We start from the raw sequence: 144,179 nt of genomic DNA, 5'->3' as shown, positions 1-144,179 counted from the left end.
GTCCTCAGTCATGTTAAATTATATAAATTTCCATCTGTATTTTATTCAAGTTTTCACATTTTTACACATTCACTTCTGTTTGAACACATCATGCTGTAGCACTTGCTGTAGATTAAGGGTTGACAGTGTTATTAGTGATCTGGGAAACACTGCACTTTCCTTTAGGAATATACTTTCCCTAAACTTTGGAATATGAAAAGGTTTGGAATCTAGTCTGAAGGAACATTTTCAAGAAGTAAGAGACATAAGTGATCTAAATAGTTATTTTTAAATGAAAGGAGAGGGATGATCATTTCTGCAGAGAGAAGTAAATTATTTTGAAGTCTAAAGTTACTTCTGGTGATCCAATAGATAGGGATTTATGCCCAAAAATGATAAGAGAGAAAGTTGATGGAGACGCTAATCTGAGTAAAATGCAGGTGACAGCAATACGACAGTAGAGCAGGCTGTGTCTCAGGTGAACGGATTGACCATAGGGGTTCCATTTGCTGGAGAATGGTGGTGGCAGGTAATAATGCAATTTAAAGTTTACTTTTCGATGTTGTAAATCCCTTCTAATGCCCTGAATTCTTCTGACAAGCCTATTATACAATGTCATTAATGACAGCCTTTTATTAATTCTACCTTGGATAAGAAAAGAATATACACATGTAAGATAATGAAGCTGAAGGGGCTGTGATGATTACCTGGGAGAGTGCAGAAGCCTTAAGCCACAGACTGGACAAAGGTCAGATATGATAATACAGGCACTTAAGTGTTCTTTGGAAATCTCCTGAGACACACTGAAAGGAGCTGAGTTACTCAGCAGTCCAGCAGGATGTCGCTCAAACAGCTAAAAAATATGGGAAACACAGGTGAGGGTAAACTTTGACATTATTTCTATCAAGAGACTACAAAAAAAAAACAGCATTTCACTCTCTTCATGATGTTTATCTTACAGTGTCTATGTTACAAGGTGAATTCTTAAATGATTTAAGCACACTAAGAATACAGTAGAGTTTTGGTTGAAAATGTAGTCTCTCTAAAGATTAATTGAGAGAGAATTTATTCATTCTCAATATTAATTCTTTCCATAAAAGAATAAGACAACCTCTCATTTTATTCCCTATTTATTTATGTCTCCCAATGGCATTTAGTAACATTTTCACATAGGTCTTGCACAGTAAACAGTTGTTCCTAATTTTTTGAAATATTTTAATATGATTATGAATTATATTCTTAATTTTTAATGTGCTTTTCCACATAAGCTACGAAGGGTATAATTTTTAATCTTCATTTTGTCATTTTCCAACTTAATTTTCTTTTTTTTTCTAGCTCCAATGTGTTTCAGAAGATTTATTTAAATCTTTAGTTACAAAATCATTCCTGTAGCCAATAATGATAATGGTGCTTACTCAGTTTTGATGAGTACATTTAATTACATTTTTCATACTCTATTGCAGTGGCTGAAATCCAAGAAAAAATGTCCTGTAGTAGTGATAACAATGAATAACCTTGTCTTTTTAAAGAGTTTAATGGTGAAGCCTGTAGTGCTTCAGCGTGTTTTATGTTTGCTATTGACAATATACCATACTAAGGAAGTAAAACTCTATTATTTCTTACATTGATTTTTTTTATGATGAGAAGTTAAATTTTCCATGACTTTTTATTCATAGTAAACTAAGAGTTTTAGTAATTATCCCAGTTTTAAATGTATTAATTGATTAATATTGTATGATTATTCTCACAGTCTTTTTTTGTGTGTGTGTGGTATGCGGGCCTCTCACTGTTGTCGCCTCTCCCATTGTGGAACACAGGCTCTGGATGCACAGGCTCAGCGGCCATAGCTCACGGGCCCAGCTGCTCTGCAGCATGTGGGAACTTCCAGGACCAGGGCATGAACCCGTGTCCCCTGCATCGGCAGGTGGGCTCTCAACCACTGCATCACCAGGGAAGCCCTCACAGTCTTTTAATAAATGTTATCATCATTTATTATTGACTTAGATATAGGGAATCCTTCATTATACTGTATTTCATGATTAAGGACCATCATGTTATTTTTGTGATTTTTTCTTTCATCTGTGAACATCAGGACTATGGTAGTCTCATAAAATGAATTGAGAAAAAAAATATTTTGTGTGTCCACAAAATCCAAAAAATCAACTAAAATTTATTGTAGTGGAAATTACCTGGTCATGAAAAGCTTTAGCTCACATCACCCTCTGACCAATACTTTTATGAGACAGTTTTATAACCTTTTATTTTTTATTTTTATTTTATTTTTTGTTCTGTTCAATTGTTTCAACATCTTGAGATAAACGTAGGAGTCATCAGAAGCCATTAGTTTTTATGGAAACTTACTACAGAAAGTAAAAACCTAAAAATATAGCAATATACAAGCTAAAATTTTGTAAGTCTCAACTACTGATTATTCCCATATATTCTTTTATTTTTCCTTTTGGCTACACTGTGCAGCTTGTGTGATCTTAGTTCCCTGACCAAGGATTGTACCCAGGCCCTTGGCAGTAAGAGCATAGAGTCCTAACCACTGGACCACAAGGGAAGTCCCTCCCAGATATTCTATGTTTTCCTTCATTCAATTGTTCTCTCACAGTTTATTGTATTTTAGATTTTCAAACCTTCTTAACTAACCCTGTAGACTTATTTGTTTTATTTTTTAACTGTGAAAGCCACTTGTGTTATAAGTTTCCCTTTTATATATCTTAGGCTGGATATCATTTCTCACAATTCACTCTAATTTGTCCACTGAATATGAAGAGTTACATTTGTTTATGATTGTATTAAAAAAAACTGCATTACTGTTATGCTAACAATTGTGTCTTGAAGACTCCAGTGTTTCTGTGTTTTTAAAGTTCCCCTATATACCACAGTTTATATATAGAACATTCTGTTCTTTTCCTCCTTGAAACTACTGTGTTACCAGAAGCTACAGTCTTCTGAGTGGATGTAGAAAATGAGGTAGACTTTCTTTGAAAGCTACTCTGTGGGAGATCAATGTAATGCTTTCTGCTCCATTACGAGGTCTAATTCTCTGATTGAAGGTTGGAAGATGAGCATGGGTAGAAGGTACAAACTGTTTCTGCATCCAGTAAAGTTTCTTTATTTCAGATGTTTAGAGCTTTTTCCAAGCTCCTCTATCTGTAGCCAAATTGGGGTTGAAATTGACATGAGTGTAGTTCTGACATAAATGTTGGTTGATGCCTTTTTGTACGCTAATGAGAAAGAAGGGGGGGAAGAGAATAAGGATACATATGTTGAGACATTCATCTTTGATAAAAGTGGGTTCTTTACTAAGCAGGATGTAAGTTTTCTAATACTAAAAACATTCCTCAATGTTTTTACACTATGATGTAATGGCTATGGACATATCACACTTTTAAGCTTAATCTTCCTAATTACATTTTCCTCTCACTTTTTTTGAGACTAGATAGTCAACAAAACCAACTCACTTCAAAACGTTTGAATTAAAGAAACTTTCCTGGATGCGGAAACAGCTTGTACTGTCTACCCATGACCATCTTCCAACCTTATATCAGAGAATTAGACTAGTCAATGAAACAACATATCCAACCCCGATTTGGAGAGTTTTTTTTTGATTTCCATGGTGCATCTATTCCTACTGTGACTAATTTCAAGCTGCCAACATGATATGCAGTAACACACTATAGTACATTATTTCCACCATACAGGTTCAATAGACATACATAACCCCAACAGCCTAGATAATAGTAAAACATAACAGAACTAGGAAGAAAATAGCTTGAATATGCATTACTTTTTTAAAAAATAATTTATTTATGTTTTTAAATTTAATTTTCCATAAGACTATATTTAAAACCGGCACATAACCTTCCTGAAAATATAACTGTTGCTCATGTGAGTGTATATGAGTTAGCCATAACTCATCATTGATTCTACACTTGTCCTGACATTGCACTTCAAATAATCACAGTCCACCCCATCCAGTGGTATATTCACTAAGTGCTCTGCAACGTGGTCAGTGTGATTACTTTGGTAAAGTAATTCACAACAAAAATAAAGTAAATCCAATTCTTTCATTTTATTTATAAAAGAAAGTTACTCACCCAAGTGTTGGATAGCAGGCAATTGGGGGATAATTTTGAGTAGTGATGTCCTTTTGTCTAGGATAAATGTATGCTGATAAATTCTCCTTTAATTAAAAAAAAGCTCACAGCCAGTTTGCATATATATAGAGAAAATAAAGTATAAGCATTAGTGAGAAACAAATAACCAACACTATCATCACATAGGCAAGTCTCCTCCCAGCAAACACAAAATAACATGCATGAAAAGCATTGGCACACAATGCTGAATAAACAAGTGAAGGTTGACAAAGGGAAGGTATATAGGTATCATCCCTGTTGGCCAGGAGTATGTATGGGGATTATGAAGACTTTCAAATAACATTCCAGCATTACTTGTCTTCCTTTTCACCTCTTTGTTGTTTTTGGTTAGGTGTGATGTTATGATTATGCAAAACTGAACAATGATTTGTCAATTAAATGCAAATCAAATCTCAATAGACTACCATGATTGCAATTTTACTTCAGAGGAATAATACAGATAAGATTCCTCCCATGGTTCATTAACTGAGTGACCTAAATTTCAATGTGAGCAAGTTTATCGATGTGGGGATTGATTTGTCACCATACTGATACACGAGTTAAGTACTTCTTATAATGTATGTGTGCTGTCAACATATTCCTTGACATATATTTGAATATAACCAATGCAACAGCATCGTATTTCCTAGGCAACCAGTTTCATTTTGAGAAAACTAAATTCAGGACGGTAAGAAATCTTTGGAGGTTTGGTGCTGCTCATCCTAGATGGTGAGTAAACCTGAACAATTAGTTTTAAATAACTGACCCAGAAAGGTCTCTACCAAATTAAAATTGTACCGAGGCATGTACATTTAAAATTTTTCCTATCTAAAGAGACATTGCTAGTGGTTTTTTTCCTATTAATTAGACTTGTTTCCTAATTGTCTCTTTAAAACAGAATCATTCTCCTTCTCCATCACTAAATTTATCAATTAACCTTAATTGTCAGTGAGAGTATTACTTCTGCCTTAGGGTTGTTTCCTTGATTAAAGATGTGTATTTTAGGGCTTCCCTGGTGGCGCAGTGGTTGAGAGTCTGCCTGCCAATGCAGGGGACACAGGTTCGTGCCCCAGTCCAGGAGGATCCCACATGCCGCGGAGCGGCTGGGCCAGTGGGCCATGGCCATTGAGCCTGCGCGTCCAGAGCTTGCGCTCTGCAACAGGAGAGATCAGAGCAGTGAGAGGCCCATGTACCGCAAAAAAATTTTAAAAAAACTAAAAATTTAAAAAGGTGTGCATTTTAGATCTATGATACAAATTGCATGGACTCCATAAACCTTATTTTCATGATAACAAATTAAATGTTATTAGGAAGAATGTCTTTCCTACTGTATTCCTATTTTAATATACCTTTTAATACCATATTTCTTATAAGAAATATCTGTCAAATATTTAAATAAGATTATTAATTTATTCTTATAGCTCTGGGGCAGAGTTTAAATTTATAAGCAAATGTCACAACTTCTAAAGGTCTGAATTCATCTAGTTTGTTTAAGTGTGACTTTGTATTGAAGATAGTATGCATATAATCCCCTGGAATAGGAATGACATTCACTAGTTATCTTTAATATAATAACTGAACAGGAACATTTGAATACTCATAAATGTATAATACCTATTTTATAACTCCATAAATGTTTTATACAAGAGACATTTACTATGTATTATTATTCACTTTCAAGTTGATATCATTAAATATCAAGATTAATCCAAATAAATATTCCTTTGAACTTGTTGTCAAGCACTAATAAAATTAAAATTATAAAATATGCATGAAATAACATGCAAAGGAAAAAACTACTTCCACACCATCCCTGTTCAGGAAAAAATTAAATACAAGTTGATCCATCTTATTTTGAAATCACACCAGAAATAATAATTGTGCACCATGAACTAATCCTATTTTTTATAACAACTATTTATAGAAACATATACTTCAAAGAGTACTTAATATTCTTTTTAGGTCTTCTAAAGGATACAGAATCATTTAATGCAGATCTTTTCCTAAACTTAATATGATCACACTCTGTTATTAAATCATCTTAATGGCTCTGTTTTCTAGGCTAAGATCCTTTAATTTTTCCTGTAGGTAAAACTGCCTCAACCACTGGGCTTTGGAACCACTCAGGGAAGGTCCTTGGTCTTATTTACCATCACTCTGTCTCTCATAACTCACAGCATGCTCTCCACTAATACTAAACAATAAATGTTTGTATGAACGAATTCCAAATCAAAATTAGTACATTGTTTAGCCCCTATCATTTACTGAGTAAGGTATTAAAGATAAACGTGATTCCTTGCAACTCAGGGCATTTCAGATATGAAGAGGGCATGTTTATAAACAATGAAATAATAGGAAAATACACAAGACCCTGTGGAGCTCCAGGAGGGAGAACATCAATCTGAGTGAGCTGAAAATGACTTTAAGATGAAGTAAGGTAGAGTTTGCAATAAAATCATAGGAGGGAATTCTAGGAAGAGGATTTATAATATTCAGTGACCTGGAGGTACGACATAGGAAGTAATTTCCTGAGAACCACAAGTGGTGTAGTATTCTTGCAGACCTAAATTAAGGGAGTTTACTTATGTGTAGATATGAGTGTGTCATGGGAACACTTAGCTGGTCAGTTATTCTCATAGCAAGCACTTAATAATCCATCTATGTCCCCACTGCTAGGAAATGCCACCTTTATTTTGCATCTTAATTTGTATCTATTTGTTTCTATATTTTGGGCTTTGTGTTAAACTCAATTAAGTTATCTGTCTATTCTTACACTATTGTATGCATCTAAATTCCTGTGGGTTTATAATTAATTTGTTGAGTGAAAAGGTGTGAAAGTGGTTTGAATTTGAAGAGAATGGGAAGATGAGGAATAACTTTTGCAGAGTATGAAAGGATTTTTTTAGATAAGCTTATATAATATGATTGCCAGTGAGGATTGAGACTCCAACGAGGACCAAATGCCATAAATCTAAAAATACACTTGTCTTAAGTCATTCAGTGTTCTCTCTTAGCCCTAAGAATTGTAAATGTATAAGCTTAAAAGGAAGATAGTCGGGCCTCCCTGGTGGCGCAGTGGTTGAGAGTCCGCCTGCCGATGCAGGGGATACGGGTTCGTGCCCCGGTCTGGGAGGATCCCATATGCCGCGGAGCGGCTGGGCCCGTGAGCCATGGCCGCTGGGCCTGCGCGTCCGAAGCCTGTGCTCCGCAACGGGAGAGGCCACAACAGTGAGAGGCCCGCATACCGCAAAAAGAAAAAAAAAAAAAAAAAAAGGAAGATAGTCATATGTACCCGATGTGAAAGTTTGGAATGTTAGCAAGAAAGCAGCTGGATCATTGGCTCAAGACTTCATTGGAGTGAAAATAAAGTCACAATTAGGATATTATACTAGGTGAACAAAAGAAACATCTGAATTTACAATATAGAATATCTAGGTGTGTGAGAGTAGAAAAGACAAATGATGATTTTTTAAGAGAACTAGATATTCCAGAATTAGTTTTCAGGGTCAAGGCAATTCCTAATGAGGAAAGGGTCAAACTTTCAGTCATGAAAGTCAGAGGTAAAGTAGATGGTATTTTTCGGTCATTTGAATTAAATAGGCCTAAGACATGAGGTTAGAATGTTACAATTCCTTTCTTAAAAGATGTTAAAGAATTCTACCATGGTTAGAAATTTTGCTCTGAAACATAAGAAATTTTTTCCAGGAATTGTGGTGATAGGTCGTACATCCAGGGTCAGAGAAATAGGGGAGGCAGGAATGGAGAGTCATGGGGATGAGAGGAAGTTTAATGGTTGCAGTTATTTCTGGAATGACCTAAGTTATTTAGAAAAAATAACCACTCTACTCCAGCCAACACCACAGAAAACCTGGGGCCAGAACCCCTCAAATGCCAACAAAAGCCACATGGGGAACTCAGAATTCCACCCTTATTGGCTCTAACAAGGAACCCCTAGCTCGTGCTGGGTGGTGTCAGAGAAAGCTGAATGGGGACCAAGGAGCTTCATCTCCACTGGGCAGTGATTAGGCTTCTTCCACTTCCTGCCTGAGGGGGCCAGTGGAGAATCATGGCTTTCACTGTCACTAGGCAGCAAAGAGCAACCAATCTCCCCAGTGGTACCAGAAAAAGGCATGCAGGAAGCAGGAAGAAAGCACTCCCATCTCTCAGTGGATGACAAGTCCCTCCCCATTAGGTGTCAAAGGAGGCCAACTAGGAAACCCAGACTTCTACCCACACCTTCCAGTATCGAGGTGGTTCTCTGTCTCCACCTTGCCATCCCCTGCTAGAGCAGGGTCGGAGCAAGCCAGCTAAAACAAAAGGCTCCAATAATCTTTACAGGTTTACAATGTAGCACTAAAATATGCAGGTCTCAACAGAAAATTACTTATCATACCAAGAACAGGATGACCTTAAATAGAATGAAAGTGACAGTCAATAGACATCAATAACAAAAATGACAGAGCTATTATAATTATCTCATGAAGATTTCAAAGCAACTATCATAAACTCTAAAATAAAAATTATAAATATACTTTAAACCAATGGAAAAAAATAGAAAGCCACACTAACTATACAGAAAGTTTCAGCAAAGAAATAAAAGAAAAAAAAAGAATAAAATACAAATATTAGTGAAAATACAATAACTGTAATTGAACTTCAATGGATGGACTAAAGAGCAGAGTGAAAAGAACAGAAGAAAGAATCAGTGTCACAACAATTTAAATTAACCAATCTAAATAACAGAGAAGAAATAGAAGGGTAGGATTATTACAAAAATTAACATTCATGTCATTGGAATCCTAGATATATACAAAGATATGACATATGCTGGGTCATAAAACAAGCCTCAACAAATGTAAAGGAACTGAAGTAATAGAGACTATATTCTCTAATCACAGTTAATGAAAATTAGAAATCAATAACAGAAAGATAAAAGGAAAACCTCCAAATACTTGGAAACTGAACAAAAAACTTCCAAATAATCCATGGGTCAAGTCTCAAGGTATATTAAAATATACACCATACTGAATGAAAATGAAAATACAACATAAGAAAATTTATGACATAGTTCAAGCAGGTTGAGAGGAAAATTTCTAGCACTAAATGCATTAGAATAGAAGGAAAGTCTCATCGATAATTTAAGATCCTGCCTAAAAGTCCAAAAAAAAGAGGAACAAAATAAACCCAAAACAAGGAGAAAAATGGAAAGAATAAAGTTAAAATCAGTGAATATGAATACAGAAAAATGATGAAGAAAATTCAGCGAACAGAACTGTTTCTTTGAAGAGATCGATGAAATTGACAGCTCTCTAGATAGACTGACAAAGAAGAAATCAAGAAGACACAAACTACAGAATTACAATATCTGAAACAAAAGAGTATTACTATTAGCCCTGCAAATATAAAGAGGATAATAAGGGAATACTATAGACAACTTTACACACATAAATTTTATAACTTCAATTAATTCCTCAAAAGCTACAAACTATCACAACCCACCCAATAAGAAAAAGATAATTCGGATAAACTTACAAATATTAAGAAAGTTGAATTTATAATTAAAAAAAGAAATCTCTAAGATCAGTTCATGTAACTGGAGTATTTTCATAGACACTTAATTCTACACAATTCTACACGTCTTCTACAAAGTAAAAGAGGAGAGAACACATGCAGACTAATTTTATGAAGCTAGTATTACCCAATACCAAAATAAAACCAAGACAGTTCAAAACAAGGAAACAAACAAAAAATTACAGACCAATATATTTCATGAAAATAGATGGAAAAATCCTTAACAAAATATTAGTGAATAGATATCAGGAACATATAAAAATCTTTCTGTATTCAAAATGATACAGTGGAGTTTACTCCAAAGATGCAAAATTGTTTCACATTTGAAAATCAAGTAAAGCGAATGCACATTAATAAACTATAGGAGAAAAATCAAATAATCATATTGACTGAGGTAAATATATTTTACAAAATTCAACATCCATTCATTAAACAATAACAACAACAAAACAAAAATGAAAACAAAACCCCCTCGAAGAATAGGAATAGAATGAAACCTATTCAACTTGATAAAGAGTATCTACAAAAAGATACATTAACTTTACACTTCATCATGAAAAGTTAAATTCATTTCCCTTAAGATTGGGAAGGAAGCAAGAATGACTCCTTTGCCACTCATATTCTGTACAGTGTTAAACATGTCAGCCAGTGCAATAAAGAAAGAAAAGGAAATAAAAGTCACACAGAAAAAAAGGAAGAAATAAAAGTCCATATTTACATATGGCATGATTTTCTACAAAGGAAACCCAAAGAATCTACTAAAAAAGTCTCCTAGTACTAAAAAATGTGTATAAGTCCATAAGATACATAGTGAACATATAAAAATCAATCCCTTTTTGATAAACTGTCAATGAACACAATGACACAAAAATGTAAAATGTGATACCATCTAAAATTAATAAATAAAATACCTCAGTGTAAATCTAAGAAAACATGTACAGATGTTAGAATTGAAAACTACAGTATTTATTTATTGAAACTCAACATAATAAGGATGTCTATTCACCTTAAGTGGATATTTAGATTTAAAGAAATTCCTATCAAAATCTCAGAAAGATGTTATGTACATACAGATAAGATTTTTCTAAAACTTATATAAAAAGACAAAGGAACAGTAGCTAAAATAATTTTTGAAAAATAATAAATGTAGAAGATTAAATCTACTGAATTTCAAGACTTACTATGTAACTACACAATCAAGCTTCTGTAGTAGTCACAAAGGGATAGATACTAGATTGATGGAAGAGATTAGAGAACTCAAAAATAGAAACACACAAATACTCCCACATGATTTTTGACTAAAGTACAAAAGCATTTCAGTGGAGGGAGGATAGCCCTTCAACAATGGTGCTGGACCAATGAGACATCCATGGACAAATAATGAACCCTGTCCTGAACATCACACCTTATATGAAAACTAACTCCAAATGCATCACATGCTTAAATCAAAAACTTAATTCCTAAAACATTTGCAACAAAAAACTTTGGAGAAAATCTTTAGGTTGTAGGGCTGGGTAAAGAATTCATAGACCTGACATCAGTGTGTATAGTAAAAAGGGAAAAGTTGACAATTTGGACGTCTTCAACTTTTAAAACTTTTGTTCTGCTAATACCCTGTTGAGAAGATGAATAGCTCTACACTGGGAGGAAATGCAAACCACCTATTTGACAAGAGGCTAGTGTTTAGAATATATGAAGAACTCCCAAAATTCAAGAGTGAAAAAAAATAAAATAAAATTACCAAAAGGGAAAAAATTCATGATGGGATATTTTGTTGAAGATCATCAAAGATGACAAACACATGAAAATATATTCAAAAGAATTCATCATTAGGGAATACAAATTAAAACCCCAAAGAGATATTGTTATAAACTTATCAGGATGGCTAAAATAAAAAGTAGTGGCAACACCAATGCTGGCTCTGATGCAGAGAAGCTGGCTGACTCACACATTGCTGGTCGGAATGTCAAATGGTACAGTTACCCTAGAAAACACTTTGGCAGTTTCTCACAAAACTAAATGTGTAGCAAACATGTCCCAGCAATTGCACTCCTGGGTAATTATCCCAGAGAAATGAAAGTTATGTTCAAATAAAATCTGTACACAAATGTGCATAGCAGCTTTTCTCATAACAGTAAAAACTGGAAACAATCCAAGTGTCTATCAAATGGTGAATGGTTAAACAGACTATGTTACATTCGTGTTATGAAATACATGAAATGAAATTTAATGAAAGTAATAAATTATTGATATAGACAACAACCTCAATGAATCTCCAAGAAATCATGCTGCATGAGAAAAAGACAATCAAAATGTCGCAAACTGAATGATTCTATTTGTATAGCATTCCTGAAATGTCAAAACTATAGAGAATATTAATGGTTACCAAGAGTCAGATGTAGGATGGGAAAGTGAAGTGGGTATGAATCTAAAGGGACAACATCATAAGGAATCCTTGTGGTGACGGAAATGTTCTGTATCTTCACTGTATCAATGTCAGTATCCTGTTTGTGATGTTATTGTATAATTTTGCAAGTTGTCACCTTTATAGGAAACTGGGTGAACGATGCATGGCATATCTGTATTATTTCTTACAAATGCATGCAAATCTACAATTTTCTCAAACTAAAAAGATAAAACAATTGTATATATTCAACTAGATAACTGTTACTTTTTAAATGGCATTATGACCTTCCTTATTTCCTTACACCGACACACTCTCAGAATCCTACCCTGCCTTACTGACATCAGCCAACGCTGAGCCATGGGTAAATTTCCCAGGTGATGAAATATATTTGTCTTCTAGAATCCATTTCGTGCCTCATTAGCTATACTACTAGGAAATAATTTTGAAACATTTCCTTTTAGAAATACAACTTGTATAAAATTAAATAAATTTGTGTGGAATTTATCTCTGTATAGCATGGAGCTAAATAAACTATTTTGTAACATGAGCTAAACAACATGAGGTTGTTTTTCCCCACAGTCATTTAGAGTATAACTTCCAGCTCTTCAATTCTCTATGACTCCAGTAATTCATCTTATCACAAGCTAAGCTGAGCCATTTGCCATACATTAATTAAAAATAACAATAGTGATTAAGGATGTACAACTATGTAATTAACTTTGAATTGTTAGCACCAAAGAGAGATAAAGAGTTATATTCATTGGGGAAGTAAAAAAAATGGCTGTCTCTTAATTAACTTAGAGGTTGTATAAATGCTTGTAGTGTCTTTTCAAATTAATAGAGTAATATATAAAATATTTTCAAGTTTTCATTGTAGTAAAATTAAAAATAATCTAGATTTAAAGGATTCCCCTATGTTGTTGTTTGCTGGTTTGAACTACCTAGTTAAGATGATATCTAAGTCCTTGGCTTATCATTTACCAAATTCTTACTAAAATATGCTTTAAAATTGGGCGGGGGTGGGAGGAGATGAAAGACCCTAACATCAAAACAAAGTATCAGCCAATTAATAATCTGAGCAAATTTCCCTTAAACACATGGCATATTTAACTGAAAATAAAATCACAGCAACAACAATAAGTAATTACACAGACACACACACAATACAGTAATATACTGCTATTTGAAAAGATGGAGTAATCTTTTTGAATAGTTTATTTTTTTAAGTTCCTGTTATATAATTATTTAATTTATTCTCACTGATTACTTTTCGTGCCTTACTGTATTTTTATTTACCAATTCCTTTAACTTCATAAGTTTTAAATATATCTAGAACAAAAACACATAGCATGAAGAATTACTATAAATTACCCATATAATCATTCTTCGGGTCAAGAACTAGAACTTACCAGCACATCAGAAGCCCATGATGTATATATACTCTGGCAATCATAACTCTCCTCTCATTTCCTTAAGGTAACCATTATCTTTACAATTTTCGAAGTTGGTTTTTCTTTGAAACAATTTTTTTTTATTTGAAACTTAATCATTTTTGTATTCATACCTATACACTGCAGTTTAAAGTTCTGTTTATAAACAATAGAACTGGGAATATTCAGGATATTCTGGTGTATCTGGCATCTTTCCCTCAACATAATGTCTTAAGTTTCAGAGTGTTTTTCAGACAGTCATATTTTATTCACTTCCATTGTCTAATATAATTTTTGTATGAATATACCATAATTTCTTCATGCATTACACATTAATGGATATTTTGGTCATTTCCTGGTTTTGTACTTTAAAGATAATTCTCAAATAAAATTTAAATCCATATATTTTGGGGCACACATGTACACATTTCTGTTAAATATATATGCCAAAGAGAAGAAACATGTGAAAAAAGGACAAACTGAGCCAAAGTTAGCAGAAGAAAACAAATAATAAAGATTAGAGCAGAAATAAATAAAATAGAAAACATAAAAAATAGAAAAAAACTAACCAAAGTAAGAAATGGTTCTTTGAAAAGATATAAAAAAAAAATTGACAACCCTTAGTTAGACTAACCAAGGAAGAAAGGAAGAGGAGCCAAATCAACAAAATTATAAATGAAAAAGCAGACATTACAACGGATATCACAGAAATTCAAAGGATAATCAGAGTCCATTATGAACTGTATGCCAAAAAGCTGGACAACCTAAAAGAAACAGAAATATTCTTAGAAACACTATTAACCAAAACTGAATAAAAAAGAAATAGAAAACCTTAACAGACCAATTACTTATAAGGAGATTGAATCAGTAATCAAAAATCTCCCAAGGAAAAAAATCACAGGACCAAATGACTTCACTGATAAATTTTACCCAACTTTTAAAGGAATTAATGCTGATCCTTCTCAATCTCTTCCAAGAAATTAAAGGGGAAGGAAGACTCCCAAACTTGTTTAATGAGGCCAGCATTAAAATCAGAAATGGACACTCCAAATAAGAAAATGACAGGTCAATATCTCTGTTGAATATAGATGCAAAATTTTTCAATATAATAACTGGAAACCAAATTCAGCAGCACAGTAAAGGATCATTCACCATCATTAAATGGAATTTATCCCTGGATTCAAGATAGTGCAACATAGGTAAATCAATCAGTGTGATACATCACATTAATAGAATAAAAGAAACAAATTATACATTCATCTCAATAGATGAAGGAAAATCATTCAAGAAAAATTAGCATCCATTTTTGATAAAAATTCTTAACAAATAAGGCATAGAAGATACCTAAGTCAACATTTTAGTGGCCACATATGACAAACCCATAGCTAACATCCGATTCAATGGTGAAAGTTTGAATGCTTTTCTTCTAAGGTCATGAATGTGACATCAATGTCCATTCTCACCACTCCTAATCAGCATAGAACTGAAAGTCCTAGTTAGAACAAGTAGCTAAGAAAAGAAATTAAATGTATCAAACTTGGAAATGAAATATTAAAATTGTGCCCATTTGAAAACAAAATGACTTTATATAGAGAAAATCCAAAAACTCTTAGATATAATAAATGATCACAGTAATGTTGCAGGATACAAAATTAACACAAAAAAATAAGTAGTCTTTCTATACACTAGCAACAATATTTCTGAAAAAGATAAAGAAATTAATCCCTTTTACAATAGCATCAAAACAATAAAATATTTACAAATATATTTAACTAAGGAGGTGAAAGATTCTTATACTGAAAACTACAAGATACTGATGAAAGAAATAGACACAAATAAATGAGAAGATATCATGTGTTTATGATTGGAAGAATTAATAGTATAAAAATTTCAATACTACCAAAAGCACTCTAGAGAGTCAATACAATCCCTATCAAGATTCCAAGGGAAGTTTTTAAAGAAGTACAAAAACCCTCCTAAAATTTATAAGAAAATACAAATCACCCTTAAAAGCCAAAGAAATCTTGAGAAAGGAGAGAAAAGCAGGAGATATCTCACTTTCTGATTTCAAGCGATACTAAAAAGCTATAGTCAACAAAATAGTATGGGACTGGCATGAAAACAGACAAATAGACCAATGGAATAGAAATAAACCTAAGTATATTTGGTCACCTAATATTTGCTATGGGAGCCAAGAATACTTAATGGAGAAAAGAGTGTCTTTTCAATAAATGGTGCTAGGATAATTTGATACTCACACATCAAAGAATGAAACTGCACCCATTTCTCATACCACTCACAGAAATTAGCTCAAAATGGAGTGAAGACTTAAGTAAGACCAGAAACCATGAAACTCTTAGGAAAAAAACAGGAATAAAACTTCTTGATGTGGGTCTTGATAAGGTTTTTTTTTTAAGATATGACACCTAAAGCACAAGCAACAGATTAAAAAATAAAAAAGTGGGACTACATCAAGCTATAAAAAGCTTCTGCACAGCAAAAGAGACCATCAACAAAACGAAAAGATAATCTATGGAATGGGAAAAATATTTGCAAACTATATATCTAATAAGGGGTTAATATCCAAAACAACAACAAAAACTCATACAGCTCAGCAAAACTCAAATAACCCAATTCAAAATGGGTAAAGAACCTGAATAGACATTTCTCCAAAGAAGATATGTGAAGGGCTGACAGGCACATGAAAAGATGCTCAAAATCACTTGTCATTAAGGAAATGCAAATCAAAACCACAGTAAGATAACACCTCACGCTTGTTAGAATGTTCATCATCAAAAAGACAAGAGGAAAAAAATGCTGTTATGGATGTGGAAAAGAGGAAACCCTTGTGCACTTTTGTTTGGATTGTAAATTGGTACAGCCACTGTAGAAAATAGTATGGAGGATCCTCAAAAATTTAAAAATAGAGCTACTATATGATCCAACAATTCCACTTCCAGGAATATACCCAAAGGAAGCAAAAACACTAACTCGAGAAGGTATCTCTACCCCCCTGTTTATAGTAACATTATTTACAATAGCCAAGACATGGAAACAACTGAAGAGGCCATTGATGAATAAATGGATTAAAAAGTTATGATATATAATTTAGTCACAAAAAATAAGGAAATCCTATTATTTGTGACAACTCTGATGGACATTGAAGGCATTCTGCTAAGTGAAATAAGTAGTCAGACAGAGAAAGACAAAACTATATAATCTCACTTATACGTGAAATTTCAAAAAGGAAAAATCTCAAAGAAAAAAGATTAGACCTGTGGTCACCAGAGGTGGAGTGTGGGGAGAGGGAGAATTGGACGAAGGTGGTCAAAAGGTCAAACTTCCAGTTATAAGATATTTAAAAAGTACCAATGTTGTAGGTACAATGTGATGACTATAGCTAAAGCTGCTGTACAGAAAGATAATTGAGAGAATAAACCTTAAGAGTTTTCATCAGAAGAAATTTTCTTCCTTTATTATTTTCTTTCTTTTCTTTTTATTGTACCCATTCAAGATGATGGTGATAGCTGAACCTACTGTGGTGATCATTTCACAATAGTTGTAAATTAAACCACCATGTTGTACATCTTAATCTCATACAATGATGTATATCAATTATTTATCAGTAAAATTGGAAAACAAACACAAACAAAAGAAAGATATGCCTAAGAACAGAAAAAATAATTAAATTTTCCTCCCTAATAATACAATTTTTTAAAGAGAAAACGCAAGAGAAACTATGGAAATAAAATAATTTAAAATAACCAGAGTTAAGTAACATTGCTGGATGTACAGCAGTCAACAAAAAATCAATTTTGTAGTAACCAAGAAAAACAAATGAGGTAACTTTAACATTTTGGAAGCCTTAATTACAATTGCAAACAAACTGTAAGATTTTAAGAAATAAATCAATAAATGAGGTTAAAGAACACTAAAGAAAAGTGTATGAAATATTATTTAAGGATATAAAAAATTAAGTAAAAGGAGAGGTAGATTATACCCACTGCGGGAAAAACTGTATAATAGCAGAGTTAAATTCTTTCTAAAATATATTTAAAATTCAATCAAAATTTTGAGAGACTTTTTTGCCACTTAACTATACAAACCAACTTGTATATTTTCAGGCACCATGAAAGCATAGTTGAAACTATTAAAGAAGAATAAAGAGAATTTAACCCATCAGGTAGTGAAACTTCAAAATAAAAGAGCATATTTTTATACAGAAATACAAAGTAGGCCAATTAAAACTATTGAGCCCAGAAAGAAATCACTTCAATATGGAAACTTGAAATATGATAGAAAATAATTTTATAATGAGCAAGAAAATGATAAACTGTATTAAAACATCTTGAATCCTTGACATATATTAAAAATATAAAAATAAATATTATAGAACAGTTTTCCTCAGTTTTTTTGTTAATATTAAAGGATTTTCATATTCTATGTACTACCTTGGATTTTTTTTAGCTGACAAGTAAAATTATCTCATCCAAAGCTTAGAGAGTCACCGTGGATGAAATTTCCAACCTGATTAACATTTATTAATAGAACTGTTAGACTGCTCTTTGAAATATTTCCAAAAAAATCTAAACAGTAGAGTGATTGGCTACCCTGCATAATGTGCAAGTATTTCTTTAAAATATACATTCTTTACAATTTTACATTGTATCTTTTCTCCTCTAATGTGATTCAATTTCATTTCTCTCACAGAATTTTATCCCAGTATAATATACTTTATACTTGAAATTATTTTATTAATCTCTCCATCATATCTGTACTATAAAGTTATATATGAAAATTGATTTTTAAAGTCTCTGTAATTGTATATTTCCAAGTTAATAAATAATCTTGATTAATTACCATGCTACTATTAAAAGTTGATCAAACTAGAGAAATGTATTATAAATTTTAATAAATCTTAAACATAAAAATAGAAATATAATTTAACTCTACATGCTTATCTCAATGGGCAGCAATATGATTTATTTCACATTGTGTTCCTGTGCCTCTGAGTGAGTATTACTTGTGCTTGACTAAGACTTCATCATCATTCTTAGAGATAGGCACGGTATCTATGTTCATGCAAATTAATAAGTGAGCAGGTGAGGAGTTTTGTCATTCAATTCCTTTAATTCCTTCTGAGTTGTATGCCAAAAGTGACACTGTGGTCTATTATCATTCATTACTTTTAGCAAGTGAATACATGGCAGCTTATAGTTCCTTTGTCGATGTTGTTGACAGCAAAAAATGAAATTAATGATTCAAATAAATACTTTTTTTCTACATAACCATTTGTAATTGTTTTATAAAATAGGAGCGAAATAATTGACAAAAGAACACCTTGACCTTAACCGAAGACTTACTTGCAAGAGGATTACTTCTAGGAAGCACATACAATGATGCTGAAGATCTGGAAACACAGTTCTTTTATACTACCTAAGAACCACTGTTTGAACACTGCTTATGGACAGCCCCTAAAATGATAGAACTGGGTTAAGAGACTCAAGATGGATACCTTTTTTTTAAGTTTTTTTTTTTTTTTTACTTTCAAGATACTAATCCAATGTACTGTGTCACACCATTTATATAAATTTTCAAGACATAATACAGTATTACACATAGCCACAGATGACAAGTTGTATGGAGTAATCATAGTTCAGGCATACAAAAATGGAGTTAGGTAGCCACTGAGGATCTGATCTAAAACATGTCCCTGTACCACTGAGAACCTGGACTTTCTGTGAACTATCTCTAACCCAAGGACACCAGTCATCTTTAAAACAACTTCTGCTAACTGCAACCTTGTTTTCCAAGGTTGTTCTCCCTTGTAACTATGCAACTCTTTCAGACCCAAACAATCTTTACTTAACAAGCGCCCCTTACTTCTTGTCAACTCCAATTATAATTCTTGATAAACACCTCATATAACAATAACTTTGTGGCTTCTGCCTTGATAAGTCCCCCCTGTTTTGTTGTCTGGCAGAACACAAATACAATTTTATATCATATGTGTGTATATGTACGTATGTGTGTATGTATTGTGTGTAGTTAACAAAAATTTCAGAAATGAAGACCAGATTGAAATAAAAAGTTATTTATTTGGGATTTGTTAGGACTGTAGCCTCAGAGACACAGATGCAAGAAGCTAGGTGGCAGCTAGCAGATGTTGTTTTAAAAATGGCTGGTGTCCTTGTGATTCTGGGGGTGAAATAGCTGGAAGAAGGACCTCAGTCCTTGTCTTATTTGAACAAAGAATTCAGCAAAGAGACCAAGATTGTGGAATAAAGACAGTGTTTATTAGAAACAAGCTACCTGTGGAAGAGCACATGAGCAAACTCAGAATGAGATGCATGCAATAGAGGTGGCTTAAGTTGCTCACATGGGGGTAGTTTTCCAGGTTGTCTCTGGCCAGTCACCTCACTTGTGCCCATATTTGGTCTGACTCAGGGTCCTTCCTGGGTATGTGCATGCATCTCTCAGCCAAGATGGATTCCAGTGCAAAGGTTTCTAGGAAGTTGGCAGGATGTATTATGGGCCGGCATCTCCTTCCTCCTTTGGCCCCTCCCCTAGACTGAAGACCTGTTCTGTACATGTGTCAGGCTGGGAAATTCCCTTGACCACAAGAATGAGTAAGTTGTGGTCACTCTGTCTTTCACCTAATCAGGGCCCAATGCTCCTGCTTGTACCTTATCTCGAAGTGTCAGCAGAAGACCAGTTGCAGCTGCTCAGCCTGAAGCATACCTATCTCCTACCTCACTTGGATTCAGCACATTTCACAGAAAAATCAAGTTCTCAGTGGTGCAGAGACATGTCTGAAACCAGATCCTCAGTAGCCACCTGACCCCCATCTGTATGCCTGAACTATGATTACTCCTTTATGATTTCAATCTGCTGTCCTATTATAAATGAGGTAACATTATACAGAAGTGAAAGAGAAGGATACTTACAAGTTTCAAATTTTTGATTACTTATATGGTGGTTTGGGTGGTTTCTACTCTTTCCTTGAATTTATGTTTCTTCTAAAAGGAAATAAAGTCTGAAGAATGGAGGAAGTGAGGCAGGAAAGACAGGGCTGGACCCAAGGACAGTCTCCTCATGCATAGACATTAGGCAGAAGACAAAGCCACCTCCTTGTTTTGCATTTAGTAAGCCCATGACCCATGGAGGAATGGTATCTAAAACAGAAACTTTGCAGCATCTGAGCAAGAAACTCTGACCATGAAAACCATGGAGCATGAACAACAAAAATGCCCAGGTTGCTGATGACCCTGTATGACCTTCCATGTGTGGTGCTCCACTAGTAAGGGAATATTTAAGGGAAAACAGCTCTACGAGAATATGTACAGTGGCTTTAGGAGACAAAAGTGCAGGACCTGGAGCTGATGAAACCTGGTGCAATCCAGGCCACATCTCAACTTTCTCCTCAATGAATAGTCCACCCCTAATGAAAAAGACCCCATCCATTCAAAAGGTTAAAAATAAGATAAAAGGGGGATCAAAAAACGCTGCACATGACCCAGCCTCACAAGGACACCCACACTCTTCTTCTTGAGTGTGTAACTTTCACTTCTGCCCTAAATAAGCTGCTTCCTGCTCTCTTTGCTCCTCAGCCCCAGTGTGTGCATTTGTGTGTTTTCCTTTGTGTTCCTCACCCAAATTATTTTGGATGGGTTGAACAAGAACCTGGACTTTTGATAAAGCTTTTCTGGTATCAAAAGTACAGAGGGAAGGAAGGATGAAAGGAAGGGAATAAGAGCTAAGACACAGAGGAGGGGTTGATTTTTAAGTGTCCTCAACAGATAAATTAAAGAATTATATATGGCTTCCTGGGGAAAAAAATAAAGGACACATAAGGAACACATAAGTGTACATATAAGGTACACTCGACATGTGCAAAAAGATAGAAGGCAAAGAAATACTAAATGCTATACTGACCATGAAGAGTAAACCTAATATTGAGATGCATCACACTACATTTTCACAGAAACGTAAAAAAGTCAAAGATGATCATAATGGAAAAGAGTATGTCTTGTGTGTTTATTTGCTTAAAGCTTCAATGTCACAGATGACCAAAGAGCTGAAACCTTTTCCATGTAAACAAGAATTTAGAATTATCCTACAAAATACTTACATTGTCTTGTACAATTGCAGTACTTTTTACTAATTTTACAATTAAGTGTGATAACAGCATTTTTATCTGCATTTCAAAGCAGTAGATTGAATTGTATATGTACAAAACAATCAATTTTACTATGGTCAAAAGTGGATAAGAATTGTACAAAAATATTTTAGTAAGAAAAATGTAGCAGAAGAGTTGGCACACATAAAACTTTGACCTTTGAAATATCCAGAGAGATACTTGAAAACTCATTCCCTTAAGAGCCTCTGAGCAGATGAGTTTGCCTGACTAATTCTTGTTCCCTACTGTGTCTGTGTACTGTTAACTATTTTTTCCAGAATAAAAACAGTCATGAAGGTTATTGGTTATGCTAGATAGGAGAAAATAAGACCATTATAGATAACTAACTGTTTCTTTGTAGTTCTGTGAATAGGAGTGGGTGGATGTCCAGCTTCAGCTTTTGGGTAGATTAGATTTTTAAGCCTCATTTCATAAACAGGACAGATTAACCATTCTCATAAATGCTGAAATAAGATTCATAAACATAAATGAAGAGCTGGTTTACAAAATTTCACAGTCTGATCGCTCTCCAATTTTACTTAATGGAGAAGAAAGTATAGTCTGAGACTTTGAACTAACTGTAGACAGTGAAATCAAGTTCAGGTGGCTATGAGGGCGGCTTACATGATCTATTGAACTGCACATCCTCTCTGGAACTGCATACTGTGTATTTTATTGAAGAAGTCTCTTGTGTGCTTTTCACATGCAGCTAGTTCATTATATCACAAAACAGAAAAGATAAAACGTCTACAAACTTTGGTTAATAGCTAAGTGAATCTTAGAGAACAGAAAACAGCTCTGATGTTAAATCACTTTTCAGGTGCTATCAGCATTCAGAAGAGATACTTTCTATTCCTGAAATGCTTTATTATACAATACACTAGAAAGATTGTAACGGGTATGGCACCTCCTACTCCTTGGGTTTCAAGCCCATATGATATTGAGGTAGCTTCAGAGAAAAAAATAACTTCAAATGCATCATGCCTTGACAACTTTCTGTGCATGTTTTCAGGGGCAATAGTCCTGTTAATGTCCCAGGATTAAAATCGGGCCACCATTCTATATCTATAATAAAAGTGAAGTGTAACCATGAATTTCATTACTTTGGCCATAACCATGGATTGCTTTATACACATTCTACCTCTAGTAAATTATATCTCAAGGGAAGTGTCTGAAATTAATCTCTGAAATTAATTTCTCCATTATGTAACATCATGTATTGAATGTCAGAAGTAATTAGAAAATAAATTAACAATATAACATTTTAATATATTTATTACTTATTTGAGGTTACTCCTTCATCCATTAACTATGCCAGTTGGCTATAAGGGTGAGTATGAGAAAGTCTGCACAGTTGAAGAGGCTGTTGTGTAGTATAAAGCAGTTTTTAGATCATAGGACAGGTTAGATTCAGGTGGGATGAAGAAACATTGTCATATCCTTATGTATACTGCTTAGAGTTCTGAGTGGTTATTCCATTTGTAAATCTGGCTTGGAAATTACAGAGAACATATTGTTCAGTTGGCTGTCTAGCTTCAGGAAAAAAAATAGGTCAATTAATAAACAATGACACAGAAATATGAGATGTGGTCCAAGGTACAATTGAACTACAAAGTCTATAACTGTCTATGGGATTTAGTCTATAGAGGTGATCACATAAGCAACGTAGCAGAAAATAATACAGAACAGCCCAGCTGAAAATTGAAGCTGGATTTGTAAATTTTGGCAGCAGGGTGTTCTACTTTTACTGTTGTCAGTAGAGGCTACATTGGATTTGCCCTGTCTCTAATAAACAGCAGTTGTACATTCTTGAAAAATAGCTACATGAAAATGCTAGAAAGCTAAAAACACAGGAACCAAAGGGTTTAGACACTTAAAGGAATGGCACTAGGAATAGTGTTTGTATGGGTTTCACTAGATGATGCATCCCAGTTCTCTCAGTTGGATTGGCAAGGAGTCACATATATAAAAAAAAAAAAAACACACAAACAAACAAACAAAAAAAACCCCTCAGTCTTTTTTATGGCTGAGTAGTATTCCATTTTGTGTATCACATATTCTTTATCCATTAATCTGTTGATGGACATTTAGGTTGCTTCCATATATTGGCAATTGTAACTAATGCTGCTATGAACATTAGGGTGCATGTATCTTTTCAAATTAGTGTATTTGTTTCTTTTGGACGTATACTGAAGAGTGGAATTCCTGGGTCATATGGTAGTTCTATTTTTAGTTTTTTGAGAAACCTCCATACTGTTTTCCACAGTAGCTGCACCAATCTGCATTCCCACCAACAGTGCACAAGAGTTCCCTTTTCTCCACATCCTCCTCTATTCTTGTTATTTGTGTTCTTTTTGATGAGATCAATTCTGATAGATGTGAGTTGATATTTCACTGTGGTTTTTATTTGGATTTCCCTGATGATTAGTGATGTTGAGGATCTTTTCATGTGTTTGTTGCCCATCTACATTTCCTCTTTGGAAACAATGTCTATTCAGTTCTTCTGCCAATTTTCTAATCAGGTGGTTTGCTTTTTTGATGTTGAATCATATGAGCTGTTGATATATGTTGGCTATTAATCCCTTATCAATCATATCATTTGCACATTATCATGCTCCCTGACTTCAGACTATAATACAAAGCTACAGTAATCGAAACAATATGGTATCAGCACAAAAAGAGGCACATAGATGAATGGAGTAGGACAGAGAGGCCAGAAATAAACCCATGCACTTATGGTCGATTAACCTATGACGAAGGAGGAAAGAATGTAAAATGAAGAAAAGACAGTCTCTTCAATTAGTGGTGCTGGGAAAACTGGACAGATACATGTAAAAGAATGAAATTAGAATATTCCCCCCACCATATATAAAATGGCTCATACACAGCTCATACAGCTCAACATCAAAAAATCAAATAACCCAATTAAAAAATTAAAATATAGAATAGATCAGAAGTTATAAGAAGGGTAGGTACAAAGATGTAACATAAAAATTTGGGGGAGAATGATGAAACCGTATTTTGATAGTGGTGGTTGGTGTATAGCATTATGCATTTTTTGAAACTCATACAAGAAATAAAGTAGATTTACCTGTATGTAAATTACAAAATAAATTTTGAACAGAAAAATATACCTAGAGAAATTAAAGTTGGAATGCTAGAAAACTACATAATTAACCCAGAAGAAGGCGGGAAATGCAGGAACAGAGGAACAAAAAAATAGGGAGATTTATAGAAACAATTAGCAAAATGATAAACATAAATCCAACATATCAATAAATTAAATATCAATAGACTAGACAGTTCAATTATATTTAGAGATAGCACCACTTGTTGAAGAGACTATCCTTCCCTGTTGTGCATTCTTAACATCCTTGTCAAAGATCAGTTGATCATATAGGTGTGGATTTATTTTTCAGCTCTCTATTTTGCTTTGTTCATCAATATGTCTCTCTTTATGCCAGTACCATAATGATTTATTTTTGTAGCTTTGTGAAATCTAGAAGTATGATGCCTCAAGCATTGTTCTTCTTGTCAAGATTTTTTTGGTGGTTCAATATTTTTTGTGGTTCTGTATAAATTTTGGAATCATTTTTCTATTTCTGCAAAAAATGCTATTGGGATTGTGATAGGAAGTGTACTGAATCTACACATTGCTTTGGGTTTTAACCATACAATGTTCCAATCCATGAACATGGGATGTGTTCCACTTATTTAAGTCCTTAATTTCTTTCATCAGTGTTTTCTGTACATGTCTTTCACTTCTTTAGCTAAGTTTATGCCTAATATTTTATTCTTTTGATTCTATTGTAAATGAGGTTGTAATACTAATTGCCTTTTCAGGCAGAAAACTAGATAGTCAAATACAAAACAATGAAATTGGACCCTTGTCTCACACCATAGACAAAAACCAACACAAAATGGATTAAACATTTAAATGTAACACATGAAATTTTAAAACTCCTAGAAGAAAACTTACGGGAAAAGCTTCTTGACATTGGTCTTGGAAATGATTTCATGGATAGATCTCAAAAGCACAAACAATAAAAGCAAAATTAGACAAATGGTACTACATCAAACTTAAAAGCTTCTCCCCAGAAAAGGATACAATCAACAGAGTTAAAAGGCAATCAAACCAACAAAATAGGAGAAAATATCACAGTTATTATAGTTGATAAGAGGTTAATTTTCAAAATATATAATACATTGCCATAACCCAAAGACAAAATAAACCAAAAAAAAAAAAAAAAAAAGAAAAGGACTAAAGACTTAAATAGACATTTTCCCAAAGAAAATATGCAAATGAGCGAACTGGTATTTGAAAAGATGCTTAACATCACTAATCATCATCAAAATGCAAACCATAATCATAATGAGATATCACCTTACACCTGTTAGCATAGTTATCAAAAACAACAAGCAAAAGATAAGAAGTGTTGGGCCTCCCTGGTGGCGCAGTGGTTGAGAGTCCGCCTGCCGATGCAGGGGATACGGGTTCGTGCCCCGGTCTGGGAGGATCCCATATGCCGCGGAGCGGCTGGGCCCGTGAGCCATGGCCGCTGAGCCTGCGCATCCGGAGCCTGTGCCCCGCAACGGGAGAGGCCACAACAGTGAGAGGCCCGCGTACCGCAAAAAAAAAAAAAAAAAAAAAAAAAAAAAAAAAAGATAAGAAGTGTTGATGAGGATGTGGCAAAATTGGAGACCTTGTACTCTTTCAGTGGAATTCTAAACCAATACAGCCAACCTGTAAAACAGTATGAAGTGTCCTCAAAATAATTAAAAATAGAATTATTATATGATCTAGCAATCCCACTCCTGGGTACCTATCCAAAATAATTGAAATCAGGATCTCAACCAAGCCCATGTTTATTGCAGCATTATTCATAATGACCAAGATATGGAAACAACTTAAATTCCCATAAACACATGAATGGATAAAGAAAATGTGGTGTATACCTACAATGGAATATTATTCATCATTATAAAAGAAGGAAATCCTTCAATATGAGACAACATGGATGAACCGGGAGAACATTATGCTAATTGAAATATGCTAGTCAAAGAAGGACAAATATTGCATGATTCCACTTATGTCAATTGTCTAAAATAGTCAAATTCATAGAAGTGAAGAACAGAATGGTGGTTGTCAGAGACTGATGAGGAGTCACAAACCAATGTATATAAAATTTCAGTTTTGCAAGACGAATTTATTCTAGAGATTTGATACAGAATATCGTGCCTAGAGATAACAATACGGAATTGGACACGTAAATATCTGTTAAGAGGGTAGATCTCATGTTGTGTTCTTATCAAAATAAATTTTAGATAGATGATAGATGGTAGATAGATAGATAGATAGACAGATAGATAGAAGATAGCTAGATAGATGGAAAAGAATTAGAGACTGTCAAATTGGATATATAAGTAAGATCCAAAATATTCTGTCTTCAAGTGGCATCCTTCAAATACAAAGGTTTAAGTTAAAAGTGAAACAATGCAGGAACATTATATGCCAATAAATATAAAAGTGGAGTAACTGCATTAACATCTGAAAAAAAATAGACTTCAAGACAAAAAGCATAAGCACAGGTATTGATACAAAAGGACATTTCATAATGACAAAATAATAGATTGATTAGGAAGATAATTTAGGACAACAGTCAAATTTTTATGTGTGCAATAGCAGAGCTTCAAAGTAGATGCTGCAAAAGTGACAGAAGTTAAAGGGAGAAATACAGAAACCGACAATCTTAGCTGGAGATGTTAACACCATTTGTTCAGAGAAGTGGTTCATCCTGGTAGGATGAGAAGATTCACTGCAAAGTTGCAATTCCTGGGTTGAAGAAAATGTTCTTTATCTTGAGACGGTTATCATATCACTTAAGTTTAAAAATTTGACAAGACTTCAAATTATACATCTACGGGGCTTCCCTGGTGGCGCAGTGGTTGAGAGTCCGCCTGCCGATGCAGCGGACACGGGTTTGTGCCCCGGTCCGGGAAGATCCCACATGCCGTGGAGCGGCTGGGCCCATGAGCCATGGCCGCTGAGCCTGCGCATCCGGAGCCTGTGCTCCGCAAAGGAAGAGGCCACAAGAGTGAGAGGCCCACGTACAGCAAAAAAAAAAAAAAAAAAAAAAAAAAATTATACATCTACGATGTGTGAAAATTTTAAACTTATTAAGTGTATCTCTAAAAAAATAGTACTACAAATATATTGACCTTTGGATTGTAGACTTGCTTTTTACAGTGGTTTGAATCAGCAATTCTGAAACTGTTTTCTCTGTAACTAACCTTGAGAAAATGAGTAAATAGATTGAAGATAAATAAAGGAAACCAGATTTCACACTGTGGAAAATGGAATTACATTTAAGTTTGGATATCAGGGTTCAGAGAGATCAATAGACAGAGCACGACTCACAGATATGAAGATCATTGTCTATGCCCTAAAGGAAGCTTTAGGTTTTGACTCTGGTCTGAAATTTATTGTTTTTCTCTTTGAGTCATTCTCTACCTAAGAAACAAATTGCCAGATACTGCCCACTATGGATAAAAAGAAAGAAAAAAAATCCCTTTAAGAAAGCAATTCAACAGGAAAATAAAGGGGGCATGAGGACGTTAATCTCTTTGCTCTGATGCTTGCACTGTGGCCCTGTAGTTTGATAACATTAGGGGATGGTGGGTGAAGGGTACACACCGACTCTCTGAACTTGTACCTGAAACATTTTTTAGTATCTAAATTATTTCTAAGTAAAAATTTAAAAACATTCCCTAGCTCCAGAAGCTGAGCATGGGTTATTCTCAAGAAATATCTGAGTACTCCTGTGGGTTGTTAAAATCTTCATTATCTTGCAGTTGTTATCTTTTGTATGGTTCAAACACTCTCCTTAAAAATAGAATAAGGGTCTTTATTGATCTATTTGGGTTCATAACTTTGAAATTTCTCTTTAAAAGGAAAAATACTGGTTAGTTTGCAAGCTCCATATGGTAGCTGCTGGTAGGCGTCTGCTACATTTCAGGCATGTTTGTGGCTGTTACGATTCTGATTATTTGTTTTTACCATGAATCTAATGTCTGCAAAGACTTAAAACAGAATGTTCTCTGAGAGTGTGCACCTTCTAGAGGGCAGAAGTGAGCCTCATTCCTTTCTGTACTTCCCCTGTGCTTTGGAGAGATGATCACATACTTCTTATATTAACATTAACTGAATTATCCAAATATATTTCAAATCATGTCTGCAGTGATAATCCAATCTTATGTGTTTCTTTAATACAAAAGTAATTTAGGCCCCTGATACTGCCATCAACATTTTTACTTGTAAATTTTCCTTTCTGTCTATAAAAGTATCACATGTTAACTTTAGAAAATTTAGAAAAAGTATGATAAAAATAAAAACAATAAGTCTACCATGTAAAGTTTACCACAATTAGTTTCTTATACTTTTACTATGACTGTGTATTTCACAAAATGTGGGGACTTCTAAGGACTATACAAGAATATTTACTTTCAAACACTATTAATGTATAGTATACTACTTCACATATTTGACAGCAATAATCAAAATATTTTACTTGTATAACTTCTTTTAAAAATATTTCACGTACAATTCATTTACTCTTAACCTCTAAGCCATCAAGCTTGTGGTCTCATCCTGAGTTAGCCCACTTTAGAGGCAAGGAAATTAAAACTTAGAAGGAGGAAACTGACTTTATCCTGCACAGTCACAGAAAATGACATCAGGACCCATAAATCCTGGGCAATAGTTGCAGGATTATTTGTAGAAAGTGCATTTTTACTATACCTTTTAATGCATTTATTTATAATTATAAAGTACTATTAGATATTGCAGTTTGGTTAGACATGAAGAGTTTTATTTACTCAGCTGACACAAAGCCCTTCTGAGACTACATCTCTTCTGCCAGACATGAGAAATCTACATACACATTTTACTAAAAAATGTAGCATGAACATAGGGAAGCATGTTAGGCAAACTCTCCACTTGCTTAATCCACTATAATTGAGGATAATCATTCGCTTAAGTAGTAGCAATGCAAAAACAAATCAATTAGTCTAATAACTAAATCCACAAGATTAAGACACACAATTTCAAAAGGATAAATAGGCATATTGTGCTAAATAAATTATGTGTGTGAATAAACAATGAATTTGAGCAGAAGAGGATATTCAGAAAATTCAGGATTTAAAATTTAATTATAAAGCATATATTACTTTAAATAAAGAGCCAATTTAAAAAATAAATATAGGAAAGCATTCACAGTAAAAAAATCATTCACACAAATACTTCACTATAAAGTATAAAAACGCTGTAAGAGGTGATTTACATATTCACTCATTGGCCTCATTCCTGCCTATATATCTATTACTGCTAGAACAAATAAATAAATGAATAATGTGATGACGGTAGCGCTTATGATTAAAACCTCAGGTCTGCACTCAGTGTTGGCTGGCAAATCTATAAAATTTTTCTAATGAATATGTTCTCCCACTATCTTCCATGACTATTTTATAATTTAACATAACTACTCTGCAACCTTTCTTTGGAAGACAGTCTTGCCTATGTTTAGTATTTAAAAAATCAAAAAAAAGAAAAAAGCATTCAGGATCTCCCTCATCTTCTGGCAACTGTGTCTGCAAAACTGGTCCTCATCTCTCCTTCTGTCACGAACCAGCATGCTCCCACAACCCTACCCAGTATACAGCATCCTTCCTTTATCCACTTTCTCACAGCCTTGCTCCAGAGGATGCCCCATCCTACCTCACACTTTCAACATCTTTCTCTCTCCTGGCTGGTTCTCGTCAGCATCCAAATATGTTATATAATTCACTATATTTTAATAAAAGGAAATACAAAAATGACAAATTGACCCCTTATTCCACATTCCCCTTAATCATAAAAATATAATTCTTCACCCAAATCCTCAAATATTTTCTAAGTCAACAGTCTGCAGGTTCTTACTCTTTTTCTTCGTTTTGAAGCATTTCACTCACAGAGAAAAATCCAGATGAACACGTAAATGCCAACTGTTTTGTCCTACTGAGATTTCACAATTGTTATTCTGAAAATAGTTAAGACTTTCATTTTTTTAATGAATTAAATTTTTATCATGTGAAATGCCAGTGCATCCTTCCCTGATTCACAACTTTCTCTTTTTTTCTCTAAAATTAACTACTGTTTTGTTACTTTAGTCTAGTCCTATATTTTTATTTTTTTACTACATGTGTTTAGTTCCATGTGCAGTATATAGTATGTGTACTGCAAACTGTAGTTTATAAGCTTTTTAGATTTATCCTCACCATTCTGTATAGAATTATAACATTTATTTAAGATGATCTTCCATTGAATGAAGCTATCATGTTGTGGTTATTGTTTTAGATGGAAAGTAAAACTGTTTCTATTTGTCCTTATTCCAAACCATGCTGTAATGAAAATCCACCTTCTTGTCTGTTTAAGTTCATGTGTAACCAGTTCTAGTAAATATCCAGGATATGAATTACTTGCTCATCGGTTACGCTTATCCCCATCTTAAGTAGATGTTGTCATATTGCTCTCTAAATTGGTTTTATCAATTTACATTACCACCAGTAGCAGGGTTTACTTTCCTCCCTCAGACAAACAACATATGTTACAGTCAGACTTTTGAAATGTTTGCCAGCCCAAGATGTGTGAAGTGCATTTGCATTTACCTGATTATTATTATGATTGACATGTTTTCACATACTGGAGATTTGTTTTCTTTTCTGTGAATTACATTTTTGCCTACTTTTCCACTTGTTAGGTTGTATGTTTTTGTCTAAATCTAGGATTGATTTACATATTCTGGGATCTGATTTTTTGATGAGTTTATGACTTGAAATATTAATCTATGTGTCTGTTTTATATAAATATTTTATATTTTTATATAATCATTCTCATTAATATTTTCTTTATAATTCTCTAAAAGATTTTGTGTTAGTTTTGTTTTTCAGATTTAAATGACTAATTTATCTTTATTTTATAGGAAATAAGTTAAGGATAGAAATAGATTTTTGGGGTCATGCTGATACTCAACTGACAACCATTGTTAAATGTCCTTGGACTAATTCCCAGTTGATCTGTGACTGTATCATACTGACGTACCAAGCGTCCTCTAGGTGTGGCATGTTTCTGGACTCTGTAGAAGGTTCCACTGATTTATTATACCATTCTGCCCCAATGCAAACTGTTTTCATTGTAATAATTTTTGATATTGAATCTGAATAATTTTCAAATCTGAAAAGGCAGATTCCTCCAACTTATTCAGTTTTTACTCATATTAGCTATTCTTGTCCCCTTATTATCTTCCTTTTATATTTGCAGATTACTTTTGCTGATGTATGTCCATCTTGAATTCAGCATGTTTATGTCCAACAAAATTTCTGACTTCTAGTTTTATGTTTAGTCTTCCCTTGGAAATTTCTGATCAATTATGTATAAAGAGATAAATATATTTCTAAGTAGTACTTTAGTACTCTTCCAGAAGTTTTGATATGCTTTATTTAATGTGTGATTATAAACATTTCACACTTTCATCCTTGTACCCAATTCATCATTTAAGGTTGCCTTTTAGCTTTCAAACAGAAGAGTTTCTTTCATCAGTTTTATTCATGCACAATGTACATAGAGTAAAATTCATCCTTTTTAGTTTACAAATTCACTGAGTGTTGCCAAACATACAGTCATGAAGCCTTCACTAAAAATAAGACATAGAACAGTTTCATCATCCAAAACAATCCCTTCATATTCCTTTGTAGCCAATTCCTACACCCATTTCCATTTTGGGGTCACCCTTAGTTTATGTTTTCCTTAATAACATTTTGTTGATAATTTTAGTATAACTGATTTTAGATCTCAAAGTATATAGTCCTGTATTTTAAATGGTTCCTGAAAGTGATGCACAATTACTTTGTGATCTAATATCGATCACAGGAGTGATGAGCCATGGGCAGCTATAGTGATTTGTGTAGTGAGACCAATACCAAAGAGTTGTTGTCTTAACTCTTTGTCTTTAAGGGTGTATCTTTTATCTTTTATTGAGAGATATTGCCATCATATTTTCCTGTTGTATTTCTTTGTGAGTACTGCATAAAAGAGGATAAATTAAAAAGATCCCAAGTCTTAATAACTAACATAATTTGAAAGAGAAATTGGGAAACACAAATTGCCAATGCCAGAGGCGTGGCCATGTCTCCTATGTCATAAACTTAATACGACTACTCCAGTTGTTTCCCAGTTAGAAACTGCAGTATATTCCCTGACCATTTGCTTCTAGATCTCTGGATTTGAAAAATATAAATATCTTTGCCTGGTTCCCCTTGAAATCAGGGCCAGCCACATTAAAAGGACCTTTAACATCGTCTAGCAACTCTATTGTAATCCCTAGTAGTCCATTTTATCCTGATCCTCTAGACTGTGTCAGGTTTCTCTCTTTCATTTAAAAATATGATACATCTTCCCCCATTCCTCCCTCTGAGGTGATACCTAGCTCTGTAATTCACTGAGATAATAGAGTTAATAAGAAGAGAATGAGTTTGGTTTCAGGTAGCAGTGAGTCCAATTTACTCTGACTAAAAGAGTCAGGAATTTTTTTTTCTCTGGAAAAAAAAATATCCAGAAGTAAATAGGCCACCAGCAGTGTATTTTCTCAAAGATATTATTAAGGACTCACTTTGCGTACAGACTTTTGTCTTCCAATCTCAAAATAATTGATGAGCATCCTGATTTGCATCAGTATTCCAGGCAGGAGGCATGTGCAACAAACAGGAGTCCAAACGGACCAAGGGAAGGCACCTTTATCTTGGGAAACATTTCCTTTTTGTCTGGAAAAGGAACATTACCTTCTCGAGAACTTTAGCTATTCCCCCTTCTCGTAAGGCTGGTATGTGACCATCCCCCAGGTCCTCCCACTGTGGAGTCTGAGGAGTCTGTACCCATTTTCCCACCTGTATCCCCCACCTGCTGCTCACCTGCTGACTCAGCCTGATGGTCTGAAGCAGTAGCTGGGCCTCAGGTGCTCTACCTGGACCTGGGTGCCCCTTTAACAGCTTTCTCCTTCCAGCATGTGTGTGTTTAGCACCAGGTGTGCAAGTCCAGTTCCTGCGGGATGCCCACACCGCCTAGGTCAGAGGAAACGGGAAATGCCGTGACCTCCTGAGTCTATCTTTATGAAGTTCCAGCTCGTACTCCCAGGTTCCACCCACTCTTGATCTCCCCGACATTACATCCAACTTCCTATCCCACTTGCCTGCCCTGAGGTCTTCAGGCTCCAGCATCAGACGTGAAGACAACAGCTTTAGACACACTGCTTAGCCTGAGCCCAGAATTGAACAAGTGGTGAACCCTGAATGATCCACAATTTGGAGTTGTAAATTGGTTTTGGTTAAGTCGTCTTTAGTGACTGTCTGGTACTTTTACTTCTAAATAATATTTTCCAATAATTTACTATGGATATATGTGTTTTATTTTATTTTTATGTTTTATTTTAGTTAGTGTATTAGTTAGTCAAGCTTCTCCACAGAGAGACAGAGAGAGAATTGAGAAAGGGATTTATTTTAATGAATTGGCTCATGTAATTGTGGAGGTTCAAGTTCAAAATTTGATGGGGGGAGGCAGGCTAGAGTTTGAGTCCAAAGGCTGTTTGCTGGCAGAATTCCTTCTTGCTCAAGAGAGATCCATCTTTGCTCTGTTTAGGGCTTCAACTACTTGGATGCAACCCACCCACAATACGGAGGACATTCTGCTTCACTCAAAGTCTACAGATTTAAATGTGAACCTCATCTAAAAATACTTTCACAGAAACATCCAGAAAAATGTTTGACTAAATATCTGGGCAACAGAGCCCAACAAAGGTGATGCCTAAAATAAACCATCACAATTACTATTGATATGATATATATTTTTCAATCTTTAACTTTCTAATGTTCAATCTGTTTATTAGTTATGTCTCTTGTAAGCATTTTAACTACATTTTAATTTTTAATGCAATCTGGCTCTTTTAATTGGTGAGATATCATATTTACATTTACCCATATATTTGTGATTATTTTTTACATAATAGTCTGTAGTTCTTATTTGCCTTCATATTTCTTAGCTTCCTTTATGTTTCTCTTGCTTAAGGTTGGATTGATCAAGTTTTTATATTTTATTTTTATTTTCTCTGCTCACTTCAAAAGTATAGAGAAAATTTCAATTATTTATCTCTTACCTTTAAAATTTTAATGTTTAATTAAATTTTAAATGTTTTCTAACAAAGACTAAAATTCAACAACTCTTTCCTCTTCTTGAATAAACCAAGGCCCTTAGCAAAATTTAACTCCTTATAGACATGGTCTTTGAAATAATTTTCTGTGTTATTGTTGTCTAGATATGTAGTTCTGCCTTTTAAACACAAAACACTAGCCTGGATTTATAGTCAACAGTTAATTTAATTGTATGTTGCACTTAATATTTGCTTTCGCTAGTCTTTAATAATTGAGGTCTCATCCTTGGGAAACTTTTTCCAGCTTGAAATAGAGCCTGCTAGTGTTTTTTTAAATTTTCTTAATAACTGAATCCCTTTGTCGTTTTGTGATGCCAAGTGATTACTTCTGTATCATCTTGCAATTGATTAACATGCCAGACTATTTCCAATACTGCACGGAGTTTATTGTGACAATTAACTTTTTAACAATATTCAGTGGTTACAATTTACTTAGATTCTATAAAGTATTTTATTATCCACTCATCTCGTCATTTTCTGCCTTTTTCATAACTTCATATTACCATTTTGGGATGATTTTCTCTTCCTTTTTCTCTTTGAGAATCCTGAACATACTTATTTTAAGGTTGTGTTAGTTTTTTTAAAAATATTTCATTTGATCTGGGGTGAATTTACCTTTTCATTGTGGATGCTAGTGGCTTTCTTTTTTAGTGTTAATATTCTTTAAATGTTTTCAAAATTTTGTTTGAAAATATAGCTAGTAGGCATTATTATTTGCTTTATTTTGTTGTTTCTTTTAATTTTTAAGTTCTTTTTTATGTTTCCTTTCTAGTTTGGTTTCATTATAGGTATCTCCACTCAATCCTGAGAACAGTATAATTGTTTAGAACTTTTGCTAGATGGTTATATTGAGGGTAGTACAGAGCTGATAGCAAGCCAGGGATCCATATCCTGCTTGTGAGAGTATATCTGTGTCATTCAGTCCCCCTAGAGGGTAATTGCATAAAATCTGTATCTTTTACTTCAACTTGTACAAATGAGGAAGCCCTAAAGCAGCCTCTGATTTTGAAGCAAGAATCTGGCCCTTGGTTTCTTCCTCATGACAGGAACATCATACCTCAGACCAGGAGAGCTCTCACCTTTCCTCCTTCCTAGGAGTAGAGAGGTCACTGATTCTTACACAGTCATTTTGGCTTCCTGGATAGCACACTTTCCTGATTTCTGTCCCACATTTTGGATGCTCATTTTAAAATCATTGTGTAGGCACTTCCTTTCTAATTGTAGGAACTTCTGTTCAAATAACACCTCTATGCCAACAATTCATCAATTTATATCCCCATCCAAGACCTCCTCTCTAAGCTCCAGACAGCTAAGTGCAGGTTATTCCTTGGTACCATGTAATTAGCTGACCAGAAAAAAAAGGCCTAGAGACCATTTTAATATTCTTGTCTTCACATGCTTTGCTCTTGCCCCAAGCATTAATTCCATTATTTCCATACTGAAGAGACTTAACTCCTGGCATGTTTTCAGTGTGGTACCTGTGCTGTGATGGTGTATGTTGTCATTTCCTCACTGCCTTCTAAAATGTACCACACTGACAAGCATAGAAGTAGGATCCTGGCTCAAAGAGAGAAAGATGCAATTAAATTCTTAGCAAGATAGGTGTCATATGAGAAACTCAATAAATTGTGTGTCATAGTTTACTAGGTTGCCCAACCTGTGTAAAAGTCCTGTAGTAAGTCAAGTATCTCATGGATCACATGATCCCATGGTATACATTTACTTCCATCAAATGCATGACAACTTAGCCTAATTGTCCCTTACTCCTCATCACACCTAAATCCTGGAACTGATTTAGAAAGACCTAAATGATCCAGCAACAAACCACTCTGCCCTCCTCTTCTAGCTAACCTATTTGGTTAACCTACCTTCAAGATACAAAACACCTCTGTCCTGAGAGGGGAGAGACACCTATACTAGGGATGGAGTGATATGAGGCAGGACAGCAAGCTCAGCCCCACCTGCCCCCGACCTCATCCCTTGGCAGAAAGATACCATGTCTTTCTCATCTAACCATGATCCTTATTAGGATAATGGCAGAGAATGTATGCGCTAAAGATTTCCAGTCTAGTTTCTCGTAGCTTGGCTATTTTTCTGGAAAACAGAAACAACACTGGGACTTAAGGCATGATGTGGAAAATCAGGATTCAGAAGGTCAGTTGCTGGAGTCCCAACCTGTCTCTACTTATATCCCCAATTTTAGACAAAATAACTGGGAGATTAGTCATTCCAGCTCTATTCTGCACTGGTAAATACTTCACAATGGGTGTCCCTCATGATGGGATTATTTATAATTGAGGTTACTAGATTAGAGACGGAACTGCCACCCTTGTTAGTTTAACTTCATCTTAATTAATGAAGATTTGCTCTCTAGAATAGGATCTTCATCCTTTAGTCAATACAATTTATTTCAGTTGTAAACACTCTCATTAATTTACTATTAGCATAACACATGTGTGCTATTATCAGTATAGAAAGTATTGATCTTCTTGGAAGAGGTCATGGAGAGGACATGAGTGACCGCTGCTTGACCTGCGAACTGGACCCAAGAAATTTGAGGACCCTCAGCCCCTTCTCCGTCCTTGGAATGTACATCTGCCCACTGTTTCCACAGTGGGAGCTGCGAGACCACCTGGACAATACATGACATAACCCAGTTAAGCCCTCTATATAGACTCTTAAGACTCTGACTAGTGGCACAGAGATCTAACAAGAAAAGCCTCGTAAGTAAGTCCCCTTGCTTATTAAACCTGCCACCTTCCAATCTGGAGAGTCTGGCTCTTTCTTGGGTGTCTCCTTGTCCTCTGCGTATGGAGGCCATTCCAAATTTCATCTGGGAAACTCCTGAGAGTGTAAGCCTACAGATCTAAGAGTATATGATAGGTATTTTGCTTTCAATTTGCAAACTCTCTCCAACTTGAAATCTAGAAACTTGAAGTGTAATAACTGTCATCTACATTTTAGAATGTAGTGTGGGAGTTTTTAAAATTTAATCAGAAATTTTTCACCTCAAAATATAAAGATACCCTCTTTTCTTTTCATTATAATACCTCAAATCCCCCCAAAAAATGTTTCCAAAAGAGAGTTCACCCACAATAACCTTTCCTATCATATATATTAAATATTTGGCAAAGTATTAATGTTTTGGTATATATGGTGCATGTATATTCATTCCGTGCATAATATACCTACTAAGAATCTAGGTTATTTCTAGTTTACTCATATTTTTGTCTTCATCTCTAGTCACTTTTTCTATATAAAAACCATATTATATCTCATATGACTCTATGCATCTATGCTTTGTCACCACTTCCTCAAGTCTATTCAATGTCAAGCTATTTAAATCACATTCCTACCTCTACCAAGGTGAACACTAGTTGCTCAGAGACACTAAAAATTTCAGTTTCCAGTTTCAATGACCATTGTCACTTATCTTACTTGATTTTCTGACACCTTTTGACAGAGTTCATTGTTCTCTTTTTCTGAAATTCTTTCTGTACTTGACATCCAAGGCTCTTCCTTGCAATCCTTGTACAAAACCTACCAATCCTTCTCTGTCCTCACTGTTCAATCTTCGTGTCTTACCTCTAAATGCTTGGTTACCTGGGACTTGTTCACTGTTCTCCTTTCCTGCCTTAGTGTTCATTCTCTAGGTGGGCTCATGCCACCCTATGGCTTCTATCCCATTGGTTTGTAAAGGATCCTCAGTATTGGTCTTTAAGTTGAACTCTAGACTTGAAAACTTTAACTGTTTACTTATCCCTACTTGAGTGTTGAATAGGCTAGCTAAATTTAGTATTTCCAAGACAGTACTGTCAAGTATCCTCCCCTTCAAAATAAACAAACACAAAACCTGCTTCCTTTCTTCCCCCAGTTTCACATTTCTCAGAATATGGCATTCAGTTTATTCAATTGCTCCAGAGAAAAATCTTAGAAGATGTTACTTTTCCTCTTTATTCTCTCACATCTGACATCTAACTTACCAAGTTTTTTTCAGGTCTGCTTTGATCAATGATTTAGAGTTTACCACCCTTTTCAAAGTCATAGTTGAATCCCACCTTGAATCTCCAGCAGGTCTCTTTGTTCCCACTCTTGCCCCTCTACACAATATTTTTACTGAAGAACTAAAGTTATCATTTGAAAATATAAATCAGATCATAGAAATGTATTGTTCAAAATATCTAAGTGATTTTCCATCTTACTCAGGAAAAAAATATATACATTCTTTACAAGGAGGTACCAGCCCAATGTGATAAGCTGATGCTCAGAACACAGGGTAATTCAGATCTAGCCACAATGACCATAAGCTGCTGCAAGTTTTGGGGGCTTTGCTCTTTCTGCTCCCTCTACCCAAAATAATTTCTCTCCAGATCTTTGCATCACTTACTCTTACTTCATCAAAACCTCAAATTGAGTGTCATTTCTTCAGAAAGGATGTTCTTGTAAAATATACCCGTCTTCACTGTCCCCAACAAGCATTTTCTGGCTCTTACTTGGAGCTTAACACTATTTACTAGATGAATGAATTACAGTACAAGTCACACGTACTATTATATGAATCAGAAATCAGTATAGGTACTTGTCCAGAGTACAGGGGTACTCTAGACAAGTACCTATGTCCAAGGTGTGTAGGAATATGACCAAATATTTCTGTGTGTGTGGGTCCATGTCTAAATAAACACTTTTATTAAAAGATAAAAGATTTTATGAAATGTGTGGCCTCATGAAAATTATAGTGATTTTTTAATGAAGATTTAAAAAGATGTGTAAAGAAAGCGTGCTTTCTTACATATTTGCTTAACGCCCAATCAGTGCAGGTGAGGAATTCATAGTGTCCGAGCACATCTCCTCCTTGTCAGGTGCAGGGACCATCTCTTCATGTTTTTTTCTTGCCAAATGCACCATTCCTTCATAATTTCATGTGTTCCCCCTAAGAAAAAATGGTAGCGCTCTTATTACTCATTCCCTGGCTTATTGGGCCCTGTTTCTATTGAAGCAGTGTAGCTCTTTTTGCCCTTTATTTTCACAAGGACTTTTATTTAAGTGCTAGTCGCACTGTTACACTGACACCTCATCTATCCTGTCAATTGTGCAGCAATGACTCTCTCAAAGGTTGTCAGTGTTCTTGGTTAATGATGACCCTAAGTGCAAGTCCTGTCCAAAATATGCATTAAAATGTGAATAGTAATTTGTTTCCTTGTCATGTTATTTTTTTCTATCCAGCTTTCAGAGTGTAAACATAGAAAAACACACTTTCCAACCATGTCTTCTCTTGAATTCTGTAGGCTGCCGCAGGCCTTCTTTCAACCTTGAGGCCACCAGCATCCATACACCTCAGAGTGGGGAAGGCTGGCAGGACCACGGACAGAACAATTAGAACCAAGTCTTTCCTTCATCTCCAGGTGGCTTCAGACCACCCTAGGGGAGCCCCATGTCAGCACCACTGTGGATCCTGCTGGCATTGCAGATCAAAAGACTCAGGTTGGCCTGACAGTGGGCAGAGCTCATGGAGAGAGTGGCTGACCTTGGTGCTGTGGGTGAGTATCCATGTGCCCACCTGCACACAAGACTTTGTCCCAGTGCCCAGAGGTGGACCTGCCCCCGAGGTAAACAGTGTCACCCCAAACCACAGTGTCAGCACCACGTTGGTGGGGTGCCAGACCACAGGTGCCAACTCGCCATCTCCTGAGCATCTGGATATCAGGTGGGAGTGGAGAGACAGAGAGCACTCCTCTGAGAAAACCAGGGCCTGGCACATGTGCCTGGGTAGGTGCTCAGAGCTCCCTGTCCAGACCGCACTGGGACCACTAGCCCCAGGCACACGAGGGGGGACTTGGAAAATTCCAGGCAGCCTTTCCAAAGCCCAGAGCTCCCCTGAGGCCCCGGGACCAGGGTTCCCTGCCTGAGTCTAAGGACTTTTCCTGCAAGAGAAATCTGTTTCTATTTAACTACTACCAGAAGAAATACTAGATCATTTTAACATAAAATCTTGGTTTAAATTATCCTCAAATGTGGTAAATAAAATCTTCCAAAATACAGATTAAAATTTTATAAATGGATAAAAATTGATGGTTGATAAACTTAGATATTGTTCTTGTCTGAAGTGAAATGAATCCGGACTTGCAAATAGTGAGATGCTCATTTTATTGTTAAACCTGAAAACTAACTCTATAGGCAATTGCTGTAAAGGAAATATGAAATTGTTTGGAGCAGTGCAAATATCAGAAAAAGTATTTCAACTGCTGTAACTATCTCAAAGGATAACAACTATCTGGTAGTGTATGTGCTATTAGGATTAATTAAAAACCAAGTCTTATTACTGATCAAACAAAGCAAACCAACTAAAGACATCTCCAATGATATTGGCAAGCTATATGCCTCATCTGTATGCTGCAGGCAAAAACTAATGCAGGCTAAATTCACTGGTTAATTTCCCAATTTTAAATGGGCAAAAAATAAATTGGAGAGAGGAGTAGAACAAGCAATAAAAATAATTGAAAGACCAGGAGATACGAGTAGGATTTGATTTAGTTGACTGAAAAAAAAATGTCCAAGGGGTGAAAAGATGTCTCTATTACTCTTCTCAAATAAATGAGAGGAAATGCTCATTAAAGAGCATGTGTACATAGAACAGACTCCTTTGGCAAGAGCGTCTTTGCACTACACATAAATTTCATTTTCTACATGAACTAGAGTCCTATGTTGACCAAGCAGTGTAAGTCAGAGAAGCAGAACACACACACACACACACACACACACACACACACACACACACACACCACTAACCTCAGGATTCAAAGACTGAGGCATGATTTAAGACCAACCTGGTAGAACACTGAGGTGAATTTACTTATGATAGATTCATAATATTATGAAATCCTTTTCCTAGAAGAATACTGTCTCTATGCATGTTCCTTCAAAAGAAAAAATTGGGGGTAGAAGGGAGGGGTCAGCTCAGCACCTTCATTTTAGTTTCAATAGCATTATAGAATTTCATTTCAAAACAAGTTTTAAGCTTTATCAGTTTCCTGTGGCTGCTATAACACACTGCCCTAACCTTGCTGGCTTCAGGTACAGAGATTTCCCATATACACCTGTCTCTACACACACAGCCTCCCCATTGCAAACATCCCACACCAGAGTGGTACATGCCACAATTGATGAACCTACCCTGACAAGTCAATTTTTTTCTGCATCCCATTGTTTACAATAGAGTTCATTCTTGGTTTTATACATTCTATGGGTTTTGACAAATGTATAATGACATGCATCCACCATTATGGTATCATGCAAAGTATTTTCACTGCCCTAAAAATCCTCTGTGATCTGCCTTTTCATTCCTCCCCTCTCCCAACCCTTTGCAACCACTGATCTTTTGATCATCTTCCTAGTTTTGCCTTTTTCAGAATGTTGCATAGTTGGAATCACATGATATGTAGTTTTTCCAAACGGCTACTTTCACTAAGTGCATTTCAGTTTCCTCCATGCCTTTCCATTGCTTGATATAGTTCATTTCTTTATAGTGTTGCATAATATTCCATTATGTATCACAATTTTGTTTATCCATTCCTCTATTGAAGGACATATTGGTTGCTTCCAAGTTTTAGCAATTATGAATAAAGCTGCTATAAAAATTCATGTGCAAGTTTTGCAAGATTGAGATTTGATACACATCATTGCCCTATAAAGGCAAATGATACCCTTTAATGCTGCTATGAAATATGCATCCATTTAGTATCACTGATTATTCATATTGTAGGACCCAAGACTGGAGGCATGCATGATTGTGAGACTTGCTGCTCAATCCTGATGCTGGGGAACATGTTAACATTTTATCCATCTTCCAAATAATCAAATTTCTGCTTCCTCTTCAGAGATTGACTAATTTCTTTATTGGATTTTCCCAGTAACTAGATTCTGACCTTGTTTCCATCAGACCAAACCTCTAACAATAATAAATTGTTACTATACAGCTGCTTCCCACTAGCTATCTATTTTACGTTTGGTAGTGTATATATGTCCATGCCACTCTCTCACTTTGTCACAGCTTACCCTTCCCCCTCCTCATATCCTCAAGTCCATTCTCTAGTAAGTCTGTGTCTTTATTCCCGTCTTACCCCTAGGTTCTTCATGACATTTTTTTTCTTAGATTCCATATATATGTGTTAGCATAAGGTATTTGTCTTTCTCTTTCTGACTTAATTCACTCTGTATGACAGACTCTAAGTCCATCCACCTCACTACAAATAACTCAATTTTGTTTCTTTTTATGGCTGAGTAATATTCCATTGTATATATGTGCCACATCTTCTTTATCCATTCATCCAATGATGGACACTTAGGTTGTTTCCATCTCCTGGCTATTGTGAATAGAGCTGCAATGAAAACTTTGGTACATGACTCTTTTTGAATTATGGTTTTCTCAGGGTATATGCCTAGTACTGGGATTGCTGGGTCATATGGTAGTTCTATTTGTAGTTTTTAGAGGAACCTCCATACTGTTCTCTATAGTGGCTGTATCAATTCACATTCCCACCAGCAGTGCAAGAGTGTTCCCTTTTCTCCACACCCTCTCCAGCATTTATTGTTTCTTGATTTTTTGAAGATGGTCATTCTGACCAGTGTGAGATGATATCTCATTGTAGTTTGGATTTGCATTTCTCTAATGATTAATGACATTGAGCATTATTTCATGTGTTTGTTGGCAATCTGTATATCTTCTTTGGAGAAATGTCTATTTAGGTCTTCTCACCATTTTTGTATTGGGTTGTTTGGTTTTTTTGTTTTGTTTTGTTTTGTTTTGTTTGTGGTATGCGGGCCTCTCACTGTTGGGGCCTCTCCTGTTGCAGAGCACAGGCTCCGGACGTGCAGGCTCAGTGGGCATGGCTCATGGTCCCAGCCGCTCCACAGCTTGTGGGATCTTCCCAGACCGGGGCACGAACCCGTGTCCTTTGCATCGGCAGGCGGACTTTCAACCACTGTGCCACCAGGGAAGCCGGGGTTGTTTGTTTTTTTGTTATTGAGTTGCATGGGCTGCTTGTACATTTTCGAGATTAATCCTTTGTCCATTGCTTCATTTGGAAATATTTTCTCCCATTCTGAGGGTTGTCTTTTGGTCTTGTTTATCATTTCCTTTGCTGTGCAAAAGCTTTGAAGTTTTATTAGGTCCCATGTGTTTATTTTTGTTTTTATTTCCATTTCTCTAGGAGGTGGGTCAAAAAGGATCTTGCTGTGATTTATGTCATAGAGTGTTCTGCCTATGTTTTCCGCTAAGGGTTTGATAGTGTCTGGCCTTTCATCTAGGTCTTTAATCAATTTTGAACTTATTTTTGTGTATGATGCTAGGGAGTGTTCTAATCTCATACTTTGACATGTCTGTGTCCAGTTTTCTCAGCACCACTTATTGAAGAGGCTGTCCTTTCTCCTATGTACATTCCTGCCTCCTTTATCAAAGATAAGTTGACCATAAGTGCGTGGGTTTATCTCTGGCATTTCTATACTGTTCCATTGATCTATATTTCTGTTTTTGTGCCAGTACCATACTGTCTTGATTACTGTAGCTTTGTAGTATAGTCCGAAGTCATGGAGCCTGATTCCTCCAGCTCCGTTTTTCGTTCTCAACATTGCTTTTGCTATTCTGGGTCCTTTGTGTTTCCATACAAATTGTGATTTTTTTTTGTTCTAGTTCTGTGAAAAATGCCAGTGGTAGTTTGATAGGGATTGCATTGAATCTGTAGATTGCTTTGGGTAGTAGAGTCATTTTCACAATGTTGATTCTTCCAATCCAAGAACATGGTATTTCTCTCCATCTATTTGTATCATCTTTAATTTCTTTCATCAGTGTCTTATAATTTTCTGCATACAGGTCTTTTGTCTCCTTAGGTAGGCACAGGGAGATCATCTCGGTGCTTTGTGATCACCTAGAGGGGTGGGATGGGGGGAGGGAGGGAGATGCAAGAGGGAAGAGATATGGGAACATATGTATAACTGATTGACTTTGTTATAAAGCAGAAACTAACACACCATTGTAAAGCAATTGTACTCCAATAAAGATGTAAAATAATAATAATAATAATAAATGGTTACTGATTACATATCAGACACTCTGTAAGTGCTTTATACTGTACAAATTGTTTTGGCTGTGAGCTATTATCAAAACCACTTTACACATGAGGAAACTGAGGATTTTGAAACTAAGCATTTTGTCTAAGATCACATAAGCAGTAAGAATGGAGTTGGGATTTGAGTCTTTCTGAACAAAATCACCTGTTATTTGAACCATATCCTTTGTAACGGGACTCCAGTTTACTCTCAAGGATCAGAATTGTTGCCCTTGAGTACTCGTTGCCCTTTAATTAAATTCTCAGGGCTTGCTAACTTGAACCTCTCAGGCCTGGAAAAAACTTGAGAATGTGAGGATCATGTCCGCCATTGCTCTTGAATCCTGTCTATTCATTCCTCCTACATCGTGCCATCCCTAGGTTTATCTTACAGTTTAAGAACTGAAGTTTTGCTCTCACCCTAGGGGTATACCCTTAGAATAATGAATCTTTAGGTTTATCTCAAAATCAGATGCCACATATGCATTTATCCCTACAATTTTAGTTTAAATCTCAATTTAGATTTTTATCAAAGTGGCCCAATTCGATAATTTTGTGTTGGAATGTTACCAGTCTGACATGATTTACCCCATGGCTCCACAAATAGTAAGGGGCCAATCATTGAAACTATTGCATGTAAGAACCCAACACATAGAAGACCAGGAAATGAAGTGCCCTTATGAGTCTCTGTCCTCAAAGAAATCATAGCCAACTTTACAATAAAAATAATTCACGGGGAAACATTTTGTTGTAATGCAAGATAGCATGTAAAATATTTGTGTAGAGAAAGAAACGTTACTGTAGTAATGTTTATTTTAACAAGTTTATTGAAGTATAATTCATATACTGTGAAATACACAAGTTTTAAGTGTACAGTTCAATGGCTATTGTTTTAGATTTAGATTTCTATCACCCGAAAACTTTCCTTGTGCCTACTTGCAGTCAATCCTGTTCTCACCCTCAGCACAAATGAACACAAATCTACTTTCTGAGTCCATAGGTTTTCCTTTTCTGATATTTTGTATAAATGAAATCATATAGTATGTGATTCTTTGCATCTAGTTCCTTTCACTTAGCATAATGTTTTTGAGGTTTTTCATGCTGTAGCATGAAGCAGTATTTTATTAAATGGTATTCCATTGTATAGACATAGCATATTTTATTTCTACATTTATCAGTTGATCAACATTTGAAATCTTTCCATATTTTGGGTATTATAAATAATGTTGCTGTGAACATTTGGAAGAAAATTTCCAATGTATTCATTACTTTGGGATATATACCTAAGAGTAGAATTGCTGGGTCAAATGGTAAATTTAGAAATGGTGTCTGACCAGGAAAACCTGAAAATTTCTATTAGTGCCCCTAAAGTTTGGATGGAAATTTAAAGAATCATACAAAAATTCAAAATCCAGGGCAATTTATCAACTTGTTGCCCACATCTGGGAAATTTTTCACCAACTACCTATGACAGGATTGGAATGTATAATGCAATTTTCATCTACAGGAAACACATGTCTAGAAGAAAAGAAAATTATATTGCTTGCAATTAAACAGTGCAAACCTTCGTGCCTCCCCTATTATTTTCTCCTTGATTTAAATATGCAAGACCTTTGTAACCAAAGCAACTGAGATTGAATCCAGTCACACAATGCCTGTAAACATGTAGTTTTTTTAAGTGGTTGGAGATCTAGCTGCTGCACCACAGCTCTCATGATACACCTATCCTGAGGCTGTAAAGTAATAGAAAACTCTCATGAAAAGGAGGAGATGGTGTCTGGCCTTGTTGGTCTGTGTCCTGGAAGGGAGAAAACATCCATTCAAGTCGACCTGTGAAAGCAGAGCTGGCGGCAGGAAGACCCGTAGCCTTGATTTTTCCTTGAGCTGAATCCATTTAGTGTCAAAATGTAAATGTGTGGCGCTGATAGAATATTCCATCTCCACCGCAAATGGAACTTAAACAAAACTCTCCAACAGTGTTTTAGTCATGCATCACAAATTGTGGGATGAAGCACATGGCACACTGGTATAGGTCAACCAAAAATAATTGTTGTTCTTTGTTTGTCTATTCGTTCAGTTGATTTGCAGAACCGAAGGACTGACATGACAGAAAGCCTAGGGAAGCAGCCTCATAGAAGTTCCCAATTGTCACCGTCCTGTTCCTCTTTACCCCACCTTGATCACAATAGGCTTCCCAGGTGGGGCTGTGCCTCCAGCCTCCTGATTGAACTTAAGGCAGAGAGAAAGACCAGATGAGGACAGAGACACATCATCTAGACAGGAAAACAAAAAAAAATGGAATTTTATGACACTATTGAAGAATTTCGGGGGGCCTAGTATAAAATCCATTCTTGCAAGTATCCAATGTAAATTGTAAAGAGTATTCTCTAAAAGGTAAAATATATAAATTATCTTTCCTCTTTAAAGTTTATTTCATTGCTCACATATCCATTTTACATGTGTAAATTTATTTTTCACATTTAAGAATAATTAGTTCTTACAACACCTGGTGCACAAATACTATTGCTGACATTTTCCTCTGGAGTAAATGTATTCCTTCATTCTATCTTTTTTTTTCTTTGCTCTACAATCTAATATCATTATTTAATTTAATTTGTCATTTAATTTTTTATCTAGCTATATTTAATTGATATATACTTATACTTTTACAATTGATGTGCCTCTGTTTTTCATATATTATATTCTTAGAAATAACTTTGATTTCAAAGCATAAATAACCACAGTGTATTTTTATTCCCTAGGAAGAAAACTTAACTGAACTTAACTGAAGACGCTGGTCTCACTTCTGTCATCTTTCTGATGCTTTCTGTGTTGTACATTCATTTTGTTGTAATATGTATATGGATTATTTAATTTGCTATTTTTGAATCATTTTGTAATTTGAAAATTATACATCTTTTACTATTACTTAGTTTAAAGGTTTTGGTGTCATTTACACACACTTGATTCCATCTTACTCTAAATAACAATGATCAGCATGAATGAACCAGTTGCATCTATCCAGAACAGAGTTTGGCAAACTGCAGCCTCTCAGGCCACATTCGCTCCCATCCCTCCACACCTGTTTTTGTAAATGAAGTGTTATTAGAAAACTGTTACACCCATTCGTGTGTAAGTTATCTGTGACTGTGTTCTCACTATAGTGGAAAATAAGAATAATTGTGACAGAGACTTTTTGGCTGGCAGAGTTGACAGCATTTTCTATCACATAAAATATTTGTCAACCCCTGATCTAACACACACACAGACACACACACATAATCACATAAGTACATATACACACATTCTTCTTTGACATGTAAAGCAAATTTTAACCAAGAAGATAAAGTTCCAATTAACTACACTATTGTATACTATGGGTCTAGCACTTAAAGGTTATTCTTTAAAAGTGTAAGAAAAAGTATAAGATAGTCTAGGAAATCTAGAAATGTATACATTTTTGAGAGAAATATATGCTTTCACAATAGAAGAACAACAGAGTTACAGAAAATTGAATTTCTTAATACAGAAAATGCCTATAAGAGGATATACATCTTTTCTAAAAGGTAACCTTTCTTAAAGACACGTTTGACACAAAAACAGTCATTATAGTTCTTCTTTAAATATACTCCAAATTATAGAAACAATAGCCTTAGCAATTATAGAACAGCAACAACATATGCATATTAGAAAACACTTCCACTATTTTCTGTATGTATAAGCCCACTTTAATAGTTTCTTATTCCTTATAAAGCAGAACTAACTCTATTTGAATAAGTGCACTTCATTTCACATCAATAAACTCCTAAGGGTGACATAAAATTTGACAGTGATGTAAGTGGCAAACCACTATCTATTTCTGGTATGTCTGTTCTACAGTATTAATCATGCTGCTGGTATTTAAAGGGTTGCAATGAACACTCCCATTGGTACTCTGTAGCAATTTAATCACAATAGTACTCATCATTAAGTGTTACCCTGTGGATAATATCATTCACTGTAGGGTTGACATGATGATACACTGAGGGCATGAGACAGCTTTGTCTTCATTAGCTGACTTATGTGGTGACTTGAAGATTAAATGTCATCAGTGACCTCCTAATTGCCAAACCCATTGGCCTCCTTGGAGTCCTCATGCTAATTGTCCTTCTTGCAGTGTTTGACCCCACTATACACCACATTCTTTTCATGCCCTTTTCTCTCTGTTTCCTTGATAGTACACTGTCCTACTCCAGTCCTTTACACAAAAGGTTCATGTTCAGTCTCTTTTCGTGACTGTATTTCCTCTACCTTGTCCCCGAATGAGGAATTCCCCAGATTCATTGCATGAACAGTTTTCCTTTGTACCCTTCTCTTGGGGGTCATTTCCACCTGTATGAAGTTATTATTACTTCTAAGAGCAGACTCTGGTCTCCAGAGTCGTAGTTTCAAGTACTTGGTGAAGCGAGTTGGGTTCACCTGGGCAAGGCAGGGAAGAGAAAAGGGGTTAACAAGAGAGAAGAATATTTTATTTTAGATAATCAGTTCCTCCATGTTCCAGATTTTGATCTAAAAAAACAAGAACTGATAGTGGTCATGCATTTTCATATAGATATCAATTAATATCACCCAAATTATCTTTGTACTAACCAATATTAAATTAAAATGAATTTCTTCATGCTGAGGACTGGTCTTTTGATAAGAAATATCAAAGATTCATCAGGTTAAAATTTAATGAATTACTTTATGATTTATTGACAATATCCACTATCAAAAACTGTGAAGGTCTGAGAGTTTACCTTATCTGCAAACTAATAATTTAACTTGTCACAGCTTTATGGATTCTGGTAGAAGATACAAAACTTCTGAGTCAGAGACAAAGGACAGATTAATACAGAGAGAGCAGTAGTTGAATATCAGCATTTGCACTGTTTCCTCAAACCCCAAGTCCTTCTGGTTGGCATAAAGAAGGTCAGGAAAAATCTGTAGATGCGTTGAGTCACACAGGAAAGGAAACCCAAGCTTATGACTAGAATCCTTCATAATGGAGACGGGTGTCTTCCTGGCCTTTGTCCTGGAGGGGACATTATGTTTATACTTATCATATTGGAGAGCAAACAAATATGCCCTTTGCTCCTCTCTCTCCATCCCAAGACTGCTCACTATGCAAACATCATTGAAAGGATAAACTGCAGCCAGTGCCTCTGCTCACAAGATGGGAAGAGACCCTTAGAGACCCGTAGAGAATAATTTCCCTATATCCGCTTATTGAAACATTAATTAAGGAAAATGTATCAGAAATAGCGTTTATGTATCCTTTCCAAAAAATAGATATGAAATGAGTACATTGTTCTTTATAAGCCATGTCTCTAATGTCAGTAACCTTGAACAATTGAGGGAACAAATCAGAGTACTTGATTCTAAATTCCTTTAAAATTATTTCCTTTCATTGCTAGAATTTTCCTCTATGGTGATTGAGGAAGACAACACTTCCTAGTCAAGGGGAACAAGACTTTCAGTGAACCATTCACATTTCACATTTATGAATCATCTCATTGCCCAATATGGGCATTTTAGACATCCTTGAAAAGCCTAAGTGGTCTCCTTTGCCCATCAGTAAAAGCAATGGTGAAAATTAAATGATAGATGTTCATATGGAGTGAAGTCCATAAAATTCTTTAGGAATTTTGAGAAACCTGCAAAGGTAAACCTCCTCCACACAAGTCACCCTGCTTGGTAAATACCACAAGTCATGGATTAGTCAATACCAGGTGCTTCACTCTTCCTGACACATCTCCTCATGCCTGGCAGCCCACTGTCCATAAAATACTGAATAAAACAGTAAAGGAAATAAAGAAAAGATAGTGAAACCAACATGAATATATATATATACTTATAGCAAATTTTGGAACTGTTTAAACTAGTAAACAGTGGGTTTCCTTACAAATCAGTATTGTCATAATTTTTAATCTTTCCCAAACTGACACATAAAATATTCAATGTTGTTGATATTTTAATCCTTATATTTGTTTTTGTGTTGTGCATTATTTTAAACATACCTATTAGCTAATTATATTTCTTTTTTAATCTGTGTACTACTTATATTTTTGTCCATTATTCTACAGAGTAGTTTTCATTATAGAATTTTTAAACTTTAAGGAAATTGATTCTGTGTATGTTATATGTGTTTAAAATAATTTCTCAATATTTTTATCAACACAATTCATAAAAAAATGTATGTCTAGAATTATTTTAAATTTGACTTTATCATATCTTAAATTATTTTGCCCCTATGAATTTATTTTTAATTATTTTATTTGATGTTGTTTCTTTGAAAAGGCTATACTTTTTTGATTACCAGAGCTTTAGTGTATGTTTTAATAAATTGTGTTAGTTTCCCATATTTTAATCTCTTCTTCAAATGTATTTTCAGGCTATCATTATTTGTATATACCTCAATGTTTAAAAAAAACACATGTTTTGTCTAATTACACACAAATAAGCCGATATTTAATTGGGATTTTATTGGGGGGAGATTAGAATTTAAAACAGCAAGTCTTCTTAACAGTGAGCACTACAAAACAGAACCAGTGTGAGATGTTTGAATTTTCTTTAGTATAAGCATAGTCTCTGAGTTGAGTCTAATAATAACCCAGGATATTTTGTCTCTCCTGGTACTGCAGGGGTAATCTCATTTTATATGCATATACTTCCTTTCATTATGCACACAATTCAAAACATTTTTATTTAGTTGTCGTATTAAATATATGATTCTGGTCTTTAAGTCTAGGGAGTAGGATACTAGCTAGCCCATCCCAGTATTTCTCAGGTGACACATTTCTTTAAACAGTTACCCTAGGTAGATGACTTCTGCCTGGACCCATAAAAGTAATGTTCCTCCAGTGATCTCTCTGCTTTTCCAACAGCTTCTTTCATTGGCCATTTTCCTGGAGCATTTTGCCATGATATTCTAGAACCCTTTCTTCTTGTTGAGCAGGCATGTTCAATTCCATTAGCACATTTAGAATTACATGATAAACTCTGAGTAATATATTTCAGTTATTTTAAAGCAAGGTTTATTGCTTCTATCTGATTTAGGTATTTGGAGGTTGGAGATCGATACCGTGTCGGCTACCACTTTGTCTCTAGCCAAAGACCTTTAGCAGACCTGCAGAATTATTGCTAAGTTACTAATCTATTTACAATTTTCTAAAAAATATAATTGGCTTTTTGATGAGTCATCACTTTTATAGCCACAAAGAGGTCAGATATGTACTCTTAGAGAGGGCACTAAATGTTTAGAATTTTCACCTTACACCAAGTCAATGCCAGGAAATCTCAAAATGGGATAGGTTTGAATAACAATTCATCTACAAAACAGCTTATGTTTCTTTTAATTGACTTTGGCCCAATTGCAATACTTTGTAAAGAAGGTTGTACATGTAAAAAACAAGAATGTTTATTCTCTGTAAATTTATAATTATCATGGTTTAGGCTGTAGCTTCAAAATGTCACGTAAAGGCTACAGTTTTCAATATTTATAAGTGGATGGTGTAGATCATAAAACAAGAAATCTCAGCTGAACAGAAAAGGATCAATGTCCTCTAAGGAAAAAATGGAAATTGCAGAAGTCACAAAATAGCTTCTCTGGTAAGGAAAACTCCCCATTCCTCACACACTCCCTAATCATACAGACTTGGATGCTTACAACATTGAATTGGGAAGAAGGTATAAAGGATTATGGGGTAATAATTATTCTGAAACTTATAGTTCCTTTGAGAAAGCCACTAGGAGAGCCAGGTTCAGTTTGGACATGCTTTCTGGAGATGGGCAACCCAAGGTCAAGAACAACTCTTAAGATTCTACCAAGCCAACACTGTTTCCCTAGTGACCTTGATTATGGATAATATGTTATAATATCCTTGATTTATATCATTCAATTTTAAACCTTAGGTCATCTAAATTTATAGTGATAATGGGACAACACTAATGTTCTCCTACTGAAACATCAAATTAACATGTGTTTACTAGGTACCTTGAGTTAGATACCATTCTTCTGAGACAATAAAGCAACATATATATGTCTATATATCTATATCTATCCATCTATTTACTTTAAGCAGTATAATAGGAGGCAGAAACAGATTTTGTATTTAGAACATAAACCTTCAAACAGGTATGAATAATTTCAACTTTTGACACCCTCAGCTTCATGGCCTACTGTCCCCATTGCTCCACTCTCAGCTTCTTATATTGGCCTTGCTTTGTGAGCATGATTGGTGTCTAGAAACCACTAGGATTTGGCTGCTACATTACCAGACACCTAAAAGAGGAACTTCATAATACATTCTCATATGTGGTCATGGGTGCCTTTGTGTTTTTGACTATATTCTCCATCTAGGTAAATTCAAATGTATTTGCTAATAGTTCCCAACTTCATACCTCTAACATTTGTATCTCATTTAAGAAACCTGTGCTTGTATATGCACTTGATTTCTGGTTTGCTCTACATTTACACAGATAAATTATTGTGCCCCTAAATATATGTCCCTTTAAATGACACCATTCACTAAATACTTTAGGTCTCAAACCTATGGTGGGTCTCTGAATCACTCAGCCAACAAACTCAATCTTTAAGCAGGTCTTATTGTTATACAGTAAATATTTGCTTCTGTTCCATCTGTTACTGCTACTGCCTTAGAAGCTACATATTTTAGCCTAGCTTATCTCCTTAACAGATGCCTACCTTCACACTTGACCACAATAATCTATTAACCTCTTAAAAATATGAAACAAACATTTGTATTCAGCTTATGTTCTTCCATTGGCTTCCCAAATTACACTTAAAGTCCAAATGCTAACATACGGTGTACAAAACCTAAAACTGTGAGCACTCTGCCTACTTCTCAGACCATCACTGCTAGCCTGCTTCAGCTTATGATGCTCTGATACTCACTTGCCTTTTTTCTGTTTCTTGAATCCACAAAACTTGAGGATTTGAGGGTTTTACTTCCTCTTTCTGGGATGCTCTTCTCAAGGATCTCTATGTAGATGGCTTTTCCTCATCAGTCAAGTCCCTTTCTCAGAGAGCTTTCTTGATCATCAATGATATCTAAAATAGCATCCCACCCCAGTCACTTGCTCCATCACTTCCTTGCTTTATTGTCCTCATAATGTTTTATGGTCTTCTGTATTCACTTAGTCAGTCTTTAATTTCTTTCTTCCCCTACTAGAGTTTCTATGACAACAGAAACCTTAGCTATTTTCCTCCCTACTCTTTACCCAGTGCCTAGAATAATACTTGGCACATAGGAGGCTCAATAGTTATTTGTTTACATGAATGACTGAATGGATGAATGAGTGATTTGGCATAAGATCTGGACTGGATTCACACAAGTTCCTTATCATTTCCACTATTCTAAATGGGAATTCTCTTTGAAGACATCCTATGTCACATTTACCATTTTGAATTGGGGATGTTAGGAATAACTGAATCTTTCTGTTGGTTCATAGATTTCAGTCATGTATGAGAAGCCACATGAGGTTTAAATGGAGAGAAATAAAAAAGATCCAGAAGTTTCAAACTTAAAGTTTAGCCAGGTGACTGGTTGTGGTTTTTGAATAGGTGTGTCCTTGATTGTATGTAACATTTTTGTATAATAACAAGGAATGAATTTAGATATTATATATAGAAAGGTGTTGATAAACCTGTGTGTATGTGTGCAGATATCAGACAGCCAAGAATTGACTGCATTTAGTGCTTGTTTCTTCTCATGTCCAGACAGAACATCCTTTTTCTTAGAAAACCACTCTTTATTCACTCAAAACTATGACAGCACATTCTCTGGTCCCATGGCGGAAAAATGGCACTGACACACAGGGGGAGACAACCATTCTGACAGGCATCAGTGGTTAACCTTGAGATGGTCATGTGGTCTAGCTGGGTTATGTGAGGTGCTGGTCCTCACACATCCAACTTCTGGTGTCCTGGATACAGAGGCTGGAGAGTATGAACCACACAGGCTGAGAAAATCAGTGAAAAGGGACAGTCATGAGAAAGGGAGTCTTGGCAGTCTAATTTTTATCTCTAACATATATCTCCAGGTTTTACTTATTTAATCCAATAAGTTACTCTATTGTATGTAAGCATATTTAATTTGAATGTGAAGCCTTTGCAACCGAAGAATGGTAAATACCTTCAAAATTATAATAAAGGCTCTGGATGTGCTCTAAAAATCTGGATTAGAGTCTTGTCCAAGTTGCTTTGCCTCTCAGAGTATTTGTTTCCTCATTTCTTAAATGGGAGTCTAATACACACTTTTATTAAAGATTAAATAATGAGTATGTATAAAGAGTTTTGAAAGTATTTACCATAGAAACACTCAGTTTATACCCATACAACTACCACCACCAGCACCACACTGTGTGCCTGTGGACTATTATTAAAATGATATGTCCAAGGGCACTGCAAATTTCTGGATCTCTCATTACTAACCCTAGATCCTTGTTTACTATACTGTTTCTCAAAATTTATGTGTACAAGGTATTGTAATATTTAACAGATTCAACTTTATTAACACAGCTAAAAAACATGTTTATTTTGTTGAAACATTAAATGTTTGAGAACAGAATTGTCCATCTCCCAACATGTTATTATTGCTTTATAAATAGAATGAACTGGAAAGCCACTTTTCAGGTGAAAATACCACAAATTTATTCTTAGTAATTGTTTATTTCATGTATATTTTCCACATACTGAATATATATAATAAATACTCATGAATTAAGGCCAAATTGTTCTATAGAATTATTTTGCTATCAAAATTCCTCTTAAAATTGTTAGCTAATTTCCAAGTGTATTGGATAATTGGTGAACTGCAACTGCAGATAAATTCAAAGTTTGCCCTGTGGAAAAACATCAGAAAGTAATAAATTTACTAAAAAATTCCATGAACAGATGAAGCCCATACTTCTCCACTTCTCGATATACTTGTTATACATTTATTTCATCCTTATTTACTTACATTTTCTAGGAGATATAATAGTTACTTAAAAATAGGAATCAATAAACTACTACCTGATCTTCTGCAATAAATTGTTTTAAGGGAAATTGTCATACCCAGTTTTCTGCTGTACAGTTGAATAGTGTGGATCCTAAATTCATATAATAATTACCAAATTTACTAAAAGATGCTTTACTTTACATTATTCAGCTACTAATATGATATGTGATGTTTCTACTAAGCCTAGAAAAGTATGCCACACTTATTTTCTGCTTATTTAGTTAGTACCAAGTGCATTTATATATTCTACATTTCTCTCTTCAAGGATAGATTTTGACAGTGTGTTAGAATGTGCCAAAATTTTGAGAGACAAGACACACAAATGACAAAGTTTTCATGAAATAAATGTTTCAGAATAGCTGACTCATAGCTTATGAGAGTAAACAAATATATTCATCTAAACCTTCTGAAATTATCATTTCTCTTTGGTTGTTAGAAGAGTCTCTGCATGGTAATGACAGGCATTGACACATTTTATTTTATTTGTCAAGTGTCTTGGCAGTAGTAAAATGTTTTGCTGAATAGCAGATAATTGATCATAGCTGGATGGGTCCTGCTTAAATTTGATAGCATCTTTATCAAAAAACAGAATGCACTGCAAACACTAATATCAGTTCCCAATTTTTATTTGTTTTTTACCATTGAAGGGTTAAAATGGCATTGAGTAAACTACAGTAACACTTTAGCTATATCTTGAAACCTCAACAGCAATTTTTAGAACAATGTGGTGTTGTTGTGAATGTACTAATGATATACCAAGTCTTTGATCAGCAGTATGATCAATAATAGATGTGTTATTTTAACCCAACACATAACATTTATATTGAAACCCTTTAGATATGTCATTGTTTTGTCTAGTAAAAGTATCTCCTCTCAAGGAGATAGTTATGCATTCATCAATGCAGACTCAAAAAAAATTATGCCAAATGAATAATAAACAACAACTGAGGAAAAATGTTCTAGCAGAATTATCATCATATTTAGTATTTTTTATTCAATTCATGTCTTTGAGCACTAAGTTTCACGCATTGTTTTAGGTGTCAGGATGGAATAATGAAGGGGTAGGAGCGAAGGCAAAAACTCTGCCTTGGATAGCTCATGTTCACTGTCCCAACAGGTATTTGGCTATTTGAGATGTACATGGTACTTTACTAGATCCTGAAGGGTGAATGAATAAGAGGTAAATCTGTAATAATATCAATCATTTGAACTACTATAATTGTTTTTAAAATAACAAAATTAAAGAAATATAAATTCAAATATTAGCAAATCAATACATTTGTTATTATCATCAAAAAAGATAAAAATCTCTCCTTGCACTTTTGGTTACATCACTGTTTACTCAATATAATTTATATTCTATCCACTTTTAAGGTAAAAGAGGAACTAACACATGCAAGCCTGATTAATTATAAATTAAAGATAAAAACAAGAATAATGGGATTACTGATATTATTTTATAAATGTTTAACTTATGCTCATTTTCATCCTATTTTCATTTGTTATCAGACCAAGTTAAAACAATTATTTTCCTTAGGACATACACACCAAGTATATTAAAAATTAAAAGTCTAAAACCATACCAAGAGTAAAATAAGTATGTGAAATAACAGTGACGGTAGAGATTTTGAAATGAAGGTATGTAGATGTGTTGTTTTTTTCCCCTGACTTTTATGCAATTATTACCTATGATATGACCATATAAATGAGTTCTTTTTCTTAGAATATCATTTTATAATCAATGCGAAAGTATATAATGTCTATTTGCGATAGGCTGACCCCCAAAATTCTCCTGTGGATCTATGGAATCTGTGAATATGCTACCTTGCATGGAAAAAGTGTCTTTGTAAATGTGGTTAATCAAAAGATCTTGAAATGGGAAGATTTCCCTGGATTATTAGAGAGAGTTCAATGTAATTACAAGGGTCCTTGTAAGAGTGAGGCAATGAGTCACAGTTGGAAAAGGAGAGGTGATGATGGAAACAGAGGTTAGAGTGATGAGAGGAAAGGGCCCTTTGTGAGGAATGTGGGGGGTTGGGGTCGAATCTGGAAAAGGCAAGAGGCTCCCCTGGAGTCTTCAGGAGGAACACAGCTCTGTCACCACCATGATTTTATCCCACCAGGCCCATTTCAGACTTCTGACTTTCAGAACTGTAAGAGAATAAATAAGTTAGTATTGTTAAGTCTGTGGTAATTTGTTACAGCAGTAATAGGAAACTAATATATTACTAACTAAAATTTATATTCCACTCTTCATTTATATAATCACTCTGCATTGCAATTGTCATTACTACGATTTGTTATTTATTAAAGCTCTGGTATTCAGCTTTCAAAGAATTGTAAGTTGCCATTATGTTCTCCTCTACCTTTGCTTATTTAAATTTATGTTTTGCTGTTAAAGAAGCATTCACTCCACTTATTTTTTAACATTATTTGCTGTGGATAATTTAATCATGTTAGCATAAAACATAAATAAGTTTTGGAAATAATATTTAATAGAATGGAAGAAAATAGGAAGTTGGAGAAACATCCGAACTTACCAACTCATAAAGCAAATCAAGACTCCTAAGACTGGTAAGAAACCTTTGTGTCAAATAACACAAGGCCCAAGAGGACATGACAAGGATAAAAAAATTATATTGAAATGGATTAAAACATTTGAGATGATATTTTTGTACTCCAAACTTAGCTTAAATAAATACGCTTGACCTCTTATTTCCACCCAATAAAATTGCATTTTTTTATTATGATGAAAAGATCCCTGAAACCCTAAAGTAACTCTCTAAATGTTGCTGTTTCCATTTCACTTTCCCTACATTGTAAGGGATCATTAACTATAATATCCAGTAGCAATTTTACTTTATTGAAAGGGCAAAGTTGATATTGAATGAAGTGTGTTCTACCTAGAGTTTCTTAATAGTCTTCAACTTTCACTTTGTTATTCAGAAGCTAAAGAATATGAGAGGGTCAATGGTTTATTTCAGTATACACAGTAAATAAAAATCCCTCTTGAACTATTTTAAACTATGCAAAACATTTGATATCAGCTAAATAGATTCAGATTCCAAGTGTCTGCCAGGTAAGTACCAGGTACACTCCACTGGTTGTAGAAATCAATCTTTCATCCTTGAGGCTTTTTGACTGTTTCATGGGCCCAACAGTGTAGACATACAACAATCTCAGGAAGAAGTCAGAATCTGAATCAGGCCTCAAATTAATTCCAGTTTAAAACATCTTGCTAGATAAATACTCTCTGAAGTTCACATTAAAAGACATGCAGGATGATAAATACAAAAAATAAAAATTGACAATACAACTGGAAAAGTAAAAGGATGAGGTAGGGCTAATGAGAGAGATTTTACCCACGGACACCTCAGTCTTTCAACCTAAACCCGAGCCATGCAATGAAGATACTGAAACAAATTAACAAACAGAATAAAACCCCAACCATTTAAAACAACCTGGCTTTAGATATTACACTTGAGATGCCTGAGGGATTTCTAGCTGGAGTAGTAAAGCAACCTGGTCTATCATTAATGTTGCTTATGAATCTAATAAAGATGAAATATCAAACTTTAAAAAAAACTCTGCATTCTCTAAAATTCAGATAAAAAATAATTTCTCCATTTTCCCAAATATGAATCAACAGCACTCTTATTATAAAGGAAAATGTTTATGGTTTGATCACAGCCATGAAGATTACTACTTTGATTTCATCATTAAAAAAGATATCTTTTCAGTTTTGTCATACAACTAATTCATATTTTGAATATTTTAATTGTGTAAAAACAATTATGGCTCCTTTGGCAACAGTTTTTACCTCAGTGCATGGTTTGTAGATGGACAAAATCACCATCTCTTTTTCAGGTATTGGAATAGGACATTTAAAAAAACATTCCAGGATATGCTGGACAGGATAGAGGCATACAGAGCAGAGAAGATATTGAAGGCATCCATCTTTCTGTCAGACGTGGACCAGACAGTTGAAGAGGTCTGGCATGCTGAGTCAGAAAATCAGTAGGTATAAGAAGATTGAATATATGACCAAACATTCAGAAGGGCCCAGATTCGTACTGCATTTAGTGACACTTCCCAGCTCCAGAAATACCATGAGGTACTACTATAAGTCATATGGGAACCACTTGCTCCTGAAATAAGGGTACTTATGCTAAGGGGTCATTATAGAATCTTTGCAAAAGCGATTAAAAAGCGAACATCTTCAATTTTCTCGTTAATTATTACAAATATATCAATAATAAAACTATAATGCTTAATTTAAAAAATAATGACATAGTAAGCATGATAAATTAACTCTATAGAAAATTGCACTGATAAACATGTGTTAAAATTTTTAAAAACCTACCAGTAAGTTAAATGGAAAAATTAAATTAATTAAAATAACTATCCACCAAAAAACTACATTTTAGTCATAGAAATGCAAGGTTGAAAATTTTAAATATTTAACGTAATTGGTATTGTATACGATGATCAATATAGAGATCACCATCTAAAAAGGGGTCTGAAGTAATTTGTATAAGTTTTTTAATAATGGTACATTCAAAATCTGATTCAAAAAATTCAAATTCAAAATATGAAATATATAGATATTTCCTTAAAAGACATTTGTTTCAAAATCATGACAACAAACCACATTTAACCATTCAAACAAAAGTCATTTAAAAATTTCTGATCAAGAACTAAGGAACACAAAAAAAAATAAAGCACATATTCACTGAAAAGGATAAACTGAATTATTGAAATTAATAATGCACAAATTATTTGTCAAATGCAATACCTTTTCTTTATATTAGCAATAATCAGCTGAGAGCTGTTGTAGGGAAAAGGGTCCATGTTGAATAACAAAGTAATAAATAATAATAATAAACAAGATAAATGGACTATTTAAGAAGGAATGAATATCACTTTATTGAGTGTATAAAAGGAGGTTAGTAAATGGAATGACAAACCATATTACTGGATTAAAGTATTGGATAATATAAATATGACATAATTTGTAGATTAGAATATATGGATTTAAAACAGTTTATACTAATTCTCAGCTATTTTATGTTTTAATGATTCAAAGTTGTCATCATACTAACACTTTACCTCATTTAGCCATTCTTCTAGGATTTGGTTTACTTCAAAATGGCCCATTAGTATAAGCCAGACTTTATTGAACACAATTTTAGGTTAACTGTCCTCTACCTTGACTGCAAATTAAAATCACATGAGAATTGTTGCAAGCCCCTAAGGAAGAGAACAACCCAAATCAATCAGAAACTCTGGGTGTGTCAACAATTTTTAAAGCTTCCCAGGAGATTCCAATGTGCAATTGCAGTTCAGAGCAAATATTAGAAAATTATTTTTGCACAACTGCTTTTATTTTATTTGGATAAATTCCTAGGACATAAATTGGTTTTCCAAAAAACACATTATTTTAATGCATTGTTATGCTTTCCTAAAAGGATATACTTATTTATAAATTCCGCAGGTAGAAGATGAAATAACCCATTTTCTTACATCTGCTCACTTTGTTTAATACTTCTCTTAATCATTATCAACTTGCTATAAGAGCAGTGACCATATATAATGCTAATACATATGTTCTGATTTATAATATTTGTATTTCCTTTTTAAACGTCCTAATCATAATTATGAGTGTTTAGGTTAATGTATTCCTTTCTTACATCTTGCTTTTCAGGCTTCTTATAATAAATCTTAATATTTTCATTTTCTCTCTCTCTTTTTTGTGCATTTTAATTTTACTAAACTTCTTATTACATCTATTTTTTAAGATTACTGATTATTTCCTTAAAAGAAATGATGAACTTGTGATTTTCTTTACAACGTATATATATGATTGTGCTGTTTTATTATTATATTAATCTCTCCAAATTTTTATCTTTATGATTTAATTTTTACAGTTTTCTGTTTAATACATCAGGAATTTAATCCCTTGAATTTCAAATGTGAGCTACATATCTGGAACTTTTTTACTCCAAATAGTAAAATCAATTTCATAAATAGATTATTACATAATCCATCCTTTTCCCTACTGATTTCAAATGTCATTTCTATAATATATCAAATTCTTATGTGTGCTTACATCTATGTATGAAATTTTCATTTTATTCCACCAACTAGCTGATTATTCCTATAACTGATATTGTATAATTTTAATAATTTTAGTTTATTCTATCCTTATTATCTGGTAAAGAAGTATCCCTCTTCATATATTTTCTCCAAAGGAGACCTTGCTAGGTTCACATATCTCTTTTTACAGATGTACTTTAACATAATTTTGACTCACTGAAAAATTAAAATCCCTAGAAATTTCATCAAAATATATGAAATATATGTACATCTGTACAAACTTTATAATTCTATTCAAAAATTTGGTATGTTCAGTGTGTGTTTAAATCCTTCAAAGCAAATCAAGTCTCTCAATAAAGTGTTTTTGGTTTTCATCATTTAAAATATTATATATGAATATGAATATACCATATAATTTGTGATCACACACATACACACACATTCAGTTTTAGTTGCTTTAAAAATTAAATATTTTTCTCCCTATTGTAGAATAATTGATGATTTCTGATTAGTAAAGTAGGTATTGGTGTTTGTCTATTTCATACAGCTGACAAAGTTGAGTCTCTGCAATAACTCTCATAAGATTTCAATTGTTTTTCTTGTGTTTTTTTTAAGGTAGAATATTATATTTGCAGATTGTATTTCCTAAAGAGGGCTGCACAATTTCTCACACCTTCAGGTTTTTTCTACAATGTGACCTTGTTATTTCTCCAGAAAAGGCTGTTGGTACACTAGAGACTTCCCTTTAATTGTTAAATATGGCAGAGTGATCTCTGAGGCTACTCATAGAAGATGATGCAGCTTCCATTTTTTTGCCAGAAACCTGAGTCAACATATGAGCAATCTGACTGCTCTGAGGCAACCATTCTGTGATCACATAGGTAAGATCTGAGATTATATTGACAGAGAAAGAGAGAGAGAGAGAAATGCCAGGTCAGCCTTAGTTTTCACAATCACCCCCAAGCGATTGTTGTGGGACAATTTTTTTGAAGAAATAGGAAGCAGAACACCCTATCCCAGGAAGTAATGATAACTTTGTTTCTCTACTAATATTCGTGTCTTTTCTCTTTTATTATTTTATTTCTTTATTCTATCTTATTGGCTAGACTCTTTGAAATAGTATTAAATCATATCAGTGATAGAGCCTTCTTTTCTTTGCCCTCCTTAAATTATAATACGAAAAAGTGTTATACTGGTAAGCATGATGTGAAGTGTAGGCTTAGAGATGTAAACAATGGGTAAAACTTCCTGATACTAAATGTTACCCAGGAAAACCAGGCATAATTCAAAGTAAATTGAAAGGTCTTACTACTCAGGTATAAAACAGGTCACTGAGATACTCAGCAATATTGATGCGGAATGAGTAATTAACTGCTGATGTGTCCTCAGTACTGTATAATGTATCACATACTGAACTGCATATATTATTCATAATAAGCAGGCCAACTAAAAGTAGAAATATAGAGAATGTCAATAAGTAAAAGAGTCTTCAAATCTAAACCCATGTCTGTCCAACATTAGAGCTCAATACCAGACTAATAAGTGTCTTTACAAACCTACAGTAATAAAAACAGCATGGCATTGGAACAAAACAGACATAAATCAATGTAATGTAATAGAGAGACCAGAAATAAATCAACACATATTCGATCAATTAATCTACTATAATGGAGACAAGAATGTATTGATACAATGAAGAAAAGACAGTCCCTTCAACAAGTGGTTGTGGAAAAGCTGGACAGCTACATGTAAATCAATGAAATTAGAACAGTCTCTAACACCATACAAAATAAATTAAAAATGGTTTAAACACCTAAATATGAGACATGACACCATAAAACTCTGAGAAGAGTACATAGGAAAAACATTCTCTGACATAAATCATAGCAACCTTTTTTTTTTATAGTAGTCTTTCAAGGAAAAAGAAATACAAGCAAAAATAAACAAAATGGGGCCAAATCAAACTTAATAGATTTGGACAGTAAAAGGACCCATCAATAAAACAAAAAGACAACCCTCAGAATGGGAGAAAATATTTGCAAAAGATGCGACTGACAAGGGCTTAATTTCCAAAAGATACAAATGGCTCATACAATTCAATATTGAAGAAACAACAACTGAATCAAAAGTGGGCAGAAGACCTAACTAGACATTTCTCCAAAGAAGAAATGCAGACGGCCAACAGGCACATGAAAAGATGCTCAACATCACTAATTATTAGAGAAATGCAAATGAAACCACAATGAAGTATAACCTTATACTGGTCAGAATGGCTATTATCAAAAGGTCTACAAATAATAAACACTGGAGAGGGTGTGGAGAAAAGGGAACTCTCTTACACTGTTGGTAAGAATGTAAATTGGTGCAGCCACTATGGAAAACAGTATGGAGGTTCCTTAAAAAACTAAAATTAGAGCTACCATATAATCCAGCAATCCTACTCCTGGGTATATACCCAGAAAAAAAAAAAAGAAATTTGAAAATGTGCATGCACGCCAGTGCTCATAGCAACATTCTTTACAATAGCCAAGACATGGAAGCAACCCAAGTACTCATCAACAGAAGATTGACTTAAGAAGATGTGGTGTACATATATACAATGAAATATTACTCATCCATAGAAAAAGAATGAAAAACTGCCATTTGCAGCAACATGGACAGACCTAGAGAATAAGTAAAAGACAAATACTATGTGATATCATTTATATGAGGATTCTAGAACAATAACACAAATTAATCTATATACAAAACAGAAACAGACTTGCAGACATGGAAAACAACCTTATGGTTACCAAAAGGGAGAGAGAGGGGGAGAGACAAATTAGGAGTATGGTATAACACCTACAAACTACTGTACATAAAATATATAAGCAACAAGGATATACTACATAGCACAGGGAATTATATCCCTTATCTTGTAATAAACTAAAATGGAATATAATCTGCAAAAAATACTAAATCACTGTGCTGTACACCTAAAACTAACACAATACTGTGTCAACTATACTTCAATTAAAATAAAGAAATATGTTTAACAAAACCACAAACAAAAACAAAAAGTTTTAGTTATAAGAATAATTTTGAGATTATATTTTTATTTTGTTACTTTTCTAGAAATTCTACTTGCATAGAACATTCCAAATTATCTTCAGTCTGTTCATTTAGAGTACAATTTTTTTACTTAGTTCTTACTACTCAATATGTAAGCAGAATGATAAAAAATAAAACTGCTTTTTGAAAACCTTGAGTGTCTGTACCCATAATGTTAAAGCCAAAGTCATTGGATCATTAAACGTAGCCACAGGGAACTAAATTAACTTCTCCTTGATGAGAAATTCGACTTGAGAGTTCCTCAGAAGAAAATCAATTAGCACAAACTTATCAGAATATATTGATTTAAATGAATTGAATAATGTCAATATCTATGTAACTATACCTTGTTATTCATTTATTATACATTATACAGTACTGATGTGTCCTCAGTACTGTAAAATGTATCACATACTGAACTGCATATATTACTCATAATAAACAGATCAAAACAGATTCATGATGTTCGCAAACATAAATGCAGGTAGAAGATTGTATCAAAACAGACTCATGATGATTTGCAAACTTAAATGCAGGTAGAAGAAATAAATCAAAAACAGATTGTATCAAAAAGAGATTCATGATGTATCAAAAAGAGATTCATGATGATTTGCAAACATAAATGCAGGTAGAAGAACTAAATATTAATAGGTGCAATAAAACTGGAATAGGAAACTGAAGCTAAAATCATAATATAAAACAAAGAATAATGAATCCACAGAGTAGTGATAGGGAAATATGGAAATTTCTTTCTAAAATTTATAAATGTAATATTTTATTTTTTTGTTTTTTGTTTTTTAAATTAATTTTTATTAGAGTATAGTTGTTTTACATTGTTGTGTCAGTTTCTACTATACAGCAAAGCAAATCAGCCCTACATATACATATATCCTCTCCCTTTTGGATTTCCCTCCTCTTCAGGTCACCACAGAGTACTGAATAGAGTTCCCTGTGCTATACAGTAGGTTCTCATTAGTTATCTATTTTATACATAGTATTAATAGTGTATATGTGTCAATCCCAATCTCCCAATTCCTCTCAGCCTCCCCCTTTCCCCCTTGGTATCCTTGCATTTGTTCTTTATGTCTGTGTCTCTATTTCTGCTTTGCAAACAAGATCATCTATATCATTTTTCTAGATTCCACATATATGCATTAATATACGGTGTTTGTTTTTCTCTTTCTGACTTACTTCACTCTGTATGACAGTCTCTAGGTCCATCCATGTCTCTACAAATATAAATGTAATATTTTATTTTAAGCAAAGTTTTATTAAACAATAATTCTAAATAGCATCAATATTTGAATTATTGTTTTTGACAAAATACTGATATTACTTTCATCTAGAAATTTGCAGATAAGCCAGAATGTAAAGAGAGTTTGACTGGATGGTTTGTACTAGGGACTTGAGAAACATTGCCCAGTGCTCAGTAGTAGTTTCCTATGTTTTCTTATGTCTAATTATGGAGAAATAATGAAAATAATTCATATTAACAGACTTTTTTTCAGAAATTAAAAAAAATACTGCATGTATCCAAAAGACAACATTATCAGTTGGTATGTACTGATCAAGAGCAAATAGTTTAAATTGTGTGTTACTCTTGCCAGTTATACAGTCCCTCAAGTCACAATTGACTCTTAACTGAATTGGTAACTTCACTGAAAAGTAGATGGAGTAAATCACATCAATGAGTTTGAATAAACCTGCAGATCAGATGGTTCTCATCCCTGCACTAAAATGTGCTGTATTAATTTTAACTCATTCATTTGTACATATTTCAAATTTTTATTTTATTTTTTCCAGCTTTATTGAGGTAAATTGAAAACTAAAACTGTATATACTTTAAGTGTAAATGTGAAATGTATGCACTGTAAAATGATTACCAAAATCAAGTTAATACCTTCACCACTTCACATAGTTACATTTTTTATTCTAATGAGAACACATAAAATTTACTCTCTCTCAAATATACAATACAGTAGTATTAACTATAGTCACCATGCTGTACATTACTACCTACAAACTGATTCATCTTATAACTGAAAATGTGTATCCTTTGACCGACATCTCCCCATTTCCCTCATCCCTGCAGTCCCTGAAAACAATTATCCTACTCTCTTGTTCTATGAGTTCAATTTTTTAATGAGATTCCACATATAACTTATACCATATATTATAATAATAATATTATTCTTATTATTATAAGATTACTTGGTTGTATATGCATACATTTGTTTCTATGTTTTCCATTCTGTTCTATTGGTTTATATGTCTGTTTTATACAGGACCATACTGTTTTAATTACTATAGATTTGTAACACACTTTAAAATCAGGAAGTATGGTGCCTTCCACTTTGTTCTTGCTCAAGATTGCTTTGGCTACCTGAGGTTTATGATTTAAAATACATTTTAGAATTTTTTTTCTCTATTTCTGTGAAAAATGCCATTGGAATGTTGATAGAGATTGAATTAAATCTGCAAGTCATGTTGGGTGATATGGACATTTTAACAATATTAATTCTTCTAATCCATGAACATGGGATATCTTTCCATTTATTTATGTCTTCACTTTCTTTTTTAAATTAATATATTATAGTTTTCAGTGTACAGGTTTTTGCCTCCTTGGTTAAATTTATTCCTACATACTTTATTCTTTTGTTGATATTGTAAATGGAATTGTTTTCATAATTTCTTTTTGAGGTAGCTAGCTTATTGTTAGTGTATAGAAACAAAACTAATTTTTTATGTTGATTTTATATCCTGAAATTTTACTGAATTCATTTATTGGTTGTATTAGTTTTCTTTTGCAGTTTTTAAGGTTTTCTCTATATAAAACCATGTCATCTGCAAATGCAGACAGTTTTACTTCTTCTTTTTCTATTTGGTTACCTTCCATTTATTATCCTTGCATAATTTCTCTGGCTAGGATTTCTAGAACTTTGTTGAATAGAAGTTATCAGAGTGGACACCCTTGTCTTATTCCTGATCTTAGAGAAAAAATGTTTTGCTTTTTACCACTGAGTATGATGTTAGCTCTGTGCCTGCAATATATGGTCTTTATTATGTAGTGGTATACTCCTATTCTTAATTTGTTAAGAGTTTTTATCATAAAGAATGTTGAATTTTATTAAACGTTTTTTCTTTATCTATTGTGATGGTTATATGATTTTTACCCTCATCCTGCTAATGCAGCATATCACATTTATTGATTTGCATGTATTGTACTGTATTTGCATCCCAGGACAAATCCCACTTGATCATGGTGTACAGTCCTCTTACTGTGCTGTGGAACTTGGTTTGCCAGTATTTTCTTCAAGATTTTTGTATCTCTGTGCATCATGTATATTGACCTATAATTTTCTTTTCTTATAATGTCGGACGTCTTAATAAATCATTTTCTAGATTTCCCATCCCAGCTTTTATGAAGTGTGCAACTGGGGAGATAGAAGAAGTGACTCAGTCCTCAATTAGAAATGTCATTTGACCAAGTGATACAAAGTAATTTAGAATTAGTTAATTAATTTCATTAGTTATATATCAAATATTTATATAGCAGCAATCCCTAGACAAAATCTTTAATAACTGCTCATTAATAATATTAATAATTATTTCCTATTAATGTTTTAAATATATCTTTTAATTAATTTATTTCAAAATGTTTGCTTTTTATTTGATTTGATTTTTTTTGAGAAATACTGTCACATTTTAAATTTCAAATCCTTACTGATAGAAGTAAGCTTTAAACTCTCCTGAAAATAATTCCAAAGATTAATAATTATCCACTCTTGTGTATTTTACAAGTAAATAGTGATTATTATTGTTAGGCAAGTGAAAATTCCCAAATAATTAGAATACTTTCTGTAACTGTCCTAATATCTTATTAATTGGATCCTTGCTTATTCAGAAACTGGGAATATCATTCAAATTTAGAAACCAAGTTTATCTCTGTACTTTCTCTGAAAAAAATTTACAAGCAAATATTTTTTACTAGATTGTTTTATTTACCAAAATGACAAAATGTTGAATGTATTAATTAGTGTTTATATCATATAACTCATAGCCATATATGTTTTTCTTCATCTCTCCATTTCTATTTGTCCTAATATGTAAAGAATTAATAATCTGAGAACCAAAGATGACAGAAGTAGCAGATTGTGAGCACAAGACAGATATTTGCAAACATATCAAGAGATTTCTCTTTGCTAGGAGAGAGTGGTATAAGATCAGACAACAGCACCAAGGTTTAGGGGATTGTTGGTAAAGAGATGGCTGCCTAGAACCAGCTAAATCAGCTTTGGTTGTGCAAACATGGGAGGGGGACAGAAAAGACAGGATATTCCTAAACCTTCCAGAACTCAAGGTCAGGTCCAGTTAATTCTTCTTGCATTAAGATTTAGCATCTTCCAGGGTGACTCCCATCTACTTTGTGAATGAAGCATAATCAGCAATTCCCAGTGTGTCTATTATTAGAGCACCAGATGGAATTTTACAGAGTAAGGACTGTATTTATTTCATTTATCTGGAGAAGTTCAAGGTGGCTCCCAAATTGAATCTTTCTTACTAATAGAGTTGGCGCTTCTAACATTCCATAGTGTGTGGCTTGGTGTCTACAACTTTCCCTGCTGTTTGTTTTACAGAGGCCTCGTGGTGGCAAAGGAATTGGAATGGAACTTGCACTTCCCCAGGTGCATCCAAGCCCTCTCCTCTGCCCTCACTGATGTGGTAGAGAGATTTTAATGTCACTACTTTGTAGTGGTGTTAAATATTATATGACTACTCAGGTATGAAAATAATCTCAGGCATTAAAAAAAACATATCATTTGTTTCTTTATAATTGTACAAAACCCAGAAATCCCATTCTTGCTTGATAACTGAAAATTGAATCTGGAAAATTATGGAAATGCTACTCCTTGGAAATTTTGAACTCCCACAATGCACAAAAGACTTGTCCAAACACTGCAGTGAGAATTGGCCAACTTTTGCCAGCCCCTGGGTTAAGTCTTTGCTCAAGAAAATGCAAATCTGCCGAAGCACAAGTTATACTTTGTCCCAACCCATGTAGTCAAACCATTTCAGTAACTTTCTGATCATCCTCCTCTAACGATCCATTTACCCAGAGTCTTTCTAATCTCTTTTTGTTCCTTCTCTCTTCTTTCTTTAAAAACCTCAGTCACATTTGCTGGCTGGAATTGAGGTCAGCTTACACCAGAATCTCTTCCCTGCAGCAGTTGTGTGAAGAAAATCTGCTTTGTCACTATTAATGAGTACCTGGTACTGTCTTTGATCATCTTTCCATTAAAATTAGTTAAAATTACTCATTAGTCAATTCAGTATTCTCTCTTCCTCTCTCTTGCTCTCTTTTTTTTTTTTTTTCCTGGTTGCTTCCTATTTTAGAAGAGGACTGCTTAACATCAGGGGTGGAGACTCTTGTCTTGTCTTTAGTCATCCTCTTTTCACATCCTCTGTTGGGTTATGGTCAAGGTATTGGAATAAACACAGGTGCTGGCTGCTTTAGCCTGGTGTCTCTGGCCTCATGGTCACCTCCATTTGTCAAGGCAACAGGTCCTGAATCCCTGTTCCACTCTCTCCTCCTCTTCCCACCCATGCAAGCCTGCTTGATTCCACTTTATCATCATTCTCAGGAATTTAGAGACAGTCCACTGCTCTTGTCATAGCATACTGGGATTTACAGGACCCTGGGAAGTTGTCCTCAGAACCACATGCTTTTTCATCCTCCTTCAGCCACTGCCTCTATACTGCCCAGACACAATGTAAACTCACTTTTTGTGTTTACAATTACAATTTTGTGCAAATCCTGGTCATTTTTTCTGTCTGCAGTTCTTCTCATAATAGGAACTGGCATCAATTTCCCTCGCAGGAAACTACCAGTATCTATACCTTAGTCACATCATCTCTGATTTCCTTCTTTCAACTTTATAGTTAAACTTACTGACATTTGGTTAACAAATTGATTTTGCTGTACCCAGTATGCTTGACTTCTTCATTATTAACCTCTTAATATGCAAAATCAAGCCTTTGTAATTGACAGAAAACAACGCTTTTTGTCTCAGGATCTCTCATTTGAAAGTCATGGCTTTCAAGAACATTCTCTTCATCAAAGAATAATGAAAACTACCTGAGACTCAAAAAAATATTACATTTTTCTTTTTCTCTTTGTCATTCTTCACCTAAGGGAACAGCATTGAACACGCTTTCTGTGTTAACTGAGAGGTGAAATGCGGGAATATGACAGCAGGAGAAAGAAAACAAGAGTTGGGTGCTACCAGAGTTAGCATATCTTTTTGGCATTATGACCTCATTCTTTATTTCTTTGTGGTTCTCCCTGGAGAAACTTGGTTACAGTTTTCCAAAAGCTTGGACAGCATTCATTTAATTGATTCCCCTAAGTTGCATTTTATAGTGTCTCATGAGGAGACTGGCGTTCTCCTTCCACAACTGGAGCAAGCCTTCATGTGTCTGAAGGAAACTGTGTTACTCAAGATTTCCTTGTTACTTAAGATTTTAATCTCCATCATCAGAGTTGAACACTTAATTCCAGATTTTTCTGTATTCTTTTTTTTTTAATCCAGAGATCTGCCTGGATCTTCACATTTAGAAAGATTCCTGGTTCCTGTTCTCATATTCCATAATGTCAAAGTGAGACTATTGAATAACATTATTTTCCTTAGTAAATTGCTACCAAAACCTAGAGCATGCAAAATAAAAAAAAGAGTAGCTTTACAATGAGGGAAGCTAGAAAAGGCCACTTTAATCAAAAAACCAAGGCTAGCATCACCAGTGAAAAGGCATGTTGCTGTTATTTACCCCGATAAGATGTATTGAGATGAACACTTAACTTCTGTGGTGTTCTTCCCCAACATTGATAGCCTCAGTCTAACGATGGTAAAATGTTAGACAAAGCAAAACTGAGGTACACACTACAAAATATCTGATCAGTATTCTTCGAAAATATCACAGTAATAAAAAGGAAGGACAAGGAACTCTAACAGACCAGAGAAGACTAAGGAAAAATGGCAAGTAAATATGATGCTTTATCCTGATTGCATCCTGCAACATAAAAGGGGCATTACTGGAAAGAATGTTATTGGGAAAACTGAAATGTGAATAAAAGTTCTAGTTCCGCAATAATATTGTGCCCGTGTTAAGTTTTTAGTTTTAATAAATATAATAACTTGATTGTGTAAGATGTTAACATTCAGGAAAGCTGGCTGAAGTATTTACAGGAACTCGATTATTTTTGCAACACTTGCATAAACCCAAAATTATTTCAAAATAAAAAATTCTTAAAAAGCCCATTTAAACCTGATATTCTAGAACTGAATTTTCATATTTCCATTTGACATATCTCACAGGTACCTAAAATTAAACATGGCCCTGTACAAAAGTCTTTTCTTTCCTCCAGAATTAGACTGTACAGGTAAACCTGTTTCTTGAACTCATTCATCTCACAGTTTTGTAAACTGCTTTTTCTTGGTTTTAATTCTATTGTGTTTCTGTCTAATTCATGGGGTCTTTTTCCTTGTTTTAACTATCAAATAGTAGTTATCTATGGGAATCTGTCTTAAGCTGTTCTGTTTAATCATACTCCATGTACAACTCTTGGGTGAACTTTCTTTCATCCATGAGATGAAGCCACATGTCACTATGATAAATCTCAGTCCTCTATACAGAAACCAGAATTATCTGTTAAGCACCTGTGATTGACTACTGTGCACCTACAAGGAACACTTTAATTTACGGCATCCAGGAGAACTCAGAATCTTTCCTTGGAAAGGCTACTGAGCCTGTGATTCCTGTTCCCATGACTGATATCCTAGCACCTCAACAGATAAATCAGAATATGATTGCACAGTATTCCCTCATTTAATCTCACTATAACTCACCACATTTTAATGATTCTAACACTACCTCTTAAAACTATTTCAATATAGTCTTGCCGGGTCATATGGTAGTTTTATTTTTAGTTTTTTAAGGAACCTCTATACTGTTCTCCATAGTGGCTGTATCAATTTAGACTCCCACCAACAGTGCAAGAGGGTTCCCTTTTCTTCACACCCTCTCCAGCATTTATTGTTTGTAGATTTTTTGATGATGGCCATTCTGACCAGTGTAAGATGATATCTCATTGTAGTTTTGATTTGCATTTCTCTAATGATTAATAATGTTGAGCATTCTTTCATGTGTTTGTTGGCAATCTGTATATCTTGTTTGGAGAAATGTCTATTTAGGTCTTCTGCCCATTTTTGGATTGAGTTGTTTGTTTATTTGATACTGAGCTTCATGAGCTGCTTGTAAATTTTGGAGATTAATCCTTTGTGAATTGCTTCATTTACAAATATTTTCTCCCTTTCTGAGGGTTGTCTTTTCATCTTGTTTATGGTTTCCTTTGTTGTGCAAAAGATTTTAAGCTTCATTAGGTCCCATTTGTTTATTTTTATTTTTGTTTCCATTTCTCTAAGAGGTGGGTCAAAAAAGATATTGCTGTGATTTATGTCATAGAGTGTTCTGTCTATGTTTTCCTCTAAGAGTTTGATAGTGTCTGGCCTTACCTTTAGGTCTTTAATCAATTTAGAGTTTATTTTTTTGTGTATGGTGTTAGGGAGTGTTCTAATTTCATTCTTTTACATGTAGTTGTCCAGTTTTCACAGCACCACTTATTGAAGAGGCTGTCTTTTCTCCATTGTATATTCTTGCCTCCTTTATCGAAGATAAGGTGACCATATGTGCGTGGGTTTATCTCTGGGCTTTCTATCCTGTTCCATTGATCTATATTTCTGTTTTTGTGCCAGTACCATGCTGTCTTGATTACTGTAGCTTTGTAATATAGTCTGAAGCAATCCCACTGCTGGGCATATACCCTGAGTAAACCATAATTCAAAAAGAATCATGTACCACAATGTTCATTGCAACTCTATTTACAATAGCCAGGACATGGAAGCAACCTAAGTGTCCATCAACAGATGAATGGATAAAGAAGATGTGGCACATATATACAATGGAATATTACTCAGCCATAAAAAGAAACAAAATTAAGTTATTTGTAGTGAGGTGGATGGGCATAGAGTTTGTCATACAGAGTGAAGTAAGTCAGAAAGAGAAAAACAAATACCATATGCTAACACATATATATGGAATCTAAAAAAAAAAAAATTAAAAGTGTCAGAAGAACCTAGGGGCAGGAAGGGAATAAAGACGCAGACCTACTAGAGAATGGACTTGAGGATATGGGGAGGGAGTGGGGTAAGCTGAGACAAAATAAGGGAGTGGCATGGAAATATATATACGACCAAATGTAAAACAGATAGCTCGTGGGAAGCAGCCACATAACACAGGGAGGTCAGCTCGGTGCTTTGTTCCCACCTGGAGGGGTGGGATGGGAAGGGTGAGAGGGAAGGAGATGCAGGAGGGAAGAGATGTGGGAATATATGTATATGTATACCTGATTCACTTTGTTGTGAGGCAGAGACTATCATACCATTGTGGAGCAATTACACTCCAATAAAGATGTTAAAATATATATAGATAGGTAGACAGATAGATAGATTGTCCTGCTTCTCCTAGCACTCCCTTTCTGGTAGTATTTAGCTATTCTCTGAATTATGATGAACTTCTCAGAATAAGGGACTCCTCCTTATTGTTACCAAGCTCCCTTCAACACTACTGCTGGCTCACTGATATCTTTGAAGTATAAATCAAACCATGGCATAATTCCTTTAAGCTGCTCTGCTGCTGAGAATGTTCTGATGACTCTCCATAAGTCTAGCTCAGCACCTCTTGTGATCCAGCTCTCATGTTAGCACAGTAGAATAAGCTATTATCCTTTTGATACAAGAAAGAACAATAATGATTGGACCAGCCATTTTTTAAATTGATGATTAGGAATAGGTACAGGTAAAATAATTCCTAACAAATGGTCTCTTTTTCCCAATCTAGGTCATTGTGAAAAAGGTGACACTTTGTAGGGAATTTGAGTCAAATATGTCTGGGATTATCGGCTGAGAAGAATGGATATTAGTGCAGAGAAATTATAAATAGACAAGTATGCCCAACTCAGATTGGGGGTCCAGAATTTGCAGTAGCCAATTCTCAATTGCTATTCCAGTTTCTCCACAAACATTTAGCTACTGGAAATTTTTAGGGTTTTAAGACATATGTTGTAAAAGCATCAAAAGTGGTAAGGATATCAGATTATGCAAGACCAATTTGTGGAGGAAGAAAGTGAAAAAAATCACAGATGGAATGGGTGTCTTGATGAATTCCTGGAACGTGTTGAAATATGATTACAGTTTGAAGGTTGAGGGTAGAATTAGAGGACTGAAATGCTTAGGAATTTAAGATCAAAGACGTGGAACATAATGGAATAACAAGATCCAGAGTGTGGCTATGGAAATGAGTTTCTAAAGTGCAACTTAAGGAATTCTGCAGGCTGGATATTTTAAATATTTAGGTCAAAACGGTTATTCAAGAATAGAAGTGGAGAAGAAAACTGTAGATGGAAGACAATCATCAAGAAACAAACAAACAGGGCTTCCCTGGTGGCGCAGTGGTTGAGAGTCTGCCTGCCAATGCAGGTGACAAGAGTTCGTGCCCCGGTGCAGGAAGATCCCACTGCCATGAAGCGGCTGGGCCCGTGATTCATGGCCGCTGAGCCTGCATGTCCAGAGCCTGTGCTCCATAACGGGAAAGGCCACAACAGTGAGACGCCTGCGTATCGCAAAAAAAAAAAAAAAAAAGAAAAGAAACAAACAAACAAGCAAACACTGTAGGAACAAGGGAAAACAATGGCCAGTTCAGGAAGGTGTTCTTTCTGCAGGAGCTTGTCTGAATAATTCCCAACTAGGTCAAGGACTACTTGGTCGATGCCAGTACCACTTCCTAACCAAGTGGTAAACAGACTGTGGGATAAGGCAGACCCCTTTCAAGTAAAGCATCTTAGTCAAAATAACATTTCAGGTAAGGTGAAGAGATATGTCCAGTGCTTATTAGAGGTGAAATGTGAGGGAAGTTGGTTTAGAGTGGAATGGATCTTCCAGAGGACACAATGGAAATATGGAGTTACCTCTAGAGATGCGAAATGAGAAAGAGGATTATGCATTCAGATTAATATGAAGCTAAAATGAGTAGTCCCTAGAAAGTATGTAATTCTTGCAATAGTGACCAAAAATTACAGATGTAAGAGGCATGACCTTAAATGTATCACTTGAGTAAATCTAATATTTTCTTCTAGGCTCCATGAATTGTCTTTCCTTCTTCCTGAATGTTAATCTTTTTAGCATCACACAAATACTTTTCATGGCCAGTAGCAGTAGCTGAGAGCTCTAGGACCTCAAGGGGTCCCATAGCAAGAATTAGGCAGAGAGACCTGTCAAGAGATGGCATGTGTGTTTAGGTGGGGGAGGAAAGGACGTCTCTAAGACCAAGATAACGTGGGGAAGGGAATTGCTTCTCTGGAATCATCTCGTCCTTTCTCCCCAGATCTGCTGGTAACACTATTTTTTTGATGCACCAAGAACAACACCTGGCTATTTGCTATGGCTGAACTTAATTTGGTTAAATGTTCACGCACTGATTTCTTCAACATTGCTGACTCCATTTTTTTTGGCAAAACTTCACTCTTTGATTTGTTCCCAGTCTGGAACCTCTAAGAGAGTTGATTTCTTCTTCTGTGCTGCTGCTACGCCTTGTACAAGAATTTTCAGGGCTTACCACACTTTCCAGTGCTTATTAGTTCACATGACTCTGAGAAGTAAGCTGGAGGGAAAATGTTACACAGGGTGTGGAGTTTGGTGCTTGAGGCACATGTGTCTAGGGACAAACACGCCAGTTTGAGTAAAGCTATACAAGTATTTCTAATTGGTGTTTTGTATTTTTTTTAAAAAGAAGTGTAGAGCAGCTCACAGAATTGTTACCTATATGTGAAAGAAACCTCCTGGAAAACTATAAAAATAATTTTTTTCTCTTTCTCCCATGTTATAGATCATTACCCATTTAATGATAATTGTTATTCCATTATAACATGAATCCATCTGTTCAATTTCTATAGAGATCACTAAAAGTATCACAATGATAATAAAAGTCAAACACATTCTGGTAATTCAGAGCTACTGCAAATTTCATGTGTGTGTGTGTTGGTGTGTGTATGTGTGTCTTATTTTGTAAGGCTATTAATGGTAAAGAAATTCTGTCCCTAGTGTACATGTAACACTGGGTTCCTTATTACTGAAAAAAGAACCCACTTTTGAAGAAAAAACCCAGAACAAGCATTTGACCAGTTGCCAGAGGATCTAAAACTGCTATCAAAAAGGTGTGAACATAAGCATTTGGTGGCAAAAATCCTTAAAGTCTGAATTGTGAAAAGAATCCTGAAATAGGAGACCACAGCAGGACAGATACATGCATGGACTGTCTCCCTAGAGACATGTACAATCTCTGCAAGTGACAAATCAATCAACCACTTATAGGAACTAGCTTATGGGCTGCTGTACAATCACCAGGATTGAATTCCAAGAAACAAAAATCCCTTGAATTCTAAATATGCAAGGGAACTAGGAGCAATTTGAATATAGTGATGGGAGTTTGCCTGTTCATAGTGGTTGCCAAATATGGTTCTTAGTGGGGTCACTGCAAAGAGAGAGACAAGCTCTTTATGTGCAGGGCTATGTTTAGGGAATCATGTATAAAACCTCTTTCTTCTAATTAATCTGACCCAAACAAAGGCCTTCTAGAATCTAATTTTACATAGACATCACTTACTCATAGTGAGAATTAAATGATCAAAGCAAATACTTCATAAGGTTTTAATCCTGTACATACATACATTTTGCTAACTGCTTTTTTATATATAAACAGGTGGATCCTCCACTTCTGAACCCACAGGAATAAGTAAAGGAAATAATAAAAGGAAGACCAGGTTAAGCATTATGATTCTGTGATTTTGTGGAGCTAAATATTTCCTCTATGGGAAACTTCCTCCTCACCTCCTCTTTGGTTCTCTGGGGCCAGGAGTAAGGACTCTCTCCTCCTGTCTTCATGACTATGCATAGTGAATTTATAAAATGGTAATATGGTCAATATATTAGAATTTTACATAAAATTTCAATTTCACTGAATGAAAAAATTGTAATTAAAAATGATATTAATTTAAAAACCACTTATAAATGCTAAATAGTAGTGGTTAGTTAAATGATGAATAATTCAAATTTAAAAATTAACAATCAAACCTCTTACAAATTAAATTTAAATATTTAAGTCTAATTTGAATGGAGAAGGATTATGGTGAGAATACCTTACAAAACCTATATTTTTACAAAAAAAGAACACAGTAAATTCCTTTATTCAACAAACCCAGTAAAATAATGATTTCTAAAACTTCTTACTGACGTCTTCTAAGCGTCATAGTTCTCTATACTAAATGAGCTTAACTTTGGGAGACATGCAATTTTTTTGAATAAGAGATTGTGTCCAAGGGCTGCATCACCAGGAGAATTCACAACATTTTAAGTAATAGTGCTTGGCACTCAAGTTCCATGAAACATATTCAAGGGACCCCTCTAATATAACAGACCACAGATGAAGTTTGCCTCCCCAATATTTCTGTTTCTCTGAAAGATCTACGATAAATGACAATGTTAGATTTTTTGATGCAGAAATGGTAAGAAAGAAGAAAAAAAAGAAAAAGAAAGAAAGAGAAAGAAGAAGACTCTAGAAGATGGTATAGAGAAAAAAATGAAAAATTGAATGTAAATCTCTAGTTTCCCACATTTCCTGGCTCCTGGCAGAGGTTTCCTTGACCATTATCCACACAGGACAAGGCAAAGACACAGTGACAGAAGACCGTGGCTCATAAGGAAAAGCTCAGCAGTGAGTGGGCCGCACCTTCACATGCCCAAGTCAGCTACTACTACAAAGCTAATCCTCGCCCAGATTTGGAGGAGCCACGGCAGGCAGGAAGGTCACTGCAGCGAAGGGAAGCAGAATATGGAATTTAACTATGACCAAAGATAGGAAGAGAACTGCAGAGACCACTTTCAGGGCTTCAGCAATGCAGTGCTCAGGCTACCAGTGAAGATGAAGCAGGTGCACCAGGATCACAGAAGCAGGGTGGGGCTCCACTCCCACTCTGGTTTGAGCACCACTTCCAGTGAAGAAGCACACACATTCTTACCTACTCTGGGGCTCTGTCTTTAGTGGTACAGGAAGAGAGGATCCCCTGTGGATGTGACTGCACCAAATCAAGGTGGCATGTCAAATGAGGGCATCCTCCAGATGCATAACCCAGGCTGGGAGAGAAGCTGGTAGGACAGGCCATGGAAGGACACGGTTAGCTGAAGGGTAGGAGCCAGGATCACTACAACTGCTAAGGACTTCGAATGGGCAGGGAGATGATGTGGGGTAATTGGGGTTACAGTGTTCAGGTTGGAGGATGCTTAAAGAAAAGCATGGAGAGTACTGGAACATAACTCTTTAAGTTATTTTGAAGCTATTTACTGATATATCTTTTCAGTGTTGTTGCATAAGTCCCACATTCATTATGGAGGGTTATCTCTTTTACCAAAAGTCAATTGATTACCAGTATTAACCACATCTACAAATACCTTCACAACAAAACCTAGATTAGTGTTTGATCAAATACAGGGTACTATAGCCTACCCAAGCTGACACAAATTAACATTCGTGGAGGGGTTCCCAAATCCCTTCTCAGGTTTGATAATTCACTAGAAGGATGCACAGAACTCAATAACAGTGTTAGGTCAGATGTTTTCTTTGGTGCTTTGTAATTTAGATGAAGGATTCTGTCTGAGATATGGTTTACAAGTGATATATATTATTAATAAATATTACTTTGAAATAATAACACTAATTCTCAAAGTAATTTGGATTTGTACTTCCAGTTCAATGGAATTGTCATATTGTCTTCCTGTGAAAGTATTCCTCTTTTTGGAACTATGACCTCTAGTCTAGCAGAGAATAAGGTCATGGGGAAAGGAAGTAAAAAATTTTGATAGTGGGTCACTAAGGGAAATAATAAGTATTGCCACTCTCATTTCCACTTCTTGATTCCTGGACCTCTGAATCCTCGAGATCTGGAAAAAGCACCATCTGTTCGACCCTGATTCAGAGCATAAACAGCCTTCTGGAGAGCCTGGACACAGCCTTGCAAGGTATGGCCACCTTGCTGCCAGTGTAACTGAAACTTCAAAAAACAATTCCACCATCCTATCAAAGCAGCTGCTCCAGGATGATGGGGAACATGGTAAGGCCATTAAATTCTATAAGCATGGGCCCTTGGTCACACTTCATTTGCTGTGATGTAAGCTCCTTGATCAAAAGCAATGCTGTGTGGAATACTATGATATAGAGAAAGCAACCTATAAGTCCACAGATCACAGTTTTTGTGGAAGCATTGCATGAAGGGAAGGTCAGTTTGTATCCATAGAAAGTGTCTATTTCAGTCATAAAAAAATGCTGCCACTTTTATGATGGAAGCTGTGTATGCCCAACTTCATAGCTTCATGGGTCAGACAATACCTAGTTCATTTTGGGCAGCTCAGGTCTCATGGTAACTTGGTGGCCCATGGCTGAGCATTTAGTCTCCATTAAGGCTCAGTAGCCAAGAGCTTCTTCTCAAAAGGAAGGTAGTTTTCTGAGAGGAAGGCAAGTATTTGCTTCAAAATCCTAAGACCCTACACTGTGATTGACTTGTAGGAGCTGCCAAAGCCCCCAAACAGAATCCCTACCAGGAACCATTCAAGCACCATTGGATCTGCTGGATCATTAGGCAGCCTGAACCTGTTACAGAGCCTTCTCTTGTTCTGAAGGGACTTCATTCAAAACTAGCAAGTTTTAGATCACTTAGTAAATGGGCTGGAGTAGCACTCAACACTAGAAATTGTGCCTCTTAACTGGTAGTAGGAGGCGGCCCAGATGCAACAACTTATCCTCCACCTTAGAAGGAATATGTCAACATGCTCCACACCACTAGACCCCTAGAAATGTCACTGTGGTGGAAAGCCTCTGAATTGTTGTCAGATCATCTTCCATCCTCTGATATGCAAATGTCTTGCCACTAAGTCTAGAGCAGTTACTACTTCTTGCCCATTAAGCCCAATCAGCATGTCATCAGTGTAATGCAGCAGTGTCCAACCTTTTTGGCACCAGGGACTGGTTTCATGGAAGGCAATTTTTCCACGGACGGCAGGTGGGGAGCAGTGGTGGGAGTGGTTCGGGTGGTAATGCCAGTGATGGGGAGCGGCAGATGAAGTTTTGCTCTCTTCCCCGCCTCTCACATCCTGCTGTGCAACCTGGCTCCTAACAGGCCTCCTTGGACAGGTAGTGGTCCACAGCCTAATGGTTGGGGACCCCTGATGTGATGCACCAGTGTGATGTCCTATGGAAGGAAAAGGGGATCAGGTCCCTGCAGACTAAATTAAGGTGTAACAGACATGGCATAAGTTTAAGTTGAGAATTTGAAACCCTGATAACTTTTTTTCTCCATTTGTTCTAGTGTAGTTAGAAGCAACTAGCCAATTTCATGATACTCATTATTTTGACAAACACATTCTAATGTGTGAAATATATGTTTACCCAGAACCTTGCCCTTTAATAAGTATTTGGCTAGGATAACATAATGGTGATAATTTGTTTATCTCTATTGCCACATTATGCCATAGAATTTTAGTGCTTTCTTTATGACTGAGATTTATGTTAAATAGTTGGCTCCCATGATTGCAGGGGCTGTCAAGTTTAAAATCTGTAGGAAGGTTAATTTGGGTAGAAACTCAAGCATACTTTGATCTGCATTTGATACAAAATTTCTTCTTCTGCAGGAAACATTTTAAGGCTTTCAACTTATTTAGGAAACCCACCCACATTGTCTGAAGTAACAGCCTTACTTAAAATCAATCTATCATGGATGCTAACCACAAGTACAAAATATTGATACCTTCACAGTAAAACCTGCATTAGTGTTTGCTTAAATAACTGGTACCCAGCCTAGCCAGGATGACACACACAATTAAAAATAAACCATCACAAGGGATTACAAAACCCTCCTCAATTTTGATCATTCACTAGAAAGACTCACAGACTCACTGAGAGTGATGATACTCATGGTTATGGTTTATTATGGGGAAAAGTTGCAGATTAAATCAGTCAGGGAGGAAGCACTGAATGTGTCCCCATGGAGTCAGGATGCACTGCATTCCTGGTCTCTGTGGGCTACTGCACATGGAGTGCTGCTCAGAGAGAGGTTTCACCTGAGACTTGTTGTTCAGCACTTTTACTGGGGCTCCATTTTGTAGGTATAATTGATTCTTTGCCCACATTGTTGATCTCAGTCTCCAGATTGTCTGATACAGTATTACCCAGATCCTCTACCCTATATCACATTATTGATCTTTTAGGTGTGGCTTTCCCCACCCTAAATAACATTTATGCTATCTGGACAGCCAAGTCTCTGACACAAAGATTACTGCCTTACTTAATGCAATCACTTACATAAAATGCACATTGTCTCATATCCTATTTTTTGTCTACTGCACTAACTCTTCCCAGACTCTTTATCTGATAATTTCTCCAAGAGAGACTGACTCTGCCCGGGGTTATCTACTCCTAAACCATTCACTTTATTTTACAAGTTGTTGCACACTACGTGATTAATGATATGAGGAGTAAGGCATGCATCATGGCAACCAGAAGTATTATCTTTATAGATTCATCTTACTGGGACATTTTACTCCATTTGGTTGAATATCACCTGTCCTCTTGGCTATACTCACACTTGCAATTGCAAGAATGCTAATATAATGCAGTATCCACTTCCCCTTACCTGGTTACTTGCGGATAACAATATATGTCCTTTGGAACCATTTGACTTATATTTCTACCTACAAAATATACAGACTATTCCCAATCTCACATAGATATTATTTATTTAATTTTTTTTCTGGATACTTCTGTCTTAAGTGAAACAAAATTTCTTTCCAATCAGCACCTCTATGAATAAAGGTACAAATATAGTTTACTTACACTAAGCTGTTTATTTGACATAGAAAGATAAATTGATAATGGGATTAATAACTGAGTTATGCCCAAAAGTTGTCTTTTTTGAATATTCATAATATTTCATTATTTTAGAACAGCTTAATAAGATGACCTATCAACATCAAGATATGTAGTATATTTTCATTTACTCCATCTTACTAAGGTGGTTCAATGAACATCTTTATATACCAACTTTTGATTGTCTTCTAGATCATTTTATTTAAGAAATAATTACAGAAGCAGGATTAATGGACTAGAGTATATAAGCATTTTTAATGATCCAGATAAATATTGTCAAATTGCTTTTCTCAGAACTTGTAGCAATTAAGCTCTCATGAGTATTACATACGTGAGCCTTTCCTGCTATTTCAGCACTAACAACAACAACAAAAAATGAAGAACAAATTAACTAGTTTTATTGATGAAAATGTATTTGATTTCAATATGATTTAATTTCTACAGAGAAAAAAACATGATTTTTTTGTGTATTTGAATTCTTTTCTTTCATATATTCTCCATTCTTGTCATTTATTTCCTTTGCTATAAGTGTATCCAAACTCCTTGAACTGTAAAAGCTCAATATATATTAGTAATATTTACAAATTTAGGTCAAATTAACTTGGTAAATTGGTTCTGTTGCTTATTTTTATGCTTTATATTCAGTATATTATTTTGAAATATTTTTAAATCTATAGAAAAGCTGCAAGTATATAGAAAACTATTTACTCAGTTTCACCAAATTTTAATATTTTGCAAAATTTGCTGTAACCTCCTCTCTAGATAGATAGGTATATAAATAGGTAAATACACAGGTAGATGTAGATATAGTAATTATTAAATAATAAAGTATACCTATTTTAATTAGGTTGCATTCATCATGCTTTTTTCTCCTTAATTTTTTTTTTTTTTTTGGTACGCGAGCCTCTCACTGTTGTGGCTTCTCCCGTTGCGGAGCACAGGCTCTGGATGCGCAGGCTCAGCGGCCATGGCTCACAGGCCCAGCTGCTCCGCAGCATGTTGGATCTTCCCGGACTGGGGCACGAACCCGTGTCCCCTGCATTGGCAGGCGGACTCTCAACCACTGTGCCACCAGGGAAGCCCTCTCCTTAATATTGATACTTCAGTGTGTTTTACCTAATAAATTATCTTGTGTAATCACAATACAGTTACCAAACTCAGACAAGTTAACACTGACATAACTTTTTTTTGTTTTGTTTTCCAAAGATGTTTTATTTTATTTTATTTAAAAATTTTTATTTTTTATTGGACTACAGTTGATTAACAATGCTGTGTTAATTTCAAGTGTACATCAGAGTGATTCAGTTATAAATATACATGTATCTATTGTTTTTCAAATTCCTTTCCCATTTAGGGTATTACAGAGTATTGAGCAGAGTTCCCTGTGCTATACAGTAGATTCTTGTTGGTTATCTATTTTAAGTAAAGCAGTGTATACATGTCAATCCCAAACTCCTTATCTCTCCCTCTCTCCAACCCTTCCCCCTGGTAAACATATTTGTTCTCTAAGTCTGTGAGTCATAGAACACTTTTTCATCTAATCTATACTCTATATTTCAGTTTCTGGAAATTGTCTCCATACTATCTTATATAATATTTTTCTTGTAATAGAGGAATTCAGAATTATGTATTGCATTTAATTGTGGTGCCTTTTCAAGCTCCTTTAACCTGAGAGTTTTTCAGCCTTTGTCTTTCATAATACTGACACTTTTAAAGAGCACAAGCCATTTATTTTGTAGAACATCTCTTGATTTGGGTTTCTCTGAGGTTTTCCTCATAACTGGATTCAGGTTATGTACCCCCATGGATATACTACAAAAATGGAATTATGTCTTCCCAGTATCCAGAGGCATCTGTATATTTTTGTCATTTAGAGGTGATATATTGTATTTGAGGATCTTGTCAAGGTTTTGTGGTACATGTTTTTTGACTTGTATTTACTATTTGAGCTATTACAAATACCATACAATTTGTATTGTAACACTTTGACACTTTCAGACTATCCAAATAGCTTTCATGTAGTCAAATCACATGCCCCAAACTTACCTCAATTTTAACATATATTGATGATTCTCAAATAAGTTAATCTTTATTACAATGCTTGCAAAATGGTCATTTTCCAACTCTAGCAGCCATTCACATTTATCAGTCAAGGTTTGAAATTCTCCAGTAAGAAAGATTCCTCTCTTCAACAGATTTATTTGTGTGATTATCTACTTATTATTTATTTATTTGTATGCTATTATCCATTAATTATAAATATAGACTCCTATTTTACTCAATGACTTATAACACATTACTTAATTTTTCTAGTTAACCAATTCTTTATTCATGTGTTTCTTTATAAAAATAAGCAGATTCATTTATGTGTTCTTATCCCCTTTCTTTCTTAGATAATATGTGATATAGCATTCTATAAACTCTCTTGCAGTTTACAAATTTCTGCAAATCCCCTTCTAGAGATGTTCCACAATCTCTTTAAGGCAGCACAGTACTCCACTGCATGAACATATCACAGCTTATTCAAATAATGTTCTATGTTTGGGGGCTTTTAGGTAGTTATTAATATTTTGCAATTACATAAATCTGTGTAATGTCTCTGGGAAATTAACTGAAGCCACTTCCTTAAGTATTTCTCTATTTCTTACATAAATGTTGCTTTGTTTAGGCTACCCCTATAGGGATCAACTTTGATGAGGCATATTTACCTAAGACATTACTCATATCAGGTATGTTTTCAAATTAATTTGTACAGAGGTGTGCAAAAAAGTTTCAAAAATATTATTTAAATGTTTTATTGATAGTTGTAGTCTCATCATTTAGTACTTTATTACTTGTGTTTTATCCTGTCTCTTCTTGATTAAGTTAAAGAATTTATTAATTTTGTTATTTTTAATGAGGATTTTATTTATTAATTTAATATACTGCTTTTAAAAAAATTTGTGAATTAATCTCTTATTATACTGTTATTATTTCCTTTCTTGAGGTTTATTTTGGTTTATTTATTTTTGTTTATTTTCTAGCTCTTTTTTTTTTTTTTTTTTTTTTTTTTGCGGTATGCGGGCCTCTCACTGTTGTGGCCTCTCCCGTTACGGAGCACAGGCTCCGGACGCGCAGGCCCAGCGGCCACGGCTCACGGGCCCAGCCGCTCCGCGGCATGTGGGATCCTCCCAGACCGGGGCACGAACCCGTATCCCCTGCATCGGCAGGCGGACTCTCAACCACTGCGCCACCAGGGAGGCCCTATTTTCTAGCTCTTTACATTGGAAATGTAATTCATTCATTTTTATTACTTTGTGTTTATCAACAAATACTTAAGGCTATGACTGACACTATCTATCAATAATTACTTTAATTAAAATTATATTAAAATTTCCTATCAAAAGACATAAGTGGCTGAATGGATAAAAGAAAACAGCTTTCAATAATATGATGCTTACAAGAGACTCATTTTAACTTTAAGAACACTCATAGGCTGAAGGTGAAGGAATGGGAAAAGATATTCCATGAAAATTATAATCAAAAGAGAGCAGGAGTATCTTTCCTTACATCAGATAAAATATACTTTCAGTCAAATCAGTCACAAAAGAAAAAGAAGGTCAACATATAATGGAAAAGAGGTCAATTCATCAAGAAGATATAACAATAGTAAATATATATGCACCCAACATTGGAACATCTACATATATAAAGCAATATTAACAGAACTGAAAGGAGAAATAGACACCAAAAATAAAAGTAAGGGACTTCAATACTCACTTTCATCAGTGGGCAGATTATCCTGGCAAAAAATCAATAAGAAAACAGCAGACTTGATTTAACACTATAAACCAAAAAGATCTAACAGACATATATAGAACATTACATTCCATAGCAGCAGAATAAATATTCTTTTTAAACATACAGGGACATCCTCCAGGATAGATCATATGTTGGGCCTCAAGACAAGTATTAACATATTTAAAACACTGAAATCATTGTGAATATTTTTTCTCACCACAACAGCATGAAACTGAAATCAGTAACAGGAGGAGAATTGGAAAAGTCATGTATGTGGAAATTAAACACACTTTTAAACAACCAATTGGTCAAAAAAAAAATCAAGAGGAAATTTTTTAAAAAAAAATCTTGAAACAAACAAAAATGGGAAACTAGCATACCAAAATTTATGGAATGTAGCAAAAATAGTTCTAAGAGGTAAGTTTATTGAGATAAATGCCTTCATTAATTTAAAAAAAAAGAGAGATCTCAAATAAACGACCAGACTTTATATCTCAAGGAATTACAAAAAGAAGAAATAATTAAGCCTGAAGTTAGCAGCAGGAAGGAAATAATGAAGATTAGAGCAGAAATAAATAAATAAATAAATGAAAACTAGAAAGACAATAAAAATGATCAACAAAACTAACAACTGGGTTTTGGAAAAGATAAACAAAACTAACAAACCTTTAGCTAGACCAACCATGGAGAAAAAAAGAGTATTCAAATAGATAAAATTATAAGTGAAAGAGGATACTTAACAATTGGTAGAACAGAAATACAAAGGAACATGAGACTACTATTAACAATTATACACTAACAAGTTTGACTGACAGAGCAATGAAGAATTTCTCAACAAAAGCTCAGTGCCAGATGGATTCACAGATGAATTCTACAAAACTTTTAAAGAAAAATATTTCTTAAACTCTTCCAAAAATTTGAAGAGGAAAAAACACTTCCAAAATTATTCATTGAGGCCAGCATCAACCTTATACCAAAGCCAGATAAGGCCCACACAAGAAAAAAAAAAGTTATAGACCAGTATCCCTACTTAACATAGATGCAAAAATCCTCAACAAAATACCAGCAAACTGAACTCAATCTCACATAAAGAGGAACAAACACCATGATAAAGTGGTATTTATCTTTGGGGTGCAAGCATGATTCAACATATGCATAAATAAGCAGGATACATCACATTAACATAATGAAGAGTAAAAATCGTATGATCATCTCAATAGATGCAAGAAAGCATTTGACAAAATTCAACATTCTTTCATGATAACAACCCTCGGCAAATGAGGAATAGAAGGAATGTACCTCAAAGTAATAAAGGCAATCTGTGAAAAGCTCACAACTAGCATTCTCAACACAAAAAGCAAAAAGCTTTTTCTCCAAGATCAGGAACAAGATAGGATGCCAACTCGCATCACTTCTATTCAACATAGTATTGGCAATTCTAATCATAGCAAGAAAGGTAAATAAAAGTCATCTAAATCAGATAGGAAAAATTTTAAATTTCTGTTTGCAGATGACATGAACTTATTATATATTGAAAACCTTTAAAACTCCACCAAAAACATGTTAAAACTAATACAAGAATTTAGTAAAATGGCAGGATACCAAATTGACATGAAAATTTGTTTTATTTCTATACAAACTATAAGATGAATCTATCTGGAAAATAAATTAAGAAACAATTCCATTTAAAGTAGCATCAAAAAGAATAAAAAGAAAAACCTTAGGAATAAATGTAACTACTGAGGTGAATGACATGTACACTGAAAATTATCAGACATTGATAAATTTGGAAGAAGACATCAATAGAAAGATAGTCAGTGTTTATGGATTAAAAGAAATAATATTGTTAAAATATCCATATGACCCAGCATTCTACAGATTCAGTGCAATCCTTACCAAAATTCCAAAGGCATTTTTCAAAGAAATAGGAAAAACAATCCTAAAATTAACGTGGAACCACAAAAGACTGAATAGCCAAAGCAATCTTGAGAAAGAAGAACAAAGCTGGAGGCATCACATGTCCTGATTTTGAAATATATTACAAAGTTATAGCAATCTAAGTACTATGGAATTGGCATAAAAACAGACACATAGATCAGTGAAACAGAAGAGAGAGCCCAAAATACACCTATGCATACACAGTCAACTAATATTTGACAAGAATGCCAAAACAAACAATAGGGAAGGGACAGTCTCTTCAATAAATGCTATTGAGAAAACTGGACAGCCACATGCAAAAGAATGAAACTAGACCCCTATCTTACACCACTCACAAATACAGTTCAAGATGTATTAAAAACTGATCTGTAAGATCTGAAATCAGAAAACTCCTAGAAGAAAACATAGGGAAAAGTTTCTTGACATTGGCTCTGTGATAATTTTTGGATATGACATGAAAAGCACAGGAAACAAAAGCAAAAACTAACAAGTGAGACTATATCAACTAAAAAGTTTCTGCAAGGCAAAGGAAATCGTCAACAAAATGAAAGACAACCATAGGAATGGTAAAAAAGAATATTTGCAAAATGTATATCTGATAAGGGGTTAATATCCACAACATATAAGAAGTTCCTATAACCCAATGGCAAGAAATCAAGTAACCTGGGACTTCCCTGGTGGCGCAGCGGTTGAGAATCCGCCTGCCAATGAAGGGGACACGGGTTCGATCCCTGGTCCAGGAGGATCCCACATGCCGCGGAGCAAATGAGCCCGTGTGCCACGACTGCTGAGCCTGCGCTGTAGAGCCCACATGCCACGGTTACTGAGGCCCGCGTGTCTGGAGCCCGTGCACCACAACAAGGAGTGGCCCCCCTGGCAGCAACTAGAGAGAGCCCAATTCAGCCAAAAATAAATAAATAAATAATTGAAAAAAAAAGAAATCAAGTAACCTGATTAAAATTGGGCAAATTACCTAAATACATATTTATCCAAAGAAGATATACAGATGGCCAACATGCACATATAAAGATGCTCAGCATAACTAATCAGGGGAACACAAATCAAAACCACAGTGAGATATCACCTCGCACATGCCAGAATGGCTATATCAAAAAGACAAAAAAATAACAAGTATTGGCAAGGCTGTGGAGAAAAGGGAACCATTTGCACTGCTGGTGGGAATGTAAATTGGTGCAGCCACTGTAAAAAAACAATCTGGAGGTTCCTCAAAAATTAAAAATAGGGCTTCCCTGGTGACTAAGTGATTGAGAGTCTGCCTGCCGATGCAGGGGACACGGGTTCATGCCCCGGTCCGGGAAGGTCCCACATGCCGCGGAGCGGCTGGGCCCGTGAGCCATGGCTGCTGAGCCTGCGCGTCCGGAGCCTGTGCTCCACAACAGTGAGAGGCCCGTGTACCAGAAAAAAAATAAAAAAATAAAAATAGAACTACCCTAAGGTACAACTATTCCACTTCTGGGTATATATGCAAAGGAAATGAAAACAAATCTCAGAGATATCTGAAATCCCATGTTCATCACAGCATTATTCACAATAGCCAAGATATGAAAACACACTGTGTTCTCTTGCACAGCGTGGCTAAACCTTAACCACATTGCGATCCTAGCTGCACAGGAGGCACAGGAAACCCTCTGGGGTTCTATTGCTGAAAGGGAGCAATGGAATTTGATCCTGGGAAGAAAACTCCTAGAAACTGACAAGGGCCAGTTGATTTAGATCTTACAAAGACCTTTGCAGAATTTTGTCTTAAACACTGAGTGAGATCAGAAACCATAAGATTTGAGCAAAGAAGTAATAGCATCTGACTTTTACTTAAGATATTATTATTTAAATAATCTGATTATTTTGTCCTTATGGTGCTCAAATAATGTTGATTTACTTATGAGACTCCCTCTTCATATACAAAGTGTTATTTTATATAAGCAGTTCTGTTTCAGAAGTACTTTTTCTGCCCATCAACCTGTTATTAATTGTGCAGTTTCCATTTTAATTACTATAATTTTATGCAGAAAGGTAATATAATACACTGAATAATATACTGAGTTCTGGTTCTGGTACAGTTTATGTGTTTATATCACCTCCAGATAATCCCATTTCTAGTGTGATACATCTCCATGCCTCAATTTCTTCTTCTGCGTCAAAAGTTTCTGTGAAGAACAAATGGATTCATATGTGTTAAGTATTTAAGTAACTCCTGGCACATAACATACTCTCAGAGAACTAGAAGTTAATTTTCTTGTTCTAGCATATTTTGACTTCATCAATTAATTATTTTTAATTGGGTTTTAGCATTTTTTTCACATTTCTTCTTCTGGTTAACACTTCTATCTTCTTATAAAATTTCATATGTTTTCTTAAATTTTTTCTAGTGATCAATTAGTTTGTAGAATTTTTCACTGTTACAGTATTCAAGGAAAGATATAAACATTCAGACACAGGTTATAGTTCTTCTTTTTAAAAAATCTTTTGTAAAACATTTACTAGTTTTTTATCATGTACTTTCCACATATACTTTGTTAGGCTTTTCCAAAAGATTTTTTATTTTTTCTTTTGTAATTATTTTTTGTATGTCCTCCTAAAAATTATGTGAAACATTGTATTTGTATGTGCTTATGTGAACTGTATATGTTTATATGCATTTTTCAGGAAGGGCTCCATGGTTTTCATGGACTTATCAAAGCAAATCTCAAGTCCATGAATATTTTATTTCAAATACTTTATGTTATACTTTCCCATAAACACCACAGTGGGCTGTGGTTTACTATAGAAACAGCCCTGTGTTCCCTTTGATACTATTGCCTTGAATTCCATTTAGCCTGAAAACAAATAAATCAACCAAGCAAAAAAGTAACAAAAACTCAGAGATGATTTTTGTGTGCCTGATACAGTGTGCTACATCAAAGTGCAGAAATGCCACATTCATATATAATTTATGGGCTGAATTTTTAAGACAAACTATTTTCCTTTCTTATCTTTTCCATAAAAATGAAGGACAAGCCATAAACTTAAAAATGACAGCATTGGTTAATGCATCTTTTTATAGATTTAATACTGAATATCTCTGAAATTATGCTTACATTGCCTTTTCTACTTAAATTTTAGTCCCATGGGTTCCCTCAGTTTAGCACTGCATATGCATTCTCTGGGATGTATATCTTTCTTTATTGCTGCATTTCAATCTCAGTTGATTGATGCTTACTGATTGTTTCCTAGGAAATGGAAGGCAGCCCCAAGAGAGAAAAACTCCTCATTGAGTCCATAAGTATGTTCTTCGGTTGATTGAATGACCAGCCAAGTGAAGCAAACAATTGACCCCAACAAACTGCACAGGTTTAATGATGTGTTACCCCCTCAAGAATAATTTTTCTTTAAAACAAAGTGCTTGCTAGGACACTTTCATGATTATAAAACATCTTTCTAATTATAAGACTATCTTTATTTTCACAAATGTTATCCCCATACCAGTGTGCATAAGGCAAAATAAATGAATTCAATAACTGCAGTGATTTCACACTTTTCATCCCCTTCCTCCACTTCTTGCACAATATATATTTGACAACATCAAAATGCATATCTGGTAATTATCTTTCAAGAAAGGCAATCTGTACAATTTTAATTGTTTCTTGTTTTCAGCAAATGTGTGTGAAAGTATTTTAACTGTTTTGGAGGAATATTTATATTTTAGTCTTTTTACACTGTAAGTAATCTTTTATTATTTCTAAGGAGCCCAAAATCAAGCACAGCAGAAGATGGGATTCCAAGACTCCTTGGCTAAGTTTGTTTGTTTGTCATTTGTTTTTTTACAGAAGTCCTGTCAGCTCTCAAAGAGGTGAGTGAGCTAGGTAGAAAATGTTCTTCCCTTTCTGCCTATTTGATGATGTAATTGTTCCCAGCAGCTCCAGGGTTGCGGAGTCCTCAGAGAGCCCTAGGAGGAGACTGCTCAGCCCTACAGGGCATACAGGCGGCATTTTCCCTCTTACCTTTTCCATGCCAGCTTGGAGCACACTTACTGAGTGTGCTACGTACAGTGCAAGGGTAAGAGATCCAAAATTGGAGAGAGGTTTTGTTCTGTGCTGGTTCTTTATGCAGTCAAGGAAATCAGTGTCCCAATGCAACCTTGATGCTGTCGTACACCCCCTGACGTTATGTCCCCAAATGAGCATCGTTTCTTGGAGAGGGGTTTTGCTTACCTGCTCTGTCAGGTATGAACACTTAAATCGTGGCAGGAAGTATAGTTGAGGTTACCTTTTTCAAGCATCTCAATAACTAGAGGGAATTTTTTCTTCCTCAGGAATTCCATAAATAAAATACAAAAGTGCATAGTTGAGGATAAATAAATTCACTCTAGATGGCAGAAGTGAGTTCAAACCAATGCATAGTTAACTGCCTTGGATGAGAAAAGTTTCCATTTTTGCCTGCTAATAATTAAAATTGTATATATGTTTAAGCTTAAAAATGAGACTAAATATTTGGACAAGTAATTATAATGTGTGATTCCTGAGGGGATCCCACCATGAACAGGCACTTTGCTATACTCTTCAGAAATAAAATCAATTTGCAAATTATCAGCAATATGCATTCAAATTCAACTAGATGTAATTACAATGTTATTGTGCGGTTAGTTTCCAAATTTACTTCAGCAAGTAACTGGAAGCAACTTTGGAATAGTACTTAAAGAAAATTTCCTCCAATTTTTACACTGATCACCTCTTGCTGTGTAATCCTATGGGCCATCACCCTCACTGCTCTGCACCAAGACCAAGGAAGATTATTTCATTTTATCTTTTCCTTAAATCAGACTAAATCTCTTTCTAATAAAATGAGTATTGAATCTTCTTTTCTAATGACACACAATTTTAAGATTGTCCCATTCATATTATAATCTTCTCATGTTATTGATAACACATATATAAAGACTTTCTTACAATTAGTAATGTCCATTAGACAGAAATGTTATTCTATCCTACAGTAGAAGCTGTCAAATGGTATGTACTTTCTATAATAACATAGCAAATGTGTGTCTTTCTGTTATTTAAAAAAAAAAACACTTTCCAGCCCACTTGAAATAATGTCGAATTAAGGGAATATTACTTGAAATATGTAGCACTACAAGCATTAGAATTATGTTAGTGCATATTCCAAGCTACAAATTTTCAATTAATGCAATTAAAGTGAGTTTCCTGTTTCATAGCATGTATTTCATAGTGAAATCAGATGCTATTGTACCTTCTTCTCATAGCATCAGTAATGAAACAAGATATGTCAATCATGTTTCTTTAAGGCAAGTGCTTTTAAAATAGGTATATATTTAAACTTCCTCACTTAAGAATGTCTTCCTTTAAAATTTCATTAAATTTGTTAGAACAATGCTCCACATCAGTTGTGAATATGTTAGTGACTGGAGAAAATTACATGAAACAAGGTATTCTGTAACAGTATCTTTCACATTAAATGTTAGATATCTTTTTCATATTATGTACCATTATTATGGAACTTTTGAGCCATTTAACGAAGAATGAAATAAGCAAGAGTAGCAAAATCATTGGAATGAAAGACACTTAAGTCATGTGAAGATCATATAACTGGATGACTTAAAGAAAAATAGTGGGAGAAACTCTTACATCTCTCAAGCTCTCATAATGAGATTTTTTTTTAAAAAGGAAAGTAGTTATAGAAATAGTGTTCTAGGAATAGTTATAGCAATAGTGTTAGTATGAGTATTTTTTAACTCAACCTGTACTACAATAATATAATATGCCTTTTCCACAAGTACCCTTGGAATATTTATAAATGTGCTTACATCCTGAGACACAAATCAAATATCAATAATTTTGAGAGAGCATATAATGTAGATGATAGTCTTTGGGAATAATAAAAGTAATAATAACATAGATAAGAACTACTAATGGTATCATCATTTACTGAGTACTAAACATGTATCAAGCATTGTGCAAAGTGAGAGATGTCAATAGATTTTGTTAGCCAGCCACCAGAACCCGAATGCAGATCAGTCATCAAAGTCCATATTTGTCATTGTAATAATAATGCATTAAAAAAATCTTCAAACCAAATGGTTTCAACAAATTGGAATTTAACAAAATGTTCATCTAAATAACTTTAAAGACACAGACTTAAAGAACAGACTTGAGGAGAGAGGAGGCTGGGATGAAGTGAGAGCGTAGCATTGACATATATACACCACGAAATATAAAATGGATGGCTAGTGGGAAGCTGCTGCATAGCTGTAACTTTCATTTACAAAATGTTTAAAATATAACAGCAATAAGAATATTACTCGTTAGTACTTATACAACATGAACAAAGGTGTGATCACATGCAAAAAAAAAAAAAAAAACTCTGAACAAAATAACTCCTTTATTGTAAAAAGTAAAAGAAAAATTAGAAGTAAATAATGTTTGTTAAATTTTAATAAAATAACCACAATTAATATTTGAGAAAAACAGAATTGACACCTTATTTTTAAATATAGACAACTTTATGGAGAAATATCTCTAAAATAAAGGTAAACAGAAATATTTATTTAGGAAAACCAAGGGTGCTGCTGTAGGAGAGGAAATTGTTTTGTTTGGATTTTTAATGAGCACTTATATAATACATGTACATGTTAATTATTTTGAAACTATCAACAAAGGTGAATTGTTCTAAAATATTTTTAATGATCAAAATTTCCTGAAAAGAATTTTTAAAATAATAATTGAACAATATGACAGTGCAATAAATTACAAGTGCCCCAAAATTCATAGATCTACTCCTAAATAGTTTTATTTATAAGTTCTTTCTAACACACCTGTAACTAAGTTCCTCAGAAACAATAAATGTTGTTGAATATAGAAAATGTCATTTTATAAATCCAGGAAAGCTCTGATATTAAAACAAATATAGAACAAATATGAGGAGAGTTTTATTTCATATGGGACCATAAGTGCAATTTTTCTCTAATAGTGACCTATCCTGCTCCAGTAATATATTACCAAGACAAATGTTCTCCATCAGTTTATCACACTATTAGACTAATGGGGAAAAGATTAAAATGACATGTTGATAGTTGTAAAAAGCTACTTGATAAAACTCAAAATCTACTTATGATTTTAAGCAAATATTCTTAGGAAGTGAAGAAAGAAGTGTTGATCTATAAATGCAATGATATGCCATTCAAACTATCAATCTTATTTGTGATGACACACAGTGACTTGAGATACTGATTCTAAAATTTATTTGTAAGAAAAAAATGCCTAAGAACATCCATACCCTCATTACGTGTTTATCTAAATTATCATCTAAGATCATGTATTTTTTTGTTTTTTTGTTTGTTTGTTTGATTTTTGTGGTACGCTGGCCTCTCACTGCTGTGGCCTCTCCCGTTGTGGAGTACAGGCTTCGGACGTGCAGGTTCAGCGACCATAGCTCATGGGCCCAGCCACTCTGCGGCATGTGGGATCTTCCCAGACCGGGGCACGAACCCGTGTCCCCTGCATCGGCAGGCGGACTCTCAACCACTGTGCCACCAGGGAAGCCAGATCATGTGTTTTAAATAAGAAACCATATATACAAAATTTTTGATCTAGCAGCCTTGGTCTAGTTATGTCTTGAATATAAAATTCCCATATAATTATTTTTGAAATTCTCTATGTGCATTAGTAATAATTTAACTTCAAATTTACCATATGTTTCTCTTCAAATTTCAAACCAGTAGCTGGGTGTTCTTATAAATTAATGGCCTTCAATCTCATTTGGACAATCAACATGCCTGACAAAATTTGTATATGTTGCTAGAGCAATTCCCATTCATCTCCCACCGTTATTGCCAATTTTATTTACATAGCATGTCTACTCCATATTTCATCATTTTAATATTTAAAGGGTTGTGGCAGCTGTGTGATAGATTACTGGCCACAGGCTTGGAACACTCAGACCTGCCTAATGTATATTTTTTTAATAGCAACACACCTGAAGTAGCTTCTTTAAACCACTCTGAATTTCACATACTTTACCTAAAAATTGGATTAGCTGACACATGCCTCACACATTAAGTAAGCTACCAGTCAAGACTGCTTGCTTGTTGTTCCAGGACCAGAAGTTGAGGTTATTTTTAAACATCTTTTTCATACATTGACCTTGTGGTTAATAATTTGGCTTAGAAATAAGCAGTTAAAATCATCCATCATAGGAAATCACTCGAGTCAAAAGTCTTAAAAAGCCACTGGACAGCTTCTAATCTCTGTAAAGAGACAAAAGAGCATTTTCATAATGTCTTACTAATTTCTACTTTCTTAACTTTCTAGTGCAGTAATTACTGTGTCAAGCAACCTAGATCTTTGGCTGATTTTCTCTTGTATTTTTTTCTCTTTGAGCCATGAACATGGAATCTTCATACTATAAAAGTAAGATTTTAGTCAAATACAAATGATGGCTATATTAGTTTTCTAGGGCTACTGTAATAAATCACCGGTTGATGGTTTAAAACAACAGAAATTTATTTTCTCACAGTTCTGTAGACCACAAGCCTGAAAACAAAATTTTGCAAGCCACACCCTTTTCTGAAGTCTCTGAGGATCATTCCTCACCTCTACACAAAGTTATAGCAGAGTAAGAAACATTATTAATAACACATTATTAATTTTGTATTAAATATCTCTCACATTCCGCCTAGGTAAGGATAGGCTATCCATTTCAGTCCAAGTCTTGCACCTGATGTTCTACAGGGTGAATACTCAGGCAATAATGATGATGACACACACAAAAAAAGTCTCTTACAGTTCTTGCCATACAGATTATCATGCAAAGACATTCACACACATACACAACAGGTAAGGTTATTAACTGTATGATATGATGATGATTTTCTATTCATTAAGTGGAAGTGAATCATCATAAAGGTCTTCATCCTCACTGTCTTCACATCGAGTAGGCTGAGGAGGGGGAAGAGGAGAAAGGTTAGTCCTGCTGTCTCAGGGGTGGCAGAGGTGGAAGGGCAGGCTGAGAGGCAGACACACTGCGTGTAGCTTCATTGGAAATACATCGTAATTTCTGTCTGACATTTTTGCTTTTTCATTTCTCTAAAAACGGTTCTATACAATACCAATCTTTCTTCCACTGTTTGCTTTAGTTTCAGTGCCCATATCATAGAGGGTCCAGGCTGTAAAGGAGTTGAAATCAGTCCTGAGTAATCAGAGCCCTTCTGCCAGGTTGTCCAGTATCAACTTGTTTCCAGGCGCTGCTTCTTCCTCGTCTTCTTCCTCATCGTCTGGCCCAGGTTGTGAAGTGCTCTTCTCCATCAAGTTGTCTTCTGTCAATTCCTCTCATGTGGTGTCTATTAGCTCTTGAATATCTCTAGGATCCGTATCTTGAAAACTGTTACCTCCCACCCTTTTTGCCATATCCACATCTCTTTCATGATTTCCTTGATTGGCTCTGTCATAAATCCTGTGAAGTCATGCACAACATCTGGATATGTTTTTTTTTTCCAGCAGCAATTTGTTATTTTAGGCTTGATGGCTTTTTCTATAACAACTATGGCATATTCCAGACTTTCATGATATTCTATTAGGGTTCTCTTCCATAGTGTTGACAATCCTTTCTGCAGAGTAGTGTGTGTAATTAGAATTAAAAACTTATGACCCCCTGATCTGGAGGCTGAATTAGAGGTGTTGTATTTGGGGGCAAGCAGACCACTTTGATGCCTTCAGGGTTGAATTCAAAGGGTTCTGCGTGTCCAAGGACATTGTCCCAGGACAAAAGAACTTTAAAAAAACAGCCCCTTACTGGCAAGGTACTTTGTGTCTTCAGAGACATAGCTTCGATGGAAACAATCCAGAAAACGTGTTCTTGTTTTCCAAGGCTTTTTTTTTGTACAATGAAAAAAAAAAACTGGAAACTGTTTTAATTTTTTCCCTTCAAGGCTCAGAAGTTAACAGATATAGGGGAAGGGCCATCCTGATCTTACACCCAACCACATTTACACAAAATGGTGGAGTAAGCCTTCCTGCCTTAAATCCCGGTGTTGGCTTCTCTTCCTTACTAATGAATGTTCTTTGTGGTATTTTTGTTTTTTTCAGAATAGGGTACTTTCATTTGCACTAAAAACCTGTTCAAGCAGATATCCTTTCTCCTTGATGATTTTCTTATTGGTATATGAGAACTCATCTGATGCATCTTAGTCATCAGAAGCTGCTTCTCCTGTTACCTTGACATTTTTTAAACCAAACCTCTTTCTAAAATTATCAAATCATCCTTTGCTGGCATTACGTTCTCCAACCTTAGATCCTTCACCCTCCTTTTTCTTTAAGTTGTCATATACTGACTTTGCTTTTTCTCAAATCATGGTACAGTCTATAGGTATGCCTTTCTTATAGCAATCTTGCATCCACGTAAAAGCTGTATTTTCAATACAAGATAAAAAGGTATTCACAAAAAGTGAAAGTTTTTCATGCCTGCTGGTGTAGTATCAGTGATGGCTTCACAAATTTCCTTTTCTTTTTTTTACAAATTGTCCTTAAACTGGATTCATTTATCTTAAAATGGTGGCCAACTGCAGCTGCAAACCTCAATCTATGACAATTCAACTCTTTCTTGTAATATCATGGCATTGCTTGGGAGCACTTCCAAAATCACTAGCGGCACTTCTCATGAGTCCCATGATGTTGTTAAGGTTTATGGTATTGCTAAACACAATGAAAAGTACATGAGAACTGTGAGAGATCACTTTTTTTTGTAATAATCTACTGGAGTGACTAACTGTTCACGTGGAGGTGATTCATGTAAATGGCATTTTAAGCGCGTACTCGCGACTCTTGAGCTCACCACAATAGCAACAGGAGATGGCTGCAAAATTATTACAGTAGTTCAGTATGTACTACAGTTAACTTTGTGCAGTTTTGATTTGACACTGAATCTTTGTTTACATTTCTCTCAACTGCGAGTGAGATCACACAGAGTCTGTGTGCATAAGTTCTGTTAAATTTTAATTTTTTATAACAGTTTTGTGTATATTTTATGGTAGTAAACAATAAAATAGACTAGTATCTACATATATTTTATTCATTCATGGCATACTTAATTTTTCTTAATTTTTAAATTTATTTTTTATTTCTAGGCTATGGGGTTTGAGTTTTTACAAATTGTTACAAACATCCTAAAATGTTTCCAGTATTTATTGGAAAAAGTTCACATATAAGTAGACCCATGCAGTGTAAACCCATATTGTTCAAGGGTCAATTGTGCATAGTAATAAAAAGGGCAGAACCACCTTCTCTTGTTTTAGTTTTCTCTGCTAACCCAGGAGGCTATTGTTCTTTCAAGAGATCATGTTCTTTTAAAGAGTGGAACAAATTGTGGATTGAAGGCCAAGTTAAAAAAATAATAATCTAAGAGATCACATATGAATGCAGTCAAAGACTCTTGTCCATATACATTTTGAAAAATCCTAATAATAGAATTTAAGTGCTATAAGTGATTTTTGGAGATTAATGTAGAATGGAAAAGAGAGCTGGAAGACACAAAAACAGCAGTGGTGTTTTTCTGTTATCAAAGTAGAATGATTATTAATTTCACTCTGTAAAAATTACATTTGAAATTGAGACTGGAAAAATAGTCTAATGCATGATTAAAGGAGTGTTATGTCTATCCTAAAACAGATTTTTGTTCACTAAGAATAAATTATATCACACTAATCTTATTTCTGGCAATGCTTCTTGTCTGCTAAACAATGGAAATGTGTAATAATATGTTTGAAATACAGTATGAAGGTAAATGATATTTTTGTGGAAATGGTGAAGAAATATGGCCTTGCTTCTGCTCAATTAAGGGAGTTGGTAATGGTTTGAAATGCTTACATTAAAAGTTGCTCATCAGGGCTTCCCTGGTGGCGCAGTGGTTGAGAGTCCGCCTGCCGATGCAGGGGACACGGGTTCGTGCCCCGGTCTGGGAGGATCCCACATGCCGCGGAGCGGTTGGGCCCGTGAGCCATGGCCTTTGGGCCTGCGCGTCCGGAGCCTGTGCTCCGCAACGGGAGAGGCCACAACAGTGAGAGGCCCGCATACAGCAAAAAAAAAAAAAAAAAAAAAAAGTTGCTCATCAATTTTGTCATAGAAGAGAACTTTGTTTTCAACCTGCCTTCTTAAGCATTTTTTTTCAATAAAACTGGCTGAAGACTTACAAGGTATGCTTATCAAATATGTTCATAATTTGAAGATATGTAGAAGGGTCCAAGTTTGGGATGACAAAATAATAAATTCATAATACCTCAAGGAATTACAACATTAGAATAAATCTAGGGAAAAATGTGAGTTGTATTACAGATGAGCATCAAATAAGTACACAAGAATAGGATGAGGAGGGCATGGAGGTTAGCAATAGAAATTATAGAAAGAAATCATGGAAGAGACAATTGGCATTAAGAAAATTATTACATAATAGAATCATATGACTACTAAAAATAGCTACTGCCATTGTCAAAAGTATAAAATTTAAATTCAGTTTTATATGGGTAATTACAATTCTCCATAACTGGAGTTTGGTTTTCTGTTTTGAATATTACTCTTTAAAGAGAATGTTAACCCTAGAATATATTTAAAAACAAATAGCCAGAAAAATGACCTGAGTGTATATGGCTTGGAAAAGAGAAGCATATGGGCAGAAAATTAGAAATGTAGATTATTAGAAAGGCTAGCATGTAGAAAAGGTTCTATTTGGCCCCAAAAGGTACCACCAGATTGATAAGCAGTCTCTTCAGAAAATAGGCCTCAAGAATTAATCAAGCAAGATCTAATCCAATATTGATGAAACTCCAGAAACAACGATTTGCTTGTAATTGGGATTGTACAAAAGAAATTAGGTTCAAGGCTAGAGAGGGGAGGTACTTAAATTTGATTATTGTAAAAGGAGATTACAAATATCTACAAATATCACCCATGACTGTAAAGGTCTTTTCAACCCTGACATAATCGGAAATACATGTTTAATTGTGTTATTTGGACGGATTGGTTTTTGGAGACATAAGAATTCCTTGTCTCTCCAAAATAGGACTTTTTCTTGATACATCTACATGAGACACAAATACATATTACTCAGAATGAAGGTCTTCTGGCCATCCTTATACTCATATTCATATATATATATATATATATATATATATATATATTCTTATATTCTCTGGCCAGGATTCTTATAATTAAGGTATTCCAATATTTCTTTAAATATTAATACTTTTGATTACAGGATTCATTATGAAATTTAAGTTATATTGTGAATTTGAGTGATATCTATATACAAAGATACACAAATAATATTTTTATATTCCATAGAAGTCATTGAAAAATCCAAGAATGATGTATAATGGTTTTCTCATCTTTTTGTTTTGTTTTTTACCTTTTCAAGAGTTTTAGCTATTAAACACCCGACATGATAAGATATGGTAGAAGGAGAAAAGTTGATTTCAATTTTCCAGAAATTAGAAATGCACTTTTTTTTTAATTTCCTTTCTTTTTTCACAAAGCTTGTATGCTTGAAAATTTTATATTCAAAATTTAATGCAGAGACTTCCCTGGTGGTGCAGTGGTTAAGAATCCACCTGTCAATGCGGGGGACACTGGTTCTATCCCTGGTCTGGGAGGATCCCACATGCTGTGGAGCAACTAAGCCCGTGAGCCACAACTACTGAAGCCTGCGTGCCTAGAGTCCATGCTCCACAGCAAGAGAGGCCACTGCAATGAGAAGCCCGTGCATCACAATGGAGAGTAGCCCCCACTTGCCACAACTAGAGAAAGCCCGCATGCAGCAATGAAGACCCAACACAGCCAAAAATTTAAAAAAAATAAATTAGTGCAATTTTGTCTGAAATAAATTCAGTTTCATATCACCAAAGATCACCAATCTTGGTTCATTTTGTTCCTTTTTATAAACCATGATTCAACTGTACAGTTCATAGTTCTCTATAAAAGCATCAAGAGTCAGAAGCTTCAACAGATAATGTTTAAAATTTTTGTCTGAAATATATTCAGTTTCATATCACAACAGTCTTGTTTTTTTTGTGAAATAAGAAAAATAACATTGACTACTGTTTCACTAGCATGCTCTGTTTTCTGTACCTCCCTCTGTAACTCTACCACAGCATTTAACTGTTATAAGTATTTAAAACTTTGCACAAATATATTTTTGAATGTAAGTTTTCCTTTTTTTAATAGCAATTGTAGTGGGTTGAATGATGGCCCCCAAAAGATATGTCTATGCACAGCCTGTGAATGTGAGCTTATTTGGAAAATGGGTCTTTGCAGATATAAGTAAATTAAGACTATCAAGATGAGATCATCCTGGATTAGTCAGGTGGACCCTAAATCCAATAATATGTGCCCCTTTAAGAAAATAACACATTTTAAGAAGTTGGTGGAGATTGAGATAATGCTGATCTCACCTTCCAAATGAACACATCAAAATTACAATTATATGTGGAGCAATTTTCACTGAAATCAATCTGGAGACTGGCAGAGAGGCTCTTCTACAACCAAGGCTGTAAAGAAAAATACACACGTGGTATGATAGGAAAGGAGGAGAAGCAATCTCGTAGGGACCCACACCCCAGCAGAGGACACAGGAGAGGAGGGGGATATAATGGGCTTGGGGACACTCCTTGGGGAGCAAGGGGTTCAAGCCACCTATTGGGCACCCCAGCTCTGGGGTCTGACACCAGAAAGATGACCCCCCTTAGCTGGCTTGAAATCTGGTGGGACTTATTGTAAGACTGTAAGAAACTGATACTCTGCTCTTGAAGAGCACACAGGCAAGCTTGCTTACTCTGGGTCACAACATGGAAGCAGCACATTGAAAACTTCCTGGGATTCTAGCTGGCTTGCTGGGACTGACTCAGTGCACACTCCAGTGCACACTGGGCACCTACTCCGGCCCCTCTTGCACCAGCACTGCTCTCCACTAGAGCTGAGGCTGCTGTGGCCAAGGGAGGTATGCACACGTAGAAGGAATGGACTTGACTCTGCCAGTGAACAGGGTGGAGGCAACCATTACCAGTGCATGAGTCCTTGGAGGCATGCACATACTTGCATGCACATACTTGCTTACTCACGGTCACAATGTGGGGGCAGCAGATTGGAAACTGCCTAGAGTTGTTGTCAACTAGCTGGGACCATCTCAGCACACATCCCAGCCTGCATTGGGTGCCTGCTCCAGCACCTCTTGCTCTGGCATTGTTCCCTTAAGGTCTGAGGCACTGTTGACAAATGTGCACACATACAGGCTCAGAATGGAACAAGCTGTGACCCAACCCTGCCTCTGGCAAGGGTGGAGACAGCCTTTGTCAGCACACAAGTCCCTGTCTGCATTTAGGAGAAGTAAAACTAACTTCAGGGCAGATACCCATATTACAAGCAAAAGCAAAACCGACTCAGTAGTGAGGCCCCAACTCCTCTGGCCCCAACACAGATGTTCCCACACAAGGACAACTGTTTAAGACTGGGATAGGTAACTGTTTTACCTAACTTCATAGAAACAGAAAAAGTTAAACAAAAGACAGAGAAATGTGTTTCAAATTAAAGAAAAAATAAAAATAAAATGAAAAATCTTAGTGAACCAGAAATAAGTAATTCACCAGATCAAGGGTTGAGAGCAATAATAATACAAATGCTAACTGAGCTTGGAAAAAGAATAGAGGACCACAATGAGAATTTCAACAAAGAACTAGAATATATATAAAAGAACAGCCAGTCTGAGATGAAGAATGAAATAACTGAAATGAACAATATACTAGTTAAAATTAAGAGCAGATTAGATGATACAGAAGAATGCATAAGTGACCTGGAAGACAGAATAGTGGAACTCACTCAATCAGAAGAGCAAAAAGAAAAATAAATTTTTAAAAAGTGATGATAGTTAAGGGACCTCTGGGACAACATTAAGCCTATTAACATTCACATTGTAGGGGTCCCAGAAGGAGAAGAAAGAGAGAAAGAGGACAAAAATATATTTCATAAAATTAAGACTGGAAACTTCCTGAAGCTGAAGATAGAAACATATCCAAATACAGGTTACACAGAGACTTCCAACAAAGATGAACCTAAAGAGACCCACATGAAGACAAATCATAATTTGAATGGTGATAGTTGAAGAGAGAATTTCAAAGTCAGCAAGAGAAAAACAGGGTCACATACAAAAGAACCCCTATAATGCTATCCACTGGTTTTTTAACAGAAATTTTGCAGGTCAGAAGGGAGTATCATGATATATTTAAAGTACTGAAAGGGAAAAGCCTACAACCTAGTATACTTTGCCCAGCAAGACTATCATTCAGAATTGAAGGAGTGATAAAGAGAGTCTCAGACAAGCAAAAACTAAAAGAATTCATCAAAACTAAACCAACTTTACAAGAAATGCTACAGGGTCTTTTTTTTAATGAAAAAGAAAAGACTACAATAAGAAGTAAATATTTATAGGAAATGAAAAATCCCAAGATAAATATATAATAAAGGCTGTGGATCAACAACCAAATAAGCAGTACAAATGTTAGAAGACAAAAAGTGTAAAATCAACTATAACTACAATAAACAATTAAGGGATAGATGTGAAGATGTAAAATATGACCTCAAAAACACAAAATGTTGAGAAGGGGAGTAAAAATTATAGGTCTTTTAATATGTGTTTGAATTTAAATGACCACCAGTTTAAAACAAGTAGGTATAGCTGTAGGTTAACATATATGAATTCCATGGCAACCACAAATCAAATATTATAACAGATAAACAAAAAAGAGAGAAAGGAAAACTAGCATAACACTAAATCAATCCATCAAACCACAAGAGAAGAAACAAAAAGAAGAAGAAAAGAACTACAAAAACAAGTGGAAAACAAGTAATAAAATGGTAGTAAGTACATACATACTCCAATTAAAAGACATAGGGTGACTGATTGGATAAAGAAAATAAGACCCATCTCTATGCTGCCTACAAGAGACTCACTTCAGAGTTAAAGACACACAGGCTGAAAGTGAGAAGATGGAAAAAATATATTTCATACAAATGGAAATGAAAATACAGTTCAAGTAGCAATACTCACATCAGAAAAGACTTTAAAACAAAGTGTATAGCAAAAAACAAAGAAGGGCATTATATAATAATAAACGATTACTGCAAAAAGAGGATATAACATTTGTAAAGATAAATGCACCTAATATAGCAGTGCCTACCTATATAAAGGAAACATTAACAGACACAAAGGGAGAAATTGACAATCATACAGTATTACTAGGGCACCTCCATCCCCCAATTATATCAGTGGACAGATCATTCAGAAAGAAAATCAATAAGAAAACAGTGGCCTTAAGTGATACATTTGACTAGTTGGACTTAATAGATATCTACAGGACATTCCAGCCCAAAACAGCAGAGTACATATTCTTTTCAGGTCCACATGGGAGGTGTTCTCCAGAATATATCACATGCTTGTTCACAAAGCAAGTCTATGTAAATTTAAGAAGGTAAAAATTGTGTCAAGCATCTTTTCCTACCACAAACGTACAAAACTAGGGGAAAAAAGGGGGTGGGGAATCTAACCATGTGGAGAGTGAACAACATGCTACTAAAAAAACAATGGATTGATAGAGAAATCAAAGAATAAATCAGAAAGGATCTCAAGACAAGAAAAAAAAACACAACTTTTCAAAATCTATGAGAAATAACAAAAGCAGTTTTAAGAAGGAAGTTTATAGTGATACAGACCTACCTCAAGAAACGAGAAAAATCTCAAATAAACAACCTAACCTACCATATAATGGAATTTTAATAAATAGGAAAAGAGCAAAGCCCAAAGTCTGCTGAAGGAAGGAAATAAAGATCACAGTAGAAATAAATAAAATAGAGGCCCAAAAATAATAGAAAAGATCAATGAAATCAAGAGCTTTTTTTTTTTTTTTTTTGATAGACAAAATTGGTAAGACTTTAGCCAGGTTCTTTAAGAAAAAAAAGTGAGCAGACCCAAACAAAATAAGAAATAAAAGAGGTGAAATGACACCCGATATAAAAGAGATTCAAAATCATAAAAGAATGCTATGGAGGCTTTATGAATACTTATATGTCAACAAATTGGACAACCTCTAGGTTATATTCCTAGAAACATACCATCTTTCAAAACTGAGTCAGTAAGAAATAGATAATCTGAGCAGAGCAATCACAAGTACTGAAATTGAATCAGTAATCAAAAAACACCCAACAAAAGTCCAGGACCACATAGCTTCACAGTGAAATTCTACCAAACATTTAAGGAAGTGTTAATACCTATTCTTCTCAAGCTATTTAAAATATTTGAAAAAAAAAAAGGGGCCACTCTCAAACTCAAGGCCAGCATTACCCTGATACCAAGACAAGGCAAAGATACTATAAAAAAGGCAGTGACAAGCCAATATCCCTGATGAACAAAGATGTAAAAATTCTCAACAAAAATATTAGCAAATGGAATTTCAACAATATATCAAAAGGATGATACACTAAAATCAAGCGGGATTTATGCCAGGCATTTAAGGATGCTTCAGTACCAACAAATCAATCAACGTGATACCTCACATTAACAAAATGAAGGACAAAAAACACGTGGTCATCTCAGTAGATGGAGAGAAGTATTGGGCAAAACTCAACATCTATTCATGATAAAACTCTCAACAAAGTTTTATAGAGGAAACATGCCTCAACATAATAAACCCATTTATGACAAACCCACAGCTAAAATTATAATACAAAGTGAAAACCTTCAGCTATTTCCTCTAAGATGAGGAGCAAGAAAGGGATGCCCACTCTCACCACTACTAATTAACATAGTATTGGAAGTCCTAGTTGCAACAATCAGACAAGAAAAAGAAGTAAAGACATCTAAATTGGATGGTAAAAATACTGTCATTTGGAAATGACATGATATTATATATACAAAGCCCTAAAGTGTCTACCAAAAACTATTAGAACTAATAAATGAACTTAGTAAAGTTGCAGGATTCAAGATTAATATCCAGAAAACTGTTGCATTTCTATATACTAATACCTATCAGAAATAGACATCAAGAAAGCAATCCCATTTGCAATCACATCAAAAAGAATAAAATATCTAGGGATAAATTTAACCAAGAAGGTGAAAGACCTATACCCTGAAAACTATATAAGACATTGATGAAGAAAATTAAAGACAATACAAATAAGTGGAAAGATATGTCCTATGATTGGAAAAATTAATATTGATAAAATGCCGAAACCACCCAAAGCAATCTACAGATATTATGCAATCCTTATCAAAATACCCATAAAGTTTTTCACAGAACTAAAATAAATAATCCTAAAGTTTGTATGGAACCACAAGAGACCCTGAATAATGAAGAAATCATGAGAAAAAAGAAGCAAAGCTGCAGGTTTCACACTTCCTAACTTCAGAGTACACTACACCCTTATGACCTCATCTAACAATAATTATGTCCCATAGGCACCACCTCCAAATACCAGTATATTGAAGGTTAAAGTTCAACATATGAATTCACGGGGGCAAATATTTAGTCTATAAGTTTCTGCCCTTGGCCTTCCAAAATTTATGTCTTTCTCACTTGAAAAATACATTCCATCCATCCCAACAGCCTCCAAAATCTTACCCAGTCCAGTATCAACTCTAAAGTCTACAGTTCAAAGCCTCATTTAAATATCATCTAAATCAGATATGGGTGACATGACATTTCATTTATCCTGGATCAAAATTTCGCTTTCATCTGTGAACTTGTGAAGTCAGATAACTTGTGTATGTCCAGAATGAAAGGGACAGCATTCTTACCTCAAAAGGGAGAAATCAAAAGGAAGAAAATGGGTGCCAGGCAAGGCAAATATCTTAGATCTTAAACATAAGACTATTCCCCTTTGGTTTGATGCCCTGCCTTCTGGTATGATGACCCCACCTTCAGGGTCCATTAGTGTGGCAGTCCTGCCTCTGTAGCTCCTTCAGGCATGGGTCGCAACCCTAAGGCTCTGCAGGATAAGGACTGCACCTCCAAGGCTCTAGGTGGCTGCTGTCTGCCCTGCTAACACTGGTTTCTGCTGTGGTAGTTGACTAGGGACAGGTTGAGAAGTTTCTGAATCTTTAAGTTCTGGTTCCTAGCTGTGTGAACTTAATCAAGTGACATCCTCCTTATGTTTCACTGTTTCATTATATAAATAAATAAAGATAAGAATTGTACAAACCTTATAAATCCATTGTGAGGAATAGATGCATTAATGCACATAAGCATTATACACATAGTAAGAATTTGGTATATGTAGCCTCTATATATATGTAGCCTCCTTCCAGACAAGGAGTCTGACCGTTAGCACAGGGAAGAGAAAGTGCATAAACAAACATTACCACAAACTGTCCTACCCTCTATTTGTTCCCCTAAAAGCCCAATTGTGCCCCCTAAAAATCTTATTTGTATCCCATAGAAGCCCTACCCTTCCCCTTTCCTCTATTAAATTGACATATAAGCCCTCATCCCTGACTGTTCAGGGAGCATTTTCATCTAAATGCTGCCACACACTTAATAAGCTTCTCTCTGTTAATCTATCTATTGTCAGATCTACATCAGTAGAGAAAGAGTTTTTCTTCCCAGCATATGTATTTGAAGATTGGGTTGCCAGACTTAGCAAATAAGCATAAGCAGACAAACATTTTTTGAGGGTAAGTAAGACACACACAATACTTGAAATACACTAAAAATTTAGAAAGTGTTGTTGATGTGAAATTTCAATTTAACTAGCATTCTGTATTTGGTGCCTAATTTTAAGACATCAGAAATCCAGTCTTCAAGGAAGAAGTATTAGTAAATAGTAAACAACCAAAGCTGTCCTTATTGGTGCACTAATATATTGGAAGATATAGGATTATAATGAAAAATAAGTTTTCATTATTTTACAACTATTAATTTCAATGAGTGGGACCACCATGTCCATGTAGCAGCTGTGCTCCTCTTTGAAGCAGGACTGCAGGTGGTGCTCTGCAGCCCAGAGCAGATTGAAGAAACACACTTCTCTACTCCTTGTGAGTCTTCTCCACTCTAGGATCCCAGGACACCTCAAAAAACCTCATGAAATTATTGATATCCTTAATAACAATTACCTGGCCAGTAGGATTGGAACTGAGCAGAACCCTGCAGTGTCCCCACCCACAAGTACAAAAGCCCTTCTCTGTCCTCTGCCTCTTGTTTGTAGAAAACTGAAGTTTCCAAGGCCTCCTTGAGTCACAAAAGAGAAGGTTTGAGCAGTTAAAGATTAGGACAATAAATTCACAGACTCAGTATCTGATGCACACACATGAGTTGTTTTACAGATGCTATAACTGCCACCAGAGGGGAAAAAAGGTAATTGCATGATGACCAGACTGCAACCATGACATAAGGTGTTCCATCTTGAGCAGCACTGAATGTACAGCTTGCACACTTCCTAGAACTGGCCTCAAGAGAAGGGAATTAACATTATTGCTCATAATAATCTAAATGTATCTTTGTGGGCTTCAAAATAATTGTAGATTGCTCTAAAATTGTCAGCAAAGAGATGCTACAGAGCCATGTTGACATCTTCCACTCTGAGAATATGGCACCCTTTGTCAGCATGAAGAAGTTACAGAAGATGGACTTTCACCTCTAGTCCCATAGAAATGGAATGATGTTTGACAGTGGGGAATTCAAAGCAGCTCTTTTGACCCTTTCCTGTTTGCACATTTCTGTTTCCCTCTAACCTTTACAGAACCTAATTATAGCAATGAGATTACTAGGCAGTTTAACCTAACTCCTAAACTATGCTGTTCTAAATATATACCATGCCTTGTCTAGCCTGTTATTTTCTTAGACAAAAAGAAGTAAGAATAAAGAACTAAGCAATTAAAAAATGACTAGCTCTCTACCCTCAACAGTCCCCTTAGCAAACCAACAGGTAGATCACACAGGAAAGATAACATTTGAAGAAAGAGTGAGCCAGTCTTCACTCAATGAAGAATGATGCAGAACCCAACCTTCTGTCTTAATGATTCACTGAGATTCTCCTCTCTTTCTCCCTTTAAAAACCTTCATGGCTGAGCAGAATCTTCAAAGCTGGTCTCTGAACAGGAGTCCTCCTTCTCCCCAGATTGCTGACTATTCTGATTAAAGTATCTTTCCTTTCTACTGACACTTGCCTCTTCAGCTATTGGCTTTTGAGCAGCAAGAAGTCAAACCTGAGTTTGGTAACAGGGTCTCAATGATTTAACAAACTACTTTTCAAAGAGTAAATAGTCTTTTCTTCTAATAATTGAGACTAAGATGCGCCAATTTGTTTTATACTTCGATTTCACTTTTTTTTTCTTTTAGAGTGTGGATATTACTAAATTTTACAAGGGAATAATAATACAGATAAAATAGTTTAAATGTTATACATAAAAATAACTCCTCCTAAACATTTCAAAATGAAATGTTACCACTTGGTCAGAAATGGATAAGATCAATGGACCATTTGGCAAATAAGTGTTACTTTTTAAATAAAAAAAATCAGCATTAAAAACATAATTATAGCACTTCCCTGGTGGCTCAGTGGTTGAGAGTCCGCCTGCCGATGCAGGGGACACGGGTTCGTGCCCCGGTCTGGGAAGATCCCACATACCATGGAGCAGCTGGGCCCGTGAGCCATGGCTGCTGAGCCTGTGCATATGGAGCCTGTGCTCCACAATGGGAGAGGTCACAACAGTGAGAGGCCCATGTACCACAAAAAAACAAAAACCAAAAAACATAATTATAAACCTTGCAAAGATTACTATGCCTGACTATGCCCATTTTTTGAAAACTACTTCAGTATAATTTATTTTTATTTTAATTTTCATCTTCAAAAATTAGTTTTATTAAATATTACATGATAAATTTTTCACTATTTAAAACAATTAACCCAAAACTTACACTGAGAATTAAAACAATAAAAGGTAATTATGCTTATGTTTCTTTTTAGAGAATATTGTTAAGATATTTAAAGTTTTTTGTGTGTGAAATTAACACATTTACTAACATCACTTTATTAAAGCATAAACTAAAATAATAATAATGTAACCAAACAGGATCCTATGGGGCCTTCCCAGGACAGACCTATCCTCCATATCCTCTGCTTTATCTCCTCTCTGAAGTTCTTAGATAATAGTAGCTGATGAACATTTCCTGAGTTGTTTTACAGATGCCAAAACCCCACCAGATGGAAGAAGTTAACTACTAGATGACCATGAACGATAGCTCCCAGACCTACTGGCACCTGAGGATTGATAATGTTAACCCGTGACACCGCCCTGTTACCTCACCATCAACAAACCAGAGAATTGTTCACGAGCTTATCACATACCTTGGGATGCCCCTTCCTCACTTTGACTTTAAAAATACCTGCTGAAACCTGTCAGGGGGTTCTGGTGTTTTGAGCGCTAGCTTCAGTGGACTCCTTGCTTGGCACCCTGCAGTAAAAGCTGCACTTTCCTTCACAACTCAATGTCAATAGATTGACTTTACTGTGCACGGGTGAGTGGACCCAAGTTTGGTTTGGTAACAATAATATGAAGAATTCTGTGTTTACAATCTATTCAAAGTCCTTGAAATGCAAATAAAAATGCTCGTGATCAGCTGAAGCCCAAAACCTATCTGGGGACCACAGTCCTTTTAAAAATTTTAAATTCTAAGACAAAGTCAATCAAGATCAGTTAAGAAAAAGATTTAAAGTGACTCCTCCACATCACAGATAATACATAACAAATAATAGATTTAAACATTTATTTTTAAGTGCTCATGATAAACCTACCACAAAATCGCCAGGGAATATATTATGTAAATGGTGCTGTGTGACTAGCACATTTGGTCCCTAAAGATGTGTTATGGCTTTTGGAATTCTGTGCTTGCCTGGTATTTGTAGGTGAAATTAGGTGAAGAGCTGAGAGGTGACAGACTCTGGACATCATTAATCTTGTTGATAAATAAGTTTATTCCATTTAGATTCTGCTGTGAATGAAGCAAAGTCACTTTTTCTGGGGAATTTTAAGAAACACAGTTTGAAGACGTATTTGTAGGTAAACTTAGGAAGTGGCATTGCTTTTTCTTTATTGTTTTATATTTAAATTATTTTTCTAAAAATTATTCAAAACAATAGGAAATATATTTTTAAAAAATATATAACATATATAATTATCCAAAAATTCACATTAGTTTCTAGTAAAATTTTGAAATATGGGAAAGTGGGTTAAGAGGGATGCCTGTTGTCATGTCTTCTGTATGTTCTTATGAAAAATGTGACTGCCTTAATTTACAACTGAAATATTTTTTCCAGTATATTTTCTTTTCTTCGCTATCACTTTTGAAATTTGAAAAGGAATCTAATTCTTCCTAAATTATACATTTTTTGAAAAAATGGTTTTAATGTGGTTCTAAGGTAATTCTAAGAAATTACTTAACTCTATTAATATCTATTTCTGAATAATTACTACCTTTTCACTAAGAATTTAAGTGCATTAAGTACATTAAGCAAATATTAAAATCATAGTAATAAAGAGCAAGATGTCTCCATGTTTTCAAAATAACGACCACAACAAAAACTACAATTATTAGAGTCAAAAACCCAATTAGGGCTACCCTGGTGGTGCAGTGGTTGAGAGTCTGCCTGCCGATGCAGGGTACACGGGTTCATGCCCCGGTCCGGGAAGATCCCACATGCCGTGGAGCAGCTGGGTCCATGAGCCATGGCCACTGAGCCAGCACATGCAGAGCCTATGCTCTGCAACGGGAGAGGCCACAACAGTGAGAGGCCTGCGTACCGAAAAAAAAAAAATTATATATATATATATATATATATATATATATATATATAATATTTATTTATTTATTAGGCCTCACGTGGTCTTAGTTGCCACATGCAGGACTTTTGTTGTGGCATGCAGTATCTTTATTTGTGGCATAGCCCATGTTCAATCCCTGGTCAAGGAACTAGATCCCACATGTTGTAACTAAGAGCCCAAATGCCACAACTAGATACATTTTAAAAGGCAAAATGAAAATTTTGGAATAAGCTTAGAAAAAAAAGTTCCCAGAATAAAGCATAGCATAATATTTCATACTTTAAAGCTCATTTTGGACTAATATTTTTAAACTAATTGTATATTTTGGTTCTCAAAAGTTACATTACAAAAATATGCTCACAATAGATGTTGAACTGTAATGCAAATATGGCTCAGCCCTCAGGAATCAGGAAGAGACAAGTTGTAGAATGGCAGTCTTAGGACCAACAAAATTGTTTGTAGAGTGACTGTATCATGCTCTTTTGTGCAAACAAACCAGTCAGAAATATAATAACTTAGATAGCCTTGTCAGTTAGGGAGACTGATGCAGTCAAAAGCCAATGGTGAGAAGGCTTTGATTTTTATGTCATGTGTTTCTCCAGATGTGCAATCTCAATGTTATTCTGAAATATGTAAGTGTCATGCCTTGCTCTCACATTTGTCCTTGATGTTCCTGTGTTGAATTCTGGCACTCTAAAGAATGCAGTTTAGATAACAACAAGTTATGTTGAAAATTGCCTTGGGTTTTAAAGGCTAGAATGTCTCAATGCTACTGTGCTTTGCTGAGAGACTGTTAAAATTATTTTCTTACCATCTGTTTCCTATAGTACAAAAGAGTCAATGTTGTTATATATCAGACTAGTTTGGTCTGATACCTGCCTACCCACCCTCAATCATGGCACACAGCCACATCCTGTGAGAGCCAGCCCTCAACATCCTTGGCTTATTCACAGCCTTTGCTGGCTTTAGGAACTATCTCACATTGAACTTCGTTTCATGACACTTCCACATCCTGCTATGTCTTGGCTTCCTTGTATCTTGTATTCTTCCCTGGCTTCCTTGTTTTCTTGTATCGTGTTTCCAGCTTTGTACTTATCTCAGGCATCTGATCCCTGATACTACTCTTCCAGTGCTGACTTGACATTTCTAACTTCTTCTGTGAAACATTCTTGGAAATAACTTGCCAGTTCCATGGAAGAACAAGATGATATCTAGGCCCCTGGTGTAACTCACACCAGTTTGATCTGAACTCACATAATAATATGTTCTCTGACTTATTTTACTTCTTCTTTGTGCCACTTGTTGGGCAAAGCATTCATACATATAATCTTATTTAATCATAATTGCTCTCATTATGTTATTCTTATTTAAAGTCAAGAAAACTCAGACTGGGTGACTTAAGTAACTCCCATGGGGTCACAGACTAATGGGAGGCATAGCAAAGATTTATAAGAAATAAATCCAAGAAGAAGATATAGCAAGTAAATACATATGCACCCAAAATATGAGCACCTCATTATATAAGGCAAATGCTAACAGGCATAAAAGGGGAAATTGACAGTAACCCAATAATAGCGGGGGACTTTTAACACCCCACTTACATCCATGAACAGATCATCCAAAATGAAAATAAATAAGGAAACACAAGCCTTAAATGACACATTAGACAAAATAGACCTAATTGATATTTATTGGACATTCCATCTGAAAGTGGCAGAATACACTTTCTTCTCAAGTTCACACTGAACATTCTCCAGGATAGATCACATCTTGGGTCACAAATCAAGCCTCAGTAAGTTTAAGAATATTGAAATCATATCAAACATCTTCTCCAACCACAATGCTATGAGATTAGAAAACAATTACAGGGGAAAAAAACTGTAAGGAACACAAACACATGGAGACTAAACAATATGTGACTAAACAATCAATGGGTCACTGAAGAAATGAAAAAATACCTAGAGACAAATGACAACAAAAACATGACAACCCAAAATCTATGGGATGCAGCAAAAGCAGTTCTAAGAGAGAAGTTTATAGCAATGCAATCTTACCTCAGGAAACAAGAAAAATCTCAAATAAACAACCTAACCTTACACCTAAAGCAACTAGAGAAAGAGGAACAAACAAAACGAAAAGTGAGTAGAAGGAAAGAAATCATAAATATCAGAGAAGAAATAAATAGAGATGAAGAAAGCAATAGCAAATATCAATGAAACTAAAAGCTGGTTCTTTGAGAAGATAAACAAAATTGATAACCCTTTAGCCAGACTCATCAAGAAAAATGGGAGAGGACTCAAATCAATAAAATTAGAAATGAAAAAGGAGAAGCTACAATAGACACCACAGAAATACAAAGGATCATAAGAGACCACTACAAGAAACTATACATCAAAAAAATGAGCAACATAGAAGAAATGGACAAATTCTTAGAAAGGTAGAAACTTCCAAGACAGAACACAAAAGAAATAGAAAATATGAACAGACCAATCACAAGCACTGAAACTGAAACTGTGATTTAAAAACTTTCAACAAACAAAAGTCCAGGACCAGATGGCTTCACAGGCGAATTCTAGTAAACATTTAGAGAAGAGTTAACACCTATCTTTCTCAAATTATTCCAAAAAATTGCAGAAGAGTGAACACTCCCAAGCACTTTTTAAGAGGCCACCATAATGCTGATGCCAAAACCAGAAAAAGATATCACAAAAAAAAAGAAAATCACAGGTCAATATCACTAATGAACATAGACACAAAAATCCTCAACAAAATACTAGCAAGCAGAATCCAACAACACATTAAAAGGGTCATACACTATGATCAAGTGGGATTTAACTCAAGCATGCAAGGATTGTGATACACCATATTAAAAAATTGAATAATAAAATCCATATGGTAATCTCAATAGATGCAGAAAAAGCTTTTGACAAAATTCAACACCCATTATGATAAAAATTCTCCAGAAATTGGGCATAGAGGGAAGCTACCTTAGTGTACTAAAGGCCATATATGATAAACCCACAGCAAATATCATTCTTAATGGTGAAAAACTGAAAGCATTTCCTCTAAGATCAGGAACAAGACAAGGATATCCAATCTTGCCACTGTTATTCAGCATAGTCTTGGAAGTGCTAGCCACAGCAATCAGAGAAGAAAAAGAAATAAAAGGAATCCAAATTGGAAAAGAAGAAGTAAAACTGTCACTGTTTGCAGATGACATGATACTATACACAGAAAATCCTAAAGATGCTACCAGAAAGCTACTAGAGCACATCAATGAATTTGGTAAAGTTCCAGGATACAAAATTAAAACACAGAAATCTCTTGCATTTGTATACACTAACAATTAAAGATCAGAAAAAGAAATTAAGGAAACAATCCCATTTACTATTGCATCAAAAGAATAAAATACTTATCTAAGGAGGCAAAAGACCTGTACTCAGAAAACTGTAAGACACTGATGAAAGAAAGCAAGGATGACACAAACAGATGGAGAGATATGCCATGTTCTTTGTTTGGAAGAATCAATATTGTGAAAATGTCTATACTACCCAAAACAATCTACAGATTCAATGTAATCCCTATCAAATTACCAACGACATTTTTCACAGAATTAGACGAAAAAAATTTACAATTTGTATGGAAACACAAAAGACCACGAATAGCCAAAGCAATCTTGAGAAACAAAAACAGACATGGAGGAATCAGGCTCCCTGACTTCAGACTATACTACGAAGCTACAGTCATCAAAACAGTATGGTAGTGGCACAAAATCTGGACTGTAGATCAATGCAACAGGATAGAAAGTCCAGAGATAAACCCACACACCTATGGTCAACTAATCTATGACAAGGGAGGCAAGGATATACAATGGAGAAAAGACAGTCTCTTCAATAAGTGGTGCTGGGAAAACTGGACAGCTACATGTAAAAGAATGAAACTAGAACACTCCCTAACATGATACACAAAAATAAACTCAAAATGGATTAAAGACCTAAATGTAAGATCAGACACTATAAAACTCTTAGAGGAAAACGTAGGAAGAACGCTCTGATATAAATCACAGCAAGATCTTTTTTGACCCACCTCCTAGAGTAATGGAAATAAAAACAAAACTAAACAAATGGGACCTAATTAAAGATTCAAGTCTTGGTTATTCTGACTCTAAAGCTCTGACTGTTAGACCATGGTTTGCCATGAAAATACATTGGACATCCTGGTCTCAGAACTCACATTCTCATGCAATAGGCCGACTCTGTATAAGGACAGTAGAAGATAGGAAGAAAAGTGGAATACAGAAAACGTTCAGCAGAGCAGAAGAAAACACAGGAACGAGTCAGTCTTTACCAAGCTTCCTTTTTGTTTGTTTGTTTTTTGTTCCTGGAGTAAACTTTAAGGTAAAGGAGAGTGATGAAGACCCCATCAGGTGGAGGAGTTTATTCTGAAGTGGAATACAACTAGTAGATAATTTCTTTGGGGTTGCATGTTCATCTGAAAAATAATCTTGCATTTTAGTGACCTTAACAACACATGGATAGACCTTGAGATGGAAGGATATACAAATAGAGATGTATTCTCAAGTAACCCAAGTGGATAGGCCATGTTCATACTGTGTTTGTTTCTTTTTTAATACCACATCTCAGTGTATCTCAAAAAACCTTGGATGATTGTCTGCATTAAGTTAGGATTCTGGATCTCTAGATTTGTGAATGTATGTACATTCTCAATTCAAGGCTCATTTGTATCTCTTCAGTGCAATAAAGGATTAGGACCAGATTATTACAAAGGAAATTAGCTCTCAATTCTGGACTGAGTGATTATACAGTCATTCATTCATTGCCATACTAATCTATTAATTAGTAGGTATCATTTATTAGTTCCAGATGTTCCTAAAATATGCTAGTGAAGTATTATACAAGAGAGCTAGGATAGAGATGTCAGAATTGAAGCATAACTTCAGAACATGTCTAGACTCTGAGGTTTCTTAGTAGTTCCCACCAAATACATGTTCCGTTGGGCCCATTCAGACACTGTTGGTTTTTAAATGCAAGAATGGCTATAAGGTAGAACTAGAGCTGAGATGGAGGGAACTATGAGCCTGAGATGATGATGAAGATAAAATGGAGCTTAAACAGGGAGAGAAAGATGGAAGAAAGATAGAGATAGAGAAAGGGACACAAAGAAATATAGTCTAATTTGCATTACAGAGCTTCATAGGGTTTAGCAGCTGAAACTCAATTGACAGCTCATTCAATTATTCTTTTATTCACCTTTTCAACAATTATTTATCCAGTGAGAGGTACTGGGCAATATGCCAGACATAAATGTGAAACAAAACTAAACTAGTCTCTGCTGTCAAAGGCTCCTATATTTTACCGAGCGAGATGACTGTCAAGAACAATGCTGGGTCTGAGATTTTACACTATTTCTAAGCTAAGACGGCCTATATCAGTGCTGTGGATGCTGAGACCTGTGGTCAAAGATGGAAGACTTTCTGTCACGGCAATAACAGCATCTGCATGGCTTTACTGCGGGGCAGTTGCCACAAGGCAATGGTGAGAGGACCAGGTGCTGGCTGCAAAGCAGTGGCCTGTGCTCCTGGAGAGGAACCTGAACTTAGAGAGAATGAATTGTTTATAATGGTGCAAAGAACAAACTGTTGCCCACCATCCCAGTTCTTCAAGGATCAAGCCATTAGCCACTGCAGTCACCCATCGACAGTGCACCCTGAGGGGAATTCAGGAGGGAGAAAAGCAGGAAGCACTCTACACCTTGGCTATACTGGCCCCCAGACAGTTAAGATGCAACTACATGTTATATTTTTTTAGCAAAAATATTCATCTATGTTCTGGCCTCTCCCTTATCTCTTCAGAGCAGTTCCTCAGAGCTACCTGAGAGGCTGTTTCCCGGGTTATGGTCCTCAGTAAGTGCCCCAGATAAAACTGAACTCACAAGTTTTACATTGTATGTTTCTATTTCAGCAACTATAGGCAGCTAGTAGGGTTGCCAGGTAAAATACAAGTGCCCAGCTAAATTTGAATTATTGATAAACAATGGATATATTTTAGTATAAATATGTTCCAAACATTACATTGCATAGGACATACTTAAGCAAATATATATATATAGTTCATCTGAAATTCAAATAACTGAGCTTCTGTTTTTTAATTTAGTAAAACTGGTGACTTTAGCCCTGCCTGCCTCCTGCCTCATGGGAAGAAGGTTCTTCAGTCTGCACACATCCTTGTGAACAGAGGTGGGAACAAAGGCGGTAACAGCCTCTGCTGAAAAGTTGTGCAGAAACGTACAGCCCCATGGAAAATTCTCTGTCAGTACTAGGTATTAATCAAATTCCTATACAAATACACACTTTCAGTTTGTGAAAATTGGTATGAAGCAATGTGAAGGGTACTGTTAGCAGACGAACCCGACACAGCCTTAAAAAAACACTGTTAAGGTAACTTAACTAAATGAAAAATTAAACTTCACTGCTAAATCCCTCTAATAACTAAATATAAAATTAAACTTCAGTATTAAATCCCTATAAAGAGCTCATAGGTAATTATTAAATCAAATCTCACAGCAATATCACCTCCCCTCATAATCATTAGTGAAAGTATTATTCCTATTACATTTCTTCAAGGATGACGTTGGTTTAACTGTATCTTTCCTAGCAGAGAATACAGTTAAAGTCTTGTTCAAAACATTTTTCCTCTTTAAAAATTTTGATTAATTTCTTCATTTGATTACACTATTTTCCTGGTCTTTCTTTTGAAGGACTGATTTCATTGAGGAGCATCATGTCTTTATTATTGTCAGAACAGAGAACTTGATTACTGATTTCAGCTTTCACAACTCATGTGGGGAGCTAAGGATCAACCAGAAATTTTGTGCTTAAGTGACCTATTTTGTTTTCGATCCATGGGCTAAAATGTTATCGACTGCACTATTTTGAGTTGGTGTGCCAATAATTCTCTTGTCTTGAAAAATCTGCTTGTACTATATGGTTATATTTTGAATACCTGCCAAAACATTTTAAATTATACAATCAGCACATCGACTATATAACTATGAGGTTTAGAGTTCTGTTTGATTCATTCATTGTATTAATTTCTATTAATTTTTAAACATTTCAAGTGTCAGTTATATGTTTAATGGTTATGATAAGACCACACTTTCTGATGCTGTGGACCATGAACCACAAAATGGAGTTGCTCAGGTCAAAGGTCAAAGGAAGCTAAAAGGGAGTGAGGACTGGGATGAAGAAAGTTTCTCATACCCACCTCAGGATGCAACAGGAACTTTTGACCCAGCCATCCTGGGACCACCTGGAACCTGTTTTCTTTATGCCCTAGAGAACACAGCTTAGCAACAAATCTGCTGCCATAGGTGATTGAATGCCTGTAGGCACCCACACAGTTCTGTAAAAAGTAACCTATGTCACTTTTCTGGAATATCTTCCACTGCTGCCTTTACAGACCCTCGTCCTCTTCTGTTTTCCTCACAGTGCATTTGAGTTGCTACTCAATTCAGTGCCTCCAAAATTGCAGTTCTTAAGACCCCAGAAAAACTCTTTTTCTTATTTGCAGCCTTCTGCATTTGTTGTTCGACAATGTCCACAGAGATGCTGTGCTAATTTTCTTTATTTGTCATGAATCCACTGCTTTTGTACACTCTGCCTGGGAGTTGTAAGCAGTTGTGATTCCTGCAGAAGAAGAAGACAGACGTTAGATACTTGTTCATCCCAGTGGTGTCATATAAGAAACTGCTCTTCAATATAGAGTTGCATGTCCCCTTTTTGTTAGAAAACATGTAAGCTTTACTGATTTTTGAAACTGGATTTTTACATACACTTTTCATATGTAAACTTTTCATAATTTAAAAGGAGATGATCAGATTTAACTGGGATATTTTCAGTGGAGTGAGAACTGAACACTTCCCTCCTATTTTAACTGTACTCTTTTATGGTTTTACTCAATCAGACTAATCAGACCTGCTTTTCATGAGAATCCACTGCCCTTCACTTTCTTAGTTTATCTTCTCTGCACTTTTCCTGGTGCATAAACCCCGCTGCTGACAGCGCAACTATTAAATGATTCCATGCCTGCTGTCCACGTGGTCTCTCCCTGTTGTTTGGTAATGACTGATTCGCCCACTAATCCACTCCCTCCACAAATGTTTACTCAGCATCTTGAGGTGCTTGTCACCTTCCCAGACTATACAGATGAGAATCCTTACATTCCTCTTGACTTCTGTGACACCACCCTCTTCTTTATTCATTATAACCACTCTTTCTCAGATTCCTTAGCTGACACCCACCCATTAAATGTGGCTGTTATTTTAGCTACATCTTCCAACGCGGGCTGAAAGTACCTCTTTTGCCCCCTTCCTGTTTTCCTTTTTCTGTTCTAACCTTAAAAGAATCTAATCATAGGAATAAAATCACTAGGCAATTTAACCTAACTCCTGACTTATGCTCTCCTGAATTCACACCGTGCCTTGCCTAACCTGTTGATTCTTTTCCTAGATTAAAAGAAGGAAGAATGAAGAATTAAGTAAAGAATGAGTAGCTCTCTACCCTCAAGAGCCCCATTAGCAATTCTGCAGGCAGATCAGGCAGGCAAGATAACATCTGAAGAGAGAAGCAGCCAGTCTGAACACAATGGAGAAGGATGCAGAACCCAACCTCCTGCCCCAATGATTCACTGAGGTTCTTCCTCCTTTTTCTCTTTAAAAGCCGTCATGACAGAGAGGAATCTTCAGAGTTGGTCTCGGGACATCAGTCCACCTTCTCCCCAAATTGCTGTCTTTTCTGATTAAAGCATCTTCCTTCTCTAATGACATTTGCATCGCGATTATTGGCTTTTGAACAGCGAACAGCCAAACCTAAGTTTGGTAACATGGCTTTAATCTATATAGTCTCTCCAGAGACTTTATTCATCCAATGATGCTCATTTATTCATTTCAATTGTAATCTAATCACAAATGACTTCCTCATTCATGTCACTGGGGGAAATTGTTCTACTGATCTACTGATATAAAATTTCAAACTTTCTATTCACTAACTTCAGAGGTCTACAATCTTTCTAACATATTTAAAAATTTTCCCAAATCAACTCCTTCTTAACTTATTCTCCTTGACTTTCTCTCTTTATTAATCATTCTACCAAATTCTAGTTTCTTTAATTGGAAACGTAGCAACATTCACTGCCACATTTTCTCTCATCATCATGTAGGGAAGCAAAATTTGCTGACCCAAAATGTGTCTCTTAGGCATGACGATTCATTTGAGCTGATTATTTTTAGGAAACGGAAGACTTGGGAAGTTTTTATTGTTACTGCACCCTCAGCTGCCTAAAAGAATTTAGATAAAGGGCTTGTTCCTAGAATAGAGCTATCTGCAAAAAAGTGTGAGCTGGATGTGGGGTGTGAGACTTTGCAGGACCAAGAGTTCAGAGTCCCTTCTGGTTCCCATTGCCTCTGAGGGCCCAGAAAACATTTATTTACCAAATATTTGTTTTCCATCTCTGTGTGAATTGCCTTCCTTCCCTTTGAAGACCCAAACCACTTCCCCCAACATCCTCTTTTGTCTTTAGCTAAAGATGGTATTTAAGGTGAGGGCCTTGGCCATTTTGGTGAGTTACTCCATCTTCCTTGGTTTCTCCCATGTACATGTTATTCAACTTTTTCTTGACCTTCTTCTGATAATCTGTCTCATGTCTCATGTCAATTAAAGTCTTAGGCCATCCAAAGGAACCTAGAAGGGCAGAGGGAAATTCCTCCCTCTGGACAGACCCAGATGAGTCATTGGCCCCCAATCCCACCCCTCATTCAGGGTTCTCTGTCTGCCTGTGGTTTCCTGGAAGCCTCACCCCTGCACTGAAGCCCAAGCCCCAGCTCCCTAGGTGCTGTCCTTTGCTACACTCCTCTATCTCAGCTCAGGAGTTGCCCAAGGACATGTGGAAGGCTATTATCCCTATGTGGGGACACTTTCTCTGTGTTTTATATTTTTTCTTACAGACACTTTCCCCAAATTCCAGCTGCCTCTGTACCCCTGAAATTGGATTGCTGTGCCCTTTACTCCGTGCTCAGACTCTATGTCCTGGCCATCAGGGAGAAAGCTGGGGTAGCCAGAGGCCTCATCTAAGGGTATCATGGCCTTGCACTTGTTGTTATCTAATGCCTTAAATAGTTGTTTTATATTTTTTTCCAGTTTTTATAGTTAATTATGGCAGGAGAAAAAGTCTTGATGCCAGCTCTTCTGTTATGACTGGAATTGTAAGTGGCAAGCACTTTCAACTTGTCTTTAATAATATGACAATAAATAATAATATGTCTAAATAAAATACATCTACTGTGATTATCAGGTTAGTAGACTATGAATATTATCAATTAATGATTTTCCCTGGAAGATGAAGGTATGGTTCTATTATACCCATTATGTATACACAGTTCTCTCCTGTTGTCACATCTTTAGCTTTCCAATGGTCCCTTTATTATTTTGTGTGCTGATAATTGGTTGACTGGACCCATGCTGGGGTCCTAGCCTGGGTTGAGACGCCTTGTCTTGGCCAGGGAGGTTCTTTTTCCAATTGGATTTGCATAGTCAATAATGAGATCGATGCTGAGACTGGAAGATCACAAGCTTTATTCAATGACCAAAGAACGGAGACACAAGAACCTAGTTTGCAAATCAGCTTCTCAACCCTGTTCATGTGGAGATACCAATTATATAGGAAGCTCAAGGTAAAAGGGACGGATTTGGAAAGAGTGGGAGGAATATTCATGTTGTATCCAAGAACAGGGATGTGGCTTGGACCTAGGACTTGTGCAACACTACTTTTCAGTCCTTGTATGAGTATTTCCAATTGTTGTCAATGGCAACTGTCAACTGTCACGGTGCTGGTGGGAGTTTCATTAGCTAATGCATCACAATGAGGATGTAATGAGGCTCAAGGTCCCCTGGATGTCAAATCTGTCGTCTTAGGCCTAGTTGGTTCTTACTTGTTCTTGTTGTTTTCTCTTTGCAGCTTACTCTTGAAACTTAGATAAGAGTAATTGGTTTCCATTCAAGGGAGAGGCAGGGGTATGATTCTGAGGGAACAGCCTTGGTAACAATATTATATCTCCTTTTCTGTACATTGACTTTTTTGTAGATGTAATAGTCACATGTTTTAAAATTTGCCTTGTAGATCCCATAGTTATAGCTCATTCACCTTCAAATGTACAGTAAACCTCCTCTTAAGGTGGTAGTGCACATTCTGGGTTTCTCGGGAATGTTCCTCTTCGGTCCCTTTTGTGCTGCTGTAGGGCAGCGGTCCCCAACATTTTTGGTACCAGGGACCAGTTTCGTGGAGGGCAATTTTTCCATAGATGGGGTGGGGGTGAGGGTGAGGGTTGAGGCAGTAATGTGAGTGATAGGGAGCAATGGGGAGCAATGGGGAGTGGTAGATGAAACTTTGCTTGCTCACCTGCCACTCACCTCCTGCTGTGCGGCCTGTTTCCTAACAGGGGGTGAGGGGACCCCTGGGGGTTGGGGACACCTGTCGTAGGGCAGCCTGCTCTCTGTCTTTCTGCCCACTCCTCCCCAGCATTACCTCTCCTCTGCTCCCAGCTCTGAGTCTGTCTTCATGTTACTGTACTCCAGTCTTCCACAAGCTTGGTGAAGAAGGGTAAGTGGTATGTCAATTTTCTGAGCCCTAACATGCCTGAAAATTCTAACCTTGCTCTTGACTGATAATTTGAAAATAATTTTCTATTAGAATTTTAAAAGGATGAATTCATTGTATCCTTGTTTCCAGTGCTGCAATCTTACCTTTTGGTGTCAATCTGATTCTTAGTTCATCCTAAGTGATTTATTTTATCTTTGTAGATCTGACAGAATATTGTCTTAAAATTCCTGGTGTGTGTGTGTGTGTGTGTGTGTGTGTGTGTCTTTGGTGTATATCTTTTTGCATTCATTTTGTATTCTTCCTGTTTGAATCTTTCATAGGTAAATCCCAATTCTACTAATGTTTTTTTAAGTGGAATATTTAAAAATTCTCCTTGTGTTCTATTTTTTTCTGAGCAGCCACTCAATCTCTCTTCATCTTCACCCTTTCTTTTAGAGGACACTCTTGACATTAGTATATTTCTTTAAATGTCTGTGAGTCCTTATCTCTGTATTAATATCTAAAGAGTGAGGTAATTGTAAAGCTGATTGGAAGCTCTGTTTTCATAAGGCTGAAAAATGAATGTATGGTGGGTTAAGTCTAGTCATTATGGGAAGCCTACATGTGAGTGTCTATGAGTATTTACTTTGACCTGGTCAGTTTCCCTAGTCTTCTACCTGGGATCCTAATCCAGGTAGTAGGCATTCCAGGAACCGAAAGGAACACAGAGAGGGAAGGATCCCACTTTCAGCCTCCATACATTGCAGCCTTACAATATCACTGCTACACACAGGTTTATCTGATGTTCACATTCAACAGTCTCTTCCCCAAACCTTTCCAGAAAATGACTGTATAATTCAGATGTTAATTTCTGGTAAGTAACAATCTCAGCATAAATGGCAATAAGCCATAAAATGACCAAAACATCCAGATATAATTTGAATGGTGGCAATAGGTGTTTCTACATGTCAGAGGCATCCATTTTCTCTCCTGCTGTCACATATGTTTTCTCCAGAGCAGACATGGTATCATGACCACCAGGCATCAAATCAGATCTGATCTATCAGATCAGAAATCCTCACAAGAGAAGGATCCTTTCTCCAGATCTCTTGAAGCTCCCAGTAAAATATTTCAGTATGGTCTTTTTCAGGGGATGTGTCAATTCTTATCACTTTGCTTAAAGGGATGGAGTTCTCTGGTACATCAAGACTCATTTCCTTGCTCACCTCTGTCATAATGGATAGAGAGACACAGAGAAAAAGAGTGCCACCAAGTCGCCGCCTGCATCCCTCTTCTCCAAATAAAATCTCAAACATGTCTCCTGCTCATAAAAAAGAAACTATCACGTGCAAGTGCATGTGTATTTTCCCTCTGTGCTAGGCATTCTTTAATTCCACATGCCACCTCTTGTGGTCCAGCAATTAAAACAAACAATACATTTAACTACCATGGCAAGACATTCAGAATGCAGCATAGAAGGGATAAGGGAGAGCTGCAGTTAAAAATAAAACAAAACAATAAAACAAAAACTGTTGCTTGTAAATTGCAGAAAGAGGAATCAACACACTGCATTCACTCTTCCACAAACATTGACGACCTACAGAACAAAGATTTCAAGGCTCGCTTGGTCAATCAACTTGGCTTCCTCTAGAACTGGTCCCTTAAAATGTATCATTTGGGAGATTTTGTTTGCAAGTGACAGAAAATTCTGCTCAGACTTAGTGAGTAAAATCAAATGTAAGATACTCACAGGAGTCATTTGATCACTGGTTATGCCTGGTCTTCTTGATAGCCAGCTTTAGCTCAGGCTGCCCCCTTCTGATCTGAGGAGGCTTCCACTCTGAGATCATGAGGCCAGAGGGTGACAGGTTCTTCTTCCTCAGTCATTACAGAAAATGGCACATACTCAGTGCTTACCATCGACCTCCGTGAACAACACTCCAAATTGGAGGTAACTGTTGGCATTGTCATGGAGGGATGGCCTGGGGTCATAGGGTTCCCCGTACTGCATAATCAACAGTATCCTGTGAGTCCCAGCTGTGTTTCTTCATCTCCCCTGCCTCTGCTGGAATTTATTTTAGCTTTTGTGAAATAATCTATAATTTGTGGTATCATAAAGGAAAAAAAAAAGCAAACCAAAAAGCAAACCATGTAATTATGTGTTTTAAGCATTTTATTTAAAAAATTGAACACACACAAAAAAAGAGACATTAAACTTTTCACCACATGATCATCAGCCAGACCCCAGAACTCAATACAACTACCATACTTGTTTCATCTTGCTTCATTTTGTTTTTCCTTTTTTCTCTTTCTCTTTTCTCTCTCTCTCTTTTTAATTTTGGCTAAGCATTTTAAAGCAAATCAAATACACCACATAATTTTACTCATTTTTTTCTTTTCTTGCCTTTCTTTGCATTAAATTGATATATTTTAATAACTCCATCATGTTCTTTATTGAGTTATTTATTTATTGTTATTTATTGTTATTTATTGAGTTAACTTTATTGAGTTACTATTTATAGGACACCTAAAGAGGATTTTCTAGTATTTTTATAAATCTTAACTTATGACAGTGTTTCTTCAAAATATACACAATTTCACCTATAGTATGGGAAACAAATATTATACTTTTAATCTGTCTCTCCATTTTTGTACTATTTTATTTCTACATATGTTATGCATTTCATACATTTATACCTCTACATATGTCACAATTTTTTCTTTAAACAATCTTTTTTTAATTTTTTTATTGGCTGACTTAAAAAAAAAATTTATTGGAGTATAGTTGCTTTGCAATGTTGTGTTAGTTTCTACTGTACAACAAATTGAATCAGCTATATGTATACATATATCCCCTCTTTTTTGGATTTTCTTCCCATTTAGATCACCACAGAGCACTGAGTAGAGTTCCCTCTGTTGTGCAGTAGGTTCTTATTAGTTATCTACTTTATACAAGTATCAATGGTGTATGTATGTCAATCCCAATTTCCCAATTCATCCCACCACCCCCTTTTCCCCCTTGGTAGCCATATGTTTGTTCTCTATGTCTGTGTCTCTATTTCTGCTTTGTAAATAAGATCATCTATATCAATATTTTCATATTCCACATATATATGTTAATATATGATGTTTGTTTTTCTCTTTCTGACTTACTTCACTCTGGACAACAGTCTCTAGGTCCATCCACGTCTCTACAAATGACCCATTTTCATTCCCTTTTATGGCTGAGTAATATTCTTTTGTATATATATACCACATCTTCTTTATCCATTCCTCTGTTGATGGACATTTAGGTTGTTTCCATGTCCTGGCTACTGTAAATAGTGCTGCAATGAATACTGGGGTACATGTGTCTTTTTGAATTATGGTTTTCTTAGGGTATATGCCCATGAGTGGGATTGCTGGGTCACATGCTAGGACATAGAGATGGCCAACAAACACATGAAAAGACACTCAACATCACTAACTATTAGAGAAATGCAAATCAAAACTACAATGAGATATCACCTCAGAATGGCCATCACCAGTCAGAATGGCCATCATCACAAAATCTACAAACAACAAATGCTGGAGAGGGTGTGGAGAAAAGGGAACCCTCTTGCACAGTTGGTGGGAATATAAACTGATACAGCCACTAGGGAGAACAGCAGAACTAAAACTCATCTTTAAAATGATGAAAAAACAAATTTATCTTATTCGCAAATTATATGTTTGATAAAGGGCTTGCATTTTGAGTATACATATAAACTCTTACAACTAAATAATTAAAAGATAAAGAAAGATAGAAATTGGTCAAAAGATATGAATGGATATTTCTCCAAAGATGATACACAAATGGGCAAAAAGCACATGGAAAGATGTTCAACATCATTAGCCATTAGGGAAATGCAAGTCAAGAACATATGAGGAAACCAGAACACTTCTATGTTGCTCATGAAGATGTAAAACATTGCAGCTTCTTTGGAAAGAGTTTGTCAGCTCTTCAAAAATGAACATAAGATTACAATATGACGTAGCAATTCCACTCCTAGCTATCTGTCCAAGAGAAATGAAAAAGCATGTCCACACAAAGAGTTGTGTGTGAATGTTCATACAGTGTTATTTCTAGTAGGCCAAAAGCAAGACAACCCAAATGTCCACCAATTGATGAATGGATATATAGAACGTAGAGATAAAGTACTGACACACACTATGTCAAAGGTGCCTTGAAATATGATTCCATTTCTATGAAATGGCCAGAATTGGCAAGTCAATAGGGATGGAAAGTAAACTACTGATTTCCTAGGTTTGGGTTGTGAAATGAATTAGAGAGAGACAAGGATTGTCTGCTAGTAGGTATGAAGATTTTTAAAGGAGGGATGATGAAAAAGTTCTAAATTAGATTATGGTTATGGTTACACAACCTCAAATATATTGACATACACTTGTTATACAGGGAATTGTATACTTTAATGAGTGAATTGCACATTACATGAATCATTTCTCAATAGAGCTGTTTTAAAAAATAGTTATTTCATAATGGCACTGAGTACTGACTAAATGGACAAAACTGAACAAAGTAGGTAACGATTCATGTAGCTGTTTGTCACTGAAAAACATAAATATGCAGTTATTTAGCTGGAAATAAAGGCATCCTCATGTCAAGGATTCCCTTCAACACAGCCAATTTCATGTTCTGGCATTGGCATTCCTTGTTCACAGTTATTTCCGTTAGAAGCTTCTCTTTGTTGCAAATAACACAAGTCCAATTCAAGCTAGTCTACAAAAGCATAGAAATTCATCTGCTCAGGTAAATGGAAACAACAAGAACAACAGAAGTGTACACGGCCTTGACCTGTGTTCATGGAGATTCTGCTTCTTTCATTTTTTCTCGTGTAAGCTGTGCTCCACTGAAAACCACATCTCCTAATCTCCTGGCATGGCAGTAGTAGTGGAAAGATTGTTTTCTACCTAAATGCTCTGGTAAATAAGTTTCTAGTAGGGCTTTATATGGTTTCATACCCAGTTCTCAATCAGAAATTTTTAATGTGAGGGATACTAAGAAGGGAGAAGACACAGTTTTGTCAAATGATGTTAGAAATGCCAATTAATTACACTCCTCTCTCTTCTAATAGCTTGGAATCAATTGAAATTAAGATATAGTGATGATAAAAATAGAACAAAATATCAGCTTAATTATTGCTAAAATAACAACTAACTGGAGAGTGAGGTTTAGGTCTGCAGCCAAGTGACCTTTATATTACTATGTCTAGGACAAATGCCAGCTGAATGGACAAGGCATTTCCACGTAGGAGAGGATGTCAAACTCTCTGAAAGAGAGCTCTCAGAGTCCCTCATCCTTCTCTCCAACCCTCGCCCTTGCGTACCCTTGTCCATCTTTGGGGAGGAGTGAGAGAGGGAACAAAGAAAATTCAAAATAATTGTCCTTCTACCTTTATCTTTTGTGGAGGGAGAAGAGGTGTGGAGGATTTGTAACTTTCCCCCATAGTATCCAGAACAGAAAGAAATAAGCACATTTTTGTAAAAGTTGGCCTAAACTAAGGGTCATGCAGGCATGGATGCACACACACACACACACACACACACACACAACTGTCATTAGATGTTTCATTCTCTCTGTACTCACATAGAAAAATGGTGGGCATTCGTTATTGCCTATCCATTTGAGTGGTTATTCTGGAAGAAATGTTTGAAACAGACACAAATAGCTAATATTGAGTAAAAATGTCATGAATTACATTGATGATGTTTTGATATATATTACTATGTATTAAATCCATGGCACAGACTTTAATTTGGATAAGTCAAATAATCATGATGGGGTGACCAAGTATCATTGTAATGCTGATTTAAATGGAATTATAGAGGCTTCAGAACTAAAACTCAACTACATTGCAATATTTTTAAAAAGTGATTAACTTGTAATGATTTCCCAATTAAAGGTCTCTTCTCTTTAAATAGTTTAAGTGCCTTAGAAATTAATATACATTTTCTCTTAAGAAATAACTGTCTTTAAATATTATTAATTATAAAATAGCCATTAATTTAAAATGAACAGTAAGTTAAAGATACTATTGTATTTATTGTTATTATTATTTTGTGTCACTGATGTCTCAAATGTGTTTAAATACTGTTAGCAGCCATTTCCCTTATCTTTCAAAATGCATAAAATATAAAAGAACTATGTAAAATTTATAAACATGTAAGAAAAAAATACGTTACATAGGCACATTATATGAATTATTTCTCAATTGAGCTGTTAAAAGAAAAAAGCTATTTCATGATGGCACTGAGTACTCAGTGCTCACACAAAACTGAACAAAGTAGACAACAATTTATGTAGATATTTTTCCACTGCATAACATGAATTTGAAATTATTTGGGTACCCAAATTAATGTCTTAATAAAAACCTTTGTGGTTAAAATTTCTGTGACTTCTCACTTTAAGATTTTAATTTATAATACTTATAGGTCATACCTAATCAACATAAAGAAAATTAATAAAATTAATAAAACTATGCCCTCTGCCTGTTCAATAATCTGTAATTCATTGTAAAGTCAATTTTGATGTCAATTATTTGAAAAACAGTGACTAAATGAAACATATTCTCAGTTTCAGGTCACAAATGTTTTCAATGTGGAACCAAATTAAACTTTTGAAATTTGAGAAACTACAAAAATATGTAAAATGTGACTTATGATGTTAAAAGAACCTTACTGAAATTTTTGTCACAGTGCCAACTGGTGACATATTAACACTACAAAATTTTCCAACTTTCACACTCAATTTATGCCACTGTTGATTCTTTTTGGCTTTTTTATCATTAATGTATTTTAATTACTAAAGAAGGATGAATAGACTATTGCTAAATGTTAATTACATAATGGGCTAAATTAATGGCATACAGTCTCAGTACATAAAATTTATTTATTCTTTCAATTTTCAATATGCTGCTTTCATTTCCCTTGTCTTATTCTTGTTTCTTATATCAACTATATATTACCAAGTAATAACAATAGCAAGACGTTTATATTCTCCAGTTACACAGTACTTTAACATAGTTTACATTGTTTTACCATTGGTGCTGCACACTATATTAGAAAATAATTATAATTCTAACAGAATAAGCTATAGGTCAAAAAATCTTATGACACCAAACTAGAAAGTTTGGGGTTGAATGTATGTGAACCCACATTTACTGTTCTTTCTGGTACAAGACCTGTCTTCCCTTCTTAAATTTAATGAAAGCATTGTGACATCTAAATCTTAAAGTGCATGCTTTTCTAATTTAACCTAAATTCAGCAAATAAACTGACTATAAAAATGACAATGTGAAATCATGGCTGTTTTAGATATAATTGCAGCAAAGACTGGAAAACACATGGCTTGAGGTTTGCTCCATTGATAACAGCCTGAAAAAATGAGGATCAGTTTTTAGAGTTATTCTCAGAGACAAATAGAAATGAGCACTAGTGAAAAAAGACTGAGATCTGGGGTAGGTGAAGAGAATTTCAGTAATGCACATAGCTATTTTGAATGTCTGCTAAAGCACATGGATTAATATTCAAGTTACTCAGAAAATTTGCCAATGAGTTCATGATCATATTCTTGAAAATATTTGAGGAAACTTGGTGAAACTTAAAAGTACTACAAGTTTGAAGTTTGACAAATTATGATTGCACTTCAAAAAGTTGGACAAATGTTCTGCTTATTGCTGCCCTGTAGCATAACACTGCCTTCCTTTCTAAGGAACACATCATTAACATTGAAAGATGGTTCCTTAGAGAAGGAGGTGAATACAGACCCACAAAGAACAAATCATGTCAGACTAGGCATTTGTGACAAGATTTAGAAAAGTGCCAGATCAAAATGATGGATTAGTAGCTGATTGAAAAACTCAACCCAAAGAGATGATTAATGGATAAATGTCAATGTGTAAAGGTGGTTTCCAGTAGGGTGCCTCTGGCTTTATCCTTGGCATGTCCTTTTCAAAATTTTATCAATCATGTGGATAAAAATATAAAAGCATATCTAGTAGCAAGGATATATAGCAATTATGTTAAATGAATAGTTAAAAAGTAGGAGACTTAGATAATTCCTTTCAAAATTAATTCAGAATACAGTTGGAAAAAAGTGAACACATAATCTTCAAAATATGAAAGAACAATTATTTAAAAATAGGGCATCTATAGGGATCCAAGGGTGCCTACAAATTTGCATTTAATTGTTAATACACACTTTAAAATGTCAAATTATATAGAACACACTGAAGGAACAATGCGGGAAATTATGTTATATGAAAATATAGTTTTAGTAACTAAAGGTTTTTTTTTTGTTTTACAGGCAGTACTATGGCTCACAGTAAGGATGTATGTTGACTGGTTGGTGATGGCTTATAAGATGGCTTATATTTGTTGTGCACTGCTGGGCAGACAGAAGGAAGAAAGATGTGTGAAATCCAGTAGAAGTTTGATTCATCTTCTAGCCACCGATGAGTAAAAAAGTTAGTGAACAGATTTAGTAGGCAGTGAGACATCATTCATTGTTTATGTTCATTTATAAGTCAAGTGACCATTTGGTAAGGAATTGTGTCTACAGGAAACCTTAGCTGCACAATTTGATTTTGAACTGCTTTTTAAATGTTATCTCATAAAAAGTGAAATATAAAAGACAGATAGAAACAGATCTTAAGTTGAGTTCATCAGGCGCTGTCTATAAAATATATACACACACACATACAATATAAGCTCCATCTCAGTGTACACTGTATTATGGTTAAAAAATTGCTTCCTCTTCCAAGAAAAATTGAAAACACAACTACGTTTTTGAGGGAGTTGTAGTATTTATTTTTTTCTTTTCTTTTTCTTTTTTCTTTTTTTTTTTTTTTTGGCAGTACACGGGCCTCTCAATATTGTGGCCTCTCCCGTTGTGGAGCACAGGCTCCCGACACACAACCTCAGTGACCATGGCTCACGGGCCCAGCCACTCCACGGCATGTGGAATCTTCCCGGACCGGGGCACAAACCAGCATCCCCTGTATCGGCAGGCCGACTCTCAACCACTGCGCCACCAGGGAAGCCCGAGGGAGTTGTAATTTCTAATAGTCATCAGTATGGTCCCAAAGAGAGTTTCTCCCTTCAGAATGTAAAACAAGTATTAGCTTTCCAAACTTCAAAGCACAAGGAGCAGAATGAGAAGTCTATCTTAGTCCCCATGGAGGGCATATTGCCAATGCCCTTCTCACATGTTACAGAGTAAGATGGTGAAAAAGGAAAAACATCTCCAAAAGTAGAGAAAAGAGCCACGGTGGGTGGGACAGGGGGCAGGTTGGGAGAGGGAGTAACCATTCCCAATGCGTACAGTCAAGGTCTACACAACATCACCTACCCTTAGAGTAGGAACTTCTCAAAATACTGCCAAACAGGTTTGGGGGATTACTACAGACCAGTGATGGCTGGTTGTTTCCAAACGGGAGCTTTTATTGCAGTTATAGTATTCCTGTTGCTCCATTGAATACAAAGAGTGAGTGAGGCATTTAACTTGGCTTTAGTTCATGGGTCTCCTTAGCAAGAGGACACAACTCCAGGCTAGATGTAGTGACTGGCATGTGATGGAGGATGTCGTTAGGATTTTGGCTTGATACCCTTGATGAGGAACGTGAATGCCCTGCATTCCATGGTGGGGGAGAGGGGGATGCAAAATTAATATCTAGAAAGATAGACTCCAGTGTATTATTATACCAAAAATATCCTTTCCCCTCCCTTCCCCATCTCACCGACATCAATCTTAGCCTTCTGACTTGCCTGGCTAATGAAAAGAAGTACAGGTATTATTTTCTCCCTGGAAGAAACTTGATGAGCACTATTTTCCCTCTGCTACAGACTGAGGCTGCTTCATCAGCCTGGGGGCAGAACATGGAGCAAAGCTGCAGCCAATCAGTTATGGATACCTAGTGGGAGTGAGGAACAATGTTTTGTTGAAAGCCACTGAGATTTTTGAGTCTATTGTTACCACAGTATAACACTAGTTATCCTGACCATTACAGTCCCTGAGAAAGGAGCATCTTCTGTTGAGGACACTTAACTTAAGCTGTATAATATGTGTATATCCTGATGCTATATTATAAAATGCATGACTCTGAGTAAATAAAGCAGCGGGATATTATCTAGTTGGAAAAATAAAGAAAAATAAAATAACCTATTTGCTGATTTATAGCAAATAGAAACAATGTTCTTAAGATTATGCTCCATTGCCTATTATAAGAAATAGATATCTGTGCTGAATTCACTTAACAAACAAAGTAAAGTAATAAGAATCAATGATTGTAAAATTGTTTCAATTAAAAGACTACCTTCACCTGTATGACATGGTAATCTCTATATTACATAAAATGAATATTTTAAAAATATGTTTTACATGAAAATAGGCATAAAACATTGGTAGAATGAGAAAGTTGAGAATATCATGGAATATTATGAAATAAAAACCTGTTATGGAAATTACAGCTTACATCATTGTGGGAGGATTTGAGGAAATAGAGAACTACGAAGGATCCGAGATGACACCCACCAGCCCTGACAAGTAAGAACTAGTTGAAACCTGCTGGACAGTAGGTGCTCCCTGCTGCTGGTCCAGGGACTGCTGTGGCCCCTCCATCTCTGGGTTCAGAGACTCTTGTGGTTAGTCTGGACCTTATGATCAGGTCAAACTCAAGAAGAGCTGGAGGAGATGCTAGAGAAATGGGAACAAAATGGGACCCCATGTGCATCTGTCTCTCATGGCGTCTCTCCAACAACAGTCTTCAGAACATAATCACTGATGCGTCTGTCTCCCAATCTCTGAAAATGTCCCTTGAGGCCAAACCTGAGCTCAATTCATGGAGGGAAGGGAATTCTGGGAAAAGTAATTCTTGCTTACTTTCTCTTTCTCATGGATAACCTTTCATTTGCCAAATCATCACATTTAATTTGGCATAGATAACCTAGTCAAATGTGATCAGTTAAATCCTCCCAGTATTCTATTCAAAAATTAAAGCTTGTAATTTAATTTCAAAAACAGTATTAAGAAGAAAATTTTATTTACTTAAAATATATTCATTACTAGAATAAGAGAAATAGCTTCATAGAGAAATGGAAGCTAAATTTTTTTTTACATTTTTAAAAATTTTATTTGTGAATACTCTACATATAATAGAATTACCAGTTAAATGAGAATTTTGGAGAATTATCTTTCTCTTACGATGTTTAAAACTTAGAGTTCATCCTTCAAACTGAATATTCTTATACACAGAAAGGAAGAGAAACAGGTTTAAATATCCAAATATTTATTTCATTGATCTCTTAGTTCTCTAGGTATTTCTGATTGCTTATCAAACCAAAACTTGTGGTGGCATATTGGTACCCTCTGCCATGTTGCATTTTCTAAAATTCCTTACATCTAGCTGTGGCTAGGTTATGGCCAATGGATGGGGAAGTTCTCTGTGTAATTCCCAGGAAGTGTTCTCAATGCTGCTTGGGATGTGGGAATGGAGGTGAAACTCCACAGGGAACTGGTAGAATGCGGCCCAAATTCAAGACAGGGTGAAGAAGAAAGGGGAAATAAATGCAGGATCCTGACTCTCTGCATAATTCATAGAGCAAAAGCACCAAACCAGCCCTGAATTACCTCCTGATCAAATTTTACATAAGACGGAAATTAACCTTCATGGCTCTTTTGATTTTTGGTAACACCAAGCATATCTAATGCTAATTTATACGACTATTGTCTTAGTCCATTTGGGCTTTCACTACAAAATTCAGTATGCTGGGTGCCTTAAACAACAGACATTGATTTCTCACAATTTTGGAGGCTGGGAAATCCAAGTTCAAGGCTCGAGCAGATTCCATGTCTGGTGAGAGCCCTCTTTCTCATTCAGAGAGAACTGTCTTCTTGCTGTGTCCTCACATGGTGGAAGGGTCTGGGGAGCTCTCTGGGGTCTCTTCTGTAAGGTCGCCAATGCCATTCATGGAGAATCCACACCTCCATTGACCTATTCATCACTCATAGGCCCCACTTTCAAACACCATCACATTGAGGGTTAAGATTTAACATATGAATTTGCCGAGGGGGGACTTACACATTCAATCTATTGAAGCTTCTTAACATTAAACATTCAATCTATTGAAGCTTCTTAACATTGTATTTAATTGGAAAATTTCTCAGATTACTTTAAGTAAATCTGAATTTTGGAAAACTGTGATCTAAGTCCTAGTGTTTTGTTGAATAAAAAAAAACGTACTACTGTTTTAATTTGAGCTTTAATTGACAAAAATATCCTTTTCAGAATAGATAAGTTCACTGTTTTTCAAAGGTTTTAGTTACATTTCAATATATTCTTCATTACAGAAATAAATTCTAGTTTCTTCAGGATAAATATTTATGCAAATTTACAGTTTGTTGTTTTAATAATATTTAAGATAATTCTTCAAATGCTTCAAGTCATCTGAATGTGTGTGTCTGTATATCCAATTCATTGATATCTTCCTTCCTTGAACTAAATTAATATCTGTGGTAATAAGTAATAAAGTGATGGCCCTCCTCATTGCCATTCTGTTTTCTCCAGCAAGATTAATAATTTCCCACATATTTCTAATTTCCCTTGTCTCTTTTGCATTATCAACTCTTTTGGTTTTGTTTGTACTAACTTTTAATTTATAACTCATGAATTTAATTAGAGCAAGAGATTATTCTCTGAGATCAACAAGATACTGATTTGGGCTCATTCCAGCAGTTTTATTACAGGCTTCCCTACCTCAAAACAAAACTGCATGCAACTAGTTTGTTTTTCAATCTAATAGTCAAGTCATTATGAAATATTATATTTGGCTTGTTCATTTAATAAGTATCTTATTAATTTATTAGGTTTTTGCAGTGTGTATATTTTAAAGTAATTTGTAAAAGTTTTTTTATAATTGGATTGATCTAAGAACGCTTTAATGTTATGATTAGAAACAAAGTGCTAACTTTTGTAAGTACAGCAAAGACACATTAAAATATTTCATAAATAGTATTCAGGCTAATTTTAGCTTCAGAGGAAATCAGAATTCTTTAAAAAGGCTTCTAAAGTCATTGAAAATAGGATTTTTACTTTCAATAATGGCAAAGTTTGTACCGCTGTCTGTTACCCATTATTCCCAGCCTGTGGGTCCCTTCCCCAGGAACAGAAGCTACCCTGATTCCTTTTGTCTTTATGTTGGACACAATATAATTTCACTCCTTCTTTGTTCCCCTCACATTCTCTGTTTGACCTTGTGAAATCATAAATGTACCTCTTTAGATACTTCATTCCTGAAATTGTTGGGTGTGCCATCCAGCTGTCTACCATTGGGTAAGTGACCTAACCACTGTGTAAACCACTTCCATTTTGCCTCTGGAAAAAGGGAAAATTTACTATCTCATCAGGTTATTGCCAGGATTAAACTGTTTAGTCCCTGTATAGAACAGTAGCTGACCAGCATTCAGAAGCATTGGGTTATAATCCAAAAATGGGCAGAAGACCTAAATAGACATTTCTACAAAGAAGACATACAGATTGCCACAAACACATGAAAGGATGTTCAACATCATTAATCATTAGATAATTGCAAATCAAAACTACAATGAGGTATCACCTCACACTGGTCAGAATGGCCATCATCAAAAAATCTACAAATCATAAATGCTGGAGAGGGTGTGGAGAAAAGGGAACCCTTCTGCACTAATTGTGGGAATATAAATTGATACAGCCACTATGGAGAATAGTATGAAGGCTCCTTAAAAAACTAAAAGTAGAACTACCATATGACCCAGCAATCCCACTACTGGGCATATAACCTGAGAAAACCATAATTCAAAAAGAATCATATAGGGCTTCCCTGGTGGTGCAGTGGTTGATAGTCCACCTGCCAATGCAGGGGACACGGGTTCCTGCCCAGGACCGGAAAGGTCCCACATGCTGCGGAGTGGCTAGGCCCGTGAGCCATGGCCGCTGGGCCTGCACGTCCAGAGCCTGTGCTCCACAATGGGAGAGGCCAAAACAGTGGGAGGCCTGCATACCACAATAAAAAATAAAAATAAAAATAAAAGAGTCATGTACCACAATGTTCATTGCAGCACTATTTATAATAGCCAGGACATGGAAGCAACCTAAGTGTCCATCGACAGGTAAATGGATAAAGAAGGTGTGGCACATATATACAATGGAATATTACTCAGCCATAAAAGGAAACGAAATTGAGTTATTTGTGGTGAGGTGGATGGATCTAGAGTCTGTCATACAGAGTGAAGTAAGTCAGAAAGAGAAAAAAATACCATATGCTAACACATATATATGGAATCTAAAAAAATTAAAAAGGTTCTGAAGAAGCTAGAGGCAGGACAGGAATAAAGACTCAGATGTAGAGAATGGACTTGAGGACACGGGGAGGGAGAAGGGTAAGCTGGGAAGAAGTGAAAGAGTGGCATGGACGTATATACACTACCAAATGTAAACTAGATAGCTAGTGGGAAGCAGCCACATAGCACAGGGAGATCAGCTCGGTGTTTTGTGACCACCAGAGGGGTGGGATTGGGAAGGTGGGAGGGAGATGCAAGAAGGCGGGGATATGAGGATATATGTATATATATAGCTGATTCACTTTGTTATACAGCAGAAACTAACACAACAATGTAAAGCAATTATACTCCAATAAAGAGGTTAAAAAAATAGTGTTGGGTTACCAACACAATTATCATCATCTTCACTGTTATCCCTGCCTGATACTTATTTTTTTTTATTTATTTTTTTAATTAGTTTCTGCTTTATAACAAAGTGAATCAGTCATTCATATACATCTGTTCCCACATCCCTTCCCTCATGCATCTCCCTCCCTCCCACCCTCCCCATCCCACCCCTCCAGGCGGTCACAAAGCACCGAGCTGAACTCCCTGTGCTCTGCGTCTGCTTCCCACTATCTATCTACCTTACGTTTGGTAGTGTATATATGTCCATGCCTCTCTTTTGCTTTGTCACAGCTTACCCTTCCCCCTCCCCATATCCTCAAGTCCATTCTCAAGTAGGTCTGTGTCTTTTTTATTCCCGTTTTGCCCCTAGGTTCTTCATGACATTTTTTTTTTTAATTCCGTATATATGTGTTAGCATACGGTATTTGTCTTTCTCTTTCTGACTAACTTCACTCTGTATGACAGACTCTAGGTCTATCCACAAAAAATTTCAAAATTTGTTTGGAAAAACAAAAGGCCCCGAATAGCCAAAGCAATCTTGAGAACGAAAAACGGAGCTGGAGGAATCAGGCTCCCTGACTTCAGACTATACTACAAAGCTACAGTAATTAAGACAGTCTGGTACTGGCATAAAAACAGAAAGATAGATCAGTGGATCAGGATAGAAAGCCCAGAGATAAACCCACGCACATATGGCCAACTTATCTTTGATAAAGGAGCCAGGAATGTACAGTGGAGAAAGGACAGCCTCTTCAATAAGTGGTGCTGGGAAAACTGGACAGGGACATGTAAAAGTTTGAGATTAGATCATTCCCTAGCACCATACACAAAAATAAGCTCAAAATGGATTAAAGACTTAAATGTAAGGCCAGAAACTATCAAACTCTTAGAGGAAAACATAGGTAGAACACTCTATGACATAAATCACAGCAAGATCCTTTTGGACCCACCTCCTAGAGAAATGGAAATAAAAACAAAGATAAACAAATGGGACCTGATACTTATTGCTAGGAATCTCTGCACTCACTTGTTGGCCCAGGGCTATTTCTTTGGGCTATTATTGATTAAGAGTGTTTATTTGGTTGGATTCAATTTTAATACAAGTAACAAGTAAATGTGAGGGTATCAGAACAATTGTGTTTGTGGCATACATGACTAACTTCACCCAACAAATTGACTTGTATATTTGTCACCAGATGTACTAAATCAAACTATTAAGAGCTGTTTGTATGAACAGAAACATTTTATTTTATATACTTGCCACCAAAACCTTCAGACCTTATGTGTACTTAAGGGAAAAGAAGACGCTTTTAGACTTTTAGTTACTAATTGGCATAATGTTTTAGATTCCTTTTTTTCGGTTTTGTTTTCTTCTTTTTTTAACTAAAGTATAGTTGATTTACCATGTTTCAGGTGTAGAGCAAAGTGATTCAGTATATATATATATATATATATATATATATATATATATATATATATATATATATATATATACACACACTAATATTCTTTTTCAATAATAGGCACATTTTTAAAATGTCTTTTAACAACAGTTTGAAAATTGACTCCTTTTCTAATAACTACACCAAAGAATGTCATGCACAGCTGTACAATCTGCAGAGCTAAGCTTCACTCTTTTCAATCTGGGAGTCCAGGTATTTGCTTATGTTTTGGTTATCATTGCTAAATTAGTGATTTGCACAGGATATCATTGCTTTATGCTTCGTTATTTCAGAGAAATATGTGGTCTTTGATGTCCTCTGGATCCAATCTCATCTCTTACTTCTTTCTGTAGTTTTGTATATATCTGAGTTTTGTCCAGTACAGTAGTATCTTAAAGTTTCACAATATACTTATAATAAACCAAATTGATGGTTTAACAATTTAATTATGTATGTCACATAATGAATGTCGAGGCTAAAAATGAAGGATACATTGCTGGTTCTTACCTGTTAAAAGAAAGTGCAGAAAAAGACTCAACAGAACATAGAAAGCAACAAATGACTTCTATTTAGAACCAACAAGTTGTATTTTTAGTAATAATATTTTACAATTATTTTTCTTTCTTGAACCAACACTTTATTCATATTGGTTTCCTTGCTGTTTGACTACATTATACACCACTGTCTAATAAGCACATTAGCCAAATACAAGCAAAGCCAGATTTTTCTCTTCAGTGCTTCTTTTAGCCATGTCACCTTACTATGATATATGCAAGAAAATGGGAGAGAACTGGCAATAATCCAGGTAGAGTAGAACACCAGGTGCTCAGGGGCTGGCTCTTTAAAATATTTCTGTGATAGGAAAATGCAGGTAAGCACAGAGGAATAGGGCTCATGAACACTGTCTTCAGTTCATAATGGAAAAAATATAGATAGATAGATAGATAGATGATAGATAGATAGATAGATAGATAGATAGATAGATATGAGAGGTAGGGAAGATTGTATTCAGGAACTCAAAACAGAGTAGAAATAAGCTTCTAATATTTGTGGTTCTGAATCCAAGAATCAGAAACATTCAAAAATCGAACGAGTGGGGCAAGTAGTGGTTACCAAGGAGCAACATTGCCTAGTCCCTGGCCCTCAGGCACTAGACAGAAGTGTGGAGAGAATCTCCCACCAATAACGATAGGGGATAAGGAGAAGTGTATATGGCAAGAAGTCAAAGCAACTGCTCAGGCTCAGAGACTGGAAAAGGGAACCAGTCTCCAGAAATGGATTCAATTTATGGATCATGTTTTCCAAATAAGGCAGGAATTGTTGCAGAAGTTCAAAAAGAACACACATTAGGATTAATCAAGAACAAAGCCCATAGTTCTGGCTAGATTTCTTTGAGAATTGTTCCTATAGTTTAGTGACGTCTGATACTCAGGTGGGACTCTATCGTGAGGACAAAAAGAGACTCCACAGGAATCTCATAATGCCGAATCTTAGGAGCACTTGACCATTTGCAAATTCTCAGCTTTCCCTCATTGATTTTTTTTTTTGCTATTCTGTCTTTGCACAGTTTCTCTAAGTTCTTCTTCAAATGTACCACTAAGAGGTTTTTCATTCTGAAAAGAACGGCCCCACTCTACCGCAGAAGAGCTTTCCTTAAATTGTATATGATTTTCCTATTTAACAAAACAATCTTATTTAAAAACTTTACTGGTCCTTAATTTGGTTTCTTATTTCCTAATTCAGATTTTTAAGGTTGCACTGAAAACATTTTTGAAGGCTTTGGGATTTAGATAAATATTTCTGAAATATTTGTAATATAGTTCTTTATTCATAAAATGAATAGCAGTTATACTCTAAGATAAAAATAGAATTGTATCTTTCAATATGTTTATATTACAAATTTACAACTGAGTCTTTAATTCTGTTCTACTTTTCTTGTTATTAATTCTGTTTATTTTATTTAGTCATATTTATTGACGGCCCACTACCATAGAATATAGTCCATGAGCACTGTCTTCAGTTCACAGTGTGCTCACTGATGTGCATGTAAAACTAAATCTACTCAAGTCCACACTCTCCCTGTCAGCTCCTCTTCCTGACAGTGGCTAAAGCTAAAGGAGAAAATGGGGGAAAATGCACATTCCTATATTCTACAATGTGCTTGTCAAGGATAGCTGAACAAAAAATAAATTTGGTTATTTGGATTCAAAATGTGCACACATGTTACATATCTAAATGGTTTTATTTACCACGTTGATTTTCTCTGAAATACAAAGAACTTAGTGTATGACCAGGTTTGTATTTTAAAGTAACACTTATTGTATAGCAATGCATTATCAGCAAACACCATTTGGTGAT

Source organism: Mesoplodon bidens (assembly GCF_964165515.1).
Source record: "Mesoplodon bidens genome assembly, chromosome: 9".
Classification (NCBI taxonomy): domain Eukaryota; kingdom Metazoa; phylum Chordata; class Mammalia; order Artiodactyla; family Ziphiidae; genus Mesoplodon; species Mesoplodon bidens.
The sequence above is the reverse complement of the archived record's forward strand: the minus strand, read 5'-3'. Positions refer to the sequence as shown.